Source organism: Falco peregrinus, chromosome 5, assembly GCF_023634155.1.
Source record: "Falco peregrinus isolate bFalPer1 chromosome 5, bFalPer1.pri, whole genome shotgun sequence".
Taxonomy (NCBI): Eukaryota; Metazoa; Chordata; class Aves; order Falconiformes; family Falconidae; genus Falco; species Falco peregrinus.
The window spans coordinates 48,508,139-48,613,034 of record NC_073725.1 but is presented as its reverse complement, the minus strand read 5'-3'; the positions used below and the strand labels follow the sequence as shown (position 1 = coordinate 48,613,034).

The window sequence follows — 104,896 nt, the reverse complement described above, 5'->3', positions numbered from 1 at the left end:
ACACCTGATGTCATCAAAGTCCCTACACATCTGCCACCTCCCAGGCCACTGCAGCCAGGGAGAGGGGAAGTGCTGACCCCTCTTATACCCAGATTAGGAAGTCTTGGTGTCAGGGAACATTTCACTATTTGGTATTCAGTAATTATTGTGAGTGAGGATGGGAAAGAGCTTTTCTACCTCTAGGCCAGAGATTCACTGTGACTTGACCCAAGAAATATTTACGGACTGTACAAAAAAGGGAGAACTACTGCAGGTGGAGCCGAGAGGATAGCGAGAGCCTGCCCCTGACCTTGGGTGGAGGAAGGGGTTGGACCAGTGTTTCCCACATCTTAGCTGACTGTTTTAACCACTAAGCCAGTGGGTGAAAGTAGCAGCAATGAAAACCAAACCCAGCACTTAAATGAACCAAAACAAAAAGTCGTGATTCATGTATGGATCTACAGAGAGGATTTCCTACTCCCACTTCCTATATGCCTTCAAAGAGCTGAAAAACATCCCCTTTTTTTTAAAGATGGGATTAGAAGGAGTATTTGCAAAGAAGTGTTTAAGCCCTCGTGGGGAGCAGGGCTGGGCTTTACCCTCCCTGACAGTTATTCCAGCAGCTTGCCTGGGGCATGTTATGCTCCCTGCACTGTTTTTTCATCTTGTGGGTAGGTACCTACCTCTTCTGTGTCTCCTGTGTAATTGGGATGTTATGAATGCTAGTCAAAATGTTAAGTATCGCAGAGTGCTATTGCAGCCTAAACAATCCCTGTGACTCTAGTCTGTGTTTATAGCTAGTCGTGTGTGATGGTTGTAGCAGGATTGTTTCCTAGGCTTGGAGTCTGAAAATGCCAGGTAGAGGAGGAGAGCAGGGCAATGCATTTAGCTGGGAAGTTAGGTTTATCTTCTGTATATCTTACTGATACCATTTGTATTTGACTCAGTCAGCATTCATTTAATGCACATGCATTAACAAATACTCATTAAAGTCAGACAGAAGCTGACTGCTGTCTAATACACCAAATACCTCAGGCTGTATTCAGGTATATATATTTATACATAAATACATAAGTATGTATATATACATGTGTGTGAATGTATGCATGTGTGTGTATGTTTGGATTTCTTATTCCTTGAGACAGTTATGTTCTGCTGATCCTTTGATACAGAGACAGCCTTGTGGGTGCTCTCCAGATGAAATGACCTAATTCAGTTTACACCATGAATGTGGGGTTAGGCAGGGCCACTCTCCGCTGTGCTTGCAGCCCCAACCCACGCAGCCTGAGGTCAGCAGCAGCCCTAGCAGTGCTCAAGGAGGCTGTGGTTGGAGTTCCTCCCACTCCAGGGAGCAGAGCAGCTGTGGCTGAGCATCCCTCTGGCTGGTGGGAAGGGAGCAGCTACCCTGCCCCAGCAGGGCATTAGCTGCATAAACCAACTTGGCGCAGATTGGGCCTGGCGCTAAGTGTCAGCAAAGCTCACATTCCATTTAATACAGCTGCTTGCAAGGTAGAGCCTGACTTGGCAGCAGTCCAGCGTGTGGACTCCTCGCTGTGAACTTGCTGCACACTCCACTCAGCGCAGTGAACACTCGCTAAGAAGCACACAGTGCCCTGAAAATGCAGCGTGCCATCCTAATGCTGTGGCTGGTCATACTCCCATGGCTGGCAGCAGTAACATACCTGCTGCTTGTACCAGGGGACAGCTGGCAATGCAGGTGTCTTGCTGTCAGGTAGCATCGGTGCACCAGGGGAGATGGTGGTAGGAAGCTGCATGCTGCCACCTCTCTTTCTGCACAAGCATACCCAGAGCATCAACAAAGTGGAAGATCTTGTACTCTGATCTGCTTGGAAAAAGATATGTCACTGAATATTGATTCACTCTGCAATGAGACTAATACTTTCCGAACAGCTGCAAGTCTCTTATACCCTCTGAAATATTCTTGTGGGGGAGTGACGTGGAATATGTTCCCCTCTAAAATGTTATTTTCATTTGATGTGTGTGCTAATGTGTGTGCAATACAGTCAGTGAGATTACCCCAGGCTGTCACATGTTGGAGACTTTGTACAGTTTGGTTTTATAATGGCACTTCTTACTGCTAAACATTTTAAACTATATTTTTAAAATGAAAAGCAGACAAACAAATATTGGGAAAGTCTTGCTTGAGACAGAGAAAATAGCTCCTGGGGGAAACACGTTTTTATTGCTCTTGGCTTATGAAACACTTCACAGAGGTCAGACTTCTTTTCTGTGTAAAGATCACACATGGGGGTACAGAATGATTTTCTGAAAGTCTCATAGTATGTTAGCAACAGAAGTAGAACATCTGTTATTAATTAGGCAATAAATAATAACTAAGATGGTGATGGAGGGGATGGGGTAGTAGAGCTGTGTTCAGGCTAAAGCACCTTGCTTTTAGTCTGCCTCTTAAACTGCTCTCAGATTCACACAACATCCTGCCTCTGTATGATTCAGCTGCGCTAGCTGAGCTGTGTCCTGGCCCTCCCTTTCTCCCCTTGTGAAGGAGGGCAGGCCTTTGGCCACATGAAAGGGAACATTAAAAGAAATAAAAAGCAACCTCCAAACCTCAGGAAAGGGCATTGTGCTTTGAAGGGAGCCAGTGTGCTCACCCACTCCCCCGTGACTCATGACCTTGGTGGCTGCGAGCAGCAGCCATAGCACGAACCTGAATCAGGATGTTGACAGATGCCACGGGCGGCCGTGGGCATGTTTAGACTAAATGGGAGGTTCAGGTCTCCGGTAGCAAGGCTGTGGCACACATTGCCGTTCCTGTTCAAAACAGGCATGTACCAGCCTCGACATAGGTGCTTAGGGACACTGCATTTGCTTTGCAGGCATTGTTTGAGTGCTTCTGGCTGAGGCAGTGTCCAGAGCATTACCTGTGCAAGAGCCATCACCTTAATTGCATGATGGTTTGGTAACTCGGGAGGTGCAGGAGGCGGTGTTCAGCTGGCAGCAGCGGGGTGCTCCAAGGCGGAGTGACTCAGTGGAACGTGCTGCCGGCCCCCAGGCACCTGGCTGCCTCCGAGCTGCCCTGTGGCAGGCGTGGGCACGCACCCGCCACCACACTCCTTCCTGGAAGGAGTCTCTGCTTCCGTTTCTCTTAAAAAATTATGACATTAGCTTGTTTGGAGGACTATTATTCATAGTCATATTTCACTAGATAAACCTCCAAGTTGGGTGTGATGCCAGGAAAGGTGCAAGGTTAACAAGTCAGGGCATCAAAATCCACTCTTCCAACCTAACGAAAGCATGTATGAATTTCACTTTCACACTGTGACATGGGGATGCACTCCAGCTGGCCCACAGCTTTTGCTGCCATTACTGGCCTGAGATTCACCGTAATTTCATACTTCTTGAACGACTGGCTTAGACAGATCAAATCTTTGATGTATTCCTACCAACCCCGTGTGTGTGAACAGGCGGAAGTATAGAAGCACTCGTCAGGACAACAGTAATTAGTTGCAATTTCCAAACTGAAATGCACAATTAATGCTGTGTCACATACTGAGTATCAGTCATGCAATGACAGGGTTGTGATGGCAATTAGGAATTCCAGAGTTTTAGGGCAATTGCTGTGCTGAAAATCCTGCTCAGCTTGTACAAATAGTCCTGAGCTGTATTAATCCATTGTGCAGTATCACGCGGAGGGACTGTTTGCATCTCACAGTAACTGCTGCAACCCAGCCTCCCAAGAGATGGAAGTTCCTCTTTCTTGGAGCACATCTCTGGGGGATAAAGTAACCCTGAGCCCAGATGAAAGCCAGCTCTCTCCCTGAAAAAAAACACAATCAGTGAATACTGAAGGTCCTCCAGTTCATCTTTCTTTGCTTGAAGTCTCCTCCAATTCAAACTCCAAGAGCCCCCTCCTCCCATTGTGAGCTTCCCCCCTTCCACGGAGAGCAGAGAGTCGATATGCAACAGGCAGCCCAGGGCTTCAACCCGCCAACCCATCGAAAGCAGAGGCACAGTGACAGCAGTGCCTGAACAGCACTTCCCTCCACCACGGTCACCACCAGGTTATGAGAGTATTGCACACACAAGGCTGACGGTGAGGGTCTCTCCCTGATGGCACCTGGGAAGAGACCTCCTCACCTCCTCACCTGTCCTACAAACATGGAGCATGGAGAGCGCCACAGGTCTCACACTCTGCTGTGCCAGAGGGGCTCAGATCCTGAGAGCTTCACAAAATCATGGTTTGTTGCTCTCAGAGGCAAACACACCAGTTTTACAAATGCCAGCAGCCCTTACCTGCCACCTACCAGTTTGGGGAACAGATGTCAGACTTGCTCACACCACTGGAGATGTGTGAACAAAACTGCCCGCAGCTCAGCAATGCTGTCCACCAAAACCACTGGGTTATGCAGCTTGTCCATGGGTATCCTACCTTCATGGTTCCACATCTAACATACCTGTCCTGTGTCTGAGATACCTTTGCAATGACTAAACTTAGGAGTTGTCTACCAATAACATTTGCCATTGCAAAAGACATGCCGAAAGACAGCTCTGCCTGGCTGATGCCACCGCATTTGTCCTCTGGTCCCATCAAAGGCTTCCAGGATGACAGAGGCACTGCCAGATGTGTTTGGTATGGGGACCCAACCTGGGATTTCTCAGTGTTAGGTTTTTCTGAGTCATGGCGAATGTTGGGGCAATTTCATGATCACCTCCAACCCCCCAAATGCAGGGAAAGGCCAGACTATCTGCCTACTAACACTGAACCTGAAATTTAAAAACACTCTGCTTTTAATATGCTGAAGTACCTAATAAAAGAGGGAGCTCAGCACTGGTGCAGACAGCACAGCACCCCATCCCTGCCAGAGGGAGGAGAGGGTGGGGGACAGTGAGCTCCCCAGTTTCTTCATTAGCACCACTCCTGCTCTTTCTTTTTGATTTTCAAGAAAGCAAACTTGTTTTTTCACCAAACGCTTCCCACCTGTATACCCCAAAGCCTTCATGGCCTGTTACTGTTTTTCCTAAAGCATTTTGAACTAAACGCTGCTTTGAAACCTGTCCCCAAGCCCTTCTGGTACTGCTGGATCAGCATTTTTAACCTTCCGCTCCTTAACGGTCCTCTACAATATTTACTGCTCCCACTTTGAATAATGTGAGATTAATTTAATTCTGCATCTTTTTCACATAGTAATTGTTATTAAATCTCTGAATCCTGATGCAGTATTATCAAGTGGCTTCTACAAGCTGCTACAGTGGTAGGGCCAGATCCACAGACCACTGATTTCTTTCATTTTGTGGAAGTTGTACAGGACTCAAGAAGAACCAAGTATTGTTTGCACTGCAGACTTTCCACAGGTCACTAAACCAATGCCTACACTGAACCAACTGCCATTATTATTCTGAACAGGGAGTCAGCCCCATCCCAACATTATGAACCTTTTTTTTTTTTATTTCAGTTCAGCAGCTGAACCAAAATATTAATAAAAGAAACAAAGAAACAAAGATCCAAATGAGCAGTATGTAAAATTTGCAGGTGTTTATTTCAGGTTAAAAAAGCTTTGTCCACATAAAACATCCCATCTGACCCAAAGCAAAAAAAAAAATTTCCTTGCATTCACCAGTAGTACCACACACAGCAGGTGGAAAGGATGGGGGAAAAAAAAAAAAAAAAAAAAAAGAAAGAAATTTAAACCCACATCTACCATTTAGGGTCAGTGGAGACTTCCCCGGAGTGGGCTGGCCCAGAGGCATTGGAGACAGCCATATATTTGGGGGCCAAATGCTTTGGGAGAGACAGTTGTTCCTCTGGCTCTTCTCCTCCCACTCAGCAGGTTTCCAGGAAATCATGTGAATAAAAGCCTTTGTTAGGAGAAAGGAGAGAGGGGCACTGAGACAAGCTGGAGAGGACAATGCCAGCCAGCACCATGCTGACAAGTCCTCCCTCAGAAAGCAGCTGTGCCCCCGTTGCGCTGGGTGAATGACAAGGATGTCAGGATGTCAAAACGTTGCAATTGTGTCCAATTGAGCAATAAATCATGTCTTGTTCAGGGATGCTCTCCTGAATAGCTGGGTAATCACTGCTCGTTGGTTAAATGCTCCCTAATGGATGAGGTTTCCTTTGGAGCAGATATAAGTCTCCAATGCCTAGGGGTGAGTGTTTTTCAGTGATGAGACTGGAAGAGCCTCTGAGTGAGCAAAGCCAAAAGCATCCTGCAGAATCCCCCCTTCACAGTGGGCAGAATTGTCACCAACAATTAATCATGTCTTTGTTTGGGGTTTTTTTTTTCCTAGATATAACTATTTGGGTCAAATTTATGAACAGTTTTAGGATGTCTGAACTACTTTTGGGGGAGAATTTGCTATTACCTTCTAAGAAACTACTGAGATCTACCTACTAGCAGCAGGTGGAGACCTGTGGAAGAGACAGAAGTGAGACAAAACATTTTCCAAGCAAAGATATAATTAGGGATTAGAGACACTGATCCTACAGCATAGTATAATTAGGGGATTACGGCGTGGCATTGGCCTGGATTAGACTTGACAGAAAAATCTCTACCCTGCTATATAAAACCTTCCGTGTTTTGAAATGGAAACCTGTAAACAAAAGGTCTTCGCTGTTTTAAACCCCATGTCCTACAGCAGCGTCATGCTGCTAAGGCTTGCATGTTGAGGAGTGAATGGAAACTTGTGTGGTGTCCTGGGTCAGAAGTAAGAGAAACCCCTGACAGAAGCTGACCACCAGCTCCATCTGCTGCTTCCCCTTCCTCACAGGGAAACCGGTCCCAGCTGAGTCTCCTCTGGTGTCCCCAGTCCTCCCCGGCCAAGCCTTTCTCTCAGCCCCTCCTAGGTGTAGGCAGCATGGGGCAGTGGGCTTGAGGACCCCCGCTCTGGTTTATGGGCAGGTTCCAGCTGCGATTTCCCCTAGGGTTTGGAAAGAGGCTTGAAGGGCACCCACCATGCCCCCCAGCCCTAGGCATCGTGTGGGAGGACAGAATGACTCCTTTACGTGGTAAGGGGGACCAAGGAAGGCACCCTGTGGGCAGAGAGAGAGGGAGAAACCTGCCTGTGCACAGCCCTGATATCACAGTCCTGCATCAGCCAAGCCAGCCTTTAAATCAAACGAACACAAAATTGTGAGAATCATCTACACCAATTACATTCCTTTACCTCCTACCCGAAAGCATTTCTAAAAACAGCAACTAAAAAAAATATATTTAAATCATACCTCCAAATGGACCACCAGCAGGACAGGCTTGGTGTGCTATTGGTACATTAGTTGATTAATTCTTGCTAAAACTCAGTAAAATGCTCTAGTGAAGCATCCCCCAAATCAAGCAGTAAGAGCAATGCTGCCATTCAACTGCAGTATTTTTGTGGTGCCCAGAGCTGTAGATTCCCTGAGGGGAAGAGGGGAGCGGGGAAGCTTGTGCCCTCCTGCAGCTCCGAGCACTGTGCCATGGGGGTTTTTGTCACATACGATGGTTGCAGCAGCAAGGCTGCCTAGTTGCCACGCCATCTTCTTCTCTCTGTATACCACTTCTTTTCTTTTCTCTAGTACTAATTCTTCAGCACAGAAGCCACTTTTTTACTCTGTTATATCTATTACTTGTTCATGGCAGTATGGATTGTAAATGTGAACGACTGAGTACTTCACTTCCCTTGTTACATACTTTCCAGCATGCAGGTGGATGATAAAATAATAATCTGCATCTTACGGTCAATTAACAGGAGTAAATCCATGAATGAAATGCATGTGACAAAAGCCCGGTGTGAGAAGGCCCTGCAGCCTCTGCAGATCCACTACTTGTTTCTCTTTCTGATGCTCAAAAATCAATATAAAGTTTCAACAGCCTTCACATGTAAGTGCTAGATAATACGATCTTGACCAAATCAAAGGCTTCTTTTACTTTGGGGAGCATTGATTTTAACAAGGTCATTTGTCTTCTTTCTGTGCAATCGCAGAATGAAAAATTGCAGAATTTACAGAAAATAGAGAGTCATCAGCATATCATTTTGTCAGACTACAATCTGTCTGCAGATAAATGACTGTCAGATTTCCTCAGCCTAGGAAGATAACCTGAACACTGTCTTTGGTGTAGCATTTTTACAAAAACTTCCCAGCACTCACACCAAGCCAAATATTCAGGATACTAAAATTAAGATAATGAAACATATGGTTTTAATTAAAAAATATTCCAAAGCAAGTGTTTGGATTCTCAGATCTGTCCTCTTTTAAGGTATTATTTGCAATTGTTTTGCAATTTTATCTATAATATGAACTAAATCTTTGTGATACATCATAGGCTTGTCTAGTAAATGTAATTGTCTCCCCTCTACGTTGTATTTTCCTTGGTCAGGATTATTACCCTCTTGAGCACCTTACTTGGCCTTTTGCTATCTGACAAGCCAATTAAAAAGTTATTTGAAGTTGTAAGTAAAGAAGTAAAAGAAGATTTGGAGCTATAAAAAGTAACCTGTATACTTCTAGAAAAGCACCTATCTGGAGGGTATTAAATGACTGCAATGTACAGTCAGGAATAAAAGGTAACACATCAAATCAGAGCTGTCATTTCATCTCCCATTAAGACATTAATTAATTTCCCTTTGACAGTGATAGCAGTTGAGCTTCAACATAATGACACATGATACAAAAGCGTAAGAGCTTCTTTTAAATGTGCATATTGATAGTCACCTGCCTGGGATCCTACATAGTACAGTAGATTTCTTTGCCCACATTTTGCTCAGCAGGACCATTAGGTGGTCAGTCAGAGGCTGCAGAAAGGCTCAGGAGCTCCTGGAATCAGAATGCATCCTTATTTCCAGAGTAGTTTTTTGGTTTTGTAAGATGTGGAAGATCTTACTGTTCCTAAAATACCTGCTTGCTTAGGGGAATTTTAAATGTGATTCTTCTCACTTGTGTTTAGGATTAATTAACCTTTGAGAGAAGAAAGTCTTGTATACCTAATGAAATGACCTGAAAAGATCTGTATTTAAAAGGAAGCCTACCAACTGTGTGACAACCTAGTTCTGCGTAATAATCCTGCGGCTGCTGCACGGCAGTTGCTTTAGGGTTCACCCAGAGCCTTGGGGGCAACCTGTTCCCCTAGTGCCCCCCGAGATGCCCCTTGTGCTGCAGCAAGCCCCAGCTCACAGCTCAGCCACCCAGTTTAAGGGGCCTGACTTCCAGGAATGGGGATGAGTTTCTCTGGCAGTCCACCCTGGTTTTCCAGCAGATGGCAATAACCCGTAGTGGGTGAGCGGGAGGAGTGGGGGCCTGGGCACGGGTGGGACTGGAGCCTCCCCAGCAGCCCTGCCAGATCCCGGCGGTGGGGAGAGAGGGGGAAAGGAGGGAAGAGAGAGCAAGCCAATGAATAATAGATTACTAAAATCTAGCCAGCTAGAAAGTGCATACACAGGAGAGGGGAAGAGTGCATAATTCATCTATAATTGCTCGGGGGGGAGATTTTAAATAAAGAAGAGAGACAGGTACACATTCCCTTTGTTTCTTAAGTTTTCCAGTGGTGGAAATGTGGTTTTATTCACTCATCTTGGCCTTAGGGCTCAAAGGTGACCCAGCTACTTGTCCTGCCACCTGTCAGGTGATGCAGCTGGTCACACATGGGATGCCAAGGCGTGACTGAGGCATGACCTAAAAATAACTGTTGCCTATAATATTGCAAAGAGTGGTGGGCGTATAGGATGCATCTTTAAAAAGACAGGGACAAAATCCTGGTACTATCTTGTAAACGGCTGTTTCATAGCTCCTGAAAATACTTTGGAGGAATTTCTATCTTGTGATTCACCGTTAATCAACCTGCACACTTTGCAAACCATCAAATTTGCTTGCAGTTGGCTTTTGTCACAGGAAATGGAAACCTGTTTAACTTTCTTGAGTTTCTCTGGAGTAAACAAAGGAACAGGAAAGAACAACACAGGTTGGGTAACCTGAAATCTATAAAGCATGTTTCCTTAGGAATCAAGCACATTTGTGTCTAGAAGTGATGATTTTACTTGGTAAACTTACACCCTACATCTGTCAAGATTAAACACCTCAAAATTCTTATAGGCTAAACATAAATATAGACCCATGCTCTCAGCTCAAGAGGTCTGTTTGCGCCAACATCTCATCTCTGAAAGTCGAAAAAATCAAGCTCTTCTGGAGGAATAGCAAATGAGACAACATGTCCTGGTTTCTTATTCACCAGGGGGAGACACAAAAGGCTGGTCTATGCTGCAAAACCTGAGCATTTACAACCGCAGCTGTTCCACAGCTACCTGCGCAAAGCTCCTTTTGTTTTCTCACCTCTCTACGGTCTTGGCCTCAGTGAAAGACTTTGGCAACAAGTTCCATGTTCTAGTTTGTGTGAAAACCTTTCTCAGTTTCTACTTTGTAACATTTCAGTATCACTGAACGTTCTTTTTTTTTTTTTTTTTTTTTTTTTTTTTTTTTTCCTAAAGAGAGAGCACACTTAGAAACTTCTGATCTGCTTTCTCCTTACCACGATGTTCTGTTTTTTTCTTATACAAGGGTTTCCTTGTACTGGTCTCTTCCAGAGATAAACCTTTACAAGTTCCTAAAAAAAGGCATAATAAAGTGGGAAGAATGGGTAATGCCCTCTCATAAAACATGCAGAAAAATACTGAAAGAAAAGGCAATTCTTCCATTTTTATGTCTCCCTTGCCACCTTCCAAGAAGCAAATTAAAAGGGTTGACGAACATAATTGTTTTGGGTGGGTATGTGATTGAGATCCCAATAATAATGTAACTGCAAGAGCAATAGTTGAAGACCTGTATCTATTAAAATTTAGTAATGTTTATTATCTACCCTCCACTATATCAGCAAATCTGTTTTAACTTCTGCTGGTATGGCAGCTTCTCAGCCTCCACAGCAGCAACCTGTTTCATGCTTATTTTCGAATTATTGTGTGTTCAGCACCTAATGAGACAATCATTTTGTGGCATGCACGGACTATGTGGTCCAGATTTCCAGCTCTGTGATTATTTTGCTGTTCTGTTACGACAAAGTTAATACAGGGAGGTGAGCTCTAGCATTTAACTCAGTGCCAGATGGACGGGCACAAAAACCTGCAGTTTGAGAGACCTGCTCAGAAGTAACCATCTTGCACTTCATTTTCTGACCAAGAGACAAGATGCCTATGGATACTGTGTTTCTCTTAATGATAACTTGGGGTTAATAACGCACTAAACAATTTCCATTAAACAAGAGTAGGAATGGATAACGTATTTCCCAGTGAATAGTAAAATCACAACAAATAAGGTTGTGATTTTTTATTTTTCATTTATTCGGAAACTTCATAGATTTGATCTGAATTAATCTGAACGATGCTGCCTAGGGAGAGCAAAGGAAAAGCAATGTCACTGTATTCCCATCACGGAGCTGGGGGAGGGGGCCGCCTCTCTTTGAACATTCATTCTCAGTGTGAAAGACGCAGGTTCAGTGTCTGCTTCAGGGGATTTAAGCCCCCTCCACCACCTCTTTTTCAGTCCTTAATCGCTATCTGCCACACCATTAAATATTCTGGGGTGCTTGCAATCCTGTTGCTGCTGTTCCACTTAGCATTAATAATTAAATCTTCACTGGCAGAGGGACTGAGCTTCAGATATCTTCCATCCTTGAGGAGTGCTCGAGGCTGAGAAGCATTCATGTCCTTTGTTGAAATGACTGCTCATATATTTTCCACACACCAGAACTGTGCCAACCAGAGGGACTGAAGGTGGCCCACTTTAGAGTGACTGTCTCACGGTTACGATGCTAATCTGGAAGAGATGGTAAACATGATTTTAAATCCAGTTTCTGCTTCATTTGAACTAAACTACAAGGTCTTTGTTTTGCTACAAAAACTCTCACATTTAAATTTGTTTTGACCCAAGTCAGGGCCTGTTTTTAATTTTGTTTTCCCCCCCTCCCCCCCTCCTTGCTTTTTTTATCTCGGCAGGGAGCCTGAGAACTCTCCCTCCCTTTTCATTAATTGCAAATATAATGATAACAAAACTCTGAGCCAATGAACACCTCTCATTTGGCTTTGGAGTTTATTCATCCCTAAGGTATAGTTATTATTTCATAATTGGAAGCACCTTCTAGGTATTCTTTTATCAGTGGTATAATAGGTACTTACAGCTCTGCTGCTACTTCCTTGTGAACCCACCTTGGCTTTAACAGCTTTTATCTTGGCTCAGCTGTTAGCGATGGACTAACTAGCTATGGGCTCCTCCCTTCCAGGGCATAGTTTCATCCTGACCGAAACCAGCATCCTACACAGCCTCACTCTGTTGTTAGGGCAGACAGGTGCTGCACCATATTTCTTCCCACTCTGCAGGAAGAGATCATGACCTCAGTTATGTAAAACAGCGGATGGAGCATACATATTACATACTACTAAAGTCATGACCTAGTATGCAGCTTCTAGACTATCTAATTAGGGAGCGAGCTAACTAGAACTGGCTAAAATGTCCATATACTGGACATATTTTTATTTTGTGGGCTTCAAAAGAGATATAAGCCTCTCCTCCTTCCAAAATTGTTTATATTTGCCACCAACGTTTTCACTAAAAGGTTTACCATTTATTAAATTGAAAACTGAGTTTTCAAATGAAGTCTGTGGTTACACAAATCAATGGTTTTGATGAAAACAAGGAAGTTTGGGGACTGGCTTAATGACAGTGATACAGGTGAGAAGTTTCCACTGACGCTTTAGGGAGTGCCACCATAGGGAATGGCTGAGACTGGGGGAAAAGGCACCACACAACAGCTATGGTGAAGAGGTGCAATGCAGTGTCGCAGCTAACATGGTTTTTCTTTTCCCCCTTTCTTTATCAAGGAGCAATTGTACAATCAAGCTGTGATCTACCCAAAATGTTCCAGAGGATCCTTCACATCAGCTTGGGGTGTAAACCTGTGCTGGTCCAGCCAAAATACTACAGATTTCCATTCTTTCTAATGACACATTGATTTTACTATTTAAAAAAAACACATACAAGTAATGAAGACCCAGCTAATCCCCTTCTTATGAGTTTCTCCCATGGTTTGCTCTCTAGTGAAAAATGAATGACTCACTTCTGGCTAGAAGCAGCTGAGACAACAGGACTAATGGCAGCATTAACTGTGTCCTACAGCATTATTGCTATGCCAGCCTTAGAGCAATGAAATACTTTGTAAGGGTTTTTGTTCCTTTTCCAATGGAAAACAATTAGGGAGAAAGAACAGAAAGCACACGGAAAACCAGCAGAGAAACTTGCAGGAAAGCAAACAAGGCAAAATGTGGATTTGGATTCCTGAAGATAGCTCTATTTGAAGAAGGAGCAACGGAATTGGAAGGTTTGGTTCATGAACTCCAGTGACTCCTTGGGAATGGCTATGATATGCTGAAATTGCTAAGAACTCTGAGCCAGCGCATAGTTTCCCTCATACCAGCCCACTCGGACTTGAAATAACTTTTTTTTTCAGAAGCAAAACACAGAACTGAAAGAAAGAAACGCAGCATGTCATAGAAGTGTCATAACCTGACTCCTTCTGCAGCAGCTATTGGCACGGAAGGTTTGTTTTCTCTTTCATTAAGCAGAATTAGAGAAGAGTTGGCGCAGGGGCTATAATGGAATAGATGAACTGGAGATGGAAGAATTAAAAGTGGCACTTGTACTAGTAAATTAAACATGGTCACAGGCACTGGAACTTGATCATCTATACTGTGAAATTCTTAGAACAGTCCTTCCCATGGCTTTGGTCAGAGGCTAGCTTGCCATATCACATGCATGTTCTGTGATGAGACCTTTCCCAATAGGTAGTCTAGATGTGAACACCAGATTTTGAAGATTAAGAGCCCTATGGTTGTGGGCCCTTCTGGGCCAGTTGACCTCACTGTCTGAGAGATGCTCAGGCATGTTTAACTCACTGGTATAGGCACAGCCACAGAGAATTCAGGGACCTTCAAATCCTTCTTCCTTTGACATAAGCAACCAAGTCACATCTTTTCTCTAAATGGATCTAACAGCATCTTGAAATGAGTTAAGATTTTTTTCTCGATATTAGTGCTGCCTCTGAAGCCATTAAAAATCTCCATCCTCCTGATGACAAGGGGCTTTATAAAACAGGAAAAAGAAAAAAGTAAAAAGTAAAAAGAAAAAAGAAAAAAAAAGAAAAAAGAAAAAAGAAAAAAGAAAAAAGAAAAAAGAAAAAAGAAAAGAAAAAAGAAAGCCAATTTGCATCCATTTTTCTTAGAGAGAAAAGCTTCTGTTGGTGTTTCCCCTGAAATATTTACAGAAAGGAATTAAAATCCCTCTTAACCTTTGTGACGTTCAACTGAATACGAGAATATGGAAATGGTTAGAGACCTCACAGAAGATGGAGTGCACTGTTAACATGCTTCAAATGGTCTCTTCCATGATGAATGATTAAAAAAAAGTATTTTTTACCCTTGCTACTACTGGCTATTCTAGTTCTTATTTCTATTATGGGTAGAAAGCACCTCCTCATTTCCAGCTCACACCTATCACAGCTCAAATAGGAAAGTCACCCTGCACATACAGTATTTCATGCAGCAGCAGCTTGCCCAGTCATATAGACAGCCCTGGACACTAAAGCTGTGCCTGTACTAGTAAATGAAACAGGCTAAGACTGCTCTGTGGCCCTGGTGAACTGGCAGCATCCATCAGCTACACTCTGTCACCCTCAAAACCAGAGTGGATGCATCCAAAGTGCCTAATGGGAATAGTCTCTGGTCTGTGCTAATTCTTAAACTGCTTGGACATGGAGAGATTCAGTTCGGCCAAAACCATGCACCGAAACCATACCAGGGAGCATGCTAACGATTTAACATGGTGGGTGGCCCCATTTGTTTATCAGCACAGCCAGAGCCTGAGACCGTGATTTGCAAAAACGTTTACTGAGTTAAATATCACGGTTACTAGATGAAGTATTTTTTTCTGAATCACCGGGATCCATAGAGTGAAACCTCTTCCATCAGGATTGCTGTCTCTGTTTTCTTCACAACCCACCCTATAGTGACCAAGCAACATCTTTAAGAGAAAATGTCATGCTTGTAGAACAAAATATTTCAGAGAAAAACTTCAGAGAAATATCACACACACATGTCTGTTTTTCTGAGGATAGATAGGATTAAATTCACTTCAAGTCATCAATTTTTTCTCATTAGTTTGTCTAATACTTTTTGAACCTGAAAACTTTTGGCATTCACCAGTTCCAGCAGCAATGATTTCCACAGTGTAATTACTTCAACAGACTCTGGAGTGTAATCGTTCTGCTCACATATGGGTACCTGCTTTAAGATGAGATTAATTATTCTCTAGACTCTTTTGACTGTAACAAATACAACTCCACTGATTTTCCAGGGAGCTTAGGCATCTACCTTTGATGTAGATACATACTAATAGATACCCCGAAAAATTTGGCAGAATGAACCTCTCCCCTGACTTTTAGCTATCCCCGTTAAGCTGAGGTGACTCCCATCCAGTCTATCAGTCTCTGCTATTCCCCAGAAATAGCATTCAGCATAAACTGGACAACCTCACAGAACTTCACTTTGACTGTCCACTGGGAATGTTACTGGACCTTGAGAAGCCTCTGAGGTTGCATGGGATTAGCAGAGCTAATTAGTTGCTCACTGAACCATGCTGAGCTCTTGCACTCGCGTGAATTCTGAACTTAAGTGATTTAGGGAACTAGAAACTCCTTCGTGTATCTTCTCTAAGCCTGAACTCTGCACAGTATAACAAAATGAACTTCAATACGAATAAAACATTTAACACACAAGGGTTTATTTAATTCTTTTTGCACAGCCATGTAATATCTTTATATTTCTTTTGATTTTGCTTATCACTGCTTCATAAACACAATTCTTTCCTTTTCATTAGACAAAAAATAAGGTACTTTTAGAAATTAAAGACACTGGTGCAGGACTCTTAATTCTCCAAGGTATAAATGGACATTTACATTGTGCTTTTTGAATATCCATTCCTTTCATTACAGGTTTATTCCATGAAAGAGATATTATTATTTGAAAGATTAATTGTGCCTTTTGTATGGCCTGTTAGTTCAAATGGTGGCTAGATCAAGACATGACTAGCTGTGCAGAGCTGATCAAGATTTAGCTTAGGCAAAGGTCTTAAGTCAAAGTAGCACAAAGAAATGTCCTCCACCCATTGTCTGCTTTAGCAATTCTGACAGAAAATTATTCAATACCTTCCTCCACTTTTAATTCTGTGCTGTGACTCAGAGGTGTATTTTTATGTTCCACATCAAAGTGATACAGTTTGGAATACTATGCTCAAGAAGAGAAAAGTGATAAACAGTTTACCTTCACAGGTAAGTAGTGAGCATGGTCTTGGCAAGAGAAGAATTAAAGGAACAGTTTGGCCAAAACAAATCTCACTTTGTTCTTTAGTAACACTGACAATCAGATAGTTGTAAAAAATTGTTCTTTACATGCAATCTGAGACTGCTAATACAAGCAATAGGCGTATTTGGATTTCTGTGACAGCTACCACTGCATGATCTCAGAGAGAGAGATACAAATACTGGGCACCACAATGACCATCTGGCAAATGAACAGCACAAAGTGAAAGCATGTGCTGACCACAGCCCAGTCTAGCTAACACGATTTACAAAAATAATCTTCTGGCAAGGTAGAAAAATCCTAAAAATTCCTCCCTGATTTTTCACAGTAAAACAAATAATCTCCGAACTGTGGATAAAAGTTCCTCCTTAAGGCAGAGAACATTCCTTTGTAGCATCATGGTGAAAGTTCTTCACTGAACTTCTGAGAAATATGGGTTCCTTCTTCTATATTCTTTCATTATCCCTTTTTCAGTTTATTTTCTTTATAATGCACAGTTATATAAATGAAAGTGTCTCATCTGTTACTGGAGTCAGGAGATGGGGAGTAAATTGACAAGTTCATGCAAAAAGCCCACAGTATCTGCACTTTGTTAAAAAGTGCTTTTGTAGCAGTGAGAAAGAAGAGAAAGGAGGAACTGATTGTGTGCATATGTGTAGGTGGTAAAGTATTTTTAGATAGAGGTGAGAGGCTAGAAGCTGTCAAAAAAGTGAGAGTAGGAGCAGAGCAGACAGGAGATGCCCCAGGTGATGTGCTTTCTATCAGGCAAGTTGCAACATTTTATAAAATACAGTTTATAAGTAGTATTCGAAGTAAAATGAAAACATTCTCTGTCAGAACTGTTTGCTTAGTTAAGTGCAAATTCAGAATAGTTTCTCTAGAGCATATCACTACTGAGGTTGTAAGACCAAACGCAGAGAAAAAGTCTGAAAAAAGGAATGAAAACCCAAGGAAACAGCAAAATGAGCAAGGTAGATATTTGCAGTGTCTGCCTGGTAGCTGTGAGAAAACTTGTATTTGCCTTCTCAGCCATTTCCAAAAGAAAGAATCAACATAGTTCATGAGATTAGTCTGTTTGGTAAGGGGTGGGGGGTGGCAGCCAATGAATAAACAACCGGGATTTAACACCGCTTGTGTTTTAAGCGGCACATTTCTGTTGGTTACCTAGTATCAGTCCTGGCGTTACGAGTAACAGGACAGCAACATCCAACCTCAGATACGCATTTCAAATGCATTAAGACATGACACGCATCTAGAATTACTGTGACTGACGCATAAAATAATGGACAGCTGAACTTGCAGAGATCTGAAATAGAGGACTCAGAAAAAAAAATGAGCAAAAAAGTAAAATGGGAATTTGCCCTTCAAATTTAATGAGCTCAGATTTTTATACACATGACCCTGGTGTTTCAGAGCTTTGAATCTAAGGAGAGAAAGCATCCTTTCTATGTCCAATTCAAACATCACAAATGGATCTTTCCAAGACTGGATTTTCAGAACTATGAAACTTGTTTTCTCTGGATTTGTGTTCTATGATAGATTTTAAGTGTTGGGTCAACTTTTTCTCCACAATTGAGGCATTTAGCATGCCAATTCCTTATGTGGCTTCTCCTGCAGCACTATACGGCTACCTGCTTTCAAAAAAAAATAATTATGGGAGCTGAATTACCTTTGAGACAACTCCCTTTTGGCAAACATAGTTAAATTTGGACAAAGGTTTTGAAGGTTTGGCGTAACAGGATGAACAGACACAGTTCAAATGCTGGCTTTTCATAAGGAAACAATTTAGAAAGACAAGAGACGGATGTCTTTGTGTGAGTTATGATATAAAACATTCAGAACGCAATAGATATATGAATGAAGGATCCTGTAGTTTCTACCATAGCTCATGTATACTACATAAAGCAATTGTAGTTGGCAGTTCTTCCAGTCTGAGATTTGTGAGGGATTGGATCCTGTGTACTGGATCTTTCCACCTAACACATACATACAGTACCTTCTGTCAGTATGACAGCCACCCTACATCTCCAGGAAAAACAAATCACAGTCAGTAAAGGTTGTGACCTTCAGCTCTTAGGTACAGAAATCACAGGCAGAGTATGTCACAGATGCTAAAACTGGAGCTTGAGCTGGACAATTTATTTGTAATGTGGAATCTTTCATGACTGCACTTGGGCAGGGACTTTAAATTACGTATCTTCTGGCACCTTCTGCTCTGTTATGCATGTTGATATTATGTGGGACCATTGGTTCAACACTGACTCAGAGGGAAGAGTGCCTCAGTCTGAATCACTAATGCCATATCCTGCAGCATTCTAGTGAGGCCTCGGCAGCACCGAAGGATAATTACATCATGGTTACTATGATTTTTGAGATGCTTTTATGTATACCTCAGGCATGTCAGTAGGTAAAATATAGGCCAGATTGCTCCGAAATTCCCAAGTGTCTCAAGTATATTATTTTCCACCACAGAACGGCGCATACAGATAGAATCCCATTAGACAAAAACACCCAACTGAACACCATACCCCAGATAACTCTGTATCTTTTTCATATAATTTACAAAAAAGTAAGTATGAATACAAAACTACAGTCCTTTTAACATGTCTTTTTGCCTTTTAATGATAAATAACGGACATCTGCATACAAGATGTCGTTTCCCTTACAATCTAAGAAATACAAGTCTCTAGTCTGTTTTTCCAGACTGTGAATAACTGCTGAAAAGGGTAGGTGGGACAGTGGTATCAACCTTACAATATCAACAAGATTTTAATAATGACATCTTGTGGACAGGCAGCCCCAAGTCAGACGATCCTTGGTGACAAGGGGACGTTTCACAAGTATTCAGGCTAAGCCACACAGAAGCAAAGCTTTAAGGTATTTGCAGTGTTTACTGCTTGTCTTGCATGTTGTCACATACACCCGATGCGAGGCACGAAGGAAATATTGGTATTGGAAATAACATTCAATATGAAAATGTGCCCACGTGCTCAGCTGCACTATTGATGCAATTTCTACCTTTTTCGTCCCTTTCTCCTGCTTGCGCTCCTCAGGTCTCTTCTCATCGCCTTTCGCTTTGGTAAACTCATTCTTCCCCACCTTTTACTATCTCCTTCCTCCTTCTGTGTGTTACAATAATCAAAGAAAATTACGGCCAACATTAGCCTTGATTAGATTAATAGAAGGCAGACAGTTTGCACATCTTGGTGCCGTTGTTGCAGGATGTTTGCAGATTCGTTCAGATAGCACTGGATCCGCTACGGCCAGTTCACGCTCTCAAGGTTGTCTCTGCAACCACGAGGACGGGATATCATTATTTTTTGAAAGAGAAAAATAAGATTCCTTACAATTTGAAAATGCTGTGAAGGCCATGTTAAGCATTCCCAAACTGGATGTTTGACAACTTTTACCAGCATAATAAGATATGCCAAGCAAATTAACTGGGAATAACTGGATAGGGCTATTTCTTGTTATTTCTGTTTGGTCAGACTGTTTAAGAATGGCGGTTTCTTCCGTTACCGGTGAGCCCCGGTTGCAGCGAGGAAGGGCTGTAGCTCCTGTCCTCCGTCCGTCTGTTCTCTTTGCTACTGACGGAGAGGCCGAGGCACCGACTCTGCCACGGGGGTCGGGGCGGTTCTCGCCCGGGCAGCGGCCCCGGGTTGCTTTAGCAGAGGACGAGCCCGGCGGGCGGCGCCGGGGGTCACCCGTGCGCTCACCCATTCCGCACCGGGAGCTGCGTCCCGCCGGAGGCCAGGCCGCGCGCCGCCCGCCGGGCTGCGGCCCCCCCCAGCTCTCTCGCCGGGCAGGGGGCTGCCGGGCCGGCCTCCCGCGGAGCCCAGCTCCAGCCGGGCCGGCGAGACCGGGCCCCCGAGCGGGCGGCGGGGGCGGTGCCGGGGCTCAGCGCCGGGCCCCCGGGCACGCTGTCGAGGGCGGCTCCGCGGGACCCCGCGGCGAACCCGCCTCCGGCCCCGGCGGCCGCACGGCGAAGCGCGAGGTGCCCGGGCGGGCGGGGCCCCGCGCACCCCGCTGACCGCACCGCGCCGGGGCGGGGCGAGACCCACGCGCCACCGCTGCCTGGCCGTCCGGGGCTGGCGGGAACCGGGGCACGCGGCGCCCGCCCCCCCGCCACACCCCCCGTACCTCCGCCTGGCCCCGCCCCGCGCCCCGCCCCCGGCACGTGACGGGGGAGCGGTGACGCCGCCGTGCCCCGGAGCTGACACTGGGCGCGGGGCGGGCGGGCGCCGGGGCAGCGGCTGGCGGGGAGGGCGAGCAGCGAGCGGGAGCGGCCGCGACTGAAGCGGGGCCTGGGCCCGGCCGCGCCGCCGAGGCAGGTAAGGGGCCGCGCCTCTCGGCCCGGCGCGGGGGAAGGAGGAAGGGGGAGGGCGGGGAGGAGCGCGGCGCCGCCGGGACAATCGGGCAGGGCAGCCCGGCCCTGCGGAGGGCACGGGCACGGGCACGGGCACGGGCACGGCCGCGCCGGGACTGGCTCGCCGCGGCGGCCCCGGCCCCTCGCCGCCGCCCTCCCTCTGCCGGGCCGCCGCCGGGGAGCGCCTCCTGTGCCAGGCGGCCGGCGGGGGTTCTGGGCGGCGCCGCCGCCCCGCGGTGCCCCCGGTGGCGGCGGCGGCTTCGTTCCCCAGGCGTCGCCGGCAGCGCCGAGGCGGCGGCGGCGGCGGCGGCGGCGGGAGGCAGCTCCGCACCTGGGCGCTGCCGGTGGGCCCGCGGTGCCGGGGCGGCGCGGAGGCCGGGCAGGGCCGCCCGACCCGCCTTGTGCAAGCGGCGCTCACCTGCGGGGGCCGCGGCCGGCGGGAGACAAAGGGAGGCGGCGGGCAGCGGCGCCTGGGCGGCCTCTCCCGGGCGGCCTCCCCGGGCGCCCCGCGGAGCCGGGGCGTTGGGCGCCTCTGGGTTAACCTGAGCGCGGCAGCCCCGGGGGGCTTGGTGGGGGCGGCCGGGGCGGGTTTGCCGCGCTGTTTGCAGCCGGTCCTTGGAGTCGGCAACTTAACAAAAGCCCGCAACGAGGGGCGAGTGGGCTGGTGATGCGCTGGAAGCTCGTCAAGGTGTGGGGTGCTGCAGCGTGGCTTGAGAAGTTGTCCTGACAGTTGTTTAAAATGCATCGCTTATTCAGTGCTCTGAGTCATTGGCAATTATTAAATGGTTACTTATTATGCCTTTAATTTTCAAGGACGTGTGAGCGCTGGGAAGCTATTTTATTTGAAAATAGTGCTTGACTGCTGGGTTAGTAATCTCTGAGGAAACAGTTAAGGATTAAGCTTGTTTTCATAAGCTTGTAAGCGGTCGTGTTTTGTCTATATCTGTTGTTTGCATTTGCATCTTTGCATCTATTTTTGCACAACTTTTGCATGCTGTGGATGTACACTTCGTAGAAGGCGGTTTTTACAGGCGCTGGTGAGGGCTGGTTGTCTGCATGCAAGTACTGGCAGAGGAGCAAGTTGTGCGGGAAAGGAGTGGAGCCCCTTGGGAAGAAAGGCATGAATAGGGTTGAATTCCGACGAGGTTATTGTGGGACCGGGCTGCCAAGCAGTGGTTGTGCAGTACGGCTTGAACTCCTAAAAAAACTGCCCGGGGAGAAGCAGCAATCTTAGAGTTTAGTGAGCTGTAGCCAGGGGATCTAATCTGGCCTGAACTGTTAAGAACTTATCCTAATTTAGCTTCAGTAATTGAGTTTATTTCTGTATCGGCACTGCGGAAGGGTTCATTTTAGTAGTGAGTGAAGTTTGATGCTGAAAATGGAAAAAGATTACACAAGTCAACTGCTGCTGCTTTGTAGGACACCGTGAACAAGGTCACAGGAAGAATTTTAAGGCAATCGGTTAACATCCTCAGTGGCATTTTAAATAATTTATTATCTGTTTGTATTTTAAATAAGTAACAATTCCGTAGCCATGACGACTAAGAAAAAAACCCCAAAAAGTATTTTTAATGTACCTGCAGTCTCAGTTACCTGGTTCTAGAAGATCAGAAGAAAATACTTGGTGCCTGATAATTTCAAGATGTGGAACACCTATTGCGTGCCTCCTGATTTTTGGTCGTGAGTTCTGGGGAAATGGTGAAGTTAGGGGTGGTCATATTAGCTATGATACATGATCAGATTGCATTTGTATCATATATGATCACACTTAGGATTCTGTGGCTGTGTTGGGACCGTGCTTCTTTCAAGACCAGCGAAGTGAGGGTCATTCTGCAGTGAAGGTGGGGTGCTGCGGGGGACACAAAACGAGGTCTTTTCCAAACAGACCCCCATGTGCCAGCTTGAGCCCCTCGGAGGGGCTGGGTCGCCCTAGGACAGGCTTGCCTCTGGGCGAGCCTGCAGCTCTCCCAACCCAGCCCCTCCGAGGGGCTCAAGCTGGCACATGGGGGTCTGTTTGGAAAAGGCCTCGTTTTGTGTGGATGTCCCTAAAATTTAGCTAGAGGCAAATGTTTTGTGTGCAAGACCCCCGCCTCGATGCGACGTTCCCCCCCGCCGCCCCCCCGGGGCGGGGGAGGGGAGGAGGAGGAGGAGCAGACCGCCACAAACACTGGAGGCTGCCAGCCTTACTCAGCCTTAGCTGCTGAGTAAGAGGTGGGAACGGTTCCCATCGGAAATCGGGTATCCAGGGGAAGATCCTCTTCCCGAGCGTGGCAGGTGCTGGGCTGCTGCGCCCGGCCGCGGGGGTCCCCTCCGGGCAGCAGGAGCGCTCCCTGCAGCCGTGCGATGTGCTGCCGCAGGGGCACGTAGCCCACCTCACATTAGTTACTCTGTAGTAATCGGGTTTTTCTTCACCGGGACAACAGTGTGGCCCGAGTCTGCGTTTTGGTGGAATAATAATAAATAAGTTTTCTTAGGTCTTTGTTAGTGGGGCCAGTTGTTGTTATTAATCTCGTATTTGGGTATTGCCACATTATTTAAGGTGTTAAAGCTTACAGATGTCTTCTGTGGAAGTAAACAATTTTTCATGCTTATCGTCCTCTGATTAGGGTTTTTCAACCTTCTTTATGAAAGTGGGTGCCATCCAGCATTACAGGTAATAGTAAAGAAAAAAAATAATGCAGTGAGGTTACAAGGTCTGATCTACCGTATTGCTTCAGTTGTTGACTAGCAGCAGAGGTGAAGTTGGTGCTCCAAAAGTCAGTACTGTATTCACATCTGAATTATTCTAAGCCCGTTGCAGTAGAGGTTTGGCCAAGGCTTCCATGGCTCTTTAACTCGAGTTCCGTGAGACAGATAGGTGGACCCTTGAAAGGATATTGCAGTGGGCAGTCTACCTTCTGTGGCACAACAGCTGCATTAAAAAAAAAAAAAAATGTATTTGGGTCTGTGAAATCCAGGCAGTGGTAGTTGTTTGCAGACCTACAGGGTTCATCTTGGTATTTGTTAAACTTACTGAGAAGGATTTCTCACCTGTACTGTAGGTAACTTGCTTTTCTCCATTGAGATGGAGAATCAGAGCCTTGCTTGTTTATAAAACTGTTCTAGTGTTCTGGCCAATCACGGAATATAGCCTGTCTCCTTTTGTTCATATGTTCAGCATTACCAGATGTTTGCTACTGACTTGATATTTGCAGCTTGGATGAAAGAACAAAAATTGTGCAACTTATTTTTGTTGGGTGATAGTGGTTTTTTTTGTTTTGGTTGGGTTTTTTTAAAGGGATGGGGCTGCAAAACTGACTTCAAAAGGGTATAGAGCTATTTTTGTAGCTACTGTATCTTACTTGACTTGTATTTCTTAAAATTCTGGAGTTTTTTATGCAACTTACTGAACCTATCTGTCTTGAAAAATAAGTGTGTGTTCCCAATAAGTAGTTATATGGTACTGACCAAAGAGAAATGAAACCCCCAAGGTTTTAAACACTTGGTAGCCCTATGGGCAACCACAGCCTTATGGGTTTTTTTTTGTTTTGTTTTTGTTTTGTTTCCGTGTGGGAGAAGGAAAAACAGTGTGAATGGCTCCTCATCCTCCATTTCACCTTCCAAGGTAGCAGACTGTAGAGGCAGACTAACTCAGAAACACATTTTTCTGGTATATGACCTTGAAGCGTAAGGGGTTGTTAGCAGCTTTGAAGAAGTGTTCAGGGGAGTCAGGTTTAGTAACAGGGAAAAAAATGACGATTGTATGGCAGAGCTTCCCAAATTAGGAGGAGAGTGGGAATGGCTGCAATTTGTTTATCTTCTGCTACCCTTGCTAGCCAAATGCAGAGTTGCACTTAAAAGTACCTGTTTATGTAGAACAGCAAGTAAACAAGTTTTTGTACCAAGGCTCTAAATAGACTGTAATGCTGTGAATTTCAATGTACCATTTTATAGTAAACACCAGAATACTAGTATTCTTCTGTACTGCTTTGTGTTCCTTCCGTCAGCTTTGTTGAACGTGGTACCATCCTTCTGCCAAGTTTTTGATAAAATTTTAAGTCTGAATTTGTGATTCCATTTGAAGTCTTGCAAATGGTGGTAGCTTTCAAGTTACCTGTAGGAAATGGTTCCTGGAAGTAAGAGAAGACGGACTGTGGGAGAGAGAAGGACACAGTTTAAAGATGGGCACTTCTATATGGCTTCATGCTTGAGCTTTTTAGCTTCTTTTTTACAGTTATGTGGGAAATGTGTTGATTTCCCCGCCCCCACCCCCCAAGGCTCAGACCAAATAGCAGAAATGGTGAAAGAAAAATTGAAGAACTGTTGGGCATGTCTGCTTCAGTTCTCCCCAGAAGTCTTTTTTTGCTTTTTCTGTCCTTAGCAGAGTTCGCTCTCCTTGCGTGTGCCTGCATGGAATTGCATTTGTCCACTCTGTGGCAGGGTAGATGCTACAAATCTTATCACAAAGTCATAACTTGCAGAGCTGCAAGTTTCTGTGTATTTTTTCTCATTTGGGAAACAAGCATTTTTTTCCAAAAAGATTTGTTTGTTTAATCTTTGTAAGATTAAATGTGGCAGCATGTTACTTGAATTCTCCTACATTCTCTTTGAATACTGGAGATCTTCCCCTTTACTTACCTGCTTTGATTTTCAAGATTAAGAAATCTTGTATTTTATGCTAACTTACTATGTTATGTTCAGTCTAAGTTGGCAAGACTGATGGTTATCCACTCATGAATTGAGACTGACACTATATGTTGAGAGAGGACTTGTAGTTCATGGGTGTGGATACAATGGATTATAAAATGCTGAAAGTCCTTTTCAAAATTTTTGTGTATTATCCTTTCGTTTGTTATCCATTTTTGTTTTGTAGTCCTGTTTCATTGTTGTTGGGTTTCTTGTCTGTGTTTTCTGTTTTAGCCTTTGAACTTTTGTTTAGATCAGACTTTCTGTAAGGTAAATACCACAAAAAGCTCCCTTAAGAGCAAAGGAAGTATGCAGAATTTAAACCACTGAAACCAAAGTATCTTGGAAACATTGAATCCTTTAATCTAATACTACTGTGGTCATAGATGAAATTCTATAATGCAATTATACTAGCAATTTAAAGAAATAAATAATAAAGTAATCATACCACTTGTCTTGTAGACGACGGCTAGATGCACAGGCAACATGATCTGCAGCTTTGGACAGTGTGGGTCACAGAGCTCCCCAGCCATCTCCTTCTCCAGTTAGGTGAAGGTTAGGCAGGTGGTTCAAGGATTGCCAGCCCATCCATGTTGAATCTGATGACTGGGGTGTAGTGTTGGAAATAAGATTTCAGGGATTTTGTAAGGAGTTTTGCGTGCTCTGAAGGGGCTCTTGAAGTGAAAGAGGAATCAAAATAAGCAAATAATATTCCCCTTTTGAATATTTTTATTAAAAACAGTGTAGTAACACAGTTCTATGAAGAAATTAAGTCTGTGTGTAAGCAGGGGATTGACTCAGACTGGTTCCCTCAGCAAGCCCCCAATGATCAATCAACATTATTTAGTAATAGAAACAACAGGCTTAATGAGCCACTTGATAGCAGGAGGCATGTGTGAAGAGGAGAATTAAATCAGTGACTAAGTTGTTCTACTGACTTTCTGCTTTATCACTGTGAAAGATATCTGAAAGTCTTGCATGTTTCCATCAATTAATTAGTCTGAGGTTGACAAATTGTATAGGCAGGTGTATTTTTGAAATTATTTTCCTCTGAAGTGCTTCTAAACAATCACTTTATAACTTTTTTTTTTTTGCCTTACAGCTCTGATTATCAACAGGAAACTAACACTTCTGAAACAGAATGTGGCTTACCTTTTGCCTGAAAAGGTGAAATCTTTTCAAATAGAAATGGCTGATAAAGGTGGGAAGATCCTTCCAGGACAATTGTACATTGAAGTGGAGTACGACTATGAGTATGAGGCTAAGGACAAGAAAATTGTGATTAAACAAGGAGAGAAATACATCTTAGTGAAAAAGACTAATGATGACTGGTGGCAAGTCAAAAGAGATGAAAATTCCAAACCTTTTTATGTGCCAGCACAGTATGTGAAGGAAATACCACGAAAAGCGCTGATGCCACCTGTGAAGCAGGCAAGCATGCTGCCAAATAATGCTTTGAAGTTGACACATGGATTACAGAGATCGACAGAAAATGTGAATAAGTCACCAGAGCTTTCTAGTTTTGGAAAATCTTCTCCAGTTCAAGTGTCTTGCTTAGTTCGAGATGCCAACCAAAATCTGGGACCAAACAATAGCCCTGGTCAAACTCTTGGTTTGAGTCTGGACCTTACCCAAAACAATGGAAAACTTAACAATGAGTTGCAGTCTCCCAAGGTTTCCAATCAGTATAGAACCATCTCCATGGGTCACTTCCCATGTCCAGAGTTCTTGGAAATAGAGAAGACGAGCTTTTTACATGAACAATCTTGTGATTCAGCAGGAGAAGGCTCAGAAAAGGTTCACCACGATTCGGAGTCTGGAGATGAACTCAGTAGTAGCTCCACAGAACAAGTGCAGGTAAGCTGAAAAATGGCCCCTCTTAGGGGTCTGTGTGTGTCTTTTGTTGTTTTTTTCTTCTTTTTTTCTCTCATTTCCTTATTGCCATAATTGCTTGCTGCTGCTTTGAGATTTGTTCCTGATAAATTCAGATTAAGTAAAATGTCCTATTGGCATGAACTGGTTATTGAAGTCTAAACAGTTGATGTGTATAGCTTTATTCCTTGCAGAAGTACTTGGCTTTGGGGATTAATTCCATTTACGTTAGCCTGTGATTGAACATTACAGAAATGTTCTGTTTTGTTCGTTCTTCATTAAGATTGTTTTGAGATGACACTGAATTTGTGTTATATTTTCTTCCAGAGGAAGGAAGCCTACTGCAGTAACACTTCACCTCTTGGCTTATTGAAGTAATAGTGCTAGTTACTGTCAGCTTTTCCCAAGTATGTGGATAGATAGTGTGAGAGTTGAAAGTTGGTATACTAGTGGATTTAATAGTTTAAAATGGAACCCTCGAGATTTATATGGAGTTTAATTTCTGGCTTGATCATTTTATTTGTAGACGCTTGTAATGAGTCAGCCTTGCCAGTTCTGCTCCTTACAGCTTCGCTCTGGATTAAAATTTAAAACATGTGAGTTTGTTAATTAGTATGGAAGAATCTCAGGAATGATGTACTCCCACTTCAGACTGAAACAGAGCATTGATTGCCTTTTTCCTTAGTAAAGTGGTTTCTCTCACTTTTTGATTTTTTTTTTTTTTTTTAACAGGACTCCCCCACCCCCAACAAAAGGTTATCACTCTGACTTAGATAATCAGGTCACTTCTGGTACGGGTAACCAAGTTGATTAGTCTACTGTAATCCAGGTTTGTTGTTGAACCAATGATGTACATGTACATACATATAATTATGTATGTATATAGATAACTCCCCCGCATCACACCCCCCTCCCCCCCCGGTCTTTCTGTAGGGAGATGTTAAATGATTTTAAAGTAATTCTAAGGTTAAAAGCTCCCTAGTCTTGAACTTTCTTACTCTGTAGTGTGAAACTGTTGTCGCTTGGGTACAAACTGATCATTATAGTATGTCCTGCTTGCCAGCATGTATTCAGAGTACAGAGCGTGATGTTCAAATGAAAGTTGATGCTAACTTTAAAAATAAAAATCTTACCATGGAAAGCTGTGAATTGGTACTTTGCTAATACGACACAATTAAGACAAAGCTGCTTAATGAGTGAGTGTGGGAAGATCTTAAAGATACAGGATTGATTGGGTGATTATGTAGTCTTGAACTGTATGAGCTTGTGTATGTGTATACACACACATTTATTGAAATACTCAATCAGTAGTTTTTCAATATCTTACTCTGTTTTTGGCCTTATTCTTGAAATGCAGAGTTTCTTTAGTTGTGGGACTTCATGCTTCTAATATTTGTATCTTTTATGGCAGTTTTATTGTAACACTTGCCCTGTCGTGCCCCGCCCCCCCCCCCCCCCCCCCCCCAAATAATAAGGAATAAATAGGATTACTGAATTTAATTTCTTTTTAGTAATTTCTTGCTTGTGCAGCATGAAGATTGTACAGTTTTCCTGCACTGTCTTTAAAGCAGTGTCCTAGCTAACTGTAGTTGATATGAGCCACTTAGAACTTGGAAAGATAAAATAATTATTAGATATTTTAGAAACATGTCTTGAAGGTATATCCTACTTTAAATAGTTTACCACACTAAAGTTTACATTGTATTTTAAGACACTTCCTTCTATTATATGTTGACTATAGTTTGATGTATCTCCTCTGAAGTACATTAAATTAATGTTACTTGGGTGTCTTTTGTCAATAAGAAAAATGTGGCCTGCTGCTCAGTTTCTACTGGACTTTGTGACTGTTGATGCAGTGAAACTTAGTCTTTTCCCCTTTTTTCACCTTCCCATCCTCCCAAATATACTTGACTCAATGCTACAACCTATTTATAAGTTTGGATTTCAGTGGGGCAGCTGTGCACATACTTGTAGACTTCACTGGGTTATGGAAGGTCTGAAGAATGGGAGCTTTCACAACACTTAATAATTACAAATCCTAAACATGCTAAATTTTGGCTGTGGAAAAAGCATGGCAGTTTTTGATTGATACTACTGAAGAACTTGCCATTGTTGTGGTCTTGGGTGACAAGAGTGCAGATGCCCACTGTACCTTGCAGTTGTTGTATTTTAAAACTGTGAAGTAACTTAACCTCATTGTGCACAATCACAAGCTCTTTAAATACACTGAAAATATTTGACATTTAGTAGCCATAGGGATTATAGCAATAGTAGCACTGATGTCACTGTTAGCTCAGTCTAGATATCCAGAATGCCAGCCTTCTCACTGGAACAGCCTCGCGTTTTTTTTAAAATTCTTTCAATAATGAGCATTGTTTAGTAGAAATCAGCTGTGCAGAAATTAATGGCTCAGAAAGCTGTTTTTATAGCTCTTACTCTGTAGTGAGAACATCAAGTTCCCAGCTTTCACGCACAAACAGGATTTCACATCACAAGACTGACTGTGGTTCTCCCTCCCCTGCCTGCTGTGGAGTTCATTTTTGTGCAGTCTGCATTATAATAAAGTCGAAGCTACAGGTGTTTTCTCTTAAATTTGTAAGATTAGAAGCTAGAATGACCTTTGTAATAACACCTTTGCCTAGGTGATCTTTGGGGTGTGTTGAGGTGACACTAGTATTAAGCCCTAGCCCAAACTTCAGTGTGTTTTTGCTATCCTGAGTACAAATGTACGAGATGCAGAGGAATGTTTCTGTTAAGAGACTCTTCTAAGAGGTGGCTACATTATTCTCTGAAGGTTATCCTCCTTCTCCTTTCCAGTAATGAAGTGCAGGTTCTGCAGCTATACAGTCTTAGCTCATAGGCTTGCTGGCTGTGGAAATACTGGAAGATCCAGAGTCTCCAAAGTACTGCGTAAAGGAAGGATTTTTTTTTTTTTTTTTTTTTTTTAGCAGTTGAACTATTATGTGAAATGACGGATAGAGGGGCAACAGTATGAGCAGAAGAATTTGCTAATGAAGATGTAAGCAAATGATCTGGTCAAGAAGACCAGGACTGGGTAGTAAATATTCTTGACACTTTATGCAAAGAAATTCCAACTATTGGGTGCAATTCCGGTGCATAAGGCATTGTAAGGATCAGATGTTAGTTTATGGACTTGAACTGTAGGAAGGCTGGAGGTAATTAGAGGAAGTAAGGCTTGAGGGCAAACAAGCTCCAATTTAAACGGATTTAAATCTCTGGTGGAGACAGTAACTGCAGGTAGAATTGGAATTGAATGAAATGGTTCAGGAGTGCATAGCTGGGTGTAAGAGTCACTGATGCGGTGGTGGCACTTGAGGCTGTGAGAATCAGTAAAAGTCAGTAAAATTTTAGGAAAAAGGTATCAGTTGTGATGTTGTGATCCCACGGGGAGGGCAGAAAATACTCCTCAGAGAGGCCAGAGATGGGGGGGGAAAAGGAAAATTTTGGAAGAGGAGAATTCTATAGCAGAAGAAAATGGACAATACTTGAAAGCAGCAGATGGGAGGTCCCAGTAGTGTGCAGTAGAACCCTGAGTAGTTTTGCTGAAGAAAAAACTTGTATTTAGGCATGCCTGAACAAGAAAGAAGAGTTGAAGTTGTTAAAAGTGTTCTTGAAAAGGAGCTTTGGGCAGTGTTTGCAGGTAAAAATCTGCTAACAGACTTTAGAGAGGAAAGGGGTGGAGACAGGGGGAGAGTTGGGTAAGTTCAGATATCATTTCAAGAATGGTGTTATCTTTAACGATGATACTTTGGAATAAAGTTACAGGCAAAAATTAAAATCTGCTTTCAGTAATGCTAATGCATAACCTACATGAAGTAACTTTCTGATGAGTGTTACTTCCCCTTCTGTCATAGGAGACTGGAATATATTTACGAGTAAAATATGTGCACTGTCTTAATGTTAATTTCTATGCTTATTAAAAGTTACTTTTAGCAGCAGGCTGGTTTTAATCATTATAAATATAGACAGTGACCTATTTGCAAAGATAGTTCTGTCTTTCATCCTCTTTAGTAATTGACTATTGCATAAACTGTGAAGCACTAAAGGGGATTATCACTAGGATAGCTGTTTTGCTTTGATTATTCTGAGCAGTAAAGATCTTGCAAAGAGATCTTTTTGTCTTACCTCTGCAGTTTCTGTAGGATTGTTGTAACTTTTTTTTAAATTGAGAAAACAAAATTTTGTGTATTTCTTCTAGAAGATGTGAGACGTCTTCTGTAGATCTTAGCATTCTTGACTTTGTCACTTAGTTGAAAAACTGGTGGCAAGGCATTAGTGTTAGACTTTGTTGGTCAAACATTAAACCTCTAAAATAAATCGCTGTTACTGGTTTTGTGGGGCTGAGAATTCATTTGCTTCTGTTTTTTTATTGAATTCATTTTTCCAAGGAATAAATAATTTGACAGTAGGAGGGAAGCACATTATATGCAGGCGCATGTTTCTTAAAGAAATCAAGCATGTTTGCAGATTAATGGTGGCATGTATATTTTGAAATATGTTTTAAGTACCATCTTTTTAATCTCAACTCCTTAAAATAAATGTTTTTATTCTAATGATCGTAGATGTGGAAATGTGCCCATTATGAGATGAAGAATAACTTTGAATGGCAGGAAACTAAAAGCTTTATATTTATATATTTAAGGAATTTTGTAAAACATGAAAACAAATTCTTTTTTTTAATTTCAGTAACTGCTGCTAGAACTTTGTGAACAGCTTGAAGTGTTTTCTAAGTTACATCACTAGCTCAGTATTGTCTGTTTAGAACCTTTAAGAAGTACTTTTCCTGTTTGGTTTTTTTTTTTTTTTTTTTTATTTTGTGATGTGGGTTGGTTTTTTTGTTGTTTGGTGGGGTTTTGTTGTTTGTTTTTTTTGGTGGTTTTTTTTTTTGTCTTTTTCCCCCCCTTTTCCCAGTGACAGCAGGTCTGGATAGTTTGACTTCACAGTGATGCTGTTTGTGATGAGCCCTGTCTCAGTATTTTTAATATGTAAGTCAGCTAGCAGATAGTTGTCCCTCTTGGTCCGAGTAATTCTGGATGTAAGTGCCCTAGAATGAGAGGGCACTGTGTCCCACTAACACTGCCTGCAGCCTATATGCTCCTCTGAACATCCCTGCTGCAAATCAGATTGACCTTTGGAAAAATAAAAAAGCCACAACAAACACAAGTGTAATTTATGTAAGGCAACTGTCAAAAAAACATAATGTGGGAGACAAGTTAGTTTTAGTTGACTGGCTTGTTCTAATACTGGTGTTTGAATGCTTAGCTGAGTACACTACAGGACTACTTACTTGGTACATGCAGTTTCATTTTGTGCTTTCAGAATTGAAACAAACATCTAGAACACTCTTAAAATTCTGCATTTGCCAATACCATCTTATGATTTTTCACCCCTACTTACCTTAATTTCATGCAGAAAATGATAAAGTGGAACTTCCAAGGCATCAACTTCATTAATAAACTTGTGCCTTTCATCCTGATAGAACTGCTTGCTAGCTCAAATGAATCTCAAGCTGCAGTGCTTAAGGAATAAATCATAACATGGAATTGATTTTTTTCTTTTTTTTCCTTTTTTTTTTTCTTCATCTAGATAAGTGTAATTTCTAGTGTGCAATATGAGTTTTGGTGCCAGCTGTCTCACCTGCATTTTCTTTTGAAGTAGTTCAAAATACCACCCTCAGCAGGGATGACAACAGAACCTTATGGATGGTGGAGTAAATGCTTCAACAGAAAAGCAGCCCTAGGACAAGGAAGGGGTGTTTTGTCTGACTGCTGCCTTAACTGAAAGTAGCTGGAGATACCAGGGACTTGCGTGTTCTCACTTGGCAGTGCTTCTGTCAGTTTTAAGTTGGGAACCTCCAGACACAGAACAAACTTAAATTGCTTTGTTTGAGAGTATTTGATCATATCTTGTTCTTGCACTTAACTCTGAATATAAAAAACTGCTTTTGGAATGCCTCTACCTAGTTACAATCTAGGCAGTTGGCTAATATTGCAGTGCTTGCCTATGGAATAAATGTGCTGTTATTTCGTAGAATTCTAAAGAAAGTATCGTTTGTTTCACAGCAGTGTGACAAAACGGTAGGGAACGTATGACTCGGTAGAATAAAATGCAGAACACTTTTTCTCTTTTTTTTTTTTTTCTTTTCTTTTTTTTTTTTTTTAGGCAGCTCTCTCTGGAATAGTAATCATTTGTGCTTAAAAAAAGGAAAGTAAAATCTATGCGTATCTAGTACCCAAACAGCTGATATTTCTCTGACGTGCCTTGCCAGTTATGCTTGATTTAAAAGCGATAGAGAGAAACGAGTTTTGCCCTTATGTGGAGTTTGTTCTAATGCTAAAGGACAACGCTATTGGACATAACAACAGTCTTTCAGGATAGTAAGAATTGAAGATTTTTCTCTGTGATGGTGAGTAATTGGGCAGCATAGGATTAGATTACACTTACAAATACAAATACAAATTAATTTATTCTATTTTAATATGGCTTCTGAGCTAGTTCTTGGGAAAGACACTAACTTTTTGGTATATTGTTTTATGAAAGTGCTAAGTTAATGCAAAGAAGCAATCAAACAAACATAGGGGATGTCAGTAGTAGGAAACGGAGAAAAAAAAATTGTAGAACTCTAACTTCATGGTATTTCTGTATTTTAAATAGTGTGCAGTTGATGGTCTCTCCCATCTTTTAAAGGAGATAATAGTGCTGAAAATAGTGTAGAAGAGGTGAAAACTGTGAACGGAGACACAGAATAGTTCATGTGTGAAGGCTTTGCAAAAACCTTACATGCTAGTGGGTGCCTGTTTAGTGCTGCATACAGAGGACTCCTGATTTTTAAGTTGGTACGGTAATTATTGATACTGAAATGGCTGAGAGAATGTTGAGAAGTAAAGCAGCCTTAATTTTTGTATTTTTTCTCTTCTTTCAACAGTTTTTATCTGCTTGTCCTGTGTTTTCTTTTGTAAACTCTTTCGATAGAGACTTAGAGTTTGTGTACAATGGTGCTCTGAAGACTAGCAGAGGTGTTTGGAGGCTGTATTTCAATTCATTGTAGTTCTCTGTCTGATAAAACACTTCTGTAAATGAAAGCTGGAAGTTGAGGAGCTGTCTGAATGAATTGAGATTATTGCTTATGTTGGATTTTGATGTTACTTTATTTGGCTTCAACTCTGTTACTGATCGAACTCATGATTAGAACTTACTAGCTCCTATCTTAAATCTGAAATGATATATTACTTTATGAATTTAACTAACATAGTTCTAATTGTTCCCTTTTTTAATGGTTTGCCTGGGGTTTCTGGATGATCATTGGATCATCCGGTTCAGTTAAGTTGTTCCCCTGTGTTCTGTTTAAGTGCAGTGCTGGAGAGCAGAGCTTCACATATGTTTTCTGGTGGTATCTACTGTATTCAGTGGCCATCTTTCTCTTGCTTTCATTGATTATAGTTCAGTTGAATCACTTTTCTGCTCTACACACGGCTCTATAAATACTTATTGCCAGTACAGCACTGAGATGGAGTGGCGCTGTCTTGAGCGGTATGCCAGTAGCCCATACATACTCCTTTATTGCAGCTTGAATAGTCGTAAGTAGCCTAGGGCAAAGTCTGCAAATTTGATGGATCGGAGGACACACTGCCTTTTTAGTGTCATCGATGTGATGAGACTGCTGCAACAAATGTGCTAATGTAAAGCAATGTTCTAGTAAAATACTATGATAAAAATAAAAATAATAATAATGTTAACTTTCTGGACTTTCATCTGGTTGTTCAACATATCTAATAGTGTATATGCATTTTTTCTAGACAGCTTGATAGATTGTCAGGATATTGTTTAGAAATGATTTATGCTACAACAAAAACTTTATACCGTGTTGCACATAACCATTATTTGTTCCTTAAGTATTTAGAAGAAGCTTTATCCTGTAGTAAAGTGTTCCAACACTAAATACAAGGTTCTTGAGCGACTTCGATTTGACTGCTTTCCCTGTTGAAACTGAGTAACGGTAATACCCTCCTGCCCCTGATGATCTGTCAACATGGTTGCGCTATCTGTATCAATTCCTGATTATCTGCATCCAATGCAAAGAGCTAATAGATGGCTGTCACGTGTAACTGCCTTGTGCTTTAGGTGCATGCACATACATAGTCACCTGTATGTATATACACATATCCTATATATGTAAAGATATAAAAAATCAGGGGCCACTGTTCTGTTTCTTGATAGCACTTTGATCTTGATTTGCACCTTGTAGTACAACTACCAACTCTAAACTTTCAAAAACTTCATGAGATGTACTCATCAATATTGTCCCGTACTGTGTCCCCCTCCTTTTTTTTCCAGTCCTCCAAATAAGTCCATTTGTCCTGGCTGTGCCTTTGTGTTTATCCTCCTCCCAGATGCTGCACTCAACTTTTAGTGGTATCTTCATGCTGCCGTAAGGCTCTGTAATTTTCATACCGTAATTGTGTTATTCCTTAATGCTCATGCCCACAAGCTGTGCCAGAGGATCTCCTTGCATCCTCCCAGGCATGCTTTTCACAGCCAGGCTCTGTGGCTGCCTTGCTTTAGGCGGGGAGCTGGAGCCTGAGCTCTGAGGGAAGAGGCAGAGTGGCCCTGCCGGTGGCCCTGCAGGTGGCCCAGCTGTCATGCAGCGTTGTCCTTCTGACTCTTTAGTTGTTGCTCATTCACTGACTGAGCTCAGCTGCTCGCTCTGTGTCTGTGGCAGATCCTAATCTGTTATCCACTGCAGCCTTCGCAGAAACAAGCTACAGTCTTCAGTTTTGCTTATTTCCTCTTGCCTTTGCCAATCTGATGGGTACTGTTCTTCATGTGAGTGCCTGAGAAGAGAGGACGTTTACGGTGAGGGAAGTAAAACTTCAGATATATATTTTTTTCTTATTATTATTCCATGCTTTCTCACGAGGAGAGGTCTGTCTCAGTTCCTTCTCTTCCCAAGTATGAGAGCTGTTGTTCCTATAGCAAGCTGTGGGTTGTGATGCACCAAGGCTTAAATTTTTCTTTAAGTTTGTTTACTCTTTGGCTACCTGTATGTGTAAAAACTGTATTGCATCCCTTTCTGCTTTTTTCTCCTTCATAAGTTGCTATTGTAACCATCAGTTGAGCAAAACTTGAGTATGTGCTTGTACTTGGATTTTTTTTTTTTGTGTGAGTGTGTGTGTCTTTTATGGAAAAAGAAAAAAATCCCAAGTGCTTTGCTAAAATATCTCTCTAAACTCTTCTATTCTCATTTTCTTGTTTTGTAAAGATATAAAGCCTCAGCATATTTTGTCCGAACTTTACGGTGTGATGATACCCCATACAGAATTCGTGAAGGCTGTAAGCCAGAGTGCTTTCTAGCTGCTCCTTGTCATTGGCATGCTGTTTATTAAAAAAACATAGAGCGCGCATTGTGGGGAAATAAGATGTTACACTGACAATTTTTTTCTTTGCAGTTGATTTTCTGAGGAAAGTTTTTTACTGTGGCTTGAAGGGCTGTATTTAAATATCATGTCCTTAGCTGATCTGAGGAGTTCTATGCTTATCCTTCTTCCACTTCATCTTCTCGCAGTTCCTCCTTACTGTCTGTCCAGAAACTGCTGCTTTGCTTCACCATATATTGTGTTAAACTGTGATTTGAGCACTGAGGACCAGGCTTCTGTGTTGACATTGGTATGATTAGATCTGGGCTTGAGTGCAGTCTCAGAATTGTTGCAAAGTAAATAAAATTTCAGAAATAATAAATCTTTTTATATTTTCTTAACTGTCATCTGAAAAAATAATCACTGGTTTAACGTCTAATTTTATCTAAGTGATAGTTGTGGACTTAATGTTGTGTTTCAACATTAAGACAGATGTTAAAGTGACAAAAGTATACTTACTTACTCGGACACTGAATTGCAGAAATAGCTGTTCTTAAAAATGAAAAAAATTCTTGCTAGTGTAAGGAAAATAAAGGGGAAGAAAGGGTGCAGAAATGCATGGCCGAGTGTTTCATGCTTTCTGCCCTGGAACTGGGTGCCAACAAACTGTCTGCAAGTAGATAAAAACAGACTAAGAAACACAGTCAAAGGACAAATATGTCTTATTTTTAGTTGTAGGGGGGAAAAAAAGATGCAACCTGGTTGAGATTTCCATGAGAATTTCATTGCTTTGCTTAGTTCTGGTGTAAGCAGTACATGTAGTCTATCACTGAGTATCTGTGGGATTTTGAGGTGGTCTTTAACAGTACAATTGTGTACTTGCCTTTAGCATGAAAAAAAACCCGTCAGAAGTGATTTTAAATCTCATAGCTTCATGAAGTTAGGCACAGTGGGTTGGATGTATTTCTAAAAAATATCCTATGGTACACTTGTGCACAACAGAATCATGATGTTAAAATTAAAGTGATTGTAGCCTATTCTAGCTCAGTTGAAAGTTGAGAATTAAAAAAGTATCTTGGAAGCACTGTGGCATAATTACAGGGGTTTTTTTGTGTGGTCTTAAACAGCTACTAAAGAAACAACCCCTATTTTGTTCAAATGAAATAACTCTTACATAAATATGCCAACTACTAACACTTTCTTTTTTCATCCTATTATAACTTCTAAGGTATCATTTTAAACCAGTGTCTTGACTTAAACTGTTGTGTGTATGTCTTGTCTGCCTGAGACTCGACTTTCTACTTTATTCTTCATTGCCAGAAAAAAAATACTATACATGATGTAATATTAGATACTTTTTGTTTTAAGTCATTAAAATACATGACTTTGAGGGGGTTCAAGCAGCCCTAACAAAACTTCAAAGTTCGGATAGTGTGCTCGAGCATGTATATTGTGGAGGCAGCATCTTCTGAACTTAGGAGAAGTTGTGGTATTTTGTCTTAATACTTCGTATCTCTCTCCCCTCCAATATAAATGATGGATGCTAATAAATGTGGGATTTCTTACGGTTTATTTGGAAACTTTAACATGGAAACCAAACAGCTGGGTAGGTATGTATACTGGAGGTGACAATACGTAAACAGGCAGCTTCTGGTCCTGTTAAAAGCCCAGCTTGTAATAGGAATTTAATTTTAAAATGCTTTTCCAGTGGAGCTCTGAACTTCATTTCCGTAAGTGCCAAAATCAGAAGTATTTTTCCTGGTCAGCAGGATTTTAAGCACAAAACACATCTAAAGTGTTGGAAAACCAAGAAATACTCATTTTAATGCCAAACAGTTTTTCCCCTCTTTTGCTTTTTGCCTTAGGGTTTGTTTGCTTCGTTCAGGCTGGTGAATGTCCTATTCCAACGTACTGGGAGACAGTAAGGATGTCAAAGGAATGCAGTCTCCTAAAATACCAGAGGCTCATTTGAAAATTAAATTGCAGTCTGTGCTCTAAGTTGTTTTACAGTGACTGTGTCTTGCACCTTGTGCAAAATCTTGCTGTCTGTCGTGGAACCCACTAATTATATTCAGTGTTACACAGTAAACATGTGAGAGGATACTGGATCTGAATGCAGATTTAGTAAAGGATAATCCAGTACAGGGATGGGTGGTTTTTAAAGACAGGGATGTCTAATCTGTTCAGTGTTGGTTGAAACCTGCCAGGTGAAAATGAAATGAAATGATGTTAAAATAAGGACATTCTAGATACTCTATTTTAATAATAAGCTAAATGAAAAAGTGGGAGCTTGACATCTACTTTTAATTTAACCATTTAAAAGGTTACTTATTAGTTGAAATTATGTTTATGTATGTGAAAAATGATGAATAGTGTGTGAAAATGACTTCTGTATCATTTGTTAAGTTTCAGTGATGCTTGAGGGAAGGTTTATGTGCAGAAAGAAGCCTATGGAAACAAGCTGTCAAAACCTTATAAACCATCTTCTTGTTCCAAATCCTTTTCAAGTTGGGGGATCTTTTAATATTAACTTATTTTGCTAAGCATCTCAATAACGGCATGTTTTATGACAAGAGTGACTTTTTTTTTTTTTAATTGATATTTTAACTTCTTGCTGCTACCAGATCCATTTTGTTGTGGTATGCCAGTATGTTTTGGCAGGGGTAGAATTAATTTTCCTCTTGGTAGCTGGTACAGTGCTGTGTTTTGGAGTTGGTCTGAGAATAACGTCGTTCATACTGCCTTGATGAAAGATGGCATAAAACTTCAGCTTCTGCTCAATCAATATACATGATTCTGTATGCTAAAATGTGAAGTATGCATGAGTGTTCTTAGCAGAGTTTAGCAGTTTAACATCTTCCCGTCACTTGAATGAGTTCCTCCTTGAGGCTCCCTGGTAGGTTTTGTTATGATTGCTGTACTGTCCACATGCGAGATTGTGTGCCCTCCTCTAATCCTCCATTTCAATGGCAATCTAAAAAGCACAGCTATTAATACTTCCAGTAAGTGTTTAGAAGATTGTTTAGAAGGTATAGCTAATTGTTTAGAAGATATAGCTAATCAACCTGTTTACTCAATTGCTGCTCTTGTGAAGACAAAAGCACTGGGAGTAATGTTAGCCTAAAGCTTATTCAGGTATTTAAAATTTCCCAATAAGCTTTGTATTTTTAAAATAGCTGTTGTACTAGATGTGACTGAACAGCAGACTCTTAACAGTCATCAAGCAGAATAAGCTCTATTTATTGACAGTGGTGTTGCAGAAACCTCTCTGGGTAGCGGGTTGATCAGCTTTTAACACTGTTACTTTATAGACCTTTGTGGGACCTGGAACCTGGAGCTCCTACATAGCCTGAAGTTGCCATAATACACCTTTTTATACAAGCTCGGTGGAAAGAGTCTCCAGAAGACAGCATCAAAATCAATGGCAAAGTTGTTTTGTATACAGTAATTTTAAACACACTTATTTTTCTGCCTGCTTTATTCATGGCAAATTAAGTGTTTTTCCAGAAATAGTAATGCTTTAAATGCCGCTTGTTTGTGATGCTCTGCTTTAGCTAAAGCATCAAAGAAACACAACAGACCTCTAAAGGTGCATCATTTACTGATTACTGTAGTAGAAAAATAACATGCCCTTTACCCTATTATGTTAGTTTTCTTGGAGGCTCCCAGAAAGTTCAGTTTCCATTCACCCAGTGTTTTCTGCAGCTGAACAGGCTGCTGTCTGTCAGCTTTCAAGAACAGCTTTACGTGCTGAGCTTTGCTATATACTTAAGCAGAGATTTTTAATGCATACATGTCCTTAAAAGCATTTTATTTTTTTTCAACAGCTTGGCAGATAGTGCTGCAATACTTTTATTATACTTGTAGTTTCAATGAGAATGTTCTCTAAAGGCTGGTGGCTCCAGCTGATCCGCTGAATGCTGAGCACGGAATTATAATTCAGCAGCGTGGGGGAGGGCCATGTTTGCCATGAGTGGCAGGGCACCACTTACTGCATGTTGCTTAATCAGCATGAAACTATTAGCAAATTCTTGCCGTCTCAGCTATAACGTACTTCTAATAGGCTTGCTTTATTGCATAGGATAGTCAAAAAAGCCTGGGATGTTTTACTAGTTTTTAAGTAGTGTACCATTGCTCTTAATGAAGTTTGACAGCATTTTCTAAACTCCCTCACACTGTATAACAAAAGTACCATAAATGCATTCCTGTGCACTAAGCGCTGGTAACCAATTTGTGTCCTTTCCTAATGAAAGTTTTCTTACATGACAGCTTTTCATATAATTTTAAATTCTGCTGTGTAACATAAAATAGATTCCTGACAACAAAAGCATTTTGTTGTATAATTAGTCCATCTTAATGTACTGTCTTAATTTTGTCAGAGTTCTATATTTGTCACAAGACTTTGTAAATCTTCAGTCAAAAAACCAGACAAAACCAAACAACCAACTCTTGTGAGATTTTTAAAATTTATTTTAAATGACCCTCCACTCCCAGTATTTTAGGACAGGCTTTGTAATCTGGGGTATGCAGTGCGCAGGGCATTAGTGTGGCCTCTCACTCGACCGTCAGCTGTAAGCTTCAGACAGGGCTAATGCCAGGTATCTGACTTTTTCTTCTCTGCCTTTTGCTTTAGAGGCAGTGTTCATTTTTATTTTTTTAATGGCAGTTTAACTTACTCATTTCACTGATAAATCAGCATGGTTCTCTGATATCTATGGTTTGGTTTGATTTCCATGTTTAGCTGTCAGCAGTGAAGAATGGTGTTGCATGGCAGAAAGCCAATTCAATTACAACAGTTTTACCACAATTAATAATTTGTGAATTTGCCTTATAATCATGGAAGAAGTGGGAAGGGTCACTGTGCTTCCCCACCTCCCACCTTGGTACTGGACAGACTGCACGGGCGGTTTGTGTGGTGAGCAGGGATGTGGTGAAGAACACGGCTTCCTCTTTTTATTGCAGGGTCTAGTTCCCTTACAGCTGTATTCCTTCATTTCTCTCTTATATCTGAGAGTCTTATCTCACTGCTGGAGCCAGACTTTGGGAGAGGCCTTTACAGTCTTAATCCAGCAGCGTAGCTCATAGTCAGAATGTCTCTAGTTTGAATGTACTACCATACGTGGGAACACCAGATGCCACCTTTATCATTAGTGCATCTTTAGCAGACCTGGTCTGGATTGATCTAACTGTGACAGCAGGCGTTTGGAGATGGAGCCAGTACTTGAAATACCAAAATACTTGAGCCCTCCTTTCTAGCAGGCTGTGCCTCTTGGTTTCAGCTCTTCATAAGAGGTCTTTCACCCTATGAAAACTTTGTCTGAGAAGGACCTGCAAACAAGCAGGGGGATTGCTGTTGACATTTGGTTAGGATTAGCTGTTGGTACTTATCTGAAGGAATGAAATCAGCACAGAAAGCTGGAATATAAAGTTTTGTGTGTGTGTGTCTTGTTACTTACTCATCTCCTTTTACAGCAAACAGCATTTTATGTTGAACAGGTAGTCGCAAGCCTTAAGTGAGAAATTTTGCTTTAGGATGTCAAATGTTAGGTGGCAGGCTATTTTGTTTTCTTTTTGAAGTTACTAAAGAACTCGGATACCACAGTCAGGCATAATTATAGTGACTTCATACTCTGATTTATACTGAAACTTGTAGAAAAAGTTAAACAGAGGAAATATTTCTGTTGACCATGTTAATTACCAGTCCAATCTGAAAATGCTGCACCTCTGTATACCTCCCTAAAATGAGTTCTTAAAAAAAAAAAAAAAAAAAAAAAAAAAAAATGTCCTGAACTATGTTATGTTATAGGGAATTTAGCTGACGTGCTGTGGTGTTTAACCTTGTTTCAGTTTTTGTACCAGTGCAAAGTACCAGTTGGAAGTGCTAAAGTGGAGATGCTTCCTATTAACTAGATCTGAGGAATCAGAAAAATGACATTTTTAAATTTGATTACTGAAAGGTTGATGAGATGCTGATTCTTTCTTATTTAAAATTGGGTAGCTTTTCTATCGAGTGGGCCCATAACCTCTTGATTCTTACGGTGCTCGACCACTAATCCAGATGGCTACCTATTCAACAGCAGTCATACTAGCCTGGCAGTGGAGGTACTTTCAGTGTTTCGTATATGTTTTTTTCCCCTTGTTGTAATTTTTCGTTGAATGTTAAGGTTTGATTTATTTTAATTTAATTTTAACTTATCTAATTTTAACTTGAATTGCTTGGTAGCTCATGTAGGATATAAGGAATCATAAGAACCTGTTCTGATGCCTCTTGTAACACATACCAGTGAACATCACACAGTAATTTTCTGTATGAAACTTTTAAGTTCTGTTTAAGGAAGATTGTTGGAAGATACTCAGATTTAGTTTTGGCTTTTGAAGGTAGATGGCTGTGCTGAGCTTTTGGGGATAGGCTTAGTCCGTTGTTGAGGAACCGATTCATTATTAATCTTTGAATATTCTGGCATACAGTTTTCTTTTTAAAAAAGTAAGTTTCTAGACCATGGGACACTGCCTTAGTCCCTTCACCAGTTCTTTTATTTAAGCTACGATGACGTACTGTAGGCTGTATGCACTGATGCTATTTTGTGCATAGCTTTTGTGCTCAATTACTTTACCGTACAATCCACAGATTTCTTTTTATCCTAATGGCCACATTGAAATTATATTTGAACTATTGAACTACAGCTATTACAACTAGCTGCTTTTCAACAGATAAATATTGAAGTTTAGATTGCGCTGCAGCTACTCAGAAGCTTAAAAATGCCAAGCAAAAGCCCGAAAGCCCAGTTCACTTAGTTTGCAAGACGTCTGTTTTATATTACAAAATGCAGCATGTTTCATCATTTGCTTATTTGCAACTTCTCAGGGAAGACAAGTGACCTGAAGTTCCTGTCAGCATTGCAGCTGTGAAAGCAAACCAGGGGGAAATGGCCACAGGTCTGGGTAAAACTGCCCTTCATTAAACATGTGATGTTTGCCATCTAACTGGTAATGTTTTAGGTGTGTGTTTGGGTTTTTTTAGTTGGCTTTTTTCTGTTTGTTTTTGGGGTTTTTTTGCAAATTGTACCTGGGAGTTGATTTACCAGCCTCACTTCTGAGAGCTGTGAAGTGAAAATTCATAGTGAAGGAAAAATAATTGAAGCACAAGTGTTTTCCATTTGTCTGGCATGTTTCAGAATACTGCTTCGGGTGACTTAAATTCTGTGCTGGAAAGCTTTTTAATACAGACATTATTTCACTCCTTTTATGATTGTCTTTGAACACAGAAGTGGATTTGTCTGTTGTTGAACTTACCTGCTCTGAAAAGTCTATGTATTAATCCCATGAAATATAGCATTGTATGTATTTTTCTGTCTGGTTTGTTTGGCATCTTACTAACTTTTTTGGGTTAACCAGCTCGGTGAACAGGACAGGAGCCACTCTGGCGTTGATGTAACAGCGTGAATGGGGGCATGTCCTTATTTTTCTGAAACTGGGAGAAGCTTGATTCTCCAAAACTCATCTCTTGGGTATGTGGGAATGTCTGAAATCAGAAGCTTGACTAGATCTGGTGGAAACTTCTTGCTTTATCCATTTCAGGTTTTTGGTACGTTGGGGTTTTTTTGGGTGGTGGGTTTTTTCCCTTCCCCCCCCCCCTTTTTTTTTTTTGAGGGGAGTGGGGGCGGTTGGTGAGTGTTTGGGTGGTTTTTTTGTTTGTTTGAATGGGAAAAATCTCGCTTTTCCTTACTGGTATGTTTCTGAATGTTTTATAACTCTTCTGGGTTGTAACTTACTGTAAGTATTATTATACCCTGGAGGTTTGCAAAGGAGGAGAATATAGCGTCTTGTTTCAATTGATTAAGATATTCCCACCATACCTGACCCAGGTTTTTCTACTAAAAATTACTATTAGTAATGTTTTCTAATTTTGCAGAAAGTGACTATAAGTGCAGTGAACAATGTACTGTTCCTATCTTTCTTAAAGAAGAGCAAAATAAAAATTGACAGATACAGTCTTAGCTATGCTGGACTACTATATATTAGGCCTTTGCCTCAGTACACTTTCCATTCCATCTCGTTTGATGACAGCTTTGGGAAAAGCATCCCTTTTTCTGATTCTGTAAGGTAGTACATTAGATGCAGAGTGATAGGCGCTTTCTTGTGTTTTGTCCGTGCAGACAGGCCAAGACCTTCAGCACTGCCAGAACTGGTGAGTGCCTCACTGGTTAAGTGGGCAACTCACCCTAGTCTATGCAACAGCCAAGTTCCTTAATGTGGTTTTATTTTGCATTTAACCTTGGTTTGCCTGTGTCCTGAAATAGTCATAATGAGTGAAGTTTATCATCAAGTTTTCTTGTAGGTGAATCAGCCATCAGTACGATACCCCTTCTTCCTGTGGCTGGAGGGGCTTGGATGGCTGCGAGGGAAATATTTGGTTTTACATAGTTTATATAAAAGTATTGCATGTGTTTTATGTTAAAGTAGTTTTTCTCAAAATAAAACCACTTTCTTCAAAGGTCAATTTTTTTCAATCCAAGCTAGTAAGCAAAATTATATTTCTTTCTTCACTCTTACCATTCATTCTACTACTATGTTATGTACTCTGAGGTGACAGGATGAGCTGTCCTTATTCAGCTTAAAAATCTTCGTTGTTATTTGTCTAAGGAACTAGAAGTACGACTTTCTTTTAGTATGAGACCTCTTCTGCTTCAGGTATGTTCTTTAATGTTCCAGTCACTATGGTACTATATTGCTCATTCTTATAGGCTGCTGATTTTCCTTAGGTAAAAAAAAAGGGCTTAAGCCCAACATTTCAGTTGTGCGTACTGGTACAACAAAACAGCTTTTTACTGTACATTTTTAATAACTTGCTCCGTTTGTTTCTAACTTCAGATGTTAATGTGCTGCCTTTCAGGATGAGGGCTACAAATCTGTGAAGCTATACAAAACCTCGTGAGAGTAATAAAAATAGAGAACCCCAGCATGGTTCTTCCTCACTGCATAGGGACAGAAGGAAGAATACCCAAAGTGCTATTGAAAGTTGCTGACTAATCTGCACTTAAACCTCCAAGGAAATTTCTGTTTTCCTAATCAGGCTGATGCAAGGTTTCATTCCTTACACCTTGCTTTTCTCCATACGTAAGTGACTTTTTCTTAAATTGAGCCAGGGTTTGGTTCGTGTCGTGTGTCCCCCAACCCCTGGCAGAAATGGACAACTATTCATTATTGTCTCTATAACTGATTCTAGTTTGGATGTTTTATGAGAATTCCTTCTCCTAGCCACCTTTGGGGTTTAATGGTGCAGCTAAATCTCCTTGAGAACTAACAGATTCTGAAAGAGAAGGTCCTGCTCTTCTGTCTCCTAAGTTAGTCAGACACTTCAAAAGCATGTCTGACTGACCGTGCAGTGACCTGCAAACACCTTAAGAGTCTAAATATGTTTTTATGTTTGTTTGTTCTCTGTTTTTTAAAGTCTGTATAGAGTTAATTTACTGTCATTCCAGTTTTCTTCCATCTGTTTGATGCATATCAGCATCACAGGGGCAGAGGGGAAGGGAGATGGGTGTGCACTTAGTGGTAGTGGGTGGCCAGTAGACCATCATAGGTATATCTTAAAACTGTATCAGTAATATTTTATTTTCTGAAATTAATTTGTGGTTTTTTCTTGTTTTCTAAACATTGAGTTGACTGAGTCCTTTGAACTGTGTGTGCTTTATTAATGTGGTGACATGAACTGGATTAGCAAAAGCGTTTGCTGAACCTTTTGGTATAAGGAGAAGTGTCAGTGCGGCTTCTGCCTTTCTGCACAAAGAGAATTCTGTGTTTGTGTGCGTGGGGATTTAGGGTAACTGACTGACTTAAAACAGCAAATTACTTTTCTCTTAGCTTCCCTTTCTGCCAAGATGAGCAAAGCATTTTTTTCCAAAAGTAAAAAGAGCAAAAAAAAATTTTTTTTTTTTTAAATAGTAGATATTCTTATGTCTTAAAAAGGATAGCTGTTGAAAACTTTGCATGAAATTAAGAAATTATCAGGACTTTGCGTGTACAGGCTTAGGAATCTCAGGATCTAACTGTTATTATTTCCCTAACCTAGGTGGGTTTTATCTTAGAGTATGAATAAATTACTTGATGAACAGGTTTAGTTACAGTTTTTCTAGACTTGGTTTTTAATTTGATTTTTGGCTTGTAGAGGTATAGAGCTATCACGATAGTGTGTAAAATGTGGTTCTTGAAATCGTGTGTTTTGAAAATGTGTAGTCAGTCAAGATCCTTAGAACATACTTTCCAGATGTTGCTCTCAGTTTATAAATTGGGCAGTATTGAAACTTGTTTCTCAGGTTTTTAATACGATGTTTATGAAAGTTAATGTAAATAGCCATACTAGTGGTTTTCTGAAGGGATTGCCTGTTTATTCCCAAGTGGGACATTCTAATCAAGGAAACTGCCCACCGGAGATTTGAGGCACATGAGTAGCGCAGTACCTTGGGAATAGTAGTTGCACATAATAAACTTGGGGAAAGCTCTGAGAAGCAGATGTGGAGGATAGCAGCTGCCTGTGTGTTCACAAAAGGATAGAGCCTACTCGTTGCATGACAGAATATACTCTTGTTAATGTATTAGTAAGGCAAGAGAATGGGATTTCATACTATGCCATGGTTGCTTCCTAGGCCAGTTAGTATTTACTGGGGTTTGCTGCCTTAATTTAGTCACATAACATATTTGTAGTCTACCACTAAGCGTGCTGATAAATTAGCATTGTTCATACTGTTTGAATACTGGCGATGCTCTGCAGCTGCATGTTATTAAAAACTTTTAAGTGTTGTAGTTCATAAACTGAAGAAATTTTGAAATTACAGTAACACCTAACAGAGAAATACTAGCATAACAAATGCTTGCAGAATTTGCTGCCTCAAGCAACATTTAGCGAAGCAGAGTTTCACACAAGTGAAATCTGCTTTTACAGCAGAGTAAAAGGACAACAGCTGTAAATTGTGTGGGAGTTCTGCATTTTCTTGTCAAGTGTTTGGCATTAAATGCCCTTTCTGACAGATTTGATGACTGCTGTGGTTTAGAACTTTTTCTTGCAAATTGTTCTTTTCTCTCTCTTTTTTTTTTTTTTTTTTTTTTTTTTTTTTTTAGAAAAACCTTAGTATATGGAAAGTGAGGCATTAATATATACATATCTAACTTTTAAATTGTTAATGGCTCTGGCTTTTTCCTTCCCTTTCAAATAGTAGGATGTTAAATTTTTTTTTTCTACTGAGTCATGGAGTTTTGGTAACTTGCATGGTGGCAGTTAGATTTCATTCTGTTTGATCAAATGGTACTCAGGCAATCTCTTAGGCTTTTGAGCTTGCTGCGTAATACAACTTCAGCAACTTTTGAGTAACTTGGAAATCTTATAAGAGGTGATGTTTACTTTTCCCATCTGTACTTTCCATGGGTACCCAGGTTTACAGTGTAAGCACTGGACCCTCAAAAGTACATTTAAATGCAATGGGATTGGTACTTTTGAAAATGTAAAGTGTAGAAGAAAATTGCTCTTCAGTTTGAAGTAACTTAAGCTGATGGAAACTTTTTCTTGACTTTCAAGCTATTATGAGTTCAAATAAGACCATTCTACCCCACCAATTATATTTCATAGAATAAACATACATAGAATAAATAACATAGAAGTGCTCCATGAAGGTGTTAATAATCTGTCTTAAAGAATACCTTGACCTCTGAGACAAATGAAATGTACAGTTATACATTAAATCAGTTAAAACAGTAAATGGCATGTTAAGTGAGGGCTCTTCAGCACTCCTGAAACTCATAAGAAATTATTCTGCTGTAACACTTCTAAAAGACCTTGTGCTCTTGTGATATTGTCCCTTACAGGACAGTTTTGCACTGGAGAAAGCAAGCTAGGTTTTTCTGGTGTTTTCTTAGAGTACTGTCTAAGTTTTTATGGGAAATAATCCTTGAGACACATCACAAATGATACCAAACAGCTTTATTCTTCACAAATCTGCATTCAGATGTGTACTGTGTGTTCCCCAGCAGGCAAGAAATGACAGCAGTTAAACTGAAACACAGAATAGGTGTTTGTACTAGAATTATTGGAATTGATACAACTTCTGTAAAGGTGGAGGAAAAATAAATGTGCAAACCTACTACTGCGTGGCATGTCCAGGTTGTTCAAGATGCTGGCTAAATTTCTGAAATAAGTAGTAGATACTACATTATGTCTGTTGAAAGTGTCAGTGTTTTATATAGTGAGCAGGGTAAAAAAGGAGTGAAGGCAATTTACTGACTGACTTTTCAACATTGTTAAATTTGGCTGCTCCTTCCTAGTTGGAGTAAGCTCGCAGTGTAAGCATGTATGAAGTAAAGTGTTTCATATGGTATTTAAATTTTCGACTATAGGAAAAGCAGCTTTGTCTATATCTTTGGACAAAAGCTTTTTTATGAAAGGGAGAAGCTAGATTGTGCAAGTGGCAAAGTACAAGTACGGTAAACACTGTCATCTTTGTGCATGTGTTACAAAGGATCCCGTTGTAAGATCTTATTTCCATTTTTTAAAATATTTGACATCACTGTTTCAATCCTTTGATCGATTATATACTTTCTTTTATTAGTATAAACCTCCTAAGTTAGTATGTAATAATTTTGCTCACCAAGATGGTCATGAGCACTAAAAAATGTGAACGGGAAGTTTGTATAGTGTACAGGAAAAAACAGTTTTCTATCAATTTTATTTGATCTGTCGCTTATGATGAATGATCTAGGAGCGTTGTTGCTGGTACTTGGAGATACAGCCAGCTGCTCCCCTTTGTAGCAGGCCACCGCACCCCAGAGAGCCCTCCTGGTGCAGGCGCTTTCCACTTCTGTTGGTGAGTGCTTGTGGATGTGACGGCAGCAGCCACCTGTAGGCTTTCTGTGCTGCAGGATTCTTGCAGTGCAATTTGATGAATCACTACCTTGATGAGTATGTAAATAACTTGTCACTTCTTTTGGGCTACTGAGAAAAGGGATTGCATTTTGTTTTAGAGGCTTCTTGCTATGTATCTAGATTTTTATTTTTTGAATTGATAAAGCATTACAATATCAACAGATAAAGATTTATATTTTTGGCAACTTTGAGTTTTGTTTCTTTTTTTTTGGTGTGTTGTGGGTGAACTAAAGCAGAAGGGAATTTAAACGGCTGAAATAACACAAGCACATTCTGGCAGAACACAATATCCCATGTACTAAGACTGTTTCATAAAACAAAATATTAGTAGATGTATTTATATTAACATAAAATTCTTTTTAATATATCCAGGAAAAGGAGAAGGTAATAGCTCAGCCTGTAATTCAGTGTAAATAGAATGCATAATGGACCAAAAGATAAAATTAGCAAAAGTAAATCAGATGCTTTATTTTACTGCTTTCAGTCTAATGGGAAGTTATTGGTTAGCCATTTAAAAAAATTACTTTGAGCATACCTGCTTGATATTTAAATGAGACATTTTAAACATCTGTTGAATGACCTTTATTAGGCAAATACATTTGAATGATTTTTATAGGATGATGTTAATTCTTCATTACTTTGCAATGTCATACATCTTTCTTATCATTTAATAATGACAAGTCAACTGAACATGAGAACTTAAATGTAGTTAAGTATTTGTACAACTATAGCTTGTCTGAAATTTATAGTCAGCTATTAACTGGCTTATAATATTTATTGTCACCTTTTTATGTGTTCCTTAGCGTGAATTATCTAGTTAAGGTTGAAGGTGGTTAGTGCATAAAAATTGTTTAGGTTCCCATTTCAATTTGACTTGTTAAATTAGTTTGCTATCTTCATCTCTGAGGTAATAGAGTACTTGCTGAAAAATCTCCCTTGTGGATTTTTGGGTATTACAGTTTAAGTGTGCCTGAATATGTTAGAAAGAAAGTAGGGTCTGGAATGTGTTTGTGAAAACATAAACCATGAGCAGAAAGAGGAAGGAGGAGATGAGCTAATTATTCCAGTTGAAGCTGTCACTTCATGAAAATGAAACTGTGGGGGTTTTGAGATTTCTTTTATATCATTTCTGTTGAATAAAGCTGGTATTGAAGTTCCAGGCCTTCCTAAAAGGACAGTGGCAATTCCTTGGCAAGAAGCTCGGTTGTTGAGGGAACTGGCATCCTTCGTTCCCTGTCTCGGGATGCTGTGGGATGTGCCTGTTCTTTCTTCATCTTGCTGCTGCAAAGAGCCAGTATTCCCTTGTTTTCCTTCAGTGTAATGCTGTTCTTTCACATGAGCATGGACAACCTGTTGCTTGTAACTTCATAAAATGTATTAAGATTTGCTTTTCCTTTCTTTAATATTTTCTTTTCTTTTTTTTTTTCTTTCTTCATTTTTAGCAGCTCGTTTCAGGAATCTGCTGCTACTGAAACAAAAGCTTTTAATTTCAAGTTTATAACACTAAGAAAATCTGCAAACTGAGGCACAACAACTAAAATAATATATTTGTAAAGGAGGGAAAATCATATGTGGTAGGTCATGTTTTGCAGGCTCGCAGTGCAGTCATTCTTAAAGCAGTTGTTTGTTCTAGAGTTTTTTGTCTTGGATTTAAGCGCTGTAAAAGGAAGAAGGTAATTGTCAGTTTCAAGGAAACTTTGTCTTTTAATTGCTGGCATCCTGGATGAAGTGTGTTCTCGTTGCATGAAAATAAACAAAAAACATTTTTAGGTGGTGGGTAGGGAAGAGATCTGTAGTCCTTATGTCTCCCGGAACTGCAGTCTTACCCTGTTGGAGTGCACTGAACCTTTTTTTTTTTTTTTTTTTTTTCTTCCTTCTTAAATAATACTTAAACAAATATTGCCATCTGAAAAAAGCCATTTGTATAAGGTAACATTAAAATTCAAGGTATCCTCTGAGAAGCTGGTACGCATTTTGGTAAAAAAAAAAAAACCACCTTGTGAAATATAGCAAGTTTGCTTTTCATTGCACCGAGTTCAAGTGCTCAGAGGCCTGATAGCTATCTGCTGCTTTTGTTGAGAATGTTGACTGTTCGTTCATGAATGATTAACCGGTTGCTTTATTTAAAGGCACATATCTACTTCCTACTGTATCTGTATAAAAACTATGTTCTGAAAAAGCTGCGTATACAGTCCCTATTTGAAGAATGTTGTGTGTTGATCCTGGAAACTTTGTCCTGCCTGCCTGAAACTCTTTCTTATCAGTTTGCAAGGATTTAGTGCTAGCAGACTTCTCCGAGACTGCACTTAAATATGGCAAATTTCTAAACTATTAAAATGCAGAGCATTACTGAACTCAAGGAGAGGTCCTTGTATTCATAAAGTTGTCATGGTGCTTAACGGGCTGTACAATTTTCATTTAAGCTGTAGCATCACAGAGGTATTTCTGCTTTCTTACTTTTCTGTATCACTTTTCTAGCAAGTGTCCTTCACTGTTCTTAACAGGAGAAAGCAACATGAAAAAGTCTGAAATCCATATCAAATAGCAAATGAATGTTGAAATGTTTTGAGTATAAGGCATTTTTGTGCGTGCATGGACATGTTGAAGGACATGTTCTTGTGATTCTGATAGCGAGAAGACAAGTTGTGTCTTTTGGTAGATTTGATTCCATGTTTATGAGTTTTTGGAGATTCAGTGCAAAAATGAAGCTCATCAGTGAAGTTCTATCTGGAAGTTCTCATGTACATACAGAGCTGTTTATAGTGTTTAGCATATGTTTGTTTCCCTTAACTGTATACATCTGGTTTTGGGAAGGCAGCCATGAAAGTGGTCAGAAATTATTTTGATCTAGGTAATGCTTTATCTATCTGGGTAATGGGTATGGGAAATTAAAGGAATACAGTTAAATTAATGTTTTTTTGGATTGAAACTGTGAAGGTTTTTGCAGAACAGTCTTGAACTTAGAAAAGTCGTCTGAAATGAAAGGGTGAGGGTGCAGGGCACGGGAGCTCTGCAGGGGGACGTCTAGTGGGACCTGACTCGGCAGGACTCTCCTTCCTAAGCTGGGGTGTAGAGGATCGACCTTCCTGCCCACACGGGTGTAGAAAGTACACTAAAATTAATTTCAGGAAACTAGGCTTTCTAAAAGCTGTTTTTTTCAACACATGAGAGATTCTTCAAAATCAACCTTGATAAGTTGGGTGCTGTTGAACTGAGCATTATTGTAGACACACCACCACGCCTCACTGCATGGCTTGAGGTATGAGGAAGTATTATTGTATGCTACGTGGTTATTTAAAGTAGTTCCTGGTAAGAAGGTTGTATCCCTCAAAAACTTATGAGCTAAGCTGTGTGTTGTAGTTAGACTGATGGCTTTGCAATTTTACATTTAGCTGAAAGCAGTAACTTAGAGGGGCCTTTCAGAAATCTTGCAATTCTTCCTGAAAAATCTGTCGGGAGAGAAACAGGGAATGAAAGTAGCTGAGGGTTTGGTTGGCAGGGCAGTTAGTGGTCATCTCTGTTGTTCAGGACAAGAGTTCTGGCTTTCCCTTGAAAACCAGAAATCAGTATATTAAGTTTGGAAGTACTAAGCATTCAGAAGAAAACCACTCCGTACGCTTTCATATCACGTTACTGTTTTAAACTTAACTAGCATGCTGCCTGAGTTATGTGGCAGTACGTTGTCTCTGGAGTTGCTCTGGTTATGATGCTGAAACCATTGAAAACACCAGTGTGAAAACTCAGAGCCATATTCCTATGTGTTGCTCAAGAAGATCTTCTAAAAACTATATCAAGCATTCTGTGTCATGGGCTTTCTATATAATATAATAATAATATAAATTATTAAACATAAGTCTTCTTTTAATAACGGCACTTCATTGTCTTATTTAAAACAAAAAAAGCAACTGGCAAATGCAGGCCAGACGGCAAAGCTTTATTGTCTTGTGTGGAAGAGCAGTTTTAGGAGGACGGGAGTGTTGTGCAAGCTGCTGGCCTCCCGCCGTGGCAGCCCGGGTGCTCGATGGTGCTGCACTTGCCACTTCCTTGAAATAGAGGAAGAACCCGAAGGTTTGTGCATTCCCTGGTGCAGGTGTATGTTGTTGCTTCAAATGACAAACCTGGTGGCTTAATGGCAGGACGGTTTACGTGGGAAGTGCAGCTCTTCAGGCTGGTTGGGTAACAAATGCAGAAACTGTGCTTTTGAATGGGGAGACCTCAAGGTTACTCTCCCAGCAACCCAGGGAATCGAGGTTAATCCCTGAAGACGGTGGGGTGATGCTTTGTTCATGGTAGTGTTCTTCATGCTGTTAGTGCTCTCAAGAGCAACTCTACCGAAGGCAGTCATTCTACAAACAAAATACAAACAAACAAACCCCCAAAACCCCACCCAAACAAACCAAACAAAAAACCCAACAAAAAAAACCACAGGGGGAGGGGAAAACTTGGATAGTAGAAAAAGTCTTTTACTGTCAAGTTTTTTTAACCTATTGTTTTCCTTCTGAATTAGGTAGAGGAGGATACTAATTAGTTTTGGTGCTCTGATTTTGTCAGCGCTGCAGGTTTTTTTTTTTTTCCCTCCCTTTGTGGTTTGCCTTGAATATACTGTACTTGCTATATCTAGTAAGCTGTGTTTTCTCTTTTGAAGGTGCACAAAACAAGTCTGTACTTGTTTCAATCTCATTAAGTTCCTCTCTAGCTGTTTCCCCTTTTGATCATGGATATTGCCCATATTTGGTTTTAGCTATGGTGCAATCAGTTTGTATCTGATTGTGTGGTATGGTATGCTGTCTCGCCTGAGCAAACCGTGATAATTTATGATTAGATGTGGCCTAGATTAGCAGCTTACGATTTTAATGTTTAAAAGGATATTATAAAAGATCTTTTATGTAATGCAGTATGTAATTTTTTTTTCTGTGAAAGATGCGACAAGAAGCACAAGGACTTGCCTGCAGCAAAGCTTCTGAATTAAAACCAAGCAAGGGGAAGGGATGATATAAATTATATAGTTCCTTCCTTTAGAGTGCCTAAATAATGTGCCCATAAGTACAGAGATGGCAGTGCATTACCAGGAAACTATTCAATTTGGTTTAATAACAAACTGCTTTCACAGTCACATAATCATAGCTTTCATGAAAACACGTCTTATATTCTTCATGGTGTGCTTTGTATACTTGTACTTTAAGAATTGAATTTAGTTTAATAACAAACTGCTTTCACAATCTCATAATCACAACTCTTGTGAAAACACATGCTGTTACATTCTACATGGTGTGCTTTGCATACTTTTATTGTCCTTCAAAAATGGAACATCTCAAAGTGTGTTTCTCTCCTAAACACTTTAGTGGCATATTTGAAAGTACTCGTGGTTTCAGTGAGTGCCATAGACTTTTAACCATGCTTTCTGCTCACCTTCATTTAGCAAACTATTTATTAATGAGGAGTTTTCATTAGTGTTTTGTTTTCATTAGATATTTGTTTTTCTACTTGTGTGCGTGTATATGAACAAACTTAGGTGATATTAGCATCTGTTTGGAAAGGTGTACTGTCCAGGTGTTTTCCAGAGTTTCTTAGTCACAACACTGTACTCATCTTTCCCATTGAATTGTCTGTTTAGATCTTGCTGAGAAGATAAAGGCGCCACTTTATGTTCACAGTCATCTGTATAGCATGAGGGGGAAAGGTTGGGGAGCCATCTTTGCCTCATAAGTGCATCTCAGAAATGCTACGTTTGGTCTTGAACAAGATCACAGTACTTACGGTTCCTGACCGATACTTGAACTGTAAAGCTGTTTTTCAACAAGGCAAAAGCGTATAATTCTTTCGATGATGATTCCGGTGTATTTCAAATCCACTGTAAGGCATAATTATCAGCTGTCATCTGGAGAAATGCTGGAAAATTGTTTCAGTCTTAAATAACTGTAGCTTGTGATATCTACCTTATTGTTAATAATCTAGTATTTTCACGCCCCAGCATCTTGTGGCTGTCCTTTGTGCTTTTGTATTTAACAACAAAAAAGGGAGTCTGTTGGTTTGTTTTCTGCTGTAATATATTCTGATTTGTAAGGGAGCATTCTAAAATGCATTTGCTCTTTAACAATACATTTCTTCTCTCAATAGCCAACTACTCCACCAAGCCAAGGGAGGCCCGATTCACCCGTTTATGCTAATTTACAAGAACTGAAAATATCTCAGTCTGCACTTCCACCACTACCTACAAGTGCTCCGGTCCAAATAAATGGGGAATGGGAAACCCATAAAGATACGACAGGACGCTGTTATTACTACAACAGAGGATCACAGGAGCGGACCTGGAAACCTCCACGGTGGGCCCGAGATGCAAGCATTAATAAAGGGGATTCCCAGAGCCATGCAGATCATGAGGTAGTTCCTTCTGAGATCACAAGCAATGAGATTGTAATACATATGAATGCTGTTCTGCTGTGGAGTTTGGTACCGCTGAGTTTGAAGTGTCAAGGAGTGTCTTTATTGGTCTTTTTGGTCGCGTATTGTGGTATGAAGTAGTAAACAATTTAGCTTTTCAGTCCCTTTTGTGTACAAGAACGTGTACGTGGACTGTATACAAGAGTAATATATTGTAAAAATGCCTTACAGTCCCTCAGCAGGTATTTCAGTTTTTCATTTGAAGGAAAACAAAGATACTTCGAAACGAATAAATGAGGATAGAATAAGACAACCATTGTAACTTCCCTTGCCACGAAGTGCATTTTCTTTCCCAGTGTATTTGGCATATTTCTGAGGGAGAAGGGGGGAGAGGAGAGGGAGTGTGACAGTGCTTTAGAAGCAGTGTTTGTGGTGATGTGTTGAAGAAGGCAAGGGGAATTAGTTATTTTTATCGGTATCAGTTAAATCCACAGTAAAACAAAGGCAGGGAATATACAGGTGTTTGCTACTGTTTGATTAATGCTACGGCAGTAAATTTAAGTATGAAATGTGTTTTTTACAGAGGAAAATATTTTCTTAGAGAGGAATTAAGATGGATTTAGAGGTTATGATGGATGTAGTGATCTCCAGAGTTCTGGAGTCCAAACCAGACTTAGCAGAGTTCCACAGCACTTTCTACCCACATAAAAAATATATAATGGAAGCTTCTACGAAATGAAAATATTTATTTTTAATTTCATACTTAGTTTTATGCATACTATTAATAATTCTATATGTCTATGGTGCTTTTAAAATGTAATTTTTTTAAAAGGGGCACATGTGACCAAACTCACATTATATTTAATTCTTAAAGAGGTGGAATAATCATAGTAAGTGTCAAAAGCAAGTTTAGCTGAATAACTTGTTGCAGCATTGTATTTAACCATTTGCTTAGGTGATTTGAATTTACACATTTGTCAATTATTTCTACTTTGGATAGCTGTAGAACAAACTAGGACAAAGGGCAGTTAAAGGAGCTATATTTTGTTGTCAGATTGTGTTAAATTTGAGAAAATCCTTTTCTTCATTCTGTGAATGATATTCTGGAGGACATTAGATAACATTAAAGTTACTGTGCTAGAAGCTCTGCCCAGCCAGGTGTCCAGGTGCAAGGGCAGCAAATGCTGATGGGGAGGAAATCCATCTCAGCTTTTGGCAGTTAGCTGTAGGAGCTAGATTATGTTCAGGCCATAAACATATTCTTTGCATAGATCAATGGACTTTTTATTATTATTTGAACCTTTTGCTTTTGTAAAACCTTTTGGCAAGGCTTTGCCACTGACCTTGCTTAAGAGAGCTGAAGCTTACTGTGGAGTTATTTTATTTATGTTAAAGGATGATTTGGGTTAATATTTGAAGTGCATATTTATTCTGTGCAGCCAGTCACTAGGGAGAGTCACAGCGGGGTGTGTGTATCTAAACAGCAGTAGTTCAGGAAAAGCAAGGGAATAGTTGGGAGATGGGTATTACTATTTAAATATGCTTAAAAAAGTGCTCTTGTGTTCAAACAGTACTTAGGGTCATCAGTTTCCTGATTGAAAGAAAAAGCGAACATTTATCAAGAAATCTTCTACACTGCACTTTAGTGTACCCTTTTCAAATATGCATAGTTTAGGTGGATTTCCTTGTGAGCCTATTACAATGTTTAGTTTTAAAATTTAATTGTGGACTGCTCAAAACCTTTATATTGCTGGAACACCCTGTTGTAGAAGTCTACCTGTGGATTGGTAGAGCCAGAAACAGGAGGGAAAGGAAAAAGGGACCCTTTTCATTGCCTTTGGCAACGGTCTTCATGGCAGCTGTGACATCCAGAAGCATTTAAACAGCCAAATTTTCTTGCCACAGTTTAGTGGCAGCAACAGGCAAACTGGTGAAATGTTTGTGGCTGTCACTTCGGTATCTCTGTCGATGGTCTATTAATTTGTCACTGGGTGTCCTTTTGCTGAATAACTCTGGTTTGAGTCTAGATAAGATGATTGGGGTTTTTTTAGTAGTAACTCTCCTTATAGTAAGTGTAACTAGTCTTCTGTTGTCGTCATTCTTCCTTCTTGTCATGGAAGAACTTCCAATAATTCTTTCTCCCTCCGCATCTGCAAATGATCCCCTCTGACTCTTACTCATACCTCTGTGCCACAACTTTACCACATGGTTGCATGTTCAGAAAGCTTGATTTTTATTTTTTTTTTTTAATTTATTTTCCATAACTTAATTCAGGTCAGTTTTCTGTTTGTGATATTTGAGGTGTCCCAGGTTTGCCTTCAGTTAGTTACATGCCAAGTTTTCAGTCTTTGTAAGACCAATGGATGATGCATATATTGATTTTTAGCTACTCACAAGTTTTTATTTCTAGTAGCACAGGTTCCTTAAGTAATTTGTGTCCTCTCTGACTGGGTTATCAAAGTTTGAGTCTAGGGAGACACATGTTGCAAGGTCATATCAATGTATTTTCCAGCAATCGTGTTGATTTTGAAGCTGCTTTTTTTTATTCTCTTCCCCTCCCTCCCTCCCTTTCTTTTTTGTTCTGCATTTGGGAGTGTACTTTGCACTCTGCTGTTCATGTTTACCTTTTTGTTTATGACCTGAGTACTTAAAGCAAAATATTTAAAGGCTGAGATCAGAGATGAAGTTACAGTAAAATAGAGGACATCCCAGATTTTGTCTTGATTATGAAGACTTAAAGCAAATGTCTAAATAATCAGTAAAACCAGATTTATTATAATTAAGTTGCCTTTTACACACTAGTCTGAGCTTGCTCATTCCCTTCAGATTTACTGATAAAAGTGCATGTTCAGGAAGGTTAAATGCTGGTTATATCTTCACTGATACGTCTTTGGAGGAGCTTGTATTGTATTAGGTAGCAAAATGGCAGGGTGATGTAAAAATGAGACTTGTGAATGATCATGTATTACATGTGTAATATATTAGAACATGAAATAGATTATAGTTGATCTTGGAACTTTGTGATTAGGAAAATGTATTTTGTTGGATTGTTAGAACGGAGTACAACTGTACCTAATTGGTAAAGCAGTTGGTAGCAGGTATGGCACAAAGAAAGCAGTTATAGGTTATAGCAGTTATTTGGGTAGGGTGGGGGAAGCAATGAAGTCCTATCAACAGGGCCTCTAGGAAAGCGTGTAAGATTTTTTAGAATTACAGATAAATTTTATCAGAAGTGTATGTGTTTGAGGAAGGAGTGCTTAACAGTATCTAGGAATTATCTGTCAGGTAGTGAAGTGATTTAATTAAGGTGGACTGTAAAAGGAATGAGATGTCACCATATTGGAGAGAAGCAAATCTCTAATATCTAGCTAATAGACCATAATGTGAAGTAGAGACCAAAATATTAACCAGAAAGCTAGCAACAGGATTTCATTTAAATTGAAAACTACATTTAAAACATGTGGCCAAGATGCAGTTTTATTCCCTGGTTTTTGTTTTGATATAAACAAAAGGGCAATAAAGGGTTGTTAGCTTCTTTAGTCAGTAATCTTTCTTACTGTTTTGATTTTTAGAAGTAGTAGTAACTTTCAAAACTGGACTAGTTCAGTGATAAAGAGAGACTTTAACAATTCCTTTTCTTATTAAATGTGTGGTGATGAATTCATCTCTGTCTTCAAGAATTTTCCATGTAAATGGAAGAAAGCCAAGAAAGATAGTGGAGGCAATGATGCGGGGGACTTGCTGTAATTCCCTTTAGTGTCACGGCAGAGTTCTTACAAGGTGTAAGGTTGGGCAGCTGTCTGCTTAAAGTGGCTTTATTTAAATGTGGTATAGTATAATTAGGGATGGGACTCAGAAGAAGCATGGATGATACATAAAAAGCATATAGGCAGTTAATACTGAAAAAGTGTTGAAAGTTAAAAGTTACTGGAAGTGGTTTGGCTGGTGTTCTCTAACCCATGTTGATGCAACCTTAGCAGTTGTTCCTACTGGCTGAGGAACAAGGAATGCCTTGGCTTGGTAAACTTTGTAACAACTTGGGAATTTCATTTAAATTGAGGTCTGCAAAGGTATGTGAGATTAGTTAAGCCTCAAGGCTATTACTATATATACTTTACCTTATATGTGCTTTACAGATAGAATGTTAATAGTCATGCTTGCTGAACAACAGTGGTTTTTCTAGGATAATTTAATTTTTAACTCTTCTGATTAGTTTTACATGTGTACAGTTTCTTCAGTATCAGGAGTTGCTTGGAAGAGGCAGGTACACATGCATTATGATGTTCAGTTGTAATTCTTGTTAATAGTGATAATAGAGCTGTCCAAAGTCTACTAGTTTGAACATATGTCAATGCACTTTATATTTAACCATTGAAACATAATGTAAACTTAAATATGTGTATACAATATAGCTATTTTACAATAGTACTTTAAGTGGAGCTAATAGCGCTCTTATCAACTCTTCAGTCTTAATTCTTCAAGTGTAAAAATGGGACTGAAGACTACTTTTTCCCACCCCGCAACTAGTGTTTAGAAATTGGCACTTCAGAATTTCATATTACTCCACATGCAAGAGACGTAGCATTGTTTAATCCATAGTTTACATGCTCACATTCTGCAGGCTGTAGAGGACGCTTAGATTTTTTTTTTTGTGTTACTTTATTAATGACCTGAAAATTTCCCATGGGTTGTGCTGTGCTTGGGAAGCTGGCTCATGTCAGTGTAGGGAGTTTGCACATCAGTGGTAAGGTACTCAGAAAAGTAATGCCAAAACCCTATGTAATAATCACTTGGAAATGTTGCTAAAGATATAGTTTCTAAAACAAATGACTGTAAAAACTGGTAAGTTTCTGATACTTGGATGTTTTTTGGTAAGATTTAAGTTTTCAGGAGAGGTTTTTTCAAGTTCAAAACTGGAATTCTCCCTTTCTCCTGCTTTATGGTTTTCCTCAAAATGCTTTTATTTGTGTTACTGAACCTTAGTCAGTATTTAACTGCTGTAATTTCTGAATAGCAGGATGTGTTCCCTCTTAAGTGTTATGCCTCCTGCTAGCTGAGGTTCCAAGATAGCGTGAAAGAAAATCTGCACTGAATTCCTCAGGAGAATGTGCCATAGAGATATTGTTGTAGGAGATGAATACAGGAAGATTTTCTTTTTTGTGAAGCACGGAAAGGATGCTTTGAATAATACTGCAGTAATTTAGCAAGGAGGTGAACAAGGTGCATGAGGGAACAGAAACTGTGTGTGCAAAATCTTTTTTATACTTTACATGTCAAACTTGTTCCTTACATTATAAATCACTTCTACCTCTGGAAAATAATTTTACACCTCAGCTACTTGGTGCTTGGTAGAAAGCCTTGCTTTTGCATTGCTCATTCACACAGATCAGAGCTGGAAGGAGGAGAGTGGAAATACCTAATGTTTTAGGATCTATTGCACAAGTACTGTAAAGTGCTGGGACCTACCAAGGTGCAACTGGAGTTTCAAGATGTCCTTAATGTTTGTTGTATTTCCAGATGTTATTTGGGGAGAAAAGGATTTGGGTATAACAGTTGGAATGTTGCCAGAAAACCAAGGTAGCAGGTTTCCCAAGTTTTTTTGAGTCGATGCAGATTACCAAAGTTAATTCTCTTCATCGTTTAGTAATGTAAATTTGTGGGAAAGAAATTTAGGTTAGCAAAAAAATTGAAGTTTAAGTCTGAGTAGCTGAAATCTGGTGTAGTAGAATTAAAAAACAATTGCATCAGTATAAACAGTTATTCTGAAAATACTTTGAATTGCCTAGCAATTATCAAGCATTTCTGTACTGTAAAAATGCATCTCTCTCTTCTCTGAGGTAAGATATAAAAGTGTGAACTCCCTGACCTTATTACTATTCTCTTTCTAGTCAAATAATCTTTGATCTTTCAGATTTTAAAGCGCTTTCATTCTCAAAACTGCCTTGTATGTTTCTGACTACTTGTAGCATCTTTCGTCAGAAGAAAACGACCACAGTTCTTGTTACAGCCAGTCAGATAGTCAGTATGGTTCTCCTCCAAAGGGTTGGTCAGAAGAGTTGGATGAACATGGTCAAACCTTATATACCAATGACTATACTAATGAAAAGGTACTTTTTCCTTCTTCTCATCACATGTTCTGAATCTTTTTCACTAATTCACTGTCAGAAATGTAGATTTCATTTCTAAAAGTGAAACGCATACCTCAGCAGTATCTCCTTTTGGTTTTTTAAATATGCATGAAACTTCAGCAAGTGAACTGAATTCTTTTTTTATGTGTGTTCTTTACTATTTAGAAAAAGTTTTCTTATTTCCAGTTGTGTATCAGATTATATAAAATAAACATATAGTGTATAATGTTTTTTTAATTCCTGCTCTCCCCCATCCTCTTGGTTAGACTTCAGGAATGAACTTTGTACCAATATACTGGTTTTCTTACTATATCTCAAGAGCTGTTCTTGCCTACATAGGCCTTCCAGTTAGGATGGTTTTGATCTGAAAATAATGCGGCTTTACTGGTTTCATTCTTTCCTTCACTAGGGATTTACAGTACTGCTTTCAGATGTAGACAAACTTCTTAAACTACAGCTGTATCAGCAGATTTATGTTCTATTCTGATTATCTAATTACGACTGATGACTGTGATTCTGGGCATGTTATAAAAAATTCTCCAATGTAGGATAAATGACAATGTTTATATTTTAAAGCAGTCGATTTTTATGATTGTTCACTAAAGCTGCATTTTGGATTTTTTTAACTTCAAAAAGTATTAATTGAAAAAGTAGGGTTTTTGTCATATTATAGCACCACCTCTTCGATGTATGCAAGTATTTTTTTGAAAGAAATTTTTAAATAGTTGAGTTTTATGCCAGTCTTGGAATTTTATCATGCTTAACCTATTTCTGCTAAACATCTGTAGAGCACATACCTATGTTTTGGCAAATATGCAAACTTTTTTTAAATTGCACTGGGATTGATAGGAAACACTGTTTTCTATCACGAACAGTTTATTGGAAGGCAATCTTGTGAAACCTGCTTGACCAAAGAGCCTTGCTGTGAGTGTTTCTGTGCATTTTTTTGTGTGATCTTCTCGTAGACTTTTGCTCATTACAGTTCTTTCCTTTCTGCATAACTAGTCAGAGTTGTCATAACTTTACCTCTTCGATTGTGAAAGTTGCTTATAGAGGTTACAGAAATTATATTATCTTTATTAATGATTTATTTTATGAACTGCATTTCATGTTCCTGTTGATGTTAAAAGTGGGGTTGTTCAACAAGTTCAATTATCTCTTAAATTGTCAGCAGTTACTGATTGAACTTCTTGTAATTCTGTGTATAAAATCCTTATGCAGATCTGATGCAAAGATTTTGCCTCCTTAAACTGACACCATAGTGTTGGTGAGAGTGAGATGTGCCATCTTCAAAAATACCTGTTTATCACAATCTCTTGTGTGGTACTGCAGGACTATTTTCGAGGAGTTACAGAAGGAAAAAATACTAGTGCACCCAATTCAGGAACGTTGTTCTGTGGTGTTCTCGTCGCTAACTAACCTTGGTTGGTTAATGGAGCTTGTGCACTACTCACTGCTGAAGTGGATGGCACTTTATTAAAAATTAACTTTAAATCCCAAGTATCAGAGATTTACTATGTTACAGCTGTCACTCTGATTACATTTCCTATCATCACTTTTCTTTCTACAGTGGATAAAACATGCAGATGAACAAGGTAGACCATACTACTACAGTGCTGATGGTTCTCGATCAGAATGGGAGTTACCTAAGGTGAGTTACTTGAAAAAGAAATTTTGACAACTTGGGGCTTTCTCCTCCTCCTCAATAAATGGTCTGTGAGGCATTTAATGGGACTTACTCACAGCAAGAGGACTTACATATTGCACTTTTTCTTGCATTTTTGTGGAATTTCTGATTGTGAAGAGAAAAAAAAAAAGTACTCAAGGTCATGAGAAATGGATGTATGTGACTATTCAGATGTCAAAGATGATCTTTACCTTTGCTGAACTGAGCTTTACATGCAAGGCTGCAGAACAGTATCTCTGATTTTGCTGTGATGAGGAAAACCTCTATAGGAAAAAAGCATTATTTTTTTTTAACTGCAAAATGTTTCTGAGAAATTTTAGTCAAATTTTAGTACCCTCCAACATGCTTATACAGACACGTGTGTGTGTATATATATAAACAAAAGTTTCAGCAGAGTTTTGTGATACCTTTGAGGATGACACAGTTTCACCAGAAGTGTGTTCTGGTATTTATTAATTTTGTAATGAAAATAGGAATTTCTAGGAAAGTGATGAGCTAGGGACAGTTGATAGTCTGAGGATGTACCTAATACTATCTTAATCCTCATTTTCACTTTGAAAAACTGCAGGACGTTTGTCATAGTGATGTAGTCGTATACATCTTTCCTGCTATTAGGATGTTTATTCAATCCTACATAGTGAGGTGACCATAAAAAAAAAAAAATCCACGCAGAATTGTATGCATAAATATATGAAAGAGCATGTTTCTCAATTATTGTTTCATCAGTCGAAAAATCAGTATCCTAAGTTACTTCCACTTAGAAAGGAGCAACCCTAATAGATAGTGCTTTCATAATATTTATGAGAAAATGTTTACATTGAAATTTATGAATGAAGCTTTATACTGGACTGTTTTGTTATGTCAGTAAAATAGTTTGTATCTGAGTCACTGTAGAGTTACCTTTGTGAATTCTCCTATGTTGGTCTGATGTGTTAGATAACTTACTTTGTAACATACATAAACCTAACAATACAATCTGTAACTACTTGTTTAAAAATCTAATTAGCTATTAATTAGTAATTAGATTAATTAGAAGTCTGAAAATCTGCTAGACCAGGTTTTACCAGAAGCAGTTGTTAGCTCAGTATCTATAATTGAAGTTAGTTTTGGGGAATAATGTCTTGGGTATTTCACTCTGACCTCTGCAATGCAGAAAACTTTGAAAGTGAAGAAACTGCTTTCTACAAAATAGATTAGGTTTGGGTTTGGATTTGAACTAAACAGCAAATTAAGTTGGCTTTAATCCAACTACAGTAAGTCACAGAGATAATCCAGAATTGTTGGGTGAGGCATATTAGCATAAAGGGTTAGGGTTTAGTATTTGTATATTAGTGCACGATATTCTAGTGGTTCTAAACAGACATCTGAGCTCTGTTATATTAATAGCCACCTACAGAATAAAACATAGCCTGTTTCAGAGTTTGTGATCTAATATGCTTTTGTTCTTGTTTATATGAAAATCATCACAATTGCCGTTACAAATTTTCCTTAAAAAATATTCTAATGAGCCATTTGGACAGAATGTACTCTTTATTTAATTCCTTCTTGAAACTAGTAAATCTTGAGTGGCAGCAAATACAAGGTTAACAGAAGTAAATGATCAATTGACTCTTGGATTCACAATCCAAGAGTCTCTGTTTCCAGAAACCCTTCGCTTTTAACTTTAAGTGCTGAGGAACAGATTAAATATTTTAGGAAAAGATTTATCTAATTTATGTAACTATCTGAAGAACATACAGCAGAGATGTTACACTTGTAATTAAGTGTGATTGAAGTTTATTCTCTCAAATCTTATGGAGCTGGTTCCAGAACTGCTGAGGAACAAATGAATTGGAAAGGCAATGTAGACCACAGAACTGCTTTGAAGAAAAATAACCTATGTTGAAAACTTTTGTGAGTGGTGGGAGAAAACAACAGAAAGACTTCAACATTGTAGCTCTTGCTTAAATGAAGTTAAATTACATTGCTAGGAAAAGGAAACTCCACTCTTGGTCAGTTTTCCCCAGTGTATTTAGTTCAAATACTGCCTTCCAAAATCTGTTGTGAAATGGAGTGATGGATAGCATGGTCATGTAGTGCTGTTAAACCAGAAAAAGAAGAGAATCCTTTTGTTAAATGGTTCTTAATAGTCTGGACTTCATTAGAACTAAAAATAATCCGGAGGTTTTTGGAAATAGAGTATCAACTGAGCTAATACTATAATATTAAAAATCTTCACTATTACAGCATTAACTGGAAGTGTTATTCCTGAGCATGTTCACATTTACAGTATTCTTGTACATGTGTTTAAAAATTTTGAGGGTATATGTTGGGGAAGAGGGGCATTACCAAACAAATTAATTCAGGCAGTCTCATAGAAAGCCCTCCAGTCATGTATATTTAAATAACATCTAGGAATAGCTGAATGCCTCTGGCTGGTGTCTCAGATGGAGTAGCTTTGACAACTGCTGAAAAGTCCATTAAGGCTGACGATGAGTGTGACCTAGCTTTTTGCAGTGGAAGGGAAGAAGATGCTGAATTATTCTTTAAAACGGATAATAATCTTTAACTGTAGGTTGTACTACATCTTGCAAAAGACTTTGAGTTTCCTCCTATGCATATGCATGCTGCTGCGTTCAGTTGTTGGCTCTTGCCAATTAAAAAAAAATAAATACACCTACAAATAGAAGTTCATTCCTGTGTAGATTACTATGATAAAATGTTTATTTCCTGTGTAGTGAATGAAAGCCTACAACTCTATTCCAGAAAACTAGTTTTCTAATACGAGTTTTATAATTAAAGCAAGCAAATGAGAAATCTGCATTAAGGTGGGGAAAGTATTAAATCGATTTCAGGAACAAGAATGCTCTAACTTCTGAAGTTTAAAAAAGGTAATTATCAAAATGACAAAAGTGAGGAAAACTATGTAATAAACATTGAATAAATAGCTCAAAGGGGAGGTAGAGAGGACAACCTAATAAAAATCATAGAGTGGTCTCAAACACATTTTCAAAATGTGTTCCTAGCCTGGTGTCTGGCATAACAGTGTGATGCTCGGCCATCTGCTGACGAAGCTCTCTGATCCAAGAGTAGACTTTGAAAGAAAATGCATGTACTATAAGCCTCTGGGGTGAAGTAATAGTTTTGGTGTAAATATTTAGACTGTGATACTGTCATTACAGTTTTTCTGATCAGAAGCTCCTGCATCATTAGGTCCCCTCGCTGTATCCACAGGAGAAGCACTAGGTAGAGGAGCTTCAATTTTGGCAGTGTTGATAGACCAGCAGCCTGTTAACTCACTCCGTGCACTGCCGATGACAAGTATGAGCTCAGGGGCCTCATTTCTGATACTCAGGTGAATGATTTATCTTGCTGGACACCAGAATGCTGTCAGAGCATGCGATCTGAAAAATTAAAATGTGATGCAGCTACTATCAGGAAGATACCATGCAGTCAGATGATGGAAGAAAATAAAGATGAGGACATGCAAATAGGGCCTGGTTTGTCCTATGGTAAATTTGTCTTGTTCTGAGTTGTGCTACTTGGCTTGAGGTAACATACTGTGTGTGTTGGCATTCATATCTACTGTAAGTCAATATACTAAACAGTATCATTAGCAGTAGTGGATCATCACCACAGTCTTGTCATAAAACTTGGGATTGCTTGGCAGAAGTTGAGAGTCTCAGCTGTTGTGAGGGTCCAGATGGATTTTAAGGACAAAAGCGCAAGTGATATGACAAACCTGAGATAAGTATGACAAGGCAGGCAGATTTTGTTCTTCTGTCTCTTTAATGTGTATATTTGTACTCAAGAGGCCTGGTCTGGTCTTCCTCATTTGTCCTGGTGTTTGGTGGTTCCCACCCCCCTCCCCTGCTCCCAAATAAGATGAGGGGAGAAAGTGCCCCCAGTTTTTGCTTGGGCAAGCAGCAGGACCTGTGGTAATCGGTGCTGGCTTGGAGCTCTTCTTCAAAGTTCAGCAGTCATAGGGGTGGAAGGTGAAGCAGTGCATGTCCAACGCGGCAAAGCGGGCTATCCAGAGGTGTCTTTCAGTCACTTCTGCAATTCATAGAGCTGCTTGGCCTGGTGGTCTCCTGTTTTGTGTAGGTTCTGTTCCTTTACTGTGGCTGCTGCCTCCAACTGCTGCCATCCAGATGTCTTATGGCAGGGAATGAGGAATCTTCATTCCCTAGAGGAAGAAGGAATGAAATCCTTAAAGACAACAATTATTCTTTTTTTATGTATGTAGGCCTAAGAAAAATGTGTTACTGATTTAGTTGATGAGTAAAGCAAAAGCTGTAACATAGGTGATATGACTATCACAGCACCAAAAAAGTTTATTTAAAGCCAACGACAGCAGTAGCACTAAAGAGTGGTTTTGTTCTGAGACAACAGTAAAAATTTCTTTTAAAAAAATCTTCAATTTCAGATAGTCTATTGGGACAACTGCAAGTAACATGGTAGAGTAGTAAGCTGCTAAATGGTACTAGGATGTCAGAATATTTTTAAATGCTCTGTTTTGATCTGATTACAAGAGGGTAGAGTAGGATGATTAACGTCTGTTCTTTACTACTTTTCACTGCCTTTTGCTTCCCACTCTTTCCCATGCAGTTCATTTCATCTGGCAGAGGATGTTGTTAATGCTAACCAAGAAGAACCTTTGTTTCTGTTTCTTAAAGCTGACATACCTGTGTCATCCCCACAAGAATGGGGACAACTGCTACAAATAACTTGGAGGTGTTATGTTTATTTCAGTCACAATTAGGCTAGGACAGAACCTTGAGCCATACCATTTATCAGGTTAAAATTAAATACAAATCACTCAGCCAGTTGAGAGGATCAGAAAATTTTATACAGAGGCAAAGAAACCTTTTAAGTAGCTGGTGAAAGCACTGAACAAATTCAGCAATGAAAATGACCTTGTGACCTAAATTTACACTATTGGTATCCTTACCTTACGCCAAGAGCTGTTATAGTAAGTCTGCGTTACTTGGTGAGTGCAGTCAGAGTATGAGCAGCTTGCTCATGTCCTCCCCTCCTGATAGGAGATGGTCCCAATGAAATGGGGAACAAACTGAGGTGATGTGCTTGAGGGGTTAATGTAATGGGACAAGTCTGAGTTTGTAAGTATTTTCTAGGAGCAGCAGTGTGTATACTTGGAGTTGTGTGCTGCATTGTCAAAAGCTTTAGAATTAAGAAAATAACATCGCACCCTGGGGTACTGCTGTTCAGGCACATGGTGTAGCAGAGATCATCCTACCAGGCAATGTGCAGCCTGGAATGGACCAGTTTTATTGCAATGTGTGGCCCTTGCCTAATCTCTGTCTTCAAGATTACACCGCGGTTTAGGCATTGAAAGGCTGCTTAGAGTTAGGTAAAAGATTTTGCATGAGAGAAGGAGAGCCCAACCTAGTTGCTTATTGTTGGTCATAAACAGTGGGAAGTATCATTGTAAATGCCTATGTGAGAGCCAACAGCTCCACAGGTAGGAGTCCTATAGAGTGTCAATAAGTGAATCTGACCTGAAACTGTTCTGCAAGGTTTTTTGAAGAAGGTTGGGTGAGGGCAGCCCAAAGAGTAGCAGGGGTGGTGGCATCTGACCTGGCTAGGCTAGTAGCTCTGGCTACTTCTCTGTAGCCAGGGGACTCTGGCTGGTCTAGAGGATGGCTAGTACAGTTGGATAATGCAGTCTGAAACAGTGTCTGTCTCTCACCGTGACTGTCTTTGGATATCACAGATCAATCAATTTGTTTTAAAAGTGGAGGCTTGTCTTGAGCCCAGAAATACATAAACTTTTTCTTTCTCCCTTAGTAGTGTGTTCTGCTATTTGTAATAAAAAACCCAGTAAAACAAAAAACCCACCCCAAACACCTGAAGGAGCAATGTTTACTTGACACCTCTATTGTAAGAAAATGGGGCAAAAATGTCAAATGTTCCCTTTAAAGAGTCAGTTTACCAACACTGTATCACCAATGCAAATTATTTAAGCTGCTGAGATGCCTGTAGCTCAGTGTTGCTGAATTGTTAGCAATGCTTTTTTAATGTGCTCCATATACTGTTGCTTTGCGTTCTTGTTAAATGTTTTTTGTAAAACTTCATATTACTTCATTATTACAGGCCTTGGCTCCTTCAAGGCAGAGTTGTCTGTTAAGATCAGTTAACTTGTGATGGTGTCAAAGGTGCATTTTGAATATAGATCACCTGTAATTAGGCTTATGCCCATATCCTAACTCTTAATGTAGACTTAAATTCAAAATAAGTTACTTTAAGTCTTTGACTGTTTGAACTTAAATTCCCCAAGTTACTCAAATGGAAGGTGCATGGAGGATTTCCATAAATAACATTCATCCGTGTCACTGAAGTGTAAATCCATTTCTTAAATAAATGGTTCTGTTTCATAGCAAGAATATATTTGAATTGCCCACTTAAATGTTAGAACTGCTGCAAGGAATGCTGTTTGTGGTGACTTTCTGTGACTTAGACATAGTATCACTGAAAATTGTTTAGGTTTTTACTTGTAATATGGGCAGGCAATTCTGCTGCATATTGCTTAGCTTGCTGGCACAGTTTGAGTTGTAGGAGCATCTGCAGAGTGGATATTTCCGTATCAAAAAAGTAAGCTAGTAGATTCCTTGCAGCATGAATGATGGTTCAGCTTTTGATTTAACAAGGGGACAGACTGAAGAATTGCTTAGACCCTCACCATTGCAAGGAAGCAGTTGTCGTTTGAGCGTAACTGTGCTGAACTCAATACAAAGTCAGTGCAATCTCAGAATTAAATTTCTGCAGTGGCAACCAATACGTTTCTGTCTGTACATGAACTACCAAATTTTATTCTCAGTACTGCAAGATCCATTCACCTGGGAATATGTTACTACTATTGTGCATATTCAAATAATTCAATGAAACGCCAAAGTTATTTACCTTTTAAGCATCTATTGACTTACTGGAGCATTAACTCCATTCATAGCAACATACAAAGGTAACACAAGCATAATGTCTGCCATGGCAGTATTAATGCTTGTTCTTTATTTGGGCAATAAATGTAACTGTGTAATGCAATTCAGCTTAAATTTAGCATTGATGTTATTTAGGTTAAACCTTGCCATACTTTTCTGGTGTGTGTAGGTAGGTATAGGTTATTCTGTCTTTGAACACCTGAGACTCCAAGCTTACAGTAGGAACCAGTAGCAAAACTGTAGAATGCAGTGTGCTTGCAAAGATTACTGCTTCAGCCCTTTTAAATAAAAGGGGCATTTGTCTTTCCTGGTTTACTTCTTACCCAGTGGATTCTAGTCCTTTACATGACTCTACAAATGCTGCCTTATGTTTCTTTCTATGTGTAGATTTTAGTCTTCTAATGCTGAACAGAAAGAATGAGATTTTAAAAGACTTAAACCATACGTTGATGTTTTTTTCTTGTTTGTATTTTCAGTATTAAACTTCAAAATATTTTTGTAATTCTTCATAATGCTACCTCAGTGTTGGTGGTGATGATTTAAAATGGCAGTGCTGCTAATGATAAGTATGCTGCCATTCTGAGATCTAATTAAATGCTGGGTCCTCATGACAATCACATTTTCTCAGCCTGTACATCTTTGGGATCCTCTTTGAGTTACTAAAAAAACTATGTTATGATAGATCCGTTCTCTCCTTGGCTGTTACAGCTCTGCTGAGTCCTAAAATTATTTTCTGCTAAATGTTTATTTTCTGTGCTTATGTACACTCCACACCAGCAAATCCTTTTATAAATAATTTGATGTCATTGTTCTGAAAAAGCAAGTTGTTGTCCTCATGTCTCTCTCTCCTAGGCATCCCAAACCTTTGGGTCAAAGAGAATCATATCCAGGCAATCATAACTCTTAATCTAAATACCTTACTGCAGGATGGTAGGGTTTTCCCTTTTTTCTTTTTTTCTTTTTTACACAAGAGCTGGACAGGTGATATGGTATTGTTGGCACAATATGAAGAGCGAGTGTTTAAATCTTGTGTTTATTCTAACTGCTTCGTAGTTCTCAGTATGCTGGTTGGTTGCAAAACCAACAGCAGGCTGTTGCACAAGAAAGCAAACATCTTACCAAGGGAGAGTATTATCCCAACAGGCCAGTCTTAATTACTGCCTCAGAGAGAACTACAGCAGAAAGGACAGTTCTGAGGACCAAATGCAGAATAAAACCAAGGCTATTTTCACATATTCCTTGTGTGATATCAGGAATCTGAAAGTTTGCAATGTTAAGCTGTACGAATGGTATGTTCAGGTGTTGTTTCCATGAATTAGATTCTACTTACAATTTTTCTCTTCTTTAGTATAATGCTTCACCACAGCAGCAGAGAGATATAATAAAGAGTAGGAGTCTGGACAGGAGGCTACAAGAACCAATAGTTTTAACAAAATGGAGACACAGCACAATTGTGTTGGACACCAACGATAAGGTAGGAGCAAGTTAAACAGCATGCTGGAGTACCAACTGTTTCTGATGTGTTTCTGAAGTGTTTAATCTAATATAATCTAACAGAAAGGAGTATGCATGAATTTCTGAAATTTCATTTTTCTTACATTCTGTTGTCATTACGTATAACACCCAGTGATAACAAGGGCTGTTTGGTAACTTTGCTGCTGTTACTTTGTGAGTAGTAGCTTTTTTCCTTGTTATCATTGAAATGTTTTAACTAGTGTTGCTTCAGGGTTTGGCATGTACAGCCATTTTACTTATAACTGGGTATCTTCCAATTCAGTTTAGGCTGTGGAGTGTAGTTAGGGTTTGAATTCAAGAACTGTGGATGTAGGTGAGGTTCTAATGTAAGGTATAGTGATATTTCACACCTGAATGTTTTAATTGTTGGAAAAACCAAGTAGAAGTACACTAGAAAAATTGCAGACGAGTAACAGGAATATTCATAAAATTGGAATAAGTCACATTCGCTAAAGTAAAAATTATGCCTTTAAAGATGTAAGTATTTGTATTATGTAGTGGATTTATTTATCACTTTAATGACTGTTACATTGATCTCCACTAACATCTTAAGGAAAGAGGAAAAGCTGCATGTAGTTACAGCAGGCTTGTAATATTGTTACTGAAGGGCAGAGGATGGCACTGGAAGTACCAAAACACTTGGCTTTCATTGTGTCCAGTGCTGAGCTGGGTGTTTAGTCAGAAGAGAGCTGCGGGTCACTAACAACAAAAGCTGTTTTCTGCCCATTCTTAGGACATGTTTGTGACAGTCTGTTTTGGGCTGTACAGTAGCAGATGCTATTTAGGCCATCAAGGAGAAAGAGCCTCTCTTGCTCTCTCTCTGCCTGTCTCTCCGGTTTGATTTTTGTCTGCTTGTGCTGGGACGTTCTGCCTGTGGGTGAGGAGGGTTGATGTGAGCTGGGCAGGGAGGAACTGAAATGGGAAATGGGCATTGCAGGGTGGTGACTTGCTGGTTTCTGTAACGTCGTGGCAGTCTGTCTATATACCAAGATTCACGGGAACTGAAATACTTCATAATGCTGAAATCTTAGCACAGGCTACTCAGAATGAGGTGTCAGGAAATGGCATTGTAAGCTCTCTTTTTCTAAAGATACAGGGGGAAAATGAAATGAATGTAGATTTAGGAGTATGGAGAAAAGCCTGTAAGTGGGCCTGTGTAATCGCAGATGTCGAAGACAAACTTCAGTGGGCAAAACATAGTAGTTAGAATGAAAGTGGATCTGCTGCCCAGATTGTTACTTGCTTGACCTGTTGTTTCTGGTATATTTTAATGGCTTTCCTTGTTGAAATGGAGTGTAGGAGAGTGGCTTGTCATGAGTTGACTTAGTTCCTCAGGATAGCATTTATTGGATTTGATCTTAAGCTTTTGAGCTGTCAGTTTAGAATATATCATATGTGGTGTTGAGGAGGCAGCGGACCATGCTTGGCTGGAGACTTTGCACCTGTACACATCAGTTTAGCTTGAACGATTCTGAGGTCCCTCTACTGCTCCTTTCCCCTCCATTCTCATCCTTCTGTACTGAGTGTGTTGTGGCACTGCGTGAGAGACAGCCTAGATGGAGTCCTGATAAATAAAAGCTGAGTGGATGCTTCTAGCCTCATGTGCAGTTTACGCTTCACAGGTATGAACAATTACATTTGAAATAGCGTAAAAGTTTTGGCCTCGCTTTTAAAGGAAGACTTGCCTATTATTGTTTGGCATAAGATTTACTTCTGTTTTGGAGTGACCTTATGTTAGTGCTGCATTGAATGAAGAAGCTCTTGTAAAACACAGAGTAAGTGGAGCTGTTTACTTTCCTTTAAGACCCAATTTTCAAATACCAAGATGTTTAAACCTAGTGAAGCAAACATGAAAGTGTAAAAATGCTTAGTGAATTAACCAAAGGAAACTGTATATATATCTGTAAACATTTGTAAAGTCTAAATCAATAGCTGAAAGTTCCTTTAACAGCTTCAAAACATGCAGGCAGCATGTTTTTTTAATGGTAAGGAGACTACATAGTTGTATAAAGCACAGTGTTAGTGCTTTGAGAAAATTAAAAATGTGTAGTGGAGCAATAAACTAGAGTCTTGTGGAAAGACAGAATTTATTTAGTGCACCTGCTCTATTACCACTGGCAGGCCCACTGTTATATGTTCTCCTTTAAATTAGTGTGTGGAAAGGGAGTAGTTTGGAACAAGAAACCCAGTATTTGTGGTTACAGAGTTGCTCAGTCTATGAAAGCTATCTCAAATTCAGAATGAAACAAAAATTAAACCAACTAGTATTTGTCTGGATAGAACATCAACCCCAAGTTAGCTTTTCAGATAACTCCTAGGGAAGCTATTTTCTTTTTATTTTCCTTATTTCTTTTTCCAGGGAAAACAACACAATTCTATGAAAATAGGCCAGTCAAAAGAGTGTTTGAAATGTGTCAGAGTGAAAGTAAGAGTTGCCGTGGCTGATGAGATTTGAAGATATCAAATGTACTTGTTAACTGCTTGTTGGCTGTGGCACATATCGGTATATAGCCATTAGCTAAAATATTTGGTAAGCAGAGGAAAAAATACCTTCCTGGGAGGTACAATGTTGAATTCCTTAATTTGAACATGTCCCCCCACCCCAGACATCTGAAAATATGGAACACTTAAACTGTTCTTAGGATTGCTACTGTTCTCTGTTACTATGCTACTAAAAGAACTAGTGGGCCACTCCTGTAGGTAGATTCACAAGTGAATTTTAAAGCATGGGTGTGCAGAGTGTTATGTAATGCTGGAAAAGCAAAGTGAATTTGGGAGAGCTTTCAAGAGAATTGAAAAGAGTGAGGGGGAGAAATGTGTTAACAGTAGCAGAGAACAAGCGACATTTTTCTTCTATTTGAAACTCTTACCAGATTTCCAGGTGGTATATTTGTGCAAAGCAGTTATTACTTCAGAGGAAAAGCACGTGCCTTTTTTGTTCCACATGGGCAATTTTCTAGCTTTCAGAGATTTAGTACTTTCTTTTGGTTCGTAGTTAATGTCTAGTTTAAAAAAACCTCAATCTAGACATTTTCAGTGCATGATTATAAGGAAATTAATGATCATGACTGAAAAAAATTGGTGTGTGCTTTTCTACATGTGGAACAACTTAGTGTACTAATCCTATATTTACTAACCGCACAGACATAATCTGTTCTTTAAAATCTTGGTATTTATTATATGGTGCCCTGTAATAAGTTAGTGTTATAAATGGGCTTTGTAATTTGATAGCAATGTCATACAAAAAAATCTGCCCCTTAATAAGGATGGATGCTTTGCTTTAAGCTGATACAGTATGTATTAACATTTTTTTGAATGGATATGTGCTAATTAACCCACTTTCAGTGTTGCCTGTAAATCTTATAAGACCACTGTTTAGTAGGAAGGTTTATGACTATATGAGAAGATCATGAATGCTTTAAAAAAGTACTTTTTTTTTTTTTTTTAAATGTATGAGTGTATGTAAAGAGAGAGAAAATATCTTCATGGTTAAAAAAATTAAAGGATTTGTAAGTAAGATAGTAAAGTAACTCATGTTGCCTATTTGAATTTTATAGGAATCATCAACTGCTTCTAAGGCCAGTTTTCCTGAAAATGAGTCCTCTCCTTCTTCACCAAAGCATCAAGCCACAGTCAGTATGCAAAGTGTTTAAATAGATAAGTAGATGTTGTAGAAACTGGGTTATTTATGATTAGAGAATTGAGGGTAAGCCTGCTTGTTATTGAGAAAAATAATGGGATAAAACTATTTGGAGATTTTACATTTTAAAAGGAACGTATTGCATACAACTGTGCTTTCAGAAAAAATACAAATGTCTTTTGGTTTAAATACAGTTTAACAATAGGAGATTAAGTTAAAAATACACAGTGGAATGAAATTATGTCAAATTATGTAGAACTCTGTTTACTTCCTCCAACTGTCATGTCTTCTCATCTAGCAACTTGGAATGTAAAAGCAGAAACAAACTCCCCCTCTCCACAGAATGTCTTGCTGTCAGTAGTCAGTAATAGTTCGTATATTTGATATCTCCAATTTTTTACTTGTGTTTCAGTTTCTCTGAAAAGGCATAGAGGAGCAGGCATAAATGCACTATGTCTTTTTTGATTTAGTAGAATAACTACTGAGAAGAAAAATTAACTTCTTAAATTCTTTGTGAATGTTTAACATTTTTTGCTTCAGTTTTATATTTTAAATTTGATCATTGCTTTTTAAACTGTGGGGAAAATTTTTAACAAATGAAGTTTTAATCTTTTTATTTTATTTTGGAACTGTACTACAGTAGCACTGAAATTTGTGCCCTGATCAATTTCCGTAGGTAGCTCAGGGCATTAAAGGCACAACTTCTGCTTCATTCTTACTCTGCATGCAGAGGAATGGTTCTCTGGTTTATTCATGCTAATCCATTCTTACAACTCTTCAAACAGTTTTCCATAATCAAATAAACATTGTTTATTCAGCAAGCATAGTTGATAGCCTTACAAGCAATTATTGCTGCATATATTCTAACTTCTTCAAATATGGCTTAGACATTGAATGATTAAAATTGTATTTTGTAGAAGAACTCACTGCTGCTTTAGATAATAGAAAAAAAAGCACCTGAATTTTCTTTAGTTGTGCCCTGGGATTTAAGTATTACAAAGAAAGCTGGTGAATTTCTGTGTGTTTTGATCTTTGCTTTCTACTTCCTTTTCCCCAATTACATTAATTTTCACTTTAGTACCCCCTAGTGTTGCTGCTAAGTAGGGCATTGTGATACTTTTTATGAATAATTATTCTTTGGAGTATTCCCACTGGTTCCACCATGAGTAATTTATCAAAACCATAATTTATTTGTGAAAGTGGCCATGGGTTGCACAGTCCCTGTGAAAAATGGTGACAGGCTGTTCCACTTACTAAAGCCAAAGGTTTGTTAGAAGGGTGCAATGCATAGGACTGTTAGTGGTTGTCTGCACTGATCACAAATACAAGTGATCTGAAAAATGGGTTAGGTTTTGGTGGTGGGGAGTGACTGATTTCTTCTATTAAAAATACCAGGTTTGGAAGATAATTTATATAACACGGCTTGGGAAAGCATTCGAGCCCAATGGAGATACTAGACTGAGTAGGAGTAGCAGCTACCATTGAACTGCAGTAACATCTGAACCACCAGCTAAACAGTATTACCCTTGAAAACATGTCTCTTTTTTTTTTTTTTTTGTATATTTTATGTGCTGTGCTTGAAACATGTAGGTAAAATTGTTAAGGTTCATGAAAAACAGGAAAATGATACACATTATACCATGTGTAACAACGTGGTATAATACATTGTTACAGTATTCCAGCAAAAAAATTCTTTGATATTGTATTCTGCAGTTATGGTGCACTTTAAATTTGAGATAGAAGATGGAATATATCTTCTATTTTCATTGGATCTAGAATTGAGGACATTTTTGTTACAATAAAACTAATTTGGATCCTTTCCCTAGTTGATTGTTTCAACTAATAGCTTAGTTCTTAAATTAGGAACTGTTACAAGCTGTTACTGAAAAGGAATTGATTAAAAAAAATAATTTAACATTCCTTTAGCATCATTCACTGGTAGAGGAAAGTTGGGGTGACAGGAGAAAATGATAGACTTTGTCACGCCATCTTGAGAGTCAGTAAAGGTATAAATTGATGGTTTTCCTTCTTATCCTAGTGTATTTTTTCAAACATTCCTTTCTATTTTATTATTTTTGCAGAGAAACTATAAATATTCACTCCAAATATTTGAAACTTGCAAATACCCTTCTTCAGCAGTATTCTTTTTCCAGTGTTCACTGACTGATCTCCAAATTTGTACATACCAATATAAATGATTCTCATCAACAAGACGTAACTAAGTTTAAAATTCTAATATTTTGCTTGGGGATAGGAAAAAATAGGACATCAAAGAAATGTTTCACTCATCTGTTTTTAAAATGAGTATGTTAATATTTTTATGCATTTCAACCATGTTTTATTTAAAATACGCAATTACGTTAAAATAACTTGGAAGAATTTTGTGAGAGAACTTAGGCTGTTTGTTTGTCAGCCATCTGCTTCTTTAGTAAAGGACACAAACACAAATGTGCTATTACACAAATGGTTATAAATTTATGTTTAAAATTTCCACTGCCTAGTACCACAGATGACTTGGTTTGGCTTGTACGAAGAACCTCGGCCTTGAAGGAAAGCTTTTTACCCTTTGAATGGTGATGAGTACTTTCCCAGAGGAATTTTGATTTTTGCTGATCTCTGCATATTTAAGTATACTTAATGACAGTTTCTTGAATTTATAATATGGGCAAAGATGGCATATTGCCAGAAATTGATTATTTTGGAGATTGAATTCAATGCTGTGATGGCAATTAAAGCAGATTTTCTTTTATATTAGTTATGTCTTACTCTCTCTTACAGGGTCAAGAGAAGTATGGGTTATTGAATGTGACAAAAATTACAGAAAATGGGAAGAAAGTTCGGTAAGTCTTGGACTTCTAGAATTACATGTGCATAAGGGTTTGTGTAAGGTATCTGACTTTGATATTAGGACAGCATACAGGTTTTTGCAGTTTCTTTCTTTTTGTCTGGATTTGCCTTGGAGGTTTTCCTGTAGGACGTGTTTCCTTAACACAAAGTATGTGTCCCAGTGAGCTAAAGGTAATGGATTTCAGAGAGCCAGGGCTCCACCCAGGGCAGTGATTTCATGAAGGTGTACTGATGAAACAGCTTTATAAAATGGGATTTATTTATTTATTTAATAGAAAAATCTGTATAGGTTATATATAGCCTGTCTTGTTTGTTGAACAGAATTGGCATGAGGTGCTTTCAGTCTTTCATTTTGTCTCCTTTTATTTCCAAGAGTACATGTCATGTGCTTCCTAATTCTTTCTTCACTCTCATGAAAGGTTTGAAGCACAATGTGTTGCCCAGCGTTGGTCTCCCTGTAGGTGATGAATGACCTAATTTCTAACTTCCTTTCTGTGCTTCACAGGCAGGCATTTACATTATAAATCATAATGTGTAATCACGTAAAGCTGTCTAACATTTCTGGTGTTTTGCAAAGAGTCAGTGTTAAATAGCTGCGTAAGTGTGGCACATCCTCAGATTTAATTTAGGTTTACTTTTTTTAATTTAATCTTTTAGGTCTAATACTATGTTACATCTAGTACAGTGTTTCCTGGACTTTTGATACATGAAGCATACTTTTTCTGAGGATTAAAGTCAGCACCCAGCTGATATTCAAGCCACCCTGACCTAGAGTGCAGCTGGGCAGCACATCTGACCCGCAGTTTGGTTCCTCAGACCAAATGTTCCTAAAAGCTTGGTAGGAAAGGGCGGACAGTGGCTTATATAAGCTGCTGCTGGTACGGCAGACTCCCGTTTATGTTGTATCTATTGGAACCATCGATCTGAATTACTGCACTGCTGTACAGAAAGATGCAATGTGGCCATCGTATCACTTTGAGAGCTGTTGAGTAATAATTCATGTTTGGGCAGTGGGAATGGATTGTCAGGACTTGTCAAGACTTAGTATTTTTTAACCTCAGGAGGACAGGTACTTAGGCATAAAAGCAAGTAGTCATCTGGAACAACTCATTTGCTCTTTTTCTCCATTTTTTTAGATGTGTATCAACTATTTTTTGGTAATGTAAATAAGTTTTTTACATAAACGTGGGACACTTGCAACCCAGTTACATGCGATCAGTCAGTTTCAGAATTATGCAGTACTTTGGCATCATCTACTAAGTACGGAGTAGGCTGAGTGTTTCAGATTAGCTCCTTTGAAATTATAATTGTATGGTGTTTCTCCTGGTGAACTGCTTCCACTACTGATTAGCTTAGTTTGATTTAAACTTTGATGGTTAGTCTGGGACTGTTAATGTATATTTCTTTCTACAAATATGATAGCAATTAGGACTTACTGATGACACTAATGAATATATGTGGCTAAGTATATTAACATACAGGTCAGCTAGGCAGCAATGATCAACAGCTTAAATATTTATTTTCAAAATACATTTCTTATATTTGTTTACAAATATTTACAGAAAGAATTGGATGTCATCATGGGCGGTGTTACAAGGTTCGTCAGTGCTGTTCACTAAAACCCAAGGAAGTGGAACTGGCTGGGTAAGATCAGAAACAACCCTCATCCTCATTTAAATGTTAATCATGTAAAGCGCAATAAATTTAAGCCCTCTTATTTGTAGGGCTTAAATACCAATATGCATGCATAATTTAGAAAAAGTAACTGTGTAAGTTAGCAGGAAAATAGTTTCATGTAACAGTTATGGTGTAGAATGAGAAGAAAACCAGATGTACTTGCTATATTTTGGAAAAGTTTTTATGCTTGATATGTAAGAAACTGATAAAGAGTTATTCAGTTGCCTGTAAGCTTGAAGTTTTTGCTCCACACCAAGTATTTTTGTGTTTCTAGCTAATGTGTTTGCCTAAGCAGTTTGTTTGACTGTTCTTGGATATTTTTTCATAAACACCAGGTAGCTTTGAATGTGATACATGTAATAAAATAGTCTGACACTTGGCTTGTTGTGTTGGACTATTTGAATAATGAATAGTATTGTTGCCTTATCTCTTAGTCTTTGCCTTGCTAGATACCATATTTTGCTTTAAATGTGCATAGTGCATGACAAGTATTCGTATCTATTTTGATGTCTGATGAAGACCTAAAGAGAAACATCAAATTGAAGATGATGATTATTCAATTTTTATATCACCTCTAGTTTACTAGCACTGTAATTAAATTTGCTATATTTGTCCAGCTGCATTCCTGCATTAATAGGTATAGAAATAGTTCTTTATCTGTGGTTTGCTTACCTACTCTTGGAGGTCTGACATTAAACTGTGTGGATCTCCTATAATAACTAAATAGAGGTCACGTTCAGTATTCCATTATTCCAGTGTATTATCATGTGAATTCCAGCAAACTGCATCTCAAAGATACGTGCTATCTTTCTGTGCTTTGCTGATCTTTCTGCTTGGCTCACTTTCTTCTGATGTGCTGCTTTTTGGGTAGCAAATTGGTATTGACAATTCTTTTCTAAAGCATTGAGTTTGTTTCAGAGCTGTAAATACATTTTTTTTGCCCTTCTGTTCCTGTAGAAGGGGTGGCTGGAAAAACAGGGGTGAGGATGGATAAATCACATTTAGGGTAGAAGGGAATGGAAACAGTAAAGTTGGGTAAGATGGTCGAACAGAAGGAAAAGAGAAGGGAAGGAAAAAGAATAAAGAGTAATAACATGAGATAAGATAAACTATGCTGTCTGATAAGAAGTGGACTCAGTGACTTCTGCAATTTACTTTTACAGCTAAGGATCCAAAAAGTCTTTAGTTCTATAGGTATAAAGATGCATGTTTGGAAAGTAAAACATTTTTGCCTGAGTAAATAATGAAGTTCCAAAAACTCAATTACAGCTACTAATGCTCTTAATGCAAACGTAGCTGTAGATCAAAAAAATTATTTTCACTATAGTTGATATCATTAAGACACACAGTGCTAAACTAAGATATTAGTTAGGAATATATGATAATATTATGAATGAATGTGTGCCCAAATGAATTGCCCATAAAAGATAATCATGCAACTCTGCTTATTGCTTAGGGATACTAGAGTAAGTTGTGTTATACCTTCCACATACAGTCATTGGGGGGGGGGGGGGGGGAGGCATAAATCCTTATGATAATATAAGTGGAGCAAAAGTATCATAGTCACAATATTTCTGTGTGACACTGTCAGGTATGTGTACTGTCAAGTATTGGAAGTAGGGTCAGCAACATCATAACCATATCTTCTTTTTTTGTGCATTATTTTATGACTTCATCACTTTTCTTTTTCTCAAGTCATTTTGCCAAGGGAGCTCAGTTCCTGAGCTTCTGCTCTCACTGCTTTCTTCTTGGAAAAATGCTCTCAGTCGTCGACCTGCTGTCACCTATGTAAACTCTGACCAAGTTTCAGCTGTCACTGTATGTGTTCTTGTTGCATGTTTCTTGTTACTGTAAGGCTATTAGCCACTAATCTTGAAAGTAAATTTGAATTTTTCCAAGGTTTATGTATTGTCACTTCATATAACACCTTGTGTATCCTGTTTGCTGTTTTCTGAGTCATTCAAGGTGCTAATTAACACACGTGTATTGTAATAATCCTGTAATTGTTCTAATGGAACAAAGTAGAAAAAGTATCTGGTTCATTAGTGCCAGAACGATAAACCCAGATTTGCTTACTACTTGAACCACTAGTATCTTGACTAATAAACAGCATGATATGGTCAGTTTTTTAACAGATATTTTATGTCTAATTCTTTAACACAACTAATGCGGGATGTTTGTAAGGTGCCTTTCATACAATGATGTACATGTTGGTTAATTCTAGCTATAATTGAAATACTCAAAAATGTAAATTTTATCTGTAAAAAGCTGAAAGGCAGAAAGCTCAAGGATGTTCTGGCTGTATGCCACATATATAAAGCTGATGAAGATTTGTAGTACTCTATAAAAATTTAAGCATTTGTAGTTAAGTCATGTTTAGAAGTGCTGCTTATCAGAAACTGATAAAACATTTGGTAGCTAACACAATAGCTTGTTGCTCAAGCTGGATGAGAAGGAATTTAGGTAACGATACTAATGTTAGAAGAAACAAAACAGGCTTGAGTGGTTGTATAATTGGTTTTTAGTATCACTTTCTCAACACTGTTATCAGAATCAAGCTAAAGCTTTCATGGAAAAAAATCTTATGCTGAAGACATTAAAAGCAATGCTGGAACATATCATAATACAAACTGCATGGCTTGTCCTGCAGAGGCTTCCAGGACTTGGAGAAAACTCCTGAAAAGACTGAAAAAGCTTTCTATTTATTGATGTCAGCACACACCTTCAAGGCAGTCTTGAAGCTATACAGTATCTACTGTCTAAAGCCAAAAAAACCCAACCCCCCCCTATTCTTTCCAAAAAGTGTAAGTGTTCTCTGCCATATAACTAGTATAAGCACATCCCATGACTTTTTTTTTTTCTTCACCCCCTCAAAAAAAAAAAAAAAGCTGTCAGAAGTGTCTCTAGGGCAGCTGGCAGCACCACGTATAGACCTCTCCCCATTTCTGTCTCTCACTGTGGCCCTTTCCGAACTTCCCAGCTAGCTCAGAAGAGAAATGCAATAAGAATAAGGTGTCTCCTCAGTAAGAGCTGAATTTATCCTGGCTGGTGCTGACTTGGCAGTGCACTCTATTCTAGGAAAGCAGACTTTATATCTAGGTGGCAGTAGATGCTAAAGAGAAAGATTTTCTTTTTCATGCTCTCAACAGAACCCACTTGCTCCAGGATGGTTTGATTACCTTTAGCTAATCTTTGTATGCGGGGCATCTGTGCGGCCCTGTACAGGACTTGCTTCTGGAAGCTTTCAAGGAGAGGGAAGTGGCTGCTGGCGTCTCATTGTCATACACCAAGGAGCAGAAAAGAACCTTGACAGCAAGAGCCTGCACCCTAAACTTAAAGTTTCCTTGAATAAAGAAATCAAACTTGTGATGAGTATATAGTATATTTGTATGTTGGAGGAGCTTTGCAGAGAGGCTTGATTGTTTGCATGGATTTCCTCGTCCTTGGATCTCACACAGGAGTTTCTGGGCACTGCTTGTGTGAAGGAGCAGGGCAAGACTTTTTTTTTCCCCTCTGAGAAATTTAGCTTCTACATTTTGGCTTGTTCTGTGCTGAAGGGAGTCAGGCCAAAAAGATGGGTAGAGTGCAGAAGTGTTTGAGGTAGTACTGTGGTCTGTTAGGTGGGGAGTTCAGCAAGCTAATGTATCGAAGAACTTTGCTTTTGGTCCAAACAGCAGTGACTGTTACGGGGGTTTTTTGTTGTCATTTGTTGATTTCACCTGCAGCAGGTCATCTCCTGTGCTTCTCAGCATCATCTAGGTGGTGTTTTTAATGAATCCTGCAGAGGACTTTGGCAGTAGTCTCCTCCTCTGTCCAGTGCCAGACTCTGTAAATTGGTTGTTTTGTGTGGTTTCTTTCCACCTACACACAGCAGGATTGGTCTGGGCTGTCAGGAAGTGTGTGGCTGGGGCACTTTGGTTGTATGTGAAACAGTTAGGTGAATCTCTTAAACAGATAGTTGTCTCACAGCTGCCCACAGCTGCAGGAGCCCAGAGAGTGTTCCTGTGGACTCCACTGCTGAGGCAGAGGCTCTCTCAAAAGCTCTACTGTAATTAATAAGAAGTGTTCGTGGATGAGGTATCTGAGAATTAAGTTAGAAAATGGAAGGTGTTGGTGTTTTGTTTTTGTTGTTTTTTTTTTTTATAAATGCTAGTTGGCCTTGGGTAAATTAGAAATATTCCCCTATTCTAATATTTCATGAGTAAAATAAGAAGTTAAGATGCTACTTTCCATTCAACAGTTAATTGCCATTAGTACTCAAGGTGGGGAGGTTTTCCAGTGGTAAACAGCCTTTCTAATACACAATTAGCATTAATTAACATCCATGCTGGGAATTTAATCAGAAGCAGCAGATTAGTTCTGTTTTCTGAACAGTTTCTTCTCCCCTTGGATATATGGCTGTTCTTGTACAGGCTGGAAGCTTGTGTTCACAGCAAGGAGCTTGTCCTGGGGCTTATGTCCCCCAGAGCTGTCACACAGGCTGCGTTTGCACATCAAAGACATTTTAAAGAAATAGAAAAAACCTTTCTGATGGATCAGATGCTACAAGCTTCCCCTAGAACTACAACATTAGATTTCTGTGCTACAACCAAGTGACTTACAGCTTTCCCTCCTCTGTTTTTGCATATTTTACTCACAATTAGAGCTTTTTGTTTGTATGGCTCACTGAATTGGTTTTCTTGAGGAGCATTTCAAAGCTATGTGGTGTAAGTTGAAACCCTAGTAGAAGTACTTAGTTTTGAAATTTTGTGATACCTAGTATAATTGTAAAAGTAGTAGGTAAAAATAGCTCCCTGATGTTTTCCTCCAGATTGTTTGACGAGTTACTTGTGGGCTGAATGCTTGGGGTTTTTTTAATCACTTATTTGTTCTTTGTTTAGTAGCTAGACAGTGAAATTGAGTTCTGTTTACTTGCAAGGATATGCTTTCAGTATTGCAAAAGAAACACTATCGAAAAATACGCAAAAAGGTGAAAAGCATTGTCGGATGTGTGTGTATACATAGATACATTTTATATATATATATATAAAAATGCACACACATACATTATGAAAATGTAAAAACTGAAAGTGCTCTTTCAGTGCAGGAGAGATGTGATTCCTATCTAGGAAAGCCACTATTTCTGATCTGACTTTCGGTTTTATATACAACCATTGATTAACTGACAGAATGTGTTTTTTCTTGTTTTGTTTTATGGGTTTTTGTTCTTTTACTTATTAGTCTTTTTTTTTTTTTTTTTTTTTTTTAAAGCTTAGGACTATTAACTAGAATAAAGCTACAATCAAATGCTGTATGGACTTCTACCATTTGTGATAAGAAAAAAAGCTCTGCTGGGATCTGGTTGGCATTTAAAGTTAGGCCATTTTAAGGGCTTTAAGCTGAGCAGCTTTTAATAGGCACACTTAAAAGAGTGTTTTGTGTGTGGATTTTGTTCAGGTTTTATTTTCCTAGCTTCATGCCTGTTGATCTGTGGCAAAGTGCTGTATTTGGGTTAAATTTTTATAGACCGTAAATAATGTATTTAGAGGATTGCAAGACTGTGTACCTACTAGGAATTTGTTTTGAAGTTTGTCATCATTGTTCCTTTTTTTCCAGAAGTTTGGTGTCAATCAGTCTAAGCCAGAATTTACAGTGGATCTCAAAGGGGCATTGATTCACCGGGCCTCAAAGGACAAATCCAGCAAAAAGAATGTTATTGAGGTGAATTATTTTATTGAAATGCAGAATTATATCTAATTTGATTAATAACTTAATATTTTTTTCTAAACTTAAAATCAAAAACTTTGAGTTTTCTACGTTTTTTCCTGTTCAAATGTAGACATGTCTCACTACCTGCAAGAAATGTCCATTTGTAATGTCTACTTAAAAACATACCCCATACAGACTTATTTACTGTTTACCCTGGTAATTGTTCTTGAGTGGTTATGTATTATCTAAATGTTATGCCCAGGAGAAGTTTAATTTTATATAGGTAATTTCACTTCTGAATTCTAGTGTGTTTATCAATTCTTATGCTATCTGGTTTTATTTCTTTAAAGCTAAAAACCCGCCAAGGAACTGAGCTCTTAATTCAGTCAGATAATGACAGCTTTATTAATGAATGGTATGAAGTTCTTAACTGTACCATCAACAATCAGGTATGTGTTTGAATTGTGAAGGCTCTATTTTCAAGGTAATGTTATTTAGTAAAATAATTCATGTAGCGACTCCTAGCGCTGCATGTACATCTTCACTTCCATATTTTCTTGTGTGGGCAGGAGGTTGAGGATATGGCAGTTCCTGGTGGTGACAAGTGAAATATAATTAATAGTGGCAAAGGAAGAAGGATGGTCCACTGGATTAAGAACCAGGACATGTGGGCTGACCTCCAGCTCAAAAATGAGCTTCCTTCTGTGGCCAAATACTTGTTCTGTCTCAGTGACCTGAAGGTTTCTGGTAGAGAGTGAGTAAAGGGGGGAGGGATGTCCAAGGGGGTACTTCGTGACATACATTAATCAGCATTTGATACTGCTGTTCACTTACTAAGGCTGGACTAAAATGCAAATGAAAAGCCCTGGCAATGTACTGTGTTACCTCTTCTTTATCAGACAGCGTAACAGCAACTATTTAATCAACAGAAAAGTGATCAAGCATTTGGTCTTGATATTGCCAAACAAGATTTAGCATCTTTGAATTCAGAAGAGGTTGGAGGAGATATTGTGAGAAAATATTTATCTCATATTGAGTTGACCTCATGTGTATTCTTAGATTTTATAGTTACAAGCCTGGCTGCTGCCCATAAGCTGCATTTATGTTGCTGTCAGTGTCAGAGGCCTTCATTTCCCTTAGCTCTGATGGTGTTTTCCACCCAAACGCAGCAGACTAGTGTGAACGGCTTAGTTTTCGAGTGGTTAAGGCTTCTATCTTCTGCTGTCTCCTGGTATAAAATGTCATGACGTGACCCTTAATAACCAGGCAGGGCAGTCACTCAGTGATACCCTTCTCCTGTCTGCCCCATGTCATGCAACTGAGGCCACTTCTTTGTTTAAATAGAAACGAAGATGGAAAGGCTGAGATGAGAGCGAGGTGTTACATGTGAAGTTGAGAAAGTGAATGGTGGAATAGGGAGACTTTATCAGCACTCTGGAGGAAATAGTGATGTGTTACTGCTGGTAGCCAAGAGACCTAAGATTACAAAGGAAAAAGGTTCAAAGAGTATATTTTTAGACTACCTGATAATTCGGAGCACTCAAGCTTTGGAACAAAAATCCATCAGATCTGTAGCAAACTTTTAATTCTGGGAACTTCATGTGGTCATAGTAGCTGTGAATCTCTTCCCCAGGTCAGAGTTGCTAGTTCTAGTGTGATGAGACCTTCCTCAAAATAAGGTACAGATTAGGTGCTGGTCTTTCTGCTCCTTCAGGCATAGCTATCTGTGAAGTATGTAGCTGCTCTTTTTTCTTTACATACAGAAATTTCCAAGTTATTAGATCAGGCTTGTTCCATAATACAACCTAGATTCTAGGTGACGGTGAAACAGCTGATGTTTGTCTAATGGATTTGAAGGAAAAAAAAAAATAATCTATTGGTTGATGTAATGAAGTGTCATCATGAAAGGCTGTTTGTTCAGTGTTCAGCGAACCTTACTGGGTCTTAGATCAAATGGTGTTTCTCAAACTTATTCAGTCTGCCAGTGAGAATGGTATCATTTCTGAATGTATTTTTAGTATGTAGAGTTCAGGAAAGAACCAACTGAATATTATTACAGGGGAAAAAAATGTATATTGTAGAATTGTCTACAGGAAATGTTTGATAATACTATGTTCTATGATTTGGTAAACTGATCGCTGTGTATCTTCTTAACTCTAATAGGTAGTAGAGCCTGATGAAGCATTAGAAGAGGATGTACCAGATTCCCCTGGGGTGGAAAAACAAGACAAAGAAAAAGAGAAGGAGAATAAAGACTCTAAGAAACTTCGTTGTGAGTTGAAAATTTTCCATTAATTGATTTTAGCAATGCCAATTATCATTTTTTGCATCTTCAGTTTTATGTGTAAATAGAAAAGAATTCAAAAGGGTAGCTAGAAATGCAACTACTCCAAGTTTGGAAACGGGCTTTTATGTAGTTCGTTCTACATCTTGGTGCCAGTTAGTAGATTTACTTCCATGTTTTACTAATCTTACTGGGAAAAAAAAAAAAAAGTACCAAATGTGTCTAGCTCCTGCTGACACATGAAAAATAGAAGAAAATAGGCAGTGGTGGATTGTTTGAAAGGTGGTGTCAAATGCACAGAAGTAATTACGTGTTTGTTTTCTCTGACTTTTAGAAATTGTTTTGAATAAGAATCCTTTTGTCCTTTTACACGTTCAAAACTGATTAGAATTGTTTTACTTGTTTTTTGTCTGTGGATACAGCATCTGTAAATTTTTGCACTATTAAACTGGAATTTCACTAAGTTGCTAATGATATATTGGCTTGTTCAGAGAAATTAAACAGTTTTAAGTGCAACTTCAGACTTTCGGAGCTGAATTTCTTTTAGCTGCAGAAATGTATTCCTATGCACAGAAATATATTTATTGGACTATTGAATGTCCTTTACTTCCAGGCTTTATATGTAATTTGCAAGAAAGCACTTCTTTTTTTTTTTTTTTTTAAATAGTTAACTTGATGAAAAGCAAGACCCATTTTGAAACACAGCTATATTTTTTTTTTAAATTCCACATTAATTCTGTATGTGAGCTAACACTTAGTTTCACGGACAACACAAGTTTTTTTGTGACAGAGTTGTCTCTTCGTGGCTTGAAAAATGAATGTTATGTATAAGGAGTTCCAGAAAGTTAAGGAAAAAAATGTGGATGCTTTACAGATTTGAATAGGCTTTTTATGTGGTTTTGAGCTTAACTTTTGGGGTTTTGTTTTTTTTTAAACGTTGGTTCCTTGGCAGATAAATGCAGTTTGTTCTGTGGGTATTCATGCTAAATACATTTACCTTTCCAGCAGTGAAAGCACCTAGCAATATAGATTCCACAGATCAGAAAAAGACCAAAACGAAGCTCAAGAAGTTTCTTACACGGCGCCCTACATTACAAGCTGTCCGTGAAAAAGGCTACATTAAGGGTAAATGAACCTTTTTAAAAAGGGAAATAGTTTGAAAAGCTGAAATTAGTAGCTCATGTAGAATGGGGTTAAAATGGTCTACTTTTAGAGTAAACCACATGTATATAGCTGGTTTTACAGAAATCTTGGATGTATAGTGGTTATAGTGGAACTGGTGATTGATTGTAATTCTGAGCACTACTACTGGCTACTAAACTTCATGGAGGATGTCCTGTCCTTCAGCTCGTTTACTGGCAAAACTGCAGTGAAAATTGAGGGCCCAGGGGCCTCTTTGGACTTGGATTACCTCTTAGCTAGAGAGTCCGTTCGGTTTGCTGTTTTGAGCTGGAAACTTCAGATAGCTGGTAATCATTTCTGCAACAAGGGAAAGGAAAGTCCTTGGGGTGCAAATCTGAATGTATATGCTCATCTGTTTCACAAGGGTGTTTAGCCTGACTGGAACTAGACAATCATCTGCTGTCTCGTAAGAAATTAAATACTTTACGCAAACCAGGATGAGGCTAAAGGAATCTTAACAAACATCTTTTTTCTCTAACCTTTTCTGAATGTATACATTTTTTTAATGTGTCACAAACTGAGTCTTACAGATGTTCTTGAATCAAACTTATGAAAGAATTGATTTCCATTTGTCACACTTGTAGAAACTGAGAGCAGTATTTGCACAGGTTTAAGTTAATGTGTTTGTGTAAATTATTGACTTGGTACTCACTGTAAAACTATTTATTTGTATGCTTTAGCAGAACTTGTAGGTGGTGCTCTACTAGGGTCAAAATAGTGTATGGGTAGGCAAATGTCAGACCAAATCCTAATGTGATTTGCCTAACTACATACTTTAACAGGTGTGCTTCTGTTGCGTGTAGCATTTGATATACTTGTGTATCTGCAAATATAATTTAACTGTAAATTACGGAATTTTTGTTTGGGATAAAGAAGCATTATTCCCAGACTTTGACGTTTGCTCTGCTTTACAGCGTAGTATTCGTGTCATGGCTCAGTAACGTAACTTCTGACATTAGCAACAGTGAATGCTAAGCCAAGTTTAATTTGTACGCATGCATGCTGATGATTGGATTCTTAATAAAGACGTTAAGGAATGAAGAGTTTGTTTTTATTTAAAAGCATGGTATAAATTTTTAAAGTTGGATCTGCACTGTACAGTGTTACATTTACTGTATGAATGAAAAATACACAAGTCTTTATTTAAAAGCCCAGTGTACTTTTGTGGCTGCTACAGAACAAGCTTAGTAAACAGAAAAACTTGGCAAACTCACTTTGAACAGAAAAAATAATGAAAACTTCCAGAAAAAACACACTTGAAACAGCATGCACTAAGTGGAGAAGTAACTGTGCTAAACTTTTGTTACGTGGAAAAAAATTACAAAAGTTTCTTCAAGATGAGAGTAAGAAATAAGATTCCTGTATATGTGAAAATTAAAGTCAGAGGCAATTCTGGCAAATCAGTTTGTTACGTGCTAGCATTTTCCTGTGCTACCTAATCTGCATTGCTTTACCTGCTACAGCTGCATGCTAGCCTGGCTTTCTACTGCGTGTGCTTTTTCAGTCCCTTGCTACTGATTCTGCTTATACAGCTGGCTGTGTGAGTAGCAGCAGCAGGACTGAGTTTTTTTGGGTCAATAGCCTTATACATGTATGGCTAATAATACCATTATATGCCAGTTTTCATACTGCATAATTGGTTTGGTGTGCTGTTTGGATTTCCCAAAGCGGTAGTCAGATGCAAGTGTTGTTAATGGATCTACATAAATTACTAAACATGAAAAATGGCCTACATGCCATGCATGATGCAAATGCAAGAGAAGTTTCTCTCTTGCATAAGCTCTGAAGTAAGATCATCTAGATACTGCAAAGGCAGCCACTTACTTATTCAACAGATAAAAAAAAAACAACCACCCAACAAACAAACCCAAAACTTTCTTCCCTTTTAGAGTATGAGCTTTGCTTCTCTATCTCAAGACCGTGTTTCAGTCTCATGCATCTGAACAGGGGAAGCCACCCATTTTTTGGGCATCTTTGGTGAAAACCATAGAAACGGGTCTGACAGATTTTGGCGATAACGTAATCTGAACAAGAGTTACCATGTTGCTGAAATACACTGAGACATTGCAAGACTCTGTTCTCTGCCCAAGCTGATTTTAATTTTTGCTCCAGTTTATGATGGAAAACACTCCCCCCTGGATTGTGTAGTTTTTGGAAACAAGACTCAAGTTACCTTTGCCCATAAATATCTGTGTTTAGAATCCAGCCTTGCAGCCAAGTTTCCTATGCATAGTCATACTAGCATCCATTCAGAGCTCTGTGATAAAGTTCTGTCATTTACAAATTCGTGTTAGAAGTTAAAGACTCTACACTGAACTGATGCATAATGCTGGGTTAAACAGTAGGTGCAGTGAAAGATGAAATTTTGTAGGCTTTTCCCCTAAGCAATGCCAAAAACTTTCACTTTGGTTCAAGTTCATTATCTCCGTTCAGATTTTTAACATAGATTACAATAAATGTATTTTGAATTCAGAACAGGAATGGAATACAACAGTATCTTTAAATCTGCAAGATTTCTCATTACAGTAATGTCTGTATCACTTTAACAGATGTCTCCTGGTGGATTAAAATTATTTCAGTAGCAAAAGTTATTTACTCACTCATGATTATGTGACTGCTGACACTCTTACTGGTGCTTTTTCTTGCTGGGAGCTGCTGAGAGCTCTTCTCAAACTCTTCTATTTTCACTCTAATACTGCGACAATTGTATCCAGTAGTCTTTGCCCTTTGTAGAGGTTTGTTTTAACCTGAACTAGTTCTGTCACTTGAGTCCTGTTCCACTGTAAATCAGTCTCTTTACTTGGTTCCAGATCAAGTGTTTGGTTCCAATCTCACCAGCTTGTGTCAAAGAGAAAACAGCACGGTGCCAAAGTTCGTGAAGCTGTGCATTGAGCATGTTGAGGAACATGGTATGGTTGAAGTTTTTTTGTTTCCAAATCTCTCTTGCTCACCACACGATCTAATTTTGAAAGTTTTAATCCTTAAAATGCTGTAGTTTTACTTGGGGAAAATAATCTGAAATTTGTATCTGGAGTTAGCAATGAGTTTTCAAGAGTGGGGGGAGGTCGGTGGGATCCAAAATGGGGAGAAGGGAGGAAATCTTATATCTGAGAATTTGATCTGCTTCAGTATATTTCAAGCTGAGGAGAAGGCAGGACAGCCATCTGGTAACAAGGCCTCTAAGAAAAGAGGGATGACAAGAAGTACTAGAAGAGCACAGCTCATCAAGTTGTTTTTCAGATGAAAAGAGGGAGATCATCAAAATGCAACCATGCATTTTTGGAATTAAGCATGCTAACAGTAATTTATATTAAAACTTCCTTGAAACAAACTTGAGGAAAAAGTTGTGTTCCTGCTCTGTATATGTGTTGACTGCCAGAAGACAAGTCTATCCGTTTGGTGCCCTTCAGCCAGTTACACTGGCTGCTCAGTGACGTTTTATGCAATTTTGGAGACTAATAGCAGCCACGTACTGACTCAGGTTTTGTTTCCTTTCATTGAGAATAAGTCTTTCCTACCTAATACCTTAGAAAATTACACATTTGAAAGTGACATGTGCCCTTCTGGTTTGCCTGATGTAAAAGACTTTACACGTTTTTGTTGAAAGTATATTGGTTGTGACTCTTGACTTGGCTGTAGTCTGTGCTGTTTTCTTGCTTGTTTCTTGCTGTTGTCATTGCCCTATCTCTTGGAAAAGATGACTGAGGGGGGATTATGGAATCTCCATAATCATCGTTCAAATATATACCAGTCTGTTAATCTGAGAACATTCTCTTGAGAATCAGGGTAAGTGTTACAGGGGAATACTACATGTGAATTGTGAGGCATCTTCCATGGGAGTCTCATTTAGGATTTTGTTGCAGCCTGTAGTCCTCTTTTTCAATGCTGCTATCTTATGGCCTGGGAAGGGAAAAGTAACTGCTTCCAAAATAACTGCCTTAACTGCCTTACTCTAGTTTGACAAACTGCCACCTTGCTTGTAACAGCAGGCTTTATTCCATTTGTGATCTGCAATTTGTGAGAAAGGGGTTATTTTGCTTTGTTCTTTTTTTTTTTTTTTTTCTTTCTTTCCTATTTTAAAGACAGGACTACAGTGAAGATAGTGGTGAAGTTTTCCTTTTTTAAGTACCTGAGGGGAAGCTGACAGAAATGAACAGCTTTTATTTTTTCTTTTCCCCACTTCTCCAACTCTTCTTCCTACTGCCAATACACTTGAAATCAGTTCTTTCTGTAAAGGAATGACTAGTGGATTATGGGGAAAAGGGATATGTCAGATGGTGCTGGTAACTGTGCTGTGTTGAATCAGACAACTCCTTGAGGAGCTACAGGGACTTGCAGGTATTCTGGCAACACTCACCCCCTCAATGGCACTGACTCACATGCTGCATTCAAGTGGCATTTCAATTAAATTCTTTACGTCCTAATCACTTCTGAGTAACTGCAGTAGCAATCACAAGAGACAGTTTTCTTCTTTTCTGGTTGTGTGTGCAATACGGTAAAGGCAAGGGCTACCCGTTTTAGTTTTGTAGGCTGTTGGGTAGTGATGAGTTTGCATGCACATCATTCCTTCTCCATGCAGACCTGGTCACTTGAGATGCTTGCTATGCATGACTTGATTTGATATTTCTTAACCATACATTAAAAAATTGAACATCCACAAAATACTTTGTTCTTGCATGCTAGACTCCCATATACTCCCTGCCTACCCACCAAGAGCATCTTAAACGAGACACCAAGTCTCACTAGGGAAACTTGGAGCTGTTGCCTCATTATTACTATTCTGTGTAGGAAGTTGTAGAGATTACTTTGAGCTTGACACTACCAAACCTGTGTCAGCAAACGAAACCTCCTCTGATATGCCCTGCCCATAAAAAAAGCTAGTTTAACATTATCTTTTTTTTTTTAACCAAGTGTTCTTTTTTATAGGGTGGGTTTCTTTTGTTTGTGATTTTGGGCCTATAAAGAAGCAGCCTAATGATTTCAGAACTCATACATGTTTAAAGTATTAAAATCGATTTATCACTTTGTTTTAGGACTAGATGTTGATGGCTTATACAGAGTTAGTGGCAATCTTGCAGTGATACAGAAGCTAAGATTTGCAGTCAATCATGGTAAGCTTCCTTCAACTATATTACAATTGCATATATTTTCAGATTGTTGGAAGTTCATAGGAAGCTCAGGAAAAACTTTTCTTAATGCGTAACTGGAGTCTTTCATGAGAAATGATTGTCATCTTCAAAGTAAAATTACTTTAAAATGCAGAATCTAATGTGTAATATACATAATTTGAAAAATCTAGCATCCTGGAAATTTGGCCTTATTTGGAACATAGAGGCATTGCCAGAACATAATTCTATAGAAGGGTGTTAAAAGAATTTGGGATGGGGGGGGAGATGATAATTTTAAACAAAGTAACATGTTAATCGTTCATTTTTCTCTCTCAGATGAGAAACTAGACTTGAACGACAGTAAATGGGAAGATATACATGTCATCACAGGAGCTCTAAAGATGTTTTTCAGAGAGTTGCCAGAGCCGCTGTTCACTTATAATCACTTCAATGACTTCGTCAATGCAATTAGTAAGTCCGGAAAACATGCATGTGATTTTTGTATAAGGTCTGCTCAATAGGTACAATTCGCTTAATTATTTTGGGCAGTAAAAAGAATGTTTTGGTTGTGAATATCTGTAAGGCTTACCTAAAATTGCCCACAGTAATGCACGGTCCGGCCAGGAGGTGGCAATATTTTATCTTGTATTAGCACTGCAAAACGTTTGCTTTTATGCCTAGTCTGTTAAACTTGAAGCTCAAGTTTTAAACAAAAATGGTGATTTTTTGTTTCTACGTCTCATCCTGTTGCAGAACAAGAACCAAGGCAGCGTGTCCATGCTGTTAAAGATTTAATCAAACAGTTGCCAAAACCAAATCAGGACACTATGCAGGTACTCTTTAGACACCTGAAGAGGTAAGTAGCAGGTAAAGGAAAGGCTTTGTATTGCTTATACTCTCTTAAAGCTAAATAATCCAAATAAAAGTACTAGGGGACTGTTCCCACTGTATTTTTTGCCTATATTGGACTTGATAAAAACAATGTATCAGTCTCTATTTATACAAGCTTGCAGAGCACCAAACAGACTTCAGATGGTAGTGTCATAGCTGTCATGTTTACTGCCAAGTCCTTATGTTTGAGGGATTGTGTGAGGATCAGGAATAGCTTTTCAAAACAAAACCTTCCCCTAGAGAGGGGAATCGCAGCAGCTGTATATCCTAATAACAAGACTACTTGTTAAATAAATAAATACTGCGGATAGTCATTTGCTTTGGACTGTGCCTTTTAGCCATCATCCTGTTACTCTAACACTTAAAAGTCTCTTTGTGTGGCTTTTTTTTTTCTCTTTCAGAGTTGTAGAAAATGGAGAAAAGAACCGAATGACCTATCAAAGTGTAGCAATAGTTTTTGGTCCAACTTTATTAAAACCAGAGAAAGAGACTGGTAACATAGCAGTCCACACAGTATACCAGAATCAGATTGTAGAATTAATTCTACTGGAATTGAATTCCATCTTTGGACGCTGACATTCTTCTTGGAGTAGAAACTGGAAGTGCTGGGTTGGCAACAATACTCCATCAGAAGGAAAATCTCTTGCTGTACGTGATGTATTATGTTTGTGGACCAAGCAGCAACTTGTTTTTTGCACTTTTGGAGGGGGGAGAAACAGAAATGTTTGACCACTTTAATGCAAATTAGAGACAACACTTTGGATTTCTTTGAGAAGTTCAATGTAAAAAGTGAATTGAGAAGTTTAGTTTGCCTTTTTAAAAGTAGCATTGGAAAAATGTAATATAGGTTCATACACTGGATTTCTTGGAGAGTGAAGCTATTAATCTCAAACTGGATAATCTGGAACTTGATCTTAAAATTATTCCGCTTCATAGGGAAAAGTCCTACCAACTGGTATGGAAAAATTCAGTGAAGTTACTTCTTAAGCTTGTGTATTACAGCATACTCAGATCTGTATGACACTTTTCCAAGGGGTTTCTGTGTGCAGTGACTGTCTTAAACTTCTGCTAACAGTTTGGTTTAGTTACTTAAATCTAATTCTTCACTTGAAATCTGCTATCCTTTTCCCTTTTCTTCACCCCCTTTTTTGCTTTTCTTCCATTCCTTTTTTTCCCCAGCAACCTTTCTGGAACACCTTAGTTGTTTTATAGAACAGCACACTATTTCAAACACTGAACTTGTAAGAATATCCAGCAATGGATATTTGTCTTGTAGCATAATAGAAGTCATATTTAATAAACATGTCCATTTTTTCAGGGTATTTCCTGAGCTAAGTTTTGTGTTATGCTGATTTAAAGCTAAAATCCTAAGTAAATACCAACTGTAACACTGTATGGAGTTCTTGATAAAATGCTGTGGTAGTGAAAGTTTCTTGATGTAAATACAGGCTATCCTTTTGATTCTTGTACATAATTCAGTTCCTGTATAGTTTAAGAACATTTTAGTCACACATTTCTAATCATGGGTAGATTAGCTATAGTAGCATAATGTTTCCAGTGGATGTCTGGGTTTCAGCAGGGAAACAGGTTATGGGGAGGGAGGGGGGACCTAACTGTGTGCACTTTTAGATGTTAATTACATTTGCAGGCAAATAACTGTAATGCAAATGGTACTGGATAAATACTGAGTGTGCTTGCTAAATTGTTAATGCACTACAAGAGGAGCCTTTTAGGTTATTTAATATGTACAGGATACATTAGAAAAATGTATTATGAATTCTAACATCTGCAAATAGTGAAAGTCATGTTTTGATAGATAGATGTTTGATGGAATCCATGATGCTAAATTTAAGATTTTCTTTTTACATTAATGTAGAATAATTTGTAAAATTGGTTTTGAAAGATTTTGTTACAGGGAGCATGGTCTGCTGAAGATTTTTTTAAATGTATTTTTCTAGACTAACTGCTGTATCTGACATTTGTTATGTCTAACCTGAATAAAGAAAACTGTTAGTTCTTTTAGAGTTTGCCATTCCCGCTTCAGACAACATGAACCCCCTTTAAACAATAAGACTGATGTATCTTACCACTTAGCCTGGATGCTACTTGTGGCAGAGTTGTTGTGCTGGATTAAAAGACAAATACTTACCTTATAACCTGACAATTTTAGGGACTTCCCGGTCCCTTTCTATAACAACTTAAATTCTAACATAATAGGTTCAGAGAGGGTAGAAGGAATTTGTGGATAGAAATTTGTGATCTTTGACACATCCCAACATACTTGGAACCTACTGTACAGAAATTGGGGAAATAATTGTATTTTGCCCTTGATCTGTTGTGTACCTTTCACAACACAGTTCTGGCTTACAGCAAAGGGGATGTCTGTTGGAGTACTGAGGTGTAATCAGATGAATGGTATGAGAATTTCATGAGCATAGGGCTTGCATGAAAAGTCTTCAGAGATAAAAGAGAAGATGAGTTACCTTGTGGCTTTCTCACTGTCTTCTTGTGGTAATGGTGAAGTCTTGTGGTTTTTTGCGAAGCAACCTGGGTGAGAATTGTGAAAGCTCCGTCTCTGTGTTGTGTTGTCAGCCTTCTGGTAGGCTGTCAAACCAGAGCAGTGCCGAGTGGCAGGTGTGCCCAAAGCTACTAGAAAATGTCAACAAAGTTGAAGTCTGTTGCTGTAGATTATTCGAATCCCAACTTCGGCAGTAAAAATAAAAAAGGATTCCTACTGCTAAATGAGAGGGCTTATCCACAGGTCACCTTTCCTGTAAGTGTTACGTTTTTCAAAGAAAGAATGCCTTTTCAAAACAATTTGATAATGAGGATGTCACACTTTTCCTTGTATTCCCCCAAAATAAAGCGTTTTGTTATTACAGTATGTAGTATGGTCTTGTGGAGTGAAGTTATATCTTTTGATGTCCTCATTTGTAGTTTGGGGAGGGGAGAGTATTGTTTTTTAATTGAAAGAGGTGTAGCTAAACACTCCAAATATTCAGGAAGAGGAGGCCGTCCAAGCTGACGGTATGCTTGTTGTGACCAACTTGAAGCTGTGTATGTCAGCACATTGGGTTTCTTCAGTACTTGAAATACCTTGTCTCTTGCTCCTGCAGTTCACTTTCTTTTAAAAAATCAAAACCAGATTTTTTGGTGCAAACACAGCAGGAGAAATACATTTGTATTGGATGATACATAATTAAATGTATATATTCCTCAATTTGGGCTTTAAATCAGATTTGGTTCTGGTTTAAAACCAATTTAAAGACAGAATATAAGCTTTTGCAGCCATAAGCAGTCAAAGATACTGGAGGTCCAATATTCTGTATGAGTGCCAGTTGAAATTTTGTTCCAGCAGTGCTCTGCTTGGCTCTAGTTTGGCTACACAGTGTTAGTACCAAGCCACTCAGATGTGCTTCATTTATACCAGTTACAGTTTTCTTCACTTTGAAGCTGGAGAGAGAAGTGGACACAAAAGAGGCAAGGCAAATATACACAGTCATTTCTTGTAAACTTTTTTTTTTAATGAGTGTCATGTAAATAAAGCTTCCTGCATGCAAGTGGGTAGGTCATGCTTACTGCCCAGCCCCAGACTTTCCCAAAGCCATGATACATTCCCTTTGTACTGAACCCATTGTATCCTGGCCAGTGCATCCCCTGCTCGCAGCCTCAGGGAGAAGGGACTTTGTAGGTAATGCACTATCAGTTTAGGGCTATGTGGAGCCCTGACTTCCCCCCCCCCCCCCCCCCCCCCCCCTTAAAGGGAACAGCTTTATTTAGCCCCGAAGTAATGATATTTTCAGAATCAATTGGTTAATTCATAGGCCATAATGTAAACCAAGCACAGTGGGGCATTCTGCTGGGCAAAGGGGGAGGTACAGCATGTCTAATGAGGCCGCCTGCAACTGCTGGGGAGAGGAGAGCTCCTCTGAAGAATCTTAATTAGCTTCCACAATCGCAAAGTTTTGTGGGCAAGCAGCTGGTAGGACTGGATCAGACCTTTACAAAAGTAGCCCTATGTGATTGTGGGACTTAAATGAACATTCTCCCCCACCCCTCCCCCCCCAGCATTCTTGTAAACAGAGCACTTGTAAAACAAGATCACACTGTGTAACAAACCAACATGAAAGAAATTCTGAGGCAACTTGGCCCCTTGGTCCTTTTTACTGCCTTGAGAATTAAATGACAGTTTTAATATTAGAGTTTCCTACAACTTCCCAAATGGATTGGAGTTTGTTGTGCTTAGCTACTACTTTCTTTCAAAAGTATTCGGCAAACCCAGAACTGCAAGGTGGAGCGAGCAGGGATAGCATCAGCTTTGTTTCTCATAGAACCTCATCTTGCAGCTTGCTGCATGAAAATGTAGTTGGCTGGGGAGAGGCAGATCCTTAGTGTGGGAATAAGTAAATGCAAAACACTGAAGGCAGCCAGACAAAGCAGGTGTAAGGGACAGGCAAGGTAGTGGAGAAACACAGAAATTCTATCTGTAGGGATCCAGGCCAGAGACCTGGGAGAAAGCCAGGCTGCCAAGAGTGGTTTGGTTTTATTTTCTTTTTCTGCTTCATACGATGCAGATCAAGGCCTGGGTATGTTTTGACAGGCTAAGTTGCTCTGTAAACAGGTAGAGTTCAAGTGACGTTGTGAAATGGCAGTGCCCACCTTTCTCTGGACATCTCCAGAGCAGCTTCTGTGTGTCAGCTCCTCGGTGATGCACTTGTGTCCAGGTTCATTTGACACACACACACACCCCTGAGGGCCAATGGGAGTCAAGAACCGTGTTCCTTCAATGTAATTGTGAATGCACAGCCAGCATCTGTGCGATACAAAAATCAACTTGTTCTTAGTTTGGCAGCATTATTCTGGTGCCACTAAGTGCCCCATCCAAGACCTGAACCTTGTGGCTCCAGAGACTGAAGAGCACGGGTAACCCTGTCTTACAATCTCAGCCCACCAGAAGAAAGGTGTGAAGCTGACAAGTGGGAATATGCAGAAAAAAAGAAACCCCCAAGCCAAACCATCTTCACAAACAATTTAGGTTTGCACGTATGGTACAAATCTGCTCAGGACAGTTTGTCAATTCATGGTGTGAAAGAAACAGCTGTCCTCTAGAAGAATAAATACCATAATCAAAAGCTTTAATTTTTTACGTGAGGCATTGGAAGATAAATGTTCAACATTGGTTAGCTTATCTAGTTCACCATGTGCTGCCGCCAAATGGCTGGAATCAAGCTGCTGGTAGTGTGTTACCTGGTCACCGATGGGCCGGTGGTCTCTGCCTCTTCTTTACCAAGAAGGTGACGCTGAGCTGGTGGTGGCTTGTTGGCTTTCTGCATATGAGCGTCCTGCCTAGCTGCTCCTTCCAGTAAAAGGAGGTAACTAACCTAGAAACAAACTGAAAGCCACCTTTTTCCTAGAAAACCTTTCCTATCAGCCTGGGCTGGGCAGTGCTTTGTCCACAGGCATTTCTGCACCGTGCTGCCACCAAGGTGCTCTGCCCCGGGGCCGAGCAAGTGCATCTTCTGTGGGTGCTGGCAAGGCCCCTGCCAACACACACGCGTGACCCACTCACCTTCACAGCTTGCTTCTGTGAAGAAAAACAGACACAGTTGTGCAAAAGGGAGAGCCTCTACAACAAAGGATGCCACCGTATTTCCTGCTATGAAATAGCTGGTTTATAGCTGAAGTGCTGTTCTTACTGATACACTAGCACTGCTCTAAGTTTTCTCTTTAAAGTTTTAAAGGTAAGACTTCTTTTCCTATTAATCTCTTCTTTTTCCTGCATCCACCCACCTGCTGTTCTTGCTGCACTGAAAGTCAATCCAGCTTGGACCGTTTGCTTCCTTATTTGTACAACAGCCTGGAGCAGGGCGGCTGGAATGTGCCGTGCTCTGCCCAGAGCGCTGCTTTGCCTGCGGAGGCTGAGGCATCGGCCACTCGGCCATAGACACTTCATTAAAAAGCAGTCATCACTGTTAATGCTAAATGGTGATGTAAACCAAAGAAACCCCCACAACACACTATAAGAATAAAAGATGGTCCTTTCCAGGTAATAGTTAAAGCAGGCTGCATGCCACTCCTGTTTCCCAGAACGCCCATTCTTCTCCTGTATTGCAGAAGTGTACATAAGTTAAGCAATTGGGTATTGTATTTGGCATGAGACTGAGGGAGAGCGATGTAATTCCATGGAACCAGTGAATCACCATCCGTATCACTTCTGTAGGCTGAGCTGTGAGCCAGCTGTCGAGTGGGCTGCACGATCTTCAAGTTTGCACTAAAACACTGTGGCTATAGGCCAGGACCATACCTGGCCCCTCCTTTTGCCTGAGCTCCCCAGCCTGCCCCATTCAAATGCATGAAAATACCCAACTTTCTGTCCACCTTTCCTATTCATGGAGCACAGCAGCTCTGTGCAGCAAGCCAAACGCTCAGGGTGTCTGTGGGTACAGCTTCTACCTCTGTGCGTACACAATTTAGTTAAGAGGGGGAGAAGACAGTTTATTATAAACACGGAACAGTGGGTGACATCATTAGCTCTTAAAAATCATAACTAACTCCTCAGGTGGTTGTCCTAGTGCATTCTGGGCTTTCTTTGCATCACTGAGATAAAAAGAAAGCCTGGGCACACGAGGGCTGGATGCAGGCAACGAAACATTGAGTGGTGCTGTTGCTGGCAAGGTAAATTCCATTTTGCCAGCACCAGTCTCGGATGGCAGAAGCAATGCCTGTGCTATACGAGCCCGAGGTGGGGACTTTCCTTCCTTCCTGCTTGCCTTTGTAAGGTCGCGAGCTAAGGCTTGCGGCATGTTGGAGGCCAGATGCACAAATATAATGGTCGTCTCTGGTTTTAAAGATCTATGAATGAAGTTGGTATGCAGCATTCCATTTAGCCATTGGCTTCCTTGTTCCTACTTGGCCATTCATGGCCTATATCAAATGACAGCACTTCTCCTGGCCAAGGCCTGATTCCATTTCTCTCCCAAAGTAACGTTGCTCGGTTAAGCAAACCTGTCCTGCCACCCATGGCAGGACTTGCAGCCCAGCTGTGCTGGAGCGTTCCTGGGGACTGCGATGGCTGCGGTAGTACCAGGTACTGTCACTGTCCCCACTAGTGACCACAGAGTCCTATTAAAGTGACTCTTTCTTTACCACAGCCTGAAATACAAGAGTTGGGTGCTTGCCGCCACAAAGGCTTCCCTTTTTAAAATGCTTCACACCAGATACAAAGAAATCCTCAAAGCCATGAGCAGCTGCCAGGTGGTGTAAACGCTTGGTCACAGCCACATTGCCACTGTGCAGCACAGCCGGGCACGAATGGGCCCCGGCAGCCCCCTCTGGCACAGTCCTGCCACGGGACGTGGCACCCAGCACCGCAGCCTCTCCCTCAGCCCAGCAAAGGAAAACTCTCCGGGAAAAAACAGGCAAAATAAGGTAGCAGGGAACCTGCCACAGCACCCAGCGCTCCTGCCCATCCCTGCCCGGGCACAGCCAGCACGCAGCGCTCCTTGGCCGTAGGCAGGGGCACCGATGGCAACTGCAGAGACAGAAGCCAGGGCTGGGAGATCCAGAGCTGTGTTTCTCCCAGGCCCAGCAGCACTTTGGGCTGCTCTTAAAGACCTCCACCGATGGAGAGGGTAGAGTCTCCCAGACAGGCTTATATAGCACATAATTCTCATCCCACTCTGGAAGTTTTTCTTTTTGCACATCTAAGTAGCCCTTGCTGCAGTTTAATCTTTTTCCTTACTCCGTCCTGATCCATTGCTTTTATCCCATTCTGCAATGTTTTCCCGTGTCTCTATGCACGCAATAGCAGTCCAGGAAACTATAAAAGGTTACTGCGTCTCACTTCTCCCTTCCCTAGACTAAGCAAATTCAGTCCTCTTAATCTTTCCTTGGATGTTGCACAGCTGGCTGGCTTAAGCATGGGACAGGGAAGTGTGACTTCACATCTCCCTCAAGGAGATGCCTTCAGCACTCACCTATTAAATAAAAATAACTTCCGAAATATTCTTCACTTCCCCATCATCCTTTGACAGCCACCCTCCAGGCCAGCCCCAACCTTTGCTTTGTAGGCTTGTCCAGCCCCACTGGTGTGTGCTGGAAGCTCCCACTGTCAGCTGACACAAGCGCTGGTATGGGTGTCCCTGAATCCATCCACATCTGGATCCTCAATTTCCAGCCACTCCTGGGACTAGACAGTTTACAACCCCCGAGGCTATGCAGCAATCAAGGCGTATTTTGCTTCCTGAAGCAATTAGCCCGAACTTCGGCACCTTAGGTACAGCAGAGTGGCTTAAGGACAAGTGCTGTGGGCTGGAAGTCGCTGCCTGCCCTGGTAGGGTTTTGAGGGAGCAAGTTGTGCAAATCAGTCTGCTTGACATCTCTAAGGACATGTCCTTGGGAGAAGCAAAAGCTCAGATTAAGGAATGACATATCAAAGTGCTTCAAAATTTACACAGAAGTGTTGGCAAGGCAAAATGGCATTAAGTAGCAGGGAGGAAAGTGAAAACCATCATGAGCAGCTGAGGTGTTTACTCCTATTCCTTTCCAGAACGACAGGTTTGGGCAATATTAACATCCAGGTAACTGCCACTCTTGCTGTCCATGTGAACAACAGCTTTGCTGAAGCATCAGGGACCAGAGCGTTGGTAGAAAGTGCTGCTCCGAGGGCTGGGCTGTGGGCAAGGGTGATGTAGCCTGAAGCAGCGCTAGCAAGCTGCCCCTCTGGCTGTCACCAGGGCTCTGCAAAGGGACCGCGCCGACCCCCAGACACAGGCTTTGGAGAAGGAAGAGGAAGAGCTGCTTTCAGAAGCGGGCACCAAAAGCAGCAGCGCCAGCCCAACCTGCTGCTGTCTTCCTAGAGCGCATTGCAAAGCCTGGCGAACATCCTGGCTAGGGCCGGTGCCACAAACTGGGGCAGGCCCTGGGGTTCCTCTCCCCTGCTTTCTGCCAGAACACATCCCACTGCGGCTCCCGCAGTGACCCCCGGGCAGCTGTGCGTCGTCCTGCCCCAACCTGCAGCTTCTGTGAGACAGCCAGGCTGTCCCACCAGCTGCACACCAGGGAGACAAGGAAAAGCTGAAATTACGTTTCTGCTCACGGCATGAAAGCCAACACTTGAAGGACAGTGCTGTTAGTTACGCTGTGGCAGCTGGAAGAGGTTTTTGGAGACAGAAACACCAAACACATTTAGCTTGATTATCATTTTCAAGACAAAGCTTGTTGTGACAATGAATTATTTAACTTGGAGAGGTTCTCAGCATCTTATAATTAAGTACAAAAAAATGAAGGCTCTGAGCATTAAGAACCAAGATTAAAGGAAAAATAAGGTAGTAGCAGATTTGGCTTAGTCTAGCAGATTTGTCTGACAAATTAAAGCATGTACCTCTGTATTACTGTTTCACCTGAGCTGGTGAACAG

The 104,896-nt window shown here is 39.7% G+C and overlaps 1 protein-coding gene across 13 annotated transcripts; it reads left to right on the top strand.

The window, feature by feature from the left end:
* The first annotated feature begins 20,508 nt into the window (after positions 1 to 20,508).
* On the top strand, positions 20,509 to 98,363 carry ARHGAP12 (Rho GTPase activating protein 12). 13 transcript variants are annotated; one of them, XM_055804167.1, is made up of 18 exons: positions 20,509 to 20,657; positions 26,460 to 27,214; positions 55,634 to 55,897; positions 61,864 to 62,004; positions 63,596 to 63,676; positions 71,996 to 72,121; positions 75,720 to 75,794; positions 78,581 to 78,642; positions 80,212 to 80,293; positions 85,922 to 86,026; positions 86,365 to 86,463; positions 88,178 to 88,286; positions 89,304 to 89,423; positions 92,291 to 92,389; positions 94,514 to 94,591; positions 94,925 to 95,059; positions 95,342 to 95,444; positions 95,881 to 98,363. In XM_055804167.1, exons 2-18 carry the CDS (start codon positions 26,546 to 26,548, stop codon positions 96,053 to 96,055), a joined length of 2,523 nt encoding a protein of 840 aa, XP_055660142.1. In that variant the 5' UTR covers positions 20,509 to 20,657; positions 26,460 to 26,545; the 3' UTR covers positions 96,056 to 98,363. The 13 variants fall into 13 exon arrangements, with proteins under 13 accessions (XP_055660142.1, XP_055660146.1, XP_055660144.1 ...); XM_055804169.1 differs by having other exon boundaries at positions 20,548 to 20,653; XM_027781660.2 differs by lacking the exon at positions 20,509 to 20,657 and adding an exon at positions 22,109 to 22,372 and having other exon boundaries at positions 85,925 to 86,026.
* Positions 98,364 to 104,896: the final 6,533 nt, after the last annotated feature.

Excerpts from the sequence above, each read along its gene's own strand:
- ARHGAP12 (XM_055804161.1), top strand. The coding sequence starts at position 22,264 with ATGTACCTGCAGTCTCAGTTACCTGGTTCTAGAAGATCAGAAGAAAAT. Across the intron at positions 27,215-55,633 it reads GCTCCACAGAACAAGTGCAG|CCAACTACTCCACCAAGCCA; the intron begins GTAAGCTGAAAA and ends TTCTCTCAATAG. Across the intron at positions 94,592-94,924 it reads AAGATTTGCAGTCAATCATG|ATGAGAAACTAGACTTGAAC; the intron begins GTAAGCTTCCTT and ends TTTCTCTCTCAG.